At 40.3% G+C, this 144,179-nt stretch overlaps 2 protein-coding genes across 2 annotated transcripts; both read left to right on the top strand.

Moving 5' to 3' along the window:
- The first annotated feature begins 71,863 nt into the window (after positions 1-71,863).
- Positions 71,864-113,562, top strand: LOC139458420 (uncharacterized). Its single transcript, XM_071239846.1, has 7 exons — positions 71,864-71,945; positions 96,123-96,416; positions 97,207-97,527; positions 103,612-103,935; positions 104,260-104,367; positions 106,706-106,724; positions 107,471-113,562. Exons 2-7 carry the CDS (start codon positions 96,278-96,280, stop codon positions 108,939-108,941), a joined length of 2,382 nt encoding a protein of 793 aa, XP_071095947.1. The 5' UTR covers positions 71,864-71,945; positions 96,123-96,277; the 3' UTR covers positions 108,942-113,562.
- A 13,025-nt stretch (positions 113,563-126,587) lies between these two features.
- Positions 126,588-127,166, top strand: LOC139457372 (mucin-7-like). The gene has a single exon (XM_071238777.1). It carries the CDS (start codon positions 126,588-126,590, stop codon positions 127,164-127,166), a length of 579 nt encoding a protein of 192 aa, XP_071094878.1.
- Positions 127,167-144,179: the final 17,013 nt, after the last annotated feature.

Raw genomic sequence — 144,179 nt, 5'->3', positions numbered from 1 at the left:
CAAATTAGAACCTGATATTGACAGATCTAATAGCAGGATGTAAATATGTATTGGAAACATCATATGTCATTATCAGAGATAAAATCCTCTAGCAGTTTCCCTTTAGAATTTTGATTGATGCTTCCTCATAAGGGATTTTGACCGTTCAGATCACCCATTATGATACAGGGTTTAGGAAGCTGATCATATAGAGATTGTAGTTCAGGACGGTTAAGATTAGAGAAGGGGAAATATAGAGAGAGCAGAGTAAATGCAATGTGAAAAGTAAGTCGAAATTGCAATAACTTGGAAATGGTATTAAGGGGCACAGGACTGTAAATCACGTCCTGTAGCACCAGGATAGAAGATCCTCCTATGGCTTTAGCACCCGGAGGTGAAAACTGAATTATATGAACTGTACTGACGGTAGTCAAATGTATTTGTTTGCTTGAGATATGTCTCTTGAAGATTAATTGCTGATGGCTTATAATCATGCACGAATAATTGAACTTTATAAAAAAATTGTCCTTAGGTTAGACGGGGGGGGGGGGGGGGGGGAGGGGGGGTGGTATAGAGAGATCACAGAGTAAATGCAATGCGAAAAGTACGCCTTATTGTCATAGCTCGGAAATTGAATTAAGGGACACAGGACTGAGAATCACATCCTGTCGCACCAGGATAGAAGATCCTCCAATGGCTTTAGCACCCGGAGGTGAAAATGAATTATATGAACTGTACTGATGGTGGTCAAATGTATTTGTTTGCTTGAGATATGGCTCTTGAGGATTAATTGCTTATGGCTTTAAAGTATGTATAGATAATTGAATTTAATTACAATTTGTCCTTAGATCGCTGCAATTCCACTGACTTACATAGCTATGACTATTCATGTTATTGGCAGTGGAAATACTGGAGATCTACTTTTCCCCGCCCGAATTTATTCAAAACCTGCACAGGGTCATGCAGACCCTTGGGCACACTATCTGTTTTGAGTAATCAATTTTTTAACTTGTAATTTTAACTATGTGGATTAAACTTTTGGTGGTGGATCAGTCTTGGATTCAGTTGATGCAATAATCTCTTCTACAGTTGAAGTTGATTTGACAACTGTGTACTTATCTGTGTTTGCCCAAGTGATGTCAGCCTGACCTTTTTTCTAAGAGCCTTAGGTGCGTATTACGGTTGGGTACAGTATATCTGTACCCGAGAGACATTACATTGATTATCTGCAAGATTGTACGTGCTGAAACTGTCTGAATATTGAAATCTGTCATTGTTTTCATTTCACTGTTTGACAGATATTCAAGACCCGTACATAGTTGCCTTGGAAACAGTTAAGGATGACAGCAGTGTCAGTCTGACATGTTCCTCCTTTACCCAGACCCACTACTTCTACCACAACGGCTATATCCCTGATATGTCTTTCACTTGGAGGAAGAATGGTGACCAGCTGGAGACAGGAGGCAGGTATCACCTGACGGTAGATCGTCGCTGGTTGTCGGGGTACGGCGACCGATTTTACTACCACAGCACTCTGACCATCAGTGCTGTTGTGCAGGAGGGAGATCGCTTCACATGTCAGGCTGACGGACACCAAGGGCTGAGGACTGACTGGAGTGAGGTGTATAGTCTGATTAGAAGTAAGTACATAATGCAATAATTGTGTCTTATTCACTTTTATACATCAATCGTTATGGTAACATTAGTTTTATGTAGCAAACAGATTTACACTTCCATATTATTTACATCTTCACTGACTATATGTGAGTGTACCTGTGTGTTTACAATTCCTGATATGTATCTATTTAAGGTTTCAACTGCATTTTGTAATGTACTACCGTGATGTGATTGTGTTTATTATCTGCAGCTGTGTGAGAAACGTTAACTGCCAGGTTGCCCACTTATGGACTGCATTGTCGCACCTTGTCACTTATAACCAGGAATATACAAGGCATCACCTGTAATATTCTACACACACGACCAGTGAGCAGTAGTCCTATTACTACAGCAAAAGGAAGTGACGGGGTCTTGGGACGGGCACTGTAACAAACAAACATTTGTCAGTGTATAAACACATACCAGAATCTTAATAAAACAATGAAATGAGAAAATAAGATATTCCAAGAAAGAAACATGCCTCCCTTCTAACCTGACAATAAGAAGGCGACGTGAAAAGAAAATATTGATTATTCTATAGTTCATTGGCTAACTGTAAACAGAAAATTGTCAGCGGCACCCTATTTGTCTCAGATCTGTTAGAAAAAAGTGTTTAAGTGAATGAAAAAACATTGTTTTTTGATACAATGCTGCAATATAAGATGCTCTAAGGATGTGTAACATCTGCTCCACTAACAATTAGCACGATATTTCGTTTGAAAATGATTTTGTTTTCCACCTGACCATAACTACATAATATCAATGCGAAAATGTACCCCCAAATGGGACAGATCTTTTCAGAAACAACTACAGATACAAGGATGACATTAAGCGAAAAATGTTTGGTATTCTAAACCCAGAGCACCGCACTGCCAATTTCTCTGAAACCACCATATATGTTCTTTTGAATAAAATCTCAAGGTTACCTCAAGAATACAAGGTTACATTAGAATTAACTTATGCATTTTAGACCGATCAAACACATGACTAGCATGAAGTCGACATTAGCCAATCAGAAAGCAAAATTTGACAGCACTTAACCTTTGCACTTCACCCATGCTCTTTTGTCGCTCGACCTGAGTCTAAGGCTCTGTAAATGCATCCATTTGCAGTGATGAGAAAAAAAAACACCATTGATTCCAGTGAATGGTTTGGAAAACAAGAGTAGTCTCTACCCGGCAACTGTAACCTCGAGGAACCATGGATAGAGAAATATAATGATTGTGTTCACGAAAAATTAATATCACCTTTGTTGTGTTTCATTAACCTGATTGCCTGAAAAAAATGTAATTAAAAAGTCCAAATCTAATACGGTGCCAGGGCCTGATGGTATTCAAAACCGGTTTTGGAAACTATTCACTTGTGTCCAAACATCATTACTTTACTGTCTGGTTTCATTCTCTGGTGGTGACAGGAGATTTTCCGTGTTGGTTGTGCAGAGGTTGAACAATACTTCTCCCAAAAAAATGTGACTGATCCCCAAAACTTCCACTCTATTACTTGTCTGAATACACAATACAAAATATTTACAGGGTGGCGTAAATATATTGTGTCATCATACTGCGCATCTAATGACAATATTTACATGGAGCAGAAAGGAGCTAGAAAAGGATGTTGGAGTTGTAAAGATCAACTTCTAGTTCAGAAAATGATGCTTGAAGAGGCTAAAAATCACCACCGTAACCTCTCAATGTGTTGGATAGACTACAGAAAAGCTTATGATTCTGTACCTCACAAATGGATTTTGAGGTCACTCGAATGTATTGACCTCCCCGAGCGACTACTTGTTTTACTCAAGTCTTTAATCAATTACTAGTCAACCCAACTTGAGACGTATTCGCAGGGGCAGGTGGTGACTTTGGAACACATTTCTATCAGAAGAGGAATATTTCAGGGAGATTCCTTTAGCCCTTTCCTTTAAGCTTTTTGCTCAGCACAGAGGAAGGTTATCACCAGGGACCACCTCAACACAAATCACAAGTACCCCCTACTCACCTCCTTTACATGGATGGCTTTGAACTTAATGCCCCAATAGAGGATCTAAACTAAAAGAACAGATTCTGCTTGGCGAGTCGTTTTCTTTGGACTCAACAAATGCAACGTTCAGAGCTGAACGCTGGCAATAAAGTCAAAACCACAAATACTTATGCTTTACCCGTCCTTTGGTAAAGAAATGAGTGTCAACCAAGCGAAGTGCCATATCAAGTTGGCGACGCTTTTCCAGGAGAGGCTATCTGAACGACCACTGCATCGAGTTTATGTGCAGTGTGTTGAGAAGATCAGCAATCCTGCAGAGTCCTTCGCTTGGATGAAGTCGTCTGGCCTGAAAAGTGAAACAGAAGGTTTTCTGTTTGCTGCTCAGGACCAGTCACTTCCCAATCAAAACCGTCAATGTGTGATTTTGCATCAAATTGTAAATATGAAATGTAGATTATGCAATGAATTTATTGATCACCCAAACCCTCTTTGCTGCATTTTTGTATTTTAATCTGTAAAAAATAATAATGATAAATATAGCTGCGAAGCAGCAATGGCGGGCTCCAAGTTACACTGCTCAAAAACGTCCATGTTCGAATCCTCAAAGGGTTTCCTTGTACCAAATCCATCTAATGTAGGCACAATTTGCAGGGTATCGCCGCAACAAAATTGGCGTGTGCCGGGGTGTCCAAGTTTGTTCTAACCCCATTGCCGACCTCGAGTATGTTCGAATCCTCAAAGGGTTTGCTTGTACAAACTCCGTAAAAATATAGTCATCTGAAATCGCCACTACGAAATCGGCGTGCTCCAGGGGTGTCCCAAATATTAATAAAAAATTACCACAAAGCGGTGCTACTTTTAGCATGCAACCAAGCACAAAAAATGAGGTACACATGTACATCTTACTTCATGTAAACTTGAAATAGTTTCTGTGGAGAACCTTACAAGATATGATCTTTAAAGTAAAATTTCAGTGAAAAATATCATCAAAAGCAAAATCCAATAGGGCCGTAACTAAGAAATATACATGCAAGGTTTGAAAGTAAACGGACAAACGGTTGTGGAGCAGCAGGGCAAAATATGTCGTCAAAATATATCGTCAGCGAATAGGACTTCTCCCAGGAAGCGCTGCCTAGTCGAGCACATCCAGAACCTTTCGGAGAATGTGAAGACAACACTGCAGCCCTCTGCATTACCCAGATTGCCAGAAGGGCTGTAGCAAACCTGGGTACTCTCCCAGTGTCAGTCAACAGATTGGGAGGTGCCAAACCTAAGGCACCGAGGACAATATTATTATTTTTAGGGCTCCAATCCGAAAGGCTGTAGAGCCCTATTGTAATCATTTGATTTATTATTATTATTATTTATTATTATTTATTATTCCGCCGATTTTTGTACCAGAGCTAGCAAAATAACCACTGGCTCGATTTTGTTCAAATTTTGTGTGTGTATGTAGTCCGTTGGATACTTGTGCCCGCCAAAAACCCAAGGCCGTAGGCCCAAAGGCCAAGGGCAGATAACTGTAAAACAAGTATTTTTTGACGATATATTTTGCCCTGCTGCTCCACAACAGTTTATCCGTTTACTTTCAAACCTTGCATGTATCTGCTGCTTCAGTTCCTTGATATTTTTTGTTCTTTGACTTTGGTCATTGATCATGTGGTTTGGCAGCCATATTGGATTCAAGGTTTTTCACAGGGTTTTTGGGTACCGGTCTTCAAATATACTATCTCCTCTGAATCCACTACATGAAATGATTTCAAACTGTCTGAGAATTGTCTCCATACATATCACATCAATCTCTGGTAGACGAATTTGAATATCTTTTTTACTTGCTGCCATATTGGATTTAAAGTTTTCACAGTGTCTTTTGGGTACATACCCGTGAAGATCCGGGGTAGAATAGGTCTTCAGCAATCCACGCTTGCCGTAAAAGGCGACTATGCTTGTCGTAAAAAGGCGACTAACGGGATCGGGTGGTCAGGCTCGATGACTTGGTTGATACATGTCATCGATCCAAATTGCCTGGATCGATGTTCATGATGTCAATCACTGGATTGTCTGGTCCAGACTCGATTATTTACAGACTGCCATCATATAGCTGAAAAATCGCTGAGTGCGGCGTAAAACAACAAACCAACCAACCAACTTTTGGGTACCTGTCTTCAAAACCTATCTCCTCTGAATCCACTGCATGAAATGATTTCAAACTTTCTGAGAAACTTTCTTACATAAGACTTCAAACTCTGTTAGCCGTTTTGTGGTATCTTTCTTAGGGATGTCCCTATTGGATTTTGATTTTGATGATTTTTTTCACCGCCATTTTACTTTATACAAAGATCATATCTTGTAAGGTTCTCCACAGAAAGTATTGAAAGTTGACTTGAAGTTAATCGGACATATGTACCTCGTTTTTTTTTCTTGGTTGCATGCTAAGAGTAACACCGCTTGGCGGTAATATTGACAAAATACCGAATAAAAATCTCTCAGGAAACCTAGGATTATCTCCCTTTCACTGTCAAGTGCCTTTTCAAGTACGTATACTACCTTTGAAGATGAGGGTTAGAATTGGTCTTCAGCAACCCATTCTTACCTAAAGAGGCGATTATCGGGATTTGAACGTTGCCTGGGTGGTAAATGGGTTTAGAACACTCTGGTTAACTCTGGCAGACGCCAATTTCGTAGCGGTGATGTCGTGCAATGGGTGACTATCTTTTGACGGAGCTGGTACAAGCCAACCCTTTTAGGATTCAAACATGAGGATTCGAGGTCAGAAATGGGTTAAGAACTCACATGTGGTGATGTCTCGCAAGCGGTTGCTTACGTTTGACGGCTTTGGTACAAGCAAACCATATGCGGATACGAACATGGACGGCGTCTGAAATGGGTGTAGAACATCCCAGGACGTTCTGGGACGCGTCAATGTCGTAGCAGCAATGTCTCGCAAGCGTTTCCTTACTTTTGATGGCGTCAGTACAACCAAACCATTTTGGGATTTGAACATGGACGAGGTCGCAAACAGGTTCAGCACTTTATCTCAGCAATGCGACAGAAACACGGGGACCTCACGCACTCAGAGCGCTAATCCGTTTGACTGAAGCTCAAATGACAAAAAAGTGACAGCCTTAAAGAGTCACCAAGCTGAAAGGCTGAAGAGCCCTAGTGTTATCGTTTGATTTAATATTATTATTATTATTCCGCCTATTTTTGTACCAGAGCTAGCAAAATAACCACTGGCTCGATTTTGTATTTTAATCTGTACATAATAGATTAGATTCATCTGAAAACATATTCAGCCTAAAAAGAGGAAGTAACAGCATTTAGATATGTTGAAATACCTTGTAATTTGAAGCGAGGAGGTAACAAGAGTCTGTCGAGAATACCTCTAGCACGTACATCAGCATGCTTACTTTATTGCTAACATCATAATTTGTCAATACCATTTTATTATAAAACATAACATAAAACTGTTAAGTAACAATTAAATCAAAATTTTTAAAAAATCCAATTTAGTGTGGCGCGTCTGTATTTTAATCAATCCTTCAAATCATATGTTAACTTACCAATTTGAACATACATGAACTATTAGTTTCATTGAAAGACAAATCACTTGGAGTACTCAAAGAAACAAACTAGAAAACTGTCAACAATAAACGTCTTATTTCGAATATTGTTTAACAGCCTACATAATTCTTACGAAACTTCTACCTCTATTACGTATCTGCCAAAAATCCAGTATTTTGGCTTCAATCACAATGATTAAAATTTTCAGATTTTCAACGGGCGTTCTCTTCACTGTTACACACAATTAGTTGCCGCCAAGTAGTCTCGTAACTACCCGCGCCGTGACGTCACAATGGCGGCCATATCACATTTTTCGTGTGTGTGCTGGAGTCAACACCTCCTATAGTAGTAGCGACAATCTAGCACTTGGTAGTTGATCACATTAACCTAAGATTATTCTTATAAGTTTGCTATAAAAACAGACATATAAATAAACATATATTTAAAGTAATTGTGCTGCTGAAAGAGACTACACGCACGTGAGTTTAGCTGGTGGGTTTGTGAGGTCGCCATGCAGTCTCCCATCACCCCTGGGTGTAAGAAGCGTGATCGATTTATGATCATGGGAGATCCTCATGTAAACTGCACGAAGAGCAGAGGGAAGACCTGCACATTGGAGAAGAGATGTGAGAAATGCACCCACACATCCAAAGAGATATTCTTCAAGATGTCAGAGGCCGCGACAAAAGCCAAGAGGAGAGAGCCGGCAAGGAAGAAAGTAGATAAGATCATCACTGAGAAACCAGTTTCTACTCCATCGCCTCCCTCTCCAGCGACCCTGTCATCTCCTGCACTCACCCCAAGCCTCATCCAACAACTTCTGAGAAAACAGCAGGAGATGATGAAGGACATTCTTGATGCTCAGATGTCGAATATAGACACTAAAATCACGACGGTAGTTCTGGCAAAGACTACCAGATCTTTGTCCACAGCCGTGGGCCGGCCTACATAAGATCTTCAAGCTGAACCGAAAGGCCAGCCCCCGGACCACGGCCAGGCCATGGGCCACGGCGTGGCTGGCAGTTACCAACCCACGGAGCAGTCATCAAGCCAGCTTGCTAGACCAGAGAACAATACCGTACAGGAGCTGCACGGTATCCGGGGACAGGCCATACCAGCCAGGCGCCGTGTGGCCCCACGGGCCTGCCTTCCATGGCATTCCAGCCGATGGATAAGCTATCCAGCCAGCCATCCGTGAAGAAACCGTACAGCCGGCGCACGGACTCCATAGGCCAGCCACCCACAGCTACCCAGCCTACCGACCACAGCTTACTGTTTGAACGTCCAACAGGACAAAAAGCCAGCCGCAAGGACTCCACAGGATTACCCAGCCAGCCGTCCAGCCGACCCGCCAGCCAGCCGTGAGGACAGCCACGGCGTCATGGTCACTGGAGGATGACGAGCCCAAAGGGGCGGAGGCTGAGGGATATCATTATCCACCCCCCAAGGGAGATACCCAAGGAGGGTTTTGAGGAGATAGACAACTCTCTCCAACGAGATTACAACAAAGGCTACACTTTTGTAGAACCTAATGAAGAGCTTTACCACCTTATGCCTTCACTTCGGCCACATGTGACAGAGGATTCACGGTGTATGTTTTCCATATATATCTAAAATGATATTTTTTGTTATTAATTGTCCGGTGAATTAAACAATTTAAATTGAAACAATTCATAATTCATCATATTATGATTACGTAACAACATGTCATGTGTGTGTAAAAAGTCGTATTAAAATACGCTATTAGCAGGGGGAGTGGCCTAAATGCAAATGTCCGATTGGGATTTTAAATTTTCCGGACCTCTGGATTCACCACCCCAGATGCCTGAGTACGGGGGATGTCATGCGCCTGCTTCATCTTGGCATATTCATCACATGTTACCTTGGTCCAGCTCATGGGCAAGGTCGTTGACCAAGCCACGGATAACATCCAGGGACTCAAGCACGATTAACGTCTACCTCTTCCACCTATGAAACGGAAGTTATACAAGACGCACGATGTTACACTTCTGGAGTTCCAAAACGTGGATGAGGATTTCTATAAATTAGTGCACTCCCAACATGAACGTTCCGTTATAAGCATTCCTTACACCCCCCTCCGACTTTATAGACCCTTTCGACCTGGTTACGTTTATGGATTGCGATTTACGCCTACTGTCTTTCAACATAATGCCGACTCCAGGCCCAGTGAGAGGGCACCTTCTGTCATACACTGAAAATTGGAAGCAAGACCACTGGATTCTAGATGTCGTGGTTCACGGTTGCAAGCTACACTTCAGGAAACATCCGAGCCTGAACATACACGCCAAGGGTCTGAGGTTTCACCTGACAGTCAGCAGCTGCAGAAATGGCAGTCAGGAATCTACTAAAGAAGCGAGTCCAAATATCTACGCTTCACAATCAATGGCCGACGCTTTGAATTCCAAGTCCTACCATTCGCGATAGCAATAGCTCCTTGGCTATTCACCAGAATTACAGCGCCAGTCATCAAGTTGGCCCATCTCCAGCTAGTTCGAATCCATGGTTATCTGGACGGCTTCTTAGCAGAAGACCAAGGAAAAGATCAGCTACATCACAACATGATATTCTTTGTCCAGCTTATGACTTACCTACGTTTTCTAGTCAACCCAGCCAAGTCAGAGATCACTCCGTTCCAAGACATTATATACATCGGAGTAAGATTCCGGCTAGACAGGGGATATCTATGTCCACCAGAGGATCGATTCAACAAGACTATAAAGGTGATCCAATCAATCTCAAGTCAACCTAGCTGAGGGGGTGGATGGCTGTGCTAGGCAACTTGACATCTCTACAGGATATGGGCATGCCAGAAACCTCTGATTGTGGGTTCAAATCCCGGTTCATCCCGATTATGTTTCTAGGTTTGTCAGCACCATACCTGTGCTTGTGGGTTTCACCGAAGTGGTAAACGTCTGAGACCTGCATCACCTCATGCTTTCCTCCCACATTAAGCTGACACGCCGCGATATAACTGGAATACTGTTAAAAGCGGCGTTAAACCCAACTCACTCACTCACTTTAAATAAAAGGGTTTGAGTTGATAATGTGGGGTCTGTTGCTGTATTGAAAAAAACGAGGTTGCTCTCAGAGTGTTGCATCAAGTGTGTCACAGTTGTGGGACGTCAAAAGTATGTTGCAGGTATGTAAATACAATCTCAACGTTCAACCCAACTCACTCACTCTCTACAGGATACGACCTGCAGAGGAAGGCTGAGGCTACGGTATCTACAGACATGGGTAAACTCTATACGATCGAAGGGCCTAGAGTTCCAGTCTCAGTTACCTCCCTCTTTGCTACAAGACCTCCATTGGTGGAATCACAAAGAACATGTGATGAGTGGCATCCCTCTGACTTATCCGACGCCAGAACATCATCTATTCACAGACGCGTCAGATTCAGGGTGGGAGCTCATATGGACGATCTCACAGCTCAGGGATCGTGGAACACAAAGTAGAAAAACCTTCGAATCAACTGCAGGAAAATAAAGGTCATATATTACCCGATCCTCGAATGGAGAACACAATTTTAACTATTATCAGTTCTCATAGCCACGGACAACACCGCAGTCGTGGCATATATTCAGAAGCAGGGAGGAACCAGATCCAACTCCCTGATGACAGAGACTACACGATTGTTTGCCTTGGCCGACTCCTTCAACTGCCGGATGGAAGCAAGACATATACTCGGGATACTGAACATACTGTCCGACAGCCTCTCACGTTGGGGGAGAATAGTGGCAACAGAATGGACATTACATCCACACATCTTCAGTTGAATAACCAAGATATGGGACACGCCACACATAGATCTATTCGCCACCTGCCAGAACAACCAACTCCCAGTTTATGTCAGTCCAGTTCCCAACCCAGGAGCTCACCAGATCGACGCTCTTTCGATGGATTGGACGAATCTATTCGGCTACGTATTACTACCATGGTCTCTCCTAGACAAGGTCATCGACAAGGTGGAGGAGACGGATTGCATTATAATACTGATAGCTCCAGTATGGCCCAGCAGGGATTAGTTCCCCAGACTATCAAATCTACTAATGAAGGAACCCATTCAGTTACCAATTCGTCGGGATCTGCTACGACAGCCATGGTCCACCAGATCACAGGAAAATCTGCCCAGCCTACATCTAACCACCTGGAAGTTATTGCGGAGAGGATGCAAACATCCGGTTACTCTGAGCTTGCCACGGATGCTGTGGCAAGATCGTGGCGACCTTCATCCTCCCTTTATATGACAATAGATGGGACAAGTTTGTCCAGTGGAGAAGACAACTAGGGATTATTGATAATGCTGTATCAATCCCTATGACAGCGTACTTCCTTTTTCATCTGCCAAGACAGTACATTCAGACACGGGACGATAGATGGTTACAGATCAGCCCTTCATTCTGTACTTGAACATGATGGATTATCTATCGGAAACTATCCCATCCTCAACAGATTAATGAAATCATTTCTTCTAGATGATATCAGGACCCCTCGTGGAAGTGGAATCTATTTGTGGTGTTATCGGCACTGTTAACAGAACCTTACGGACCCTACCGAAGGCTACCTTACTTCAAAAAGCCAGGAAATCATCGTACTGCTAGCCATGGCTACAGCAGCAAGAGCTTCGGAGTTACATGCCTTAGACTATTAGGGTCTTACCCATGATCAACATTGGACTTCTATAACGATAAGATCGCTCCCAGAATTCGTGGCCAAAATTCAATCTACCACAATGGAACCATTGGGTCATAGACACTATACAATTCCGGCATTGGGACCAACAGTCCCATCAGAGCTCTCAAGTTCTATCTCTCGGCGACAGACCAGCATATACGCCATCAAAGGAGACTATTTCTATCCTGTAAGATCAACTCGAATAAGGATATCACAAAGGCTACTGTAGCAGGTTGGATGAAGGCCACAGTTGCACAAAGCTATACACAGGCTCAGAATTCCCCGCCACGCCTCGGATCCTGCTCAGCTCACGAAATAAGAGCCCTAGCCACGAGTCTCGCGTCATGGACTACAGTCTCAGTAGAACAGCTGTCAGTGGGCCTTCACCATATTTTACTTACGTGACGTGTGGTCGGACCTACAGGGCATGTATTCTCTTGGACAGGTGGTGTCGCGGCGCAAAATATCGTCCGACAAAAGTATCGGGAGAAGCAGCATCAGAAGATAAGTATACCCTTGATTATTCTGCTTATAAGGTGTGGGGTGGATTAGAAACAACTTAAATGTCATCTTCCACCATTAACCGGAAGTGACGCCAGCACTGGAAGTGACGTCAGTACCGGAAATAGCACCGGAAAAAGTCCCTCTAACCAGGAAATGTCGTCTTTGGGGTAGAAATAGACCCAAAGAGACGTCATTACCAAAAAGAGGAAGTGACATACCAGAACGTCAGAACAGGAAGTGACGTCAGAACAGGAATCGATTTTTAAGTCCTCAAGGGGAATTTAAGAGGAAATTATCTCAGTAGGATTAGAATCAGTACATTATGGTTTCATGAAGAGGATTGCTGTCAATTACACACGGAGTTACTAGAGGCAGATCCCAGCGGGGTCCCTATGGTATACTCTGGCAACTATGTAATAGAGGTAGAAGTTTAATAAGAATTATCGAACAATAGCTATCATTGCTTATAATTCTGAGAGTACTACCTCTATTACAAATGGATCACTCCCTCCCACCTCCCAAATTCATCTACCTCTAGTAGGAGTGATATGGCCGTCATTGTGATGTCACCGCGTTGGTAGTTACGAGACTACTTGGCGGCAACTAATTGTGCGTAATTGATAGTGAAGAGGACGTCTGTTGAAAATCTGAAAATTGTATTAAGTGTGATTGAAGCCAAAATACAGGATTTATTGCAGATATGTAATAGAGTTAGTATTCTTAGTATTTTTTAGATTTATTAACAATGATAATTATTGTTTGATGTTTATCTGCTCTAAACTTGTGTATATATTATGAGATGCAAATTTCTATTCACACCTACCAAAACATCACATTTGTGAATTTGTGTATACAAGTGACGTCATGACACTCGAATGTGAGTTGTTGTCATGTTCCGTCCATGACGCACGTGTGATTCATTTCGTGCCTACAAGGTTGTAACCCTGTGCCCGCTGGGGGTAATAATATGTTCTAACGAAATGAACCCTGGACCGACTACCCTAGACGATTTAAAGGACTTAATAATGAAGGATAGAGAAACCGTCCTGAAGGAACTTCATCGTGTGACTTCAGTGCAAAACTCAGTCACCTCGAAACTAAATTCACAACCATCCTGAGCGATATGGAATCTGTTTGCCACATCCAAGACGTTATGCATTCAGATGTTGGTTTGTTAACTACCAAGAGGGAGTAAGTAGAGGGGAAAATGAATCAATTTGACAGCGAGATAGACAGACGTGAAGCATACTTCAAGAACGGCAAACTGATGACGAAACCAAGACACGACCAGCCTACATGTCTAGAGACAGTGCAGTGGGAACAAGGAGGCAACTCAGGAGTAACACACAAACAAAATGGGGAAACACGTTTGTAGGAATTTGGCAAAGGCCAATAACTTCTCACACAGGAGACAAATGACGGTGAATGTGAGAACTATGCCATAGTGTCATGGAATATCAGTGGTTTGAAAAAGAAGTTTGATGATTGTAACTTTATTGAATATTTACCGTGTTACGATATGATATGTCTAGCAAAAACATTTGTTGCAGATATTTTTTAGCACAACTAGTTAAATTGTTATGATGTATATTACTCACCAGCAGTTAAACTGGTCTCATCATCATCATCAGGGAGGACAGGGGGTGTACGTGTTTGTGTTAGGCAGGACATTGCTGTCTACTTAGCACATGTTAAATCTGACATGGACAATTTTATATTTTTGAGATTTCCTAAAGAATGTTTTCCAACATGTTTTTGTTGATCGGTATGTATATTACCCCTACAGGGTCAACATTCGAAGGCAAAAGGCCCAATTCCTGGTGTCATATTGATGCACGTTTATCACAGAACCCTTGACTGACATTCGAAAAAAAAACATTCATTGGTGTGTGGTGACTTTAACGCTTGCACAGGCGAAGAAAATTATCCAGTTAATGAAGAACCTGATGACGTTGGTTTCAATAATGACTTGTACATTGGTCATCCCACGACAATATGGTCAATTGATTCGAACGTGTTCACCTACAGCTGTGTTATGTCTACATATTTGTCATTCTGAAAGGAAGAATATATAGAGATAGAGATGACTATACTTTTGTAGGAAAAAAATGGATCCAGTGTTGTCGACTACTTAATATCGTCGGCCGATTTCAATCAATGTTGTGACTCACTTAACGTTTTTGGCCGTGTAGATTCAGATCATCTCCCCTAAGAACCGACGTGGTCATTCCCTCGGAGGAAACCACTCGTAGTTAACGATAATACTGATATTTTAATGACTGATACTATACTTGTTTTGGATGACTCCAAGAAAGACTTATTTAAAAAATCAGTTAAAAATAGGCTGGATAGTCATGAAAACAGATTGATAGAAACACTGGAAAATAATCTCGATAAGGTTGGTTGGTTGGTTTGTTGTTTAACACCGCACTCAGCAATATTCCAGCTATATGACGGTGGTCTGTAAATAATCGAGTCTGGACCAGACAATCCAGTGATTAATATCATGAGCATCGATCCACGCATTCGGGATCGATGACATGTATCAACCAAGTCAGCGAGCCTGACCACCCGATCCCGTTAGCCGCCTTTTACGACAAGCATGGGTTGATGAAGACCTATTCTACCCCGGAATCTTCATGGGTCCCCTCGATAAGGAGTGCACACCATCAACACGTGCAGCTCAGGGGACTTTACGGACAGATTATAGGAAACAGTATTTTAAATTGAGAAATATGTACAAATCAACATGATGGAAATTCATACCTAACATCCAAAGATCAAGACTGACATAAATTTATTCCACGTTAGACAGTCCTTCCAAATTTTGGAAACAGATTTGTTGATGTCAAAACGAGAACACTCAGAAACCCAATATATCAGCAACTGAATCTTGAGAATGTATTTTCATCTGATGAAGCACCATACATTTCTGAACGCTTATATCCTGAGGATGTTGGCAAGCAGCCTCACAATAAAGAGGATGTAGACATACTAATTCTAGAATCAATAATCAATCGATGTATAAATCCAAGACCCCATTTCCCTCCTTTAGACTGGAAAATCTGCCTGTATCGACAAAATTATATCATCAAGTACCAGGTTGACGTTGTTGGCTGCGAGGAAGTTAGTGACGATTCTAGCTGTATGGGCTCTAGCGTTGTCATGCTGATAAATTACACCACGTGGCTGCTGTTGGAGAAATGGTAGGACAACTGGACGAAGAATCCATGTAACGCTGAGCTGTCAAGTTTCCGTCAACGATGACCAGCGGTGCCCTCTCCTGCCCACAGATCCCTCCCCACACCATGACACTCCCTCCACCATATGGTACGACCTCCTGCACGCAACGCACCGCCGTTCGTTCACCCCTTCGGCGGTAAACACGTTGTCTTCCATCAGCCCTAAACATACAGAATCGACTTTCGTCAGTAAAGACAACCTTCTGCCAGTCACGTCGTTGCCAAAGTCGTACAGTCCGGGCCCTTCTCAATCGCAGACGACGATGTTTTGCTGTCAATAGCTGTCCTCTGTATGGTCTAAAAGCCCTGATTCCATGAGCACTGAGTCTCCTGGCCACTGTCTGTTGACTAACCCTGTGACCTAAGGCATTTGTCGCCGATGACGTCACTGTCAGGAAGCGATTTTGGAGGTGCAAGGTACGCAAGTACCGGTCATCATGGGGCGTGGTCACCCTGGGTCTGCCTGTTCTTGGCCTGTCAGCGGTCCGCCCTGTCTGTCTGTAACGTTGCATCAAGTTGGTAACGGCAACACGGTCGTGGATGGCTCCCATCTGTACCATACCCAAGGCTCGTTCATGTTGTTCGACTGTGAGTCGTGGCATTTTTTTGTGTTTTTTTTATCACTGTGGAAGTCTGACTTGCCGTTGCAATCGTTTTATACCCTTACCCGCACGTGCATTTGCAGTTTTCCTTGATGCACGTGTTTTTCACTTTTTCGCGTGTTATCTTGCAAACATGTAACATACGATTAACATTTTCTGCATACACTATTGTTGTATTTAGGTTATGTGTTTTAGATCGACTTCATGGAAAAAAAAATTATACTTTGTCTGAAATTTATATTTTCAATTGGTAATGTTTCTTTTGGACGTCAGTTTATTTCCTGAGATGACAGAACTTGATGTTGTTGTTTGCGGATGATGTAATTCTTATGTCAAGCACAACATCAGTGTACTTGGATAAATGGAAACTAGAAATGGAGGACCGATTACATTGAGAGAAAAGTGAACATTTGAAGGTGAATATATAAATATTTTCGGGGAATATAAATACCTTGGAGATATTTTTCACAAGTACAATACACTTACATTGTATGTAAATCGGTGTTAAATGTATAAACAAGGGCAAAGAAAGCTTTTTTTCAATTGCAGTCTGTTTTGTATAATCTTGGCGTTTTTAAACCTCACATTTACTTTAGACTCATTGTTTGTCAAATACAGCCGATCTTATTGTATGGCGATGGAATATAGTGCTTTTGAAAGTTTTATCTTATCAAAAAGGTTTTGCCCCGTCTGTTACCTTGGTGTGAAACACGAATTTAGTTTTATGTATATTTGCCAGGTATATAACAAAATAAGAATGGAATATTTACCCTTCTGGTCATTTAATGTCTCTCAACTAAAAAAATAATATGTCTGCTGTCAACAATTACAATTACAATTACAAGTATATTTATACATTCATCATGTTTTATTTTATGTCAGTTTCTTTATATTCCTTTATACTACTACAATATTTGGTAATTCAACTGTATATGTGTGTAACTCACTTGTATATGGGTCAATGACCTTTCATACAATAAACCATTGGATTGAATTGACTTCAGCTTCATCATCATCCTTATCATCTGGATCCTCCATCCACGAAAGGTCATTCTCACTTGCATCAATGACAGTCTCATGGCACTCTGCTCCCTCAACATCCCTGTCACTGCTCTCAGTATGAAATGAATCCCCCTTTACGTGGCCCAGTGTAGAGATGAGCTACATGTGCTGTTGGAAGAGCAAATTATGACCACCATAATCTTCTCTGCCCTTCTTGAAGCAAGTGATATCTTTGTCACCCCTTCCATCTATACTGACGGTAACGCAACAACGCACAAAAGATTTGACGATCTCCCCTCTCGACAGAGAATGTTCCATGCCAGTTTCACCTTCCTTTTCTGTTGGCGTGTTCAAATGTTCTCTAGTGGCAACCCAGTCTCCAAGAGGGTTCTATACGCTGCTATGAATTGTTGATGCCGGCAGACATCTTGTGCCTGTGTAAAACCAGTGCATCCCCTGTGTAAGACAGCAATACCTGTCTGTGTTTGAGCTCTTTGTCAACTGTTTATCAGCCCGCTTGACTTTGAAGACAACAAAATACAAATGATTCCCACTTCACATTTCACAAATTAATTTGTTTCCAGTGTGAGCAACAGTTGTTATCACGTCTACCCAGTATGATGTCTCATCCACTACACCAGTGCTTGCTAGTGTATAGGAAATCTAAATTCACGATCATACAGCACATCATTCATCAGTCTTATTGTTCTGGGAGTTTCTGACTGGGTGCTTTTTCAGAACCAAAAAAATGGTTCATGAAGTTAGATAACCACCATCTGCTGGCCACAATAATATTCTGAATTGCATTAAAGGGAATGCTTTGATAAAAATGAGTCTGGGCTTCCTTCATAATCATGTTCCTTTAGTTTTCGTTGCTGTAGCTTCACTGAAGACTTTTCATTCTCCTCCTGATAACCTTTTCTTTTTAATTCGGGAAATCCTATTAAGAATTTCAATCAAACAAATGTGTTCAGTCTGAATCCATTCACAAATGAGTCGGTGATCTTGTCAGAAATCGACGAGATTATTCCATTTTGCTATGTTCTTGGCATACTAAATGACATTGAGCTTGAATTTGAGGCTGTAGTTCTTGTCTTTGTTGGTCACAGCAAATACCTTTCAGAAGTGTCACCTACAACACAGGACATGATTGGTCTGGATCGAAGTTTCAGCTTTATTGATAAGCTATGCATTCCTAAACAAGTATTTCAAGAATGCCAGGAAAAAAAAACATATTCGTGAGATGTAGTACGTATAACAGCGGTCGCCACACTCGAGTTTTCCATGGGATCGTTTGTAGTTTTGCATAACTGCAGTGTTTGTGGTTAACACGTCCATGCATATGCATGTTCATAACAGAGATAATATAACATGGCAAAGACTGGGAGAGGCGTTACAGGCAGGACCAGAGCTTGATCCAGAATGCTGGCCTTCTTGGTGAAAGTGAAGCAGTTAGCTCATCGTGACTTACCTCTGTATTTAAAGGATATCAATCCTCACCCTTAACACCTGGCGGCGCAGAGGTTGCCTTGCTGATGCGACAAACCAGTTGTTTACTACTTACCATCTTTCCTCTTTGCATACTCAAGTTGCCAAGTAAATAGCCTGTCCAGAACAAAGATATTGAAATATCTGAAAGATCATTGTCTACCAAACCACTCACACGAAATAAGGGACTTTACCTATATCACCTATTTCAGTGGGCCACTGACTAGTGTTACAATTAGGAGATAAACCTTCCATGTTTTGAAATTTGATGTGGCTCCACTGTATCTTGATTTGGAACCAAGGGCTTCATACGGAATGACTTATCTCTGCACCCCAAACTTTGACCTTTTAGAACTTGTGTTACTTCTGTTAACCTTTGATGTCCATGGCTGCCAAAATATTTGTTCACGGTGACAGTGCTCTTCACAAATAGCATGAACCCAGAGGACAGCCCCGATCTGTTCTCATGTTTCACATTAACCCGATTTACCGGTCAAAATGAGCCTACTGGCACAACCATTGCCAGCGGACACACCCTGAATACTGCACGAGTGAGACTGCTCAGTTTTGTTATGGATGATTATATAGCCCTGAAAAAGATATTAGTGTGTTTTAGTTAATTGCGAGTGTTCTGAAATAGACGTCATCATTTTTGATAATCTGTTCTTCTGATATCGAACATGATCAATATTCTAATTGGACATCAGCAGTCATTGCTAGATGCATCGATACTTAAAAAAGAGTGTTTCTGACACAGATTGGCATATACGATGTACATGTATATGATAAGTTCCCTTCTAAACTTTAAAATGAATTTAACACCAATTGCAACATCTGGAAAACAAACATGTATGCTTTTACAATATTTCAGTATATAAAATAGAAAAACAATTCATTGTAATTAATACGGACATAATAGAAGACTTATAAACTGACGTCCAAAAGAAACTTTATCAAACTGAAAATAAAAATTTAAGTATAATTTTTTTATCGACGAAGTCTATCTAAAACACATAACCTAAATACAACAATAGTGTATGCAGAAAATGTTAATCGTCTGTTACATGTTTGCGAGATAGTGAAAAAGTGAAAAACACGTGCACCACGGACAACTGCAAATGCACGTGCAGGTAAGGGTATAAAACGATTGCAACGGCAAGTCAGACATCCACAGAGATAAAAAGACACAAAAGAAATGCCAGGACTCACAGTCGAACAACGTGAACGAGCCTTGGGTATGGTACAGATGGGAGCCACCCACGCCCGTATTGCACGAACCTTCGGTTGCTCCCGTGTTGCCGTTACCAAATTGACGCAACGTTACAGACAGACGGGGCGGACCGCTGACAGGCCAAGAACAGGCAGACCCAGGGTGACCACGCCCCATGATGACCGGTACTTGCGTACCTTGCACCTCCGAAATGGCTTCCTGACAGTGACGTCATCGGCGACAAATGCCTTAGGTCACAGGGTAAGTCGACAGACAGTGGACAGGAGACCCAGGGTTCATGGAATCAGGGCTTTTAGACCATACAGAGGACAGCTATTGACAGCGCAACATCGTCGTCGGCGATTGAGATGGGCCCGGACTGTACGACGTTGGCAACGACGTGACTGGCAGAGGGTTGTCTTCACTGACGAAAGTCGATTCTGTATGTTTAGGGCTGTTGGAAGACAACGTGTTTACCGCCGAAGGGGAGGGATCTGTGGGCAGGAGAGGACACCGCTCGTCATCGTTGACGGAAACTTGACAGCTCAGCGGTACATCGATAACATTCTTCGTCCAGTTGTCCTACCATTTCTCCAACAGCAGCCACGTGGTGTCATTTATCAGCATGACAACGCTAGAGCCCATACAGCCAGAATTGCCACTAACTTCCTCGCAGCCAACAACGTCACCGTCCTGCCGTGGCCTGCACGCTCACCCAACATGTCCCCCATAGAACACCTCTGGGACTTGAGGGATCGTCGTGTTCGACAACGACCACATTCTCCAGCCAACCGGCAAGAATTAATCTTGGCCCTCCAAGACGAATGGCGTCAAATCCCACGTGACCTCATCAGACGCCTGACCTTTTTTGTGCGTCGAAGAGTTTTTGCCTGTATTGAGGCATTTGGTGGTCACATACGCTACTAATGACTTGTTATTTAACGTGAACGATTGTTTATGTACTCTGCATATTGTCCATGATTCTGAAAGCTCGAGTTTTGTACCACACCCAACTTTGGGGGGGGCTCTGACGTCATTCTCGGTCGCGGAATGATTGGCATTTTCAGTGTCACTTTACTTCATGCATGTATGTTTTGTTGTTTTTGAGCAAGAGTGATTCCAAACTCTGGTAGAGTTTCTTTTCGACGTCAGTTTATATATTTGATAAAAATAAAGGCATGCTAAAACCTCTTGCTAAATCAAGATTCGTGAAATCTAAATATGTTTGCTATAATTGCAGGTGAGGTTTGATAACTTGAAAGTTTTCAATGATATGATGACGCATCAATACTTTTAGTATTGAATACCCCACGCTGAAATTATTGAAACAGTCTTCATTCGCCCATTTGTTATGTTTCATAAGCCATTCGATATTTCTTCATGAAACGTTGAATGCAAATCAGGCATTCACAGAACTGATGCCTTTTTCCATTCAGGTATTTTGTTGCATTTCCAAGGCAACAAGTTGGACTCTGGTTAAATTTGGTTATATCCAAATGTACTTCTTTTCCCCATATATAACAATGTAATTTAAGAATGCATAATTGTTGACTTAATTGTTAATTTTTAAACCAATTATAGTGTTAAAAAAGATAGATGCATCATCTGCAAATAATGATAACGTCGGATCATGAATACCCTTGCCTATAAATATACTTTGGCAACAAATGACCTATATTATGGTAAAACGTCATTGACACAAAATGTAAATATCTCTTTGCCTTGCAAAAGAGAAAGAAGAAAGTATTTAAGATGTCTTTGAATGTATTTCGTCGAAGCTATATTGAACCGTAACGTATTTATTAAGACATAATCATCCTTTTTATTTTCTTATACTTAAATATCTCCCCTATTTCCAGATTTGTGAAATGGAAGAATTAATCCAATGGTCTGTAACTGCAGAACAGACCCGAGTCAATATTTTGTGAAATGATGGCTTTGATTTTTGTAAAATGAAGTTACCTAATTAAAGTAACTGTGGTGAGTGAGTGAGTTGGGTTTAACACCGCTTTTAACATTATTCCAGTTATATCACAGCGTGTCAGCTTAATGTAGGAGGAAAGCCCGAAGTGATGCAGGTCTCAGGCGTTTAGCACTTCGGTGAAACCCACGAGCACGGGTAAGGTGCCGATAAACCTAGAAAGGGGTGCCCAAGGGACGGAGCTCAGCACAGCGAATCGCGGTGCCTTAGACGACTGGGCCACCCGTGCCCCCTAAAGTAACTAAGAGGAACTCGACAACACCTGCTGCTGTTCCAATTTTTGGTTCATTAAGTTTATCTTACTGTTTGGGTAAACATGTTTAGAAAGTTATCAGTCGATAAATGAAGGTCAGTGTCACGTTCACAGTATAAAGTCTTATTAATTTCTGAATCTGTGTTTCTATCACAGTTAAGTAAGTCTCTGAAGTATGAAGCATATTTTGATGTTGTCCTCGATAGTTGTTGCAAAAGCATGTGCGTCATTGTTTTAGAACCCTTTACGATGTCTTCAGTTTCAAAAAGTTTGCATTCCATTAGTTATTTTCTGAGTCGATACATATTTTTCAAATCACAGCATTTCTTGAATTCGGATGTAGCTTTAAGTACTGTTGTAGGTTTCCTCGCACTTGTATTTCATGAATGCATTTATATATATAGCTGAACCTAGTTGTGTGGAACTCGTGCGGACTTTGGAAGACGTTTGAGGTATCCGTGGTTCGAAGAAACCAACGATCATGATATTAGTAATTACCAGATCCGGACGCAACACTAAATATCAAGGCGTAGGTTAATTTCGGTGCCATGGCTGCTGGTAATGGAGGGTCAGCAACTCAGGCGTATCATTGATCTCACTCTTTCCGTCTGGATTGGCATCGTTGTATAAGTCATAGCTCGTATAACAGATTCCCTTAATTAATCTGTAAGTCATTTGTGTGTGAAGTGAATAGAAAGTTCACAGCATATTGAATGTGGGTGTGTGGACGTTATTTTTCATTTTGAACTGTTTGAGTCATCAGTGGAATTGTATGTTAAATTTGGATACTTGGGACTCCAAAATGTGTTTGAGGCAACCAGTAATTCGTCACATCCAGCTCGACATATAAACGCTGATAATCACAGAAGTAATTCGCAGGCACTGGAGGGTGAATTCGAGACAACCGAGAATTCGACGCATCCGATTTCGACGCTCCGAGGTTCGACTGTATATTCTGGATTTGATATGACTTCATATATTTTCAAACCAAGGCATTACAACAATAGGATGTCTTATAACGTGTTAGGTAGACAGATTGAAATCTGTTTCAAGTTAGGTCGGGACTACTTGGAAAAATCTGAAATAATGGTCTGAACTTCCTTCTTGAAAACTGAAAGAGACGTAAAATATGTGTGGTCTTTTGTTGATTTTCAAGTAAATATACCCAAGAAATAACAGCTCGATACATCAGTTCCAGCTGGTAATATGAACATGAACATGTCGCCGTTGGTATTCAACCTCAATACCATTGGATGGCGGCGTTGGAATGAAATTCTTACTCAAGTAGCTAACAACAATAGTGATCAAAGAAGACTCCTAAAAAACCCGCATAAATGCATGTTACATCACCATAGACTTTATCACAAATCATAATACTACATGGTAATATCAAGCAAATTCGCGCCACATTCATCCCCTGAACAGGCACCACAGTAGTCCAGGGCTACTACAATCAAGTTAAATGTTTTAGAAGACAGCATTTAGTTATATATACTATTGACTTGAATAAAGGTTAGCCTTTCCCCATAGGTGAGATAAGTGGACAGTGTCAACGACATCCATGAACTATTACATCCATTGCTACCATCAAGATAACCAGAATGACAGGACCTAAACATGTAAATACTCACAAATAACACATACAAACAAGAGCGAGACCAACAGAAAGTCAAGCTACACTTAAATACAAGTACATTGAAACTGTTGGACCATTATATAACCACGAAAGTACAACCTTCTAAATTTACGTCCCAAATAGAAAAGCCCAAATTTACATTACTTCGTTAACACACCTTTGAAATACACGGTATACACATTACCAAACAAAGCTGTGAATAAATCTCAAACAAACCATTTACAAGAACCTTATTTAAACTTAATGTGCTATAAAAACTCACCATGTCACCAAAGCAGAAAGGTCATCGAAAACTGACTAAAACTGGACATACAAACTGGCAAAGCAAAGTAGACTGACCTGAAGGCGACAATAATAAACCAAGTAATCAGTCTACCAACCAATCAAATGAACCCTTGAAATCCTCATGAAAAACAAGTATGTTCAAGAGATATATTTCACTGCCAGAAACATTGTCAAAGTTCATATTGTGAGATTTGTTGAACGTTTAACATTATTAAGAAACCTGAAATACATATGGTTGGCTGTTTATACAAATAATTAAACAGCCAAACTTTGTTGCTTGTTTATCTGACCCTGCTAGAAACAAACTATCACAGTCTTACTTATACGTCTATACTTCCCATTTTTATAATCTTTGTATCACGTGACTTTCTCGGAAAGGATAGTATGGTATCTCTAACACAAGGTGTACATTATTGAACTTGCTGCTTACTATTAGCTATGAACATTCTTCTTAGTACTACTAACGTAGAAGCAGAAGTAAGTTACTTTCTAATTTATCAATACCATATTCTTCTGTTTTATAATCAGGTAAGGTTGCTTTCTATTGTTATTATATCAATCAACCATTATTCTTTGTTAGAGTTGTTAATCCTCTCTATGCATTCTCTCACTTTGTTTTTTTTGGTCCTTATTACATATACATAATTAAATTTACCTTGTGTTCATTGAAATTCCTGCATTCTCATCAGCTGAATTCGTCACTTGTTATTGAATGTAAATAATTAAGCCACGGCCACCCAAGCGGACTACTTTTATTACTACTAGGTACGGAATGTCGGAGAATCCAAATAGTACAGTCAAGGGAATTCATTTTCTGCTCACGTGTTTGTCATGCACAAGCATATTCGTTGTCCAAACAACCCTTTGAGACCGAAGGTCGAGAAGGAATGAAACAGCAAACGTACAGGCTCGCTCACCTGTTTTTTCCCCGCTCACCTCGGTACCACAACTTTCATGTCTTCGGGTTTCATTTCTAACTTCATTTCCGGTGACTGACCATGTCATTTGAAACACCCGCCTTATTCTCCCGGACATATTTGTTCCGGCTCGTTACAGTTTGACACTGTTGCAGTTCTTCTCGCCTCCTGCTTTGATTGACAGGTCATATGCACTTTGTTTTGATATTACTCTTCGTTGATTGGCTGCTGAATTTGTGGGCGTGTTAAGTTATGTGCAAAAATAAAAAAATCACCTTATTCATGTCAAGTCACAGTATGTATTCCTACACCTGAAATGTTGATCATCTCGTCATTTTTGTCTGCTTCGATACAAACAAGTGTTTGTGGTGAAACTATGCATGTTTTCGTTGTCGAATTTAATAATAAGCATTGACTGTGTATTTTTCATACCTCAATGAATCAAAACAATTCACAGTCAATCCTTAAATAACCCCGTACTGTGCTGTCTTACTTCACTCGACGAGGGTATAAGGTTCTACTATAGAGAAAAGTCGCATCCTGTCGCATGATAGAATATAGAAGTTATCCTTACTCTTTGAAGTTTACAATAGAATTGTATAAACTAGACTTTTAAAATAAATCTAATGTGGAATTTTTGTAAGTTAAACGTCTCAAATGATTTTAAGATGATGTTTTTCACATAACGTGAACCGAATCTGCAATCTCACATACCACATGCATCGTAAAGTACTTACTGTTTTCCCACTGAGTCACCAGTACAGGCGATTAAAGGGTATTCGGTATTGCATCCCATGACTCCAGGTGTGTGCATGGTTCACGTGGTATTTCTCTCGCACGCTTTCAACCTCAGGACGTTTCCTACGAGCGTAGTGTAATGATAACACATATATAGTAGTGAACAACAAGGGACAGATAAAGAGACAATGACGTTGCTCTGGACATGGGACATATGGGTTTAATGAATTGACACAGCTCAGGGGATGATCAATTGAGGCCATAAATGTCATACTATAATTAACAGTATTTAATGGGAAGTGATATGATTGACCAGGATGGCTGACAGTCAATATACAATGAAATGTTGGTGAGGATAACAACGGGGATAAGCGTCTTATAAATAATGACAATTAAGTTATGGAGACCTATACATGTCATGGCTACAGGGTAATTAGCCTTTGGAATCAAATGTTCTTCAGACAAGTGTTGTCCCAAATCAGCCGCTATGACACTTATATGAAGGATATTCCCTTCAAGGTTGTTTTGGATATGTGTTGCTTTCTCAAGATGTTGTTGATTGTAAGTTATTTATGCAGTTCAAGCTTCGTCCTTCAGACAGTAAAAGGTGACACATGGTTAGGATCCATTCACAGTCTCATTCGTATAGGATATAAAAGCTACAAGTATATTCTACATATACATAGTTATATATGTCTTCAAAATCAATATTAGGTGATGTAGATTTAGATGAAGCAACGTTGGAAGATATTCTAATACGATTCTTTAGCAAAAAGTTTATGTATTTATTGTCAATCGATTGGATAATGTAGTATTGCAAATAGAAAATAAACATAATTGCATATATAGTTGTAAATGTTTTATGTGTGCTTGAATCTATTAGGTGATATCTGATGTCTAACGGGCGAAATGTGTGTTTTCAGTCAACTGCGTACAGACTGGTTAGTTCATTTCCATATGTATGACACATTCACTTTGGAATATTAAATAAGGTGGAATGGTTGTGAGTAAAAAGGTATACGTTTTCTCCTGTCAGTGTTTTTGCAGATGGAATATCCGCCACAAACATGTCAGGAATCTTTTAAAACATATAGATGTCTGACCTAAAACTCCCCAGAAAACCGTGCTCTACTGTTGCAAAAAGTTCAGTTGTTATGCCAAAGAAACCTCCACTTTCGGTTTCTCCAGGGCTCTGCTCCCCTTTATCCTACCACAGCCCGGTTGACTTCCAAGCGTCACCGGTGGACATGCTGCTACTGTCTCTAAGGCTATATGTCCATTAATCATTGAGTATTCCACTCGATGGGAGTATTTGCAAGTTCGTTTTTTAATATTCCAGTCACGATTGACATGGCAGTCTGTGTTGAGAGCAGTAGCAAACCTATCTGTTGTATGTGGATCAAAGTTCTGGTCGATCATGCGAAACACTACCAGATATATTAAAGAAATATATGAGTTGCCTATGGTACAATAACACACTGCAGCCCCGAGTGATGTGTTCTCTGCATTGTTTTTTTTTTGTATGATAAACGACGACCATGAGTCGTTTATTTCTTATATGAGATATGAACATTATGGACAGCCTCTATAAGGATGTTGATAAAATGTACAAGCTTTAAAAATTATTTACCCAAATTTGATAATAATAACTCCCTGAAAAGAATCTGACCCCGTAAATGTCGGACAAGTCCATTTTACGAACAGGTGGGCCAAGTTTGGTATTTCCTGCATTTTCTCACAATCCTCACACCATTTATCAGTACCTTTTCTCCTAATACTGATTGTCATATCTCCCCACCACTTTTGGTTGCGATCGTTCGGCCACTACGTCTGTCTGTGCAGCCAGCTACAACTATGGGGAACAACTTTCTAGACACTTTCCTCTCAAAAATAACGTCGTTCAATGTATGACGTCATCAAGTTGCGAGCGTAAATTTCAATCTACAGAAATGACGCCATGATAGAACAATATTTGATCGTGAAATAAACCACGCTTCGTTCTTCATTGTTCCTTGCGATTTATCGCGTAGCTATTTTATATTTCCCTACCGTACATCTCTGTCAGTCTATAATTGAGTTTAGATTTCAAGCTATAAGATCAGCTACCAACAAACATTCCAGACTGATAACACAGTCTCATATCGAGGTGGCAGCCTGGTTAAAATCTCCGAAACGTGCCCTTACAAGATTATGCATGTACCGTTTGTAATGTGGTTCGACCAACATCAATGCAATAACGTAACCTTTCATTTTGTTCTTGAAACTGACTAGTCCCATATCAACGGATAATAGTTTCACACGTTCAGTCGTTGGTATTAAGGGTATTCTGTCCCATTGTACAATGAAGGCCAGTCTCCAGTCTAGGTCTCTTTTAATATTGCCTAGCATTGTGCACAACCACCAGTGGCTAAAGTGATGACGTAAATCCTGCTGGGGTATCATGCAGGAAGCAGAGGTACTGTAAGTCCCCATGATCCCCAGCGAGGTGGCCTAGCTTTGGTTACTGGTGGCCTATAGCCCGTGTTTTAAAAAACGGTATATATATAACATTGTTATGTTCAAATATGTTTCATGAATTGTTTCTAAATATAGTATGCTCAAATATGTTTTACAACATGTTTTCAAACAAAACTTTTCATAAATGACGAAATTGTAAATACATTAACTTGGTCTCGTGGCTATATAGCTGAGATAATGCCGATGCGACGTTACATTTTAACTCACTCACTCTGGCTTCTTCTGACCAGTGTAAGAGTTATGATGATACAGGAGCTAAGGTTCTAAAAACACAACCGAATAGGAATAGACACGTACATAAGTCAGTTAGTCTTGCTGGAGGGCTGGTTGTTTTCTCCCCAGATCTAGTTGTTTACCCTTGTTTACGACTAGACTGAAATGAGATGCAGTCTAGGTTAATGTGACCAATTATGTCTACCCTGTCTATCCAGTCAAACAGTGACCCAACAAAAAGTGCAGAATATTCCTCCTTGAGGAAGGCCAGTCAAGATTGCTGTATATTTAACACGTTATATACAGAACAGTTGAAAACCACAATGTTGTAAACGAGCAGTTGTCTGAAAGATAGTTGTGTCTTCCACAGTGATATCCACAGTGGTGTACCCGTCCTATCGATCGCAGTGCACTGCCTCCTTGAGATACCTATTTTTTGTTTACATCTGACGCATCACATTCCAGTCCATGAACGTCCTACACTGACGCAATTGAAACTTTTAAAGCAGTCAAACATGTTCATATCTTGTGTAACTTGTGTGATAGATTTAAATCGATTTTGTCCTTCTTACAACGCGTCTTCTTGGGATTAGGTTCTGACATACCTGCTATTCTTACATCTCCTGATATGTTCGGAGGTAGGTGTCTGTCACATCAGAACCGCAAAGATTTGAATGAAATTAACCAAAGTCTTGTATGCATGTTTAAAACTACAACTATTGTCCCAAACACCCACCTGTGTAGGATAAGCGTGTATGCTAACAGGTCTGCAAGCAGGTAATGTATCTACCATAAGTTCTTGAATAATAACTAGCTGTTTATCTAATTTGGCAGGTCTTTAGAAACAGTTTTAAATCAGTGTTAATATTTTGAGAGCACTTAACAACCAAGAATTGCTAGTTTTCCTCAACATATTATACATCTCGTGTTGCAACTGATGTACAACGCACATGTTACAGCCTGGGCCAAGAGTTACACAGACTACACTGTGGTACAGGAAGGAGACAATGCCACGGTCACCTGGAAGATACCTCTGTCTGGAGGTTGGTTCTTTGTCAAGGCTCCTGGGGATGGACAACTACTGCGTGTAAAGTCTACTGACATCTATATCTGGAATAGCACCTACCGGTCAAGAGTGAAGATCACGGGAGTTATCAGATTGACTGCTGCCATAGTGGTGAGGTTTACTCTCTACAGTGTTACAACTGCTGACGCTGGCAAGTACTACTGTGATGGCGGGACTAGCTGTGAACACGTCCTGGTTGTCTCGCGTGAGTACGCTACATTTCATCTGAAATAGCCAACAAAATAATACCATTTATGCATATGTTCACCCTCACCTAATGATAAGTGCACGACAAATTGATTATATATGGTAATATCAGTCCATATTAGCAACACTAAATGGGTGATGCATTCCCGAAAATTCTGATTATAGATGGTCATTTTCTAAAATGCATTCGGTAGAGAGCTTTGACTAGAAAGGTACATTGCCTTCCAGAAAGGATTTTGAAAACATCGGCACCTTTATGTTCATTGTTTGATTTTGTTTTTTTTTAAGTACATGAGGGCATTCACATTCATACCATAGAAAAATAAGTCAATATTCTTAACATCACTCACACAGCTCAATGTGGTTCTCTGGAGACTCGGTTATGCCACTACATACATTAAACTGGTTATCTGTTTATTTTGGATATGTTCCCCTTTGTTTAGTGGCTCATATAAATAACACTGTATACCTGATTGCCAAATGCAATGAGCTGCTTAATCATTTGCTGAGTAAACTAACTATAAAAATGAAAAGTATTAAAACTCAATAATGTCTGAAAACAATATGCGAAATAGATAACCTTTTAGAAGTTTGACCTGAATTACAGAAAACATAAGTCTCAAACTCAGACTTGGTTGTTTGAAACACCCTGAAAATATATCACTGCCTGTGGATGTAAGAACAAAAATGATAGTTCTAAATATCCAACCTTTAGTTCCTGGAAGAGTGCATTTTTCTACAGGGCTATCGCAAAACACTTGCCTTCTATGGTACATTAACAGCCGATATATCTAACTATTATTGTAATCAACATGGGAAAGCGTGCAGGGCTGTGTTCCACAAAGTCGTTTGTCATGCCATCATCAAAAGTTTGTGATGACGTTGATGGACAGAAGGCAGAATACCAAATATAAACTAAATGTGTCATAAACTTGCCAAGGAGACATATTCCCAATAAACCGAATCACATAAAGTAAAACGGTTTTATAATGCACTGTCGGTAAATAAGACAGGTAAGCTTTATTTTCATGTTTATTTCAACGAAATATACGTTGGAAAATAGTGTTACCACCTGCAGGTTTTGGTTCATGCTACATGTAAAAGTTGAGTCTTGACATGTTAATGAGTAATAGCATTAATATGTATCTGTTATTCTTCAACAACTACCCTATTCGTATATCGATCATTGTGAATGTTGTATTTAGATGCCTGCATTTATTCCTCTGAAAATGCTTTTGTCGAAAGTACTAATACTGCAAAGGTCATTTTCCGGTTCATATATTTTCGAAATTACACATTTTCTTTTCGTCAACATAAAGGTAGCATCTTTTTTTAAAAACTGTTTACCGTTAAGATGTTCAAGTTCAAGTTCAGAGGTTTTGTTGTACTTAAGGCCTCCGGCCCATATACAAAACAAGAGTACAAAGAGATAATATCCGTGAGTACAACTGCTGCATAAAAGTACAATACATATGTGGAGACAATGTCACAAAATGAATGTACACAATTATTTTACGAAGTGACTTTACGATACTATAAGATTCTTGCGCCGAGAAAGTGCATGATGAACAAAAAGTGCTAACCTTAGAATCGTTTTTCTATCATTAGAATTCAACAGAGATTTACATGAATACAAATTTGATAAACGCAGGTATTTCTGTGGAATATATGCTTCCCTTAAATCAGCATAATCAGTTCAAACAAGCAGTGTATGAAGTTCATCCTCTATACAAGTTTGACAGAAAGGACACAATCTCATTGGCTTCGGGACAGAACGATGTCGTCCGATATTAACCATTATTTCAGGCAATCCGAGGCCAAATCTTGAATATGTTATGCGAAGAGATTTGTGTGTTTTAACATTTAAATACAATTCAGGTTCAATCAACGATTTAAAAGATCAATACATGACATATCTTGAACTATTTTCAAGTGTCGATCTCCAATCCTGCTGAAACATATCTAGTGACTTTCTATGGAATAATCTTAAAAAATCATGTTTATTACCGACACCTTGATACAACCACACATAACCAAAACCGTGATAAAATAGCATCTAACGAATATTTGATGCCCATGTTGCGTACCCATGATTGTCAAGATTAAGTAGCATTTTGTATGCTTTTCTAGGCAGGCGGTCTTCGTGCATTTCTAGAATTTTAAACCAATATTTTAAACAACGGATATATGCATTGGTGTACATCGGATATCTTCCACATTCGCCATAAACCATACAGTTTGGAGTGTCTATTCCTGTTTTACATGCATATAAATGTATTTTGTCTTTTGGTTCATATTTTTTAAAACCCAAAAGTTCTGAGCCGTATAAAAGGATAGACTGTATTTGGGCATCAAATAGCTTAAAATAAACTCTAGGTGGAACATGTTCTAATTTAGATACAGTGGTAAGTAACATGACCATTGCTTTCTTGGCACTTACAGCTAAATTGTGGACAGTTTTTCCTAAATTCAAAGTCTTAGTAAATAAAATGCCCAGGTATTTCTATTCATCTGCAAGACTAACTGGGGTGTTTTTTGTAAAACCAGTTTTCGGTCTTAGCGAGCTTACCACCTCTCCTAAACACAACCACATTGTTTTATCTAGGTTTACTGTAAGTTTCCATCCATCAGCATATTCAGCGGGTTTTGAAGCCCTGCCACAGTATCTGATACAAGTATAACATCATCAGCAAACAATGGCATAAATCACTCTAAAATATCTTGGTACAGCTGAACACCCTGTTTCCCCTGTCTGACAATATCGTATGTTAACTCGTTAATAAAAAAATGAGAACAGCATAGGACTTACTAAACAGCTTTGTTTCAAACCAAGAGGACAATCGAAAAAGTCTGTTAATTGACCATCAAACCGTACACATGCTCTCACATGTGTGTACATACTTTTTAACAAGTGTAGCATTTTACCATTCATGCCTGAATTTTTCAAACAAAGCCATAATTTATGTCGATTAACTGAATCAAACGCTTTCTTAAAGTCAACGAATGCTACATAAAGCTTCTTCTTACACCTTAATAGATATTTCTGAACAAAGCCATAAAGTGTAAACATGTGGTCAAATTTGGTCTCTCATATTTGCCCAAAGCGTAAGTCTCTTGTTTAAAATACATGTAAAGACTTTACTAAGTATACTATTCAGGGAGATTACTCTATAGTTATCTGGATTATTAGGATCACCATTTTTGTGGAGAGGTACAATTATAGCTTTCGCCCACATATTAGGGAAACGGCCACTTGAATATATCTTATAAAAAAATTCGCAAAAAACGGCAGTATTATTTCCTTAGAACATTTAAGCATTTCCACAAGAAGATTATCTAGTCCAGGGGATTTTCCATTCTTCAGAGAATACATTGCATCAGAACTGAAACATATCAGCAGTATGGAAGACATCTTTGAAATGAGTTAACTATTCGGTGGGATTAATTTTGCAAATGGTATATGTCTTTGAGTTAATATTTCGAATCTCTTTCCAAACTTTTGTAGGGTTTCCGAGAGATTTGCATAATTTATCTACTTTATGTTGTCGAACTTGAAATTTACACCTCCGACATGTTTGCTTATATTTATTTCTAACAGCACAATATTGTTTTCTGGAATGTTCATTTCTATGTCGTCTGAACTGTCGAAGTGCTCTCCTGCAGGAACGTTTAGCAGATCTACATTCACCATTTAATATCATTAAGATGTAACCGACAAAGTTCACGCAAACCCCAACTATGCTGAATTAAATGTTTAAATCAATAGTCCTGGTCAAATGCGGATATCACTTTTATAAGTCATCACTAGTTTGTCAGCATTGACCAATCAAATCAAGTTAATTTTCAATCTAACACAGTGGTACAATGTATTATGTCGAATGTGTTTATGATCTCTGTTTTGTCTTAAACGCCGCAATTTACTCCGCAGAGTTATGTCTCTTAGACGTATCCCTAGTCCATCATCATAATATCCCATATTCGCTCTGATTATGATTCTTGTCTTTTGGCACAAGTTTGAGACCCTGCATCACCTCAAGGTCCCAACACACACTAATAAACCGTGATATAACTGAAGTCCCGCTCAATATGTCTGAAACGATTCCTTACCAGCTGTGAGGTGCGATATAAGATTTGTATACTCTTCAAAAAAAAAGAAACGCAAAGACAGATTTGTGTGAGGTAGGAAAAAATTTTTTTACGAGGAACCGTACAAGGTATTGAGCAAAAATGTTTTGGAGAGAACACTTGGTGATTGCAGTCATCTCAGTTATCGGTACATAGGAAAAGTCCAAGGTGAAGGTCAGCTACCATCAATAATGTCCTCCTTTGGAATCGATATCGGCCTGACATCTCCTGCCCATGGAAGACACGAGTATGTGAATCACATCCTGGGGAATGGTAGCCGACTAGGCCTGTGACGCAATAGCTAACTGCTGCAACGTCTTGGGATTGTGGTTGACGTTGGCGTAGCGGTCTATCCAATTCATCCCATAAATGCTCTGTCGGGTTCACATCCGGGGATCTGGAGGGCCAGGGTAGAATATCAACGTTGTTGTTATGTAGACAGGTTCTTTTGATCCGTGCTGTATGCGGTCGAGCGTTGTCCTGCTGGAATACACCGTTGCCGTTGGCTGCAATTTGGAAGGCGAGTGGTAGGAGAATTTCATTGTTGTATCGTTGAGCAGTAAGATTGCCCTGGATATGGACTAAACCTGTCCTGTCATGATGGCAAATATCAGCCCACATCATAACGCTACCACCACCAAACCAGTCCACAGTTTCCGGCGTAACGCTCTCCCGACGTCTGTAGATCCGGGCTTTTCCATCCCCTAGGCGGAGGAGAAGTCTTGATTCGTCACTGAACCAGACATCTCTCAATCGCAGTTGAGGCCATACCCTGTGTTGACGACAACAATGCAGTCGTTGTGATGTTGTCGACTCAATATGACGGCTTGTGTTGAAACCGATCTCATAGCCGTGTGATGGTGCTGGACGCTACATTGAAAACCCTGGCTACAGCTGATAGGGATTCCCTTGCGGCCTATGATGTTGTTTCTTTGCACTTGTGTTAATCTTGTCACGTTGTTGAACTGTTACTGTTCGATAAACGCAGATGCCAGGCAATCAAAAACCCTGCACGTGCAGTACGTGTAGCTCAATGGTCCTTTTATAAATGCACGGGACGCGTTTTTTTCGGAATCGTACGTGTTTCCCGAATAAAGGTTTGCATGTCCTTGTTGTGATCATTTTGATCATGGAAATTTGTCACTGTGACTAGAACACATTAAACCTCTTCATTTTGCACCTCCTTGTCGGCTAATATTGCTTTTATGGCCAAACATATCCGTGTTGCGTCTGTACTACACCTCACTCCATGAAACCGATCAGTGATTTGATTTTTGTTCAGCAAGGAAATCCATTGACCGTGTTAGATAATATAATTAATTGCTAACTTGGACAATGACTGGTGAGCTCACTAATTCAGGAAGTGTATATATGATTTGCTGCTGAGTATAAAACTTGGATAGGCTAACCAAAAACTATCAAACTTTAATCTGCGCAATGTCATCACACAGTGCATGATCATGTACATGTAGTAATATGTACATGAACATTTTCTCATCATGAAGGGGATGATGTCGTAACAATTAAGTCAACAATTAGCGATAGTCTAGCGTGACATCGACTTTAATTATGATTTCATCGCCATTTGATGGTGATTTATAAACACATGTTCATGATATAGTCGGTATAGTGGGCATCGTACAATCGAAATTTCGTATGAATATGGGTTAAGGGTTTTGTTGCTTTTATTATCAATGATGTAGTGACGTCGAAAAATGTGCAATTGTGGTTTCACCCCTAACGTACTGTCGGAAATGCTCGAAAAATGTTGTTCACCCTTCATTTTTTAAGTACGAATCATAGTGCTATGAACATAGCACATACAAAAATAAATGTGCTTTATCTATCCTATCCTAACTGAAAATATGATTTGCCTAAAAGAGTACTTTTACGGGTAAAATGATGATAAACTTCGTGTCTTCCAATGCATATATGAAACGGCCTATATTGTACTTTATTGAGATATTTGTTGACGGGGGTAGCAATTAAGATATACCTGCATTATATTTACTTGTAAAAATGATGGAATAGTAAAAAAATATGAAACGGGTTGAGTATTGGAAGGTTGGATTTTTTTACACAAGGATCATTTGTTCTACAGATGATTGCTTTAGTCAGGATCTGACTCAGCTGATGACGTATCTGTATCTGTACTATTACCCAAAAGTAAGGTTATTGGTGCACGTTGGCGGTACTGACGTTCTATTTCAAGAACGTAATCGTCAGCCCCTGGTGTGCTTCCAGGAAAGGCTGCATTGTTGAACCCTTTGGCTATGTGAGTTTGAATGTTGTGTTATGTCTTGCCACGAACCCTTCACAGTTAGCCCAGATGAGCTCAGTAGGGTTGAGCTTACAATGTCTGACTGGTGCATGTAAGACAACGTGACCGTGTTGTGCTGCCAGGTCATCTGTCTTGTACTTTACTGATTTCTTATTCAGGAGAATTAGTTATTAGTTGAACTTTCGTTTCCGATGTTCTGAAGTTGACTTTGCAAGATATCATATATTTCTGCATGGTCGCCTTCAGTCTACTCGTTGTGGGCGCGACAATATCTGGTTCCCAGGTGTTATCCATGACAATGACCCTGGGTTTGTTAAGATTGGTCAGTAGTTCAAGTTCCAACAAATCTATTAACACATCACCACTCTTGTCCTTATGATAATCTCCAGTTTTCTTTTTCATCTGAAAAACTAGCTCACATACATCACATAGATCATTGGTTGTGTGGGCAAAACAATGACACAGGTACTTTTACCTGATGTTACTATGCGTGCTTTTTGTCCATTTGACAGTAAACACATGTAGTCTGTGGAATCATTCTTATTCACCCAGGTTCATCAAGGTAAATGATCTGGAAGCCCTTCCTGTGATAGTCATCTAAGGTGCGGAGATTAAGTGACCTCAAAGACAAGATGGAATAATTTTCCCCGAAAACTGCTCTATCGAAATTCCGACTCGTGGAGAGCAATAATTAATGTAGTCTGGGAAACATTAACTTGTTCATAGAGATTGTACACTGTCTGATATCCGTTTACATCCCGGTTTTGTTTTTGAGATGACCCCTACCTTCTTTGTTTTATTTACCTTACAGTAGACTTGTTGGTATGCAAGCCCAGAGCTTAAGCGATAATACACCCTATCTAAACTAACAAATAGTTTCCTTCTTTCTTTCTCAAGTGTAAAGAACTTGTATCCATCTCCTACAGACGCCATTACATGAACCATGGGAGCAGTGGGAGCAGTGTTTCACTGCTAGAATTGTTTTTGTGTGCATTAAATGTTTCATTGGGACTACAGTCATGTGTGCATATTTCTATAGTCCGTTTCACACTTCCCTCATTGGGCTTAATCTGAACTTGCTGTTTTCGTTCAAATGTTTCTCTTGTAAAATTGTTGCTAGGACTCATTGTGACAGAACCACAGGTGCGAAGGTCGGTAGTTACTCGATATTGCAATAGCAACAGTCTGTGAAACATTTTATCTTGTTTTAACGGACAGAAATAATGTTTCTAGAATTTCCGACAGTACTTCAGGCGGTGGATCAGTGATGTTGTCTAAAATGATCCTGCATCTTCATGGTCTTTGGTCAGAGTTTGGAGATAACTTGTCAAAACACACGTCAGCATTAGTTCTGTGTCAATATCTCATGGATAACCAACTTGTTGCGAGAATTCAGCCGTGGTCAGGTTGAGCCGATGTATTCAGATTTATTGCTGGTCTCATGTTTAGCCTCCAGACAGAATAGAACAAGAATCATGAACAGAAACTTGCTCTCTGGACAGTGGTGTAGAATGGGACATTTGTTTTCAGTACTATAAATACAGTGAGTAAATCTTTACTAGGATACAAATCTGTCACAGTGTTTAAATAAGAGACATACTATTGTGATTTGAAACATCTTATTGAGCAATCCTGATAGAGTTATTTAATACTATGAAATGTTGAATATGATGACGACATGGTAGAATTGCTACCAATTATTTTGCTTTTTGAATTATCAACAAATAGTATTAGCTACAAGGTAAACATGCGTCACGAGGTTTACAGTAACACAACCGATCTGCATCTAATCAACAAATCATAACTACTACAAGGTAAACATACGCCATGAGGTTTAAAGTAACACAACTTATCTACATCTAATCAACAAACAATGACAACTACAAGGTGATCATGCGCCATTAGGTTTAAATAACACTACTGATCTGCATTTAATCAACAATAATGACAGCTACAAGGTAAACATGCACCACGAGGTTTAAGTAACACTACTGATTTACACCTCAATACAATGTCTGTTAAAACAATAATAAACCTTGTGTTTCAAATGATTACATGATTAATTGTTTAATTATAACACTGTATAGTTTTACATTTCTAAATCACATCCACATTATCTGAAATATGCTTAACAACTGATAGTGATATAAACTGATTGGACCAATACCGTAACAACTGAATAATTGTATATTTTTTTACGAATAACATATCCATTGAAATAGGGATAGCATCCCATAAAGAAAACAAACTGCGTTTAGCTCTGACGCTTTATAACTTCACTGTCCTCCCAAGTACATAAGTAGATATGGAGACAAGAAATGTTCACTATTGTATAGGGGTTTGTAAATGTGCTCTGTCCCGACACGCAGGAAATCACAAGAGGTCCCATTGATGTATTCACGGAGTTTAAAATAGGAAAACTAAGTATAATTTCTAATTGTTCCATTAAAATTGGAGGGTGTTGACTATATTTGGATTATATGTGGGCCTACGCCTGTTAATTGGTTTCGACTGTAATCCAAGTGCATATAGTTTGATATTCATGATTACTCCACAGCAGCTGCATAGTTGGGACAAAAACACAGTACAAGCATCAAATGAGTGAATGCTACTTTTAAGGTGTAGAAATAAACACATGCAACTTTTTTTCATGTTACTTTCCTCAGGACTAGACCGCCTCCGTGGTCTAGTGGTAGAGTGTCCGCCCGGAGAGCGGAAGGTCCGGGGTTCGATCCCCGGCCGCGTAATACCAAAAGACGTTAAAATATGGTACTTGTTGTTACCCTGTCTGGCGCTTGGCATAAAGGGCTAAAACAAGGACTGGTCGGCTCGGAGTCAGTATACTGTGTACAAACACACCCACGTACATGCACGTTGCTTTATAAGTGCAATAATCTTGGACGCGACGTTAAACCCTACTTCACCTCACCTCACCTCAGGACTAGTGAATGGTTCCTTTATTCATTCTGAGTAAATCATATATGTATCTCCTTATTGATTAGGCTATCAGTGTGGATGGACAGTGAATCTAACCACAAATATAAGTAATGACAGTTGAGGCCCCTATTCATCAGTTTGTTAGTCTAGTGATACCATCATTCTTGACAGTAACCACCATTATCTAATGGTGTAGACAGGTGTCCACTAACACTCTCAGATGTCTCGACTTCGACGGCTAGCAGTCCGCGGCTTTCCAGACTGTAATACAGACCCTCAAGCACACATATCTACAAGATCCAATGAAAGTCTACAATAATTCTGTTAGTCTAGATTTTTTCAGTCTGTAAATGAAGAGGTTTTTTTCCAGTAAGTGGGCATCAAAGATGACAAGTTTTTATTCTTACGAAACTTCTACCTCTATTTCATCTCTGCTATAAATCCTGTATTTTGGCTTCAATCACACAAAATAATATTTTCAAATTTTTCAACAGACGTCCTCTTCACTGTCAATTACACAATTAGTTGTCGCCAAGTAGTCTCGTAACTACCCAAGCCATGACATCAAAATGCCGGCAACATCACTTTTTTCCGGTGTGTGCTTGAGACAACACCTATTATAATAGTAATAACGATCTAGCACTTGGTAGTAAGTCACATTAACCTAAGATTATTCCAATAGGTTTTCTATAATAACAGACATATACGTATAAATTGATAGTGCTGCTGGAGAGACAATAACGCATGTAAATAAAGCTGGTATTTGGTAATATTGCGAGGTCAACATGCAGTCTCCCTCTACCCCCGGGTGCAAGAAGTGTGGCCGTTTCATGGTCATTGGAGAGCCTCACGATAACTGCACGAAGTGTAGAGGCGTGGCCTGGATCAAGGACAAGAGATGTGAAAAGTGCATCAACACATCGGAGAAGACCTTCTCCAAGATGAGCGAGGCCGTGACTAAGGCCATGAGGCACGAGGCCACGAAGAAAAAAGTGGAAAACGTTATAACTAAGAGACGAAGCTCTCAGCAGTGGGTATGGAGATGGGAAAGATTAAGGAGATAGCTATGGCAAAGAAGAATTCTCCGATCAAGAGACCAGAGACAGGAATGCTACCTATCCGATCTTCATCCACGGCCATAGGCCCGTCTACAGAAGACCAGCAATCTGAGCTGTATGGCCAGCCAACCGACCAGCCGGGTATAAGCCAGCATGCTTTACCCTACCACGAGGCAATACCGTCCGGGAGTTGCACGGTATCCATGGACCGGCCGTCCAAGGGAACCAAGCCATCCAGCCGACCGATAAGCCATCCAGCCAGCCAGCCATTAAGACACCATACGGTCATCGGGCTGACTCCTTGGGCCAGCCACCCACGACTACCCAGCCAACTGACCAACGCCAGCCTGGTGTTAGGACACCGTACTCCAGCCACTCCAGCCACGAGCGTCCAGCCACTCGGCTCACCGTATGATCAATCAACGGCTCCCAAGCCAGCCGCATGGACAACACGGGATCACCCGGCCAGCCGACCGGCCAGCTGATCAAGGGGACAGCCACTGCAGAGGCAGATTATACCGGAAACATGGACACTGGAGGACGACGAACCCTACGAGGTAGACACGGAGTGCTATGATTATCCACCCCCCATGGGAGCTACCCAAGACCCAATGCCATTCGGAGACAGAGTGTTTTGAGGATCAGGCTGATAACTCACCCCATCGAGACTACACCGAAGGTTACACCTTCGTAGAATTAATTGATGTACTCTAACATTTCATGCATGTTCTTTAGCCGCCTGTGACAGAAAATTCGCCAACCCAGATGCCGGAATACTGGGGATGTAATGCTCCTACTCTTCTCAACACATTCATCAGACATTACCTTGGCCCAGTAATGCTGGCAAGGTTGTTGACCAGTCAACAGCATCAACAACTTTTAGCCCAGATCAGATCCAGAGAAATGTCAAACCTCACCAAGAGGTTCATGAAGACACAACCTATAACAGCTACCACAACATTCAACGGGAAATTCAACGGGACACGTCATAGACGAAGTTAAAGAAGACACTGCAGAACGTTTCCATACTTAATCTATCGACCTTTCCTCCGGGAAGGATTCATACCAACCGAGGCGGAGGTATGACAAACGACATTCTTCCCAAGATTCCTTTCACCAATCAGATTACAAGATACATGGATACCATCGCCGTCGAAGATCGGGAGGCAGAGGCGAACGCAAGTTCTGACTTCCCTACCATTCCCCCCGACGTTAAGGACCCTTTCGACCTGGTTATGTCTATGGACTGCAATTTATGCCTACCGTCATAATAACGACTCCGGGACCAGTGGGAGGGAGCCTTCTGTCATACGCCGAAGAGCAAGTTACGCCTGACCACTGGATTCTAGACGTTGTGGCTCAACACCTGAAGATTTCACCTAGTCGGAGCCAAGTTAGCAGGAAGCTACTCAAGGGGCGAGCTATTCGGAGACTAACGGAGACCAACAACACCAAGGGATTTTACTCTCCGCTCTTCTTAGTCCCGTAGAAAAATACAACCGAAATGAGGATGATTATAGACCTAATGACCCTCAACAAGAGCTATCTGGTACCTCCGCCAAAATTCAAGATGGAGTCCATACGGAAGTTACGCTTGACGTTGAAGAAAGGAGACTAGCTTATAATCCTAGACCTATAAGACGCGTATCGTCATGTCCCAATACACCCATCCTCATGGAAGTATCTACGCTTCACAATCAATGGCAGACGCTACGAATTCCAAGTCCTACCATTCAAGATAGCAATAGCCCCTTGGCTATTCACCAGGATTACAGCGCCAATCATCAGGTTTGCTCATCTCCAGCTAGTTAGAATCCATGGTTACCTCGACGATTTCCTGGTGGCAGACTAAGAGAAGCTGAGCTACATCAGAACATGATATTCTTGGTCCAACTTATGACCTACCTAGGCTTCCTAGTCAATCTTTCCAAGTCAGAGACAAATCCAGTTCAAGACATCATATAGATCAGAGCAAGATTCCAGCTAAACAGGGGATATCTATGCCCACCAGAGGATCGATTCGTTAAGACTATCACAATGATTATATCACTATCAAGTCAACCCAGCAAGTAACTGAGGTTGTGGAAGTCTCTTCTAGGCAACTTAACGTCTCTACAGGTTATGCCCTTCAGGGGAAGGCTGATGTTATGTCCTCTACAGACTTGGATAAGACACAGTTACTTCCCAGATTACTATGATACTTGCATTGGTGGAATCACAGAGAAAATGTGATGAGTAGCATCTCTCTTACTTATCAGACGTCAGAGCACCATAGATTTACAGAGGCGTCAGATTCGGGATGGGGAGCCCATATGGACGATCTCACAGCACAGGGATCGTGTAACACAGAAGAGAAGAACCTTCATATCAACTGCAGGGAAATGAAGGCCATCTATTGCGCCATCCTGGAATGGAAGATACATCTTTACCAATCATCCGTTCTCATAGCCACGGACAACACCACAAGAGCTGCCAGTATTCAGAAGCAGAGAGGAACCAGATCCAACTCCCTGATGATCGAGACTACTCGTTTGGTTGCCTTGGCAGATTCCTTCAATTGCCAGATGGAAGGGAGACATATACCCGGGAAACTGAACATACTGGCCGACGGCCTTTCTCGTCGGGGAAGAATAGTGGTAACAGAATGGACATTACATCCCCAGATCTTCACTTGGATAACCAAGTTATGGGACACACCACCCCTGGATCTATTTGCTTCCTGCCAGAACCATCAACTTCCGGTTTATGTCAGTCCAGTTCCTGACCCAAGAGCTCACCAGATCGACGCAATATCGATGGATTGGACTAATCTATTCGGCTACGCATTTCCACCATGGTCTCTCCTAGACAAGATCATCCACAAGGTGGAGGAGATGGATTGCGTAATAATACTGATAGCCCCAGTATGGCCCAGCAGGGCGTTGTTCCCCATACTACTAAGACTACCAATGGAGGAACCTATTCAGTTACCTCTTCGTCGAGATCTGCTACGACAACCAGCATTTTCCAAGACAATCTGCCCAGCCTACATCTAACTGCCTGGACGATGCAGACATCCGGAAGCTCTGAGCCTGCCTGAGCAAACATATATATATACTGAAAAGTAACAGCAGCGTTGAAAGAAAAGACAAACCGAATGGTGACAAGTCACATATTTATAAAGATAACTATCAATTTAAGAGCTGATGATGGTTGCTACACTGGCATTACAGAAGTTTACAAAGGGTCACCTCTCAGGAACTATTTTGTTCCGCGATACAGCTAGTTGTTGTATGGCTGTCAATGTAAATATGAAGTCACACTAGATACTAAATACAATTCTGTATAGATCGAGACCTACATCTTTCAAGGTTAAAAAGTAGTGTGAGGGCCAAACATTGTATGAATGTCGTCGCAAGCTACGAAGATCATACAGCTTGGCTCACACTCAGTAAAGGTGCATACTCCAATGAACTCACACAAAGTCAGTTCTTAAATAAACTGTATTTATAAAAGAAAATGCGTCAATACAATCATACACGGTATCTTCTGTGTCACTGACGCATTTTAATTTGTTGACATCTAGATCTGCATTTGCTCATCCTGTTTGAAAACCTAAAAGTGTTCAATTGTGAATAAAAGTAAACACTATTTTCTAAACAATAAAATAAAAATATAGTGTTAATGTATGATGTTGCATCTGTTGCTAATAAATACATGCAAATTATGACTGATCAACACAACATCCATCGATCTTTGAAATCTATGCACTACATCTACAAATCTGAAAGCAGAAAATCTTACATCAGCAATTGCAGCATTCTAACCAGCTATATTACGAGTCTTTTTCTAGACATATATCCAGATAAAACAGAGAAGACAACACTCCCCACTGCTCATGTAGTCTTTTCCCTGCTGGAGAAGTGTGGATGTGCTGCATCCTAGTGTTTAACTAGAGGGTGCGAGTGGCACAAGAACAAGCCTCCCTGCACTGAGATGTGTGCATGCTCCTGGAATGAAGCTTGTGACAATGTTTACAGGGAACAAGCACTATTATCAGACACTGACAGTTGTAGTGACTGATCAAGTTTAGTGTTAGTGTTGTAATGATGTAAAGTAATACTGCCAGAAGATCAAGCTATCTACTACTGATAAAATAGGTTCCTCTAGTCCGTACACATTTTATTTCATATATGATTGTCTTTTTATGCTTTATAATATTTTTGCAACTCAAAAATGTCAGTAGGTATTCATCAATATAATATGGTTATTACAGTATTGTGATTGAAAAATAAATCTGGTGATTGAAAGGAAACTATCATTTTATTTGTCTATATTTTGACAGCCCTGTAGGTTTGTTGTTAAGGATCTGACATGCCTATGTTTACGTATTTTGGCAGCAATATTGGATAGCTGGCCCCAGGAAAAGGCTTTTGCACTACAATTCCAAATAAAATATGCATCAATGAATTTTAGGAATGTTTTTTAAAGCACATAAGGCGATTATTCCCACCAAAATCCGCCTCCAACGATGTCTATAGGAGTTTGAATTACTAGTTTGGTGGCAGTATTGGATTTTTAAACCTCCAAATGGTCTTTGCAATAAATTTCTGGAACCAAACTTTTCCTTGACACCAATAATGTCCCGGCAGTTAATTATTGTACCTATCTCACCTAACTACATCAATACTCATGATGTCGATCACTGGATTGTCTGGTCCAGACTAAAACAACAAACAAACAAACATACAGAGTGACGGTTTATGCAGAGAATGATGATCGTGGATGAGAAACAAGACAACAATGTTTGTCCATGTCTTCACAAATAATACAACAACTATCATGTAACAACAAATCAATTCCACAAAAAGTCATCCAATTCGAACTGTACTTTATTTATGTTTCTGTCAAGAGCTATTTTCTCAGCAACTGCTTCCGGATTGTTTACTTGTTTCAACGCATAGTCTATTCTGTAGCTGTTTTGTGCTTAAATTGCGTACATATTTTCAGAACGGCAACTTATGTCATTTTCCAGTAAGCACAAGGCTATTGTTTTTTGTACTTTGGCTGGTATTGTTCTTTTCAAATTTGGACTGATAATGATCACGTTTCTTAAAAATATCGTAAACAGTCTGCCTGGCTATTTGATGCTTAGATGCAATTTGCGTGGGACGGGGAATGGCATCGACTCTTTCGATCAGCTGGATTTTCTGTTCTTGGGTCAGTTCTAACCTCGTACGTTTCGCTGGCCTAGACATGTTGGTGCCACGGACAAACAACAGACAATAACCTCGCTGTATTTATTGCCCTTACAGAGTGATACCTGCATCATCCAATTGTTTAACTCAGTCAGTGATAATCCATGCTTAATAATTATGTACCTCCTGTTTACATCTGTTGCATCCAGTTACAGTACTTAAACCCTCAACTCTGAAGCAGTCGACGCTTTTTAAACAGACAAACATGCTGATATATTGTGTAACTCAGACACAATTAACTCCATTTTGTCATTCTTATAACCCACGTCTTCTAGTGAGGATATGTCCTGATATTTTAGGCCGCAGGTGTCAGTCACATCATAACTGTTCATGAGGCAAAGATAGGAGCCAGGTTTAGAAGTGAAATTAACCAAAGTTTTATAGGCATGCTTAGAAATACAGCTATTGCCTAAAACACTCGCTTGTTTAGCATAATCTAATATTTGAAACAAATGAAAGTTATAATTGTGCTATTCATCTAAATAACTTATGTATCTTCTGCAACAGCAGTGTATTATCTCGTATGCTAATATCATCTAGGTCTGCAAGCAGGAATGTATTTACCATCAGCCCTTGAATAGTCCCCATTTAATAATGTATTTCGACAGAGCTTGAGACGCAGTGTTTAATCGAGGCAGGTCTATATTATTTTAAGATCAGTTAGCAGCTTAACATTGATATGTTTCCTGATGTACAATGTACATGTTGCAGCCTGGGCAAAGAGTTACACAGACTACACAGTGGTGCAGGAAGGAGACAATGCCACAGTCACCTGGAAGATGCCTCTGTCTGGAGATTGGTTCAAAGTGAGAACCCCTGGTGGTGGAGAACTACTGCTTGTGACATCCTCTGGCATCTACAACTCGGGTAGCTACTGGTGGAGAGTGAAGATCACAGGAGTTACTAGATTGTCTGACGCTGTGGTGGTGAGGTTCACTCTCAACAATGTTACAACTGCTGATGCTGGCAAGTACGTCTGTGACGGGAGGACAACCTGTGAACATGTCCTGGATGTTTCATGTAAGTATGCTACATTGCATGTATGTTGTCATCTAAAACAGCAAACAAAATAATAAATTATACAAAATGTACGTACCAAAAATGGAGAGTCTGAGAATCTGCCGATAATAGCAATATTATATTATGCATACCCAAAAGTTTTGATTGTAGATGGCCATTTTATAAAATACACATTTTTAAACTTATCCTATCTCTCTCTATGCATTTCATCCTTCTTCTTTTGATCCTTGTGTGGAAACGTCCCAAAACAAAGTTTCAAGCCTTTAAACCCATTTCACCCCTTGCAGACACGCCAAAACACCCCTTGCATCACTATGACAACCACCCGCACAATCAGGTCATGCACCCGAATCTCGTGCAGCGTGACGTACATGATCTGATCACCTGACACCCTTTGCCCCATCATTCTCTTTCTCTTCGCCTCTATGTGAAGACGTGCCATATTTTAAAGAGAATATTTTGGCTTTTATTTTCTCAAAATTTGATGGGTGTTCGGCGTACTACTTGCAACACTGTGGGCAAGGATCAGCAGAAACGTACGGCCTGCAAGAAGTGTCGCCATATATTTTCACCTGTGGATCCGCACAAATTATGCTGTGACTTTTGGGGGGTTTGCGAACCGAGTTTCTGTTGTGCAGGATGTTCTCATCTTTCCAATGGGGCATTTTCAGTGCCAGAAAAGGAACATTAACCAAGAGACACGGAACACGGACCTTCCTCGTCTAAGAAACCCAAACGTACGACTAAGGCTAGCATCCATCCTTAAAATCTGTGGTCAAGCAACTACCGCCAGCCAAGATCACATCCCTATCAGTCAAGGAACATGTGGTCTCAAACAATTTTTTGCACGATGAGAATCCCGCCATTTCTTCACAATCGACTATGATAGCGATCCACTGACACTTACGAACTCCCAGTCTACAAATACGTCGGACAAACGTATGTTTCTTGCAATCCCTGTGGACCAGTCTACCGTTTTTTGTCCAACTACAGAGCTTTCTATCAACTGGACGTCAGCCATCGACATCGGATGTCTCTGGTCAACCAGTCGACTCTACTTCACCAAGCCCTAATTCTACTCTATATCAGGCTACTCTGTCTCTACCCACCATGAAGATCATTGACTCTACTTGAAGTACGTTTTCAACATCGCCTACCAGACATAGAGAGCGCTCTCGACCCACAGTATATTATCAAAATCGTGATACAGATTGACATTCAAATGATCAACCTCTACAGTCGCATTCTAAGGGTGAACATTCACAGGATCGATCGATCGATCTTGAGCCGTCATTCACAGGATCGAGCCTCTAAGGAACGCCATTAGAATGATCGTTTTCCTCAACATCAATCATCACAGGATCGGTCTTCTACATTGAAACATTCTTCCAAGCAGAAGTGAGATCATCATGATAAGACCTAATCGATACACCTGATTGATATGGGAGATCGTCGATTTTGGCTCTACTCCAAATAACCTTCGACGCTGGGTTACTATCGATATGCTGCTCCCCACATCAACATCGAGGTCGACATCGACAAGAGGATAGACAGGAAGATCGACATCAACCTTCCTCTCATTCACGTTCCTTATCCTCTGCTGATACGCATCCAGACCGTCAATCAACCGACAGGTCGCACTTGATGATCGTGACGCCTCTTTCTGAACTTCCTGTGACGTGCCCTTCAACTTGAATGTTTTCTTCAGCAACATACTCCAGTATGACAAGGCTTCAGTCGTTTAGTACATCAACAAGATGGGATCCAGCCTCCCTGCCAGCCCAGACAATGGACTTCTTTCAGTTGATCGATGCTTTGGGCCTCCACGCCGGAGCTCGACACATTCTTGGTGTCAGCAACATCATAGCAGATTCCCTGACCCGTCCGAATTGACCATCCTCGACAGAATGTGGTCTACATCCGATGATCTTCGAGTGGATTTGCCACCTCTACCATCGCCCAGATATTGACCCATTCACCACCAGGTCCAAGACACAACTCCCCAGATTCGTATCTCCGATTCTTGATCAAGAGGCATGGGAGTACGATGTTCTGGGCATATCGTTTAAGAATCTTACGCTTACGGCTTTCCACCAACAGTGCTTCTACCATGCGTTATTGAGAAGCTAGTCACCATGACTCAGCTTCGTTTGATTTTCATCTTGCCTTACTAGCCAGCTTGCAGTTGGTTCACCTGGTTGGTAGACCTCGCAAAGATAAGTCATCATCTGCTTCCTTTTCAAAAAGATCTTCTCCTTCAACCTAACTCCAGCCTTCTACATCCATCGCTGGGTACCTTACATATATGCGTCTGGTTCATTTCCAGAAGTCATTAGAAGCAAAAGGGTACTCAAGGCGAGTAGCGAAGACCATTACTGAGGCACATCATACTTTGACCAAAGCTTTGTACGACCATAATTGGAAAGCCTTTGAGGGATAAAGCTCATGGCAGGTCCATCGCCTATCCAACTACTGCTTCCCCAAAGCTAGTTGCAGAATACCTTCAACATCTTCGTTCTACCAGGAAGCTTAAGGGCTCAATGCTATCCACATATCTAGCAGCTCTTACCTCAGTCATCGCTACTACAATGGGCATGAAGATCTCTCTAGTTGCCAAACTCCAAGGTCTTCTCCAATCCTATAAACTAGTCGTCCAGATTTTGTCCACCTCAATGGGATTTGAAAATTATTCTTTGACACTTTACGTCAGCAGAATACGAGCTTCTGGAAGCTAGAGCTTTAAGCAGATCACTCTCAAAACAGTCTTCCGTCTACACACCGTAGATGTCAATAGGGTTCGATTCTAGAGGTTCAGTCATGGCAAGGTCCATCTTGGTCTTTGATGGGATTTCATCGCAAAGGACCAACTTATTCACTATCCAATCTTTGGCCTCTATCATACATCCCAAGGATCACGAGGACATCTCGTTATGTCCAGTTAGAGCCTCATGCATCTTATGCATCATCAATATTTCGACGATCCAGGAAGAGGTTGTTTATCTCCATCTTACAGGTGGTTACCTCAGAGGCCTCCAGTACAGTGGTCTCCTTATGGTTACGATCTACAATCCTCCATGCCTACACCTTGGAGGTATTGCCTAGATCTCAGACATTGAATCCTCAGGAGACGAGTGATGTCACCTCCTTGATGACACTGAATAGTAATTGCTCTCTCAACGCTGTCATGGAAAGATGTTTCTGGAAGTCTGATACAGTCTTTGCCTCCCACTACTTACGAGATTTCTCAGTAACTGATGTCCAGGGACTTCGGTCAGCTTACATCCTAGAGCATATGTGGGGGTTTGTCCTGTAGAGCTGATTGACTGGAGACCCCTTCCAGATTTGTTACAAGTTGTTGTTGAATAGGTTGCCTACTTCAAAATCATGAGGTCATCATTGAACTATATCCTATGCGAAGACACACGTCTCTTGTCATACCCGATGGCATGACATTGTATTCTGGCAGTGTAAAGGGGTACTATCACTCAGTGCAATGATCCCCTCATTAAATTAAGAGTCTATGTCTTCGTGTGACAATCTTACATATATCAGCCTGCTGACAGTATATACGTGAGAGCTACATAAAAAATAACACAGTAATCACATATCAGCTCAATTATATGCATGCTTCTTGTTCATAAGAATACAGGGGCTTAACTTGGTAATGTTCTTTTCAAATTTGGACTGATAATGATCACGTTTCTTTACAATATCATAAACAGTCTGCCTGGCTATTTGATGCTTAGATGCAATTTGTGTGGGAACGGGGAATGGCATCGACTCTTTCGATCAGCTGGATTTTCTGTTCTTGGGTCAGTTCTAACCTCGTACGTTTCGCTGGCCTAGACATGTTGGTGCCACGGACAAACAACAGACAATAACCTCGCTGTATGTATTGCCCTTACAGAGTGACACTTGCATCATCCAATTGTTTAACTCAGTCAGTGATAATCCATGCTTAATGATTATGTACCTCCTGTTTACATCTGTTGCATCCAGTTACAGTACTTAAACCCTCAACTCTGAAGCAGTCGACGCTTTTTAAACAGACAAACATGCTGATATATTGTGTAACTCAGACACAATTAACTCCATTTTGTCATTCTTATAACCCACGTCTTCTAGTGAGGATATGTCCTGATATTTTAGGCCGCAGGTGTCAGTCACATCATAGCTGTTCATGAGGCAAAGATAGGAGTCAGGCTTAGAAGTGAAATTAACCAAAGTTTTATAGGCATGCTTAGAAATACAGCTATTGCCTAAAACACTCGCTTGTTTAGCATAATCTAATATTTGAAACAAATGAAAGTTATAATTGTGCTATTCATCTAAATAACTTAATAAATCTTCTGCAACAGCAGTGTATTATCTCGTATGCTAATATCATCTAGGTCTGCAAGCAGGAATGTATTTACCATCAGCCCTTGAATAGTCCCCATTTAATAATGTATTTCGACAGAGCTTGAGACGCAGTGTTTAATCGAGGCAGGACTATATTATTTTAAGATCGGTTAGCAGCTTAGCATTGATATCTTTCCTGATGTACAATGTACATGTTGCAGCCTGGGCAAAGAGTTACACAGACTACACAGTGGTGCAGGAAGGAGACAATGCCACAGTCACCTGGAAGATGCCTCTGTCTGGAGATTGGTTCAATGTGAGAACCCCTGGTGGTGGAGAACTACTGCTTGTGACATCTTCTGGCATCTACAACTCGGGTAGCTACTGGTGGAGAGTGAAGATCACAGGAGTTACTAGATTGCCTGACGCTGTGGTGGTGAGGTTCACACTCTACAATGTTACAACTGCTGATGCTGGAAAATTCAACTGTACGTGGGGAACTAGCTGTGAACATGTCCTGGATGTCTCACGTAAGTACTCTACACTACGTGTATGTTGTCATCTGAAACAGTCAACAAAACAATAAATTGCATGCATACTTTCACTCTCACCTGATGATATGTGCACATTATATTGATAAGATTAGATAGAATCAGTCCATTTTTGCAACACTATATGATTCATTCCCGAAAGTTTTGATTATAGGTAATTTTATCAAATACATTCAGAAGAGAGCATTGACAAGATTTGCATGATTCATGATATCAGTTCTTTTTCAAAACTAGAATCTACATATATGGACACTGATAAGTTTTCATGTGCAAGTCATGGGATTTGTCACAGGTTTCTGGACAAGTTTATGACACATGTCGTTTTAACAAATCACACAGTTGATGAAGTCAGTCACACGTATCAGTGGCAATGGCATTGCACAGTTGCCCAGAGCAATATTTCTCGGCTTTGGGCAACATGGCACCCTGTATCACCACAGTCAGGGGTAGAAACTAACATATTTAGTCAACAAGTCCTTATACTGATACCATGTTGCAAAACCCTTAAACATGGCAAATTTCCACCACTAGTTCTTATGGTACCTTAAGTATTGGCCAGTTTGGCAAGGACTGCAGGACTAGTGCTCTTTTCTAACGCTGAAAGTAGTCCCAGGATCGCTAAATGCGGGGCCCTTCTGCACAGACTGTATGTAACTGTTTAGGAGATGCTTGAATCCGAGCAGGATTACCCTGCGTTGGCATTATTTAACCATTATTATTGACTCCAGCAGCTGCAGTGGTGTCTATTACACCATCAGTGGCTTCCTCAGTGTTGATGTTGCATATGGTTCAGTGACGAATCCCGTTTCTCGCTCCAAAGAAGAGATGGGCTGATCTGTGTTTTTCGGCGACGAAAAGAGCGTTATACCGAATGTCGCGTACAAGAAGTTGACACATTTACATAAATGCCAACCACAGAACCTGCAGCAAATATGTCAAATTCTTTGGGAAGAATTTAACAAGGTATCAACCGCAATGGTGGACACACAGGGTACTAGGCTTTACGACTGCCATGCTTGAGATAGTGACATAATCGGCACATTCAAAGACTTAAACGTTAGAGTTTGATGAACTCCGTTTCACTTTTTCATCTTCCAGAAACACACCCTCCGTATGTCCCCTATAACGGAGTATGTAGAACCTAAAGCTGATTTCAGTACTGATCAAATGTGAATGACACTTTGATAAGCCATCATTAGTTTGGAAGAGGAGGATAAACTTCACCTCACATCCCGGTTTTGTTTTTGAGATGACCCCTACCTTCTTTGTTTAATTTACCTTACAGTAGACTTGGTGGCATGCAAGCCCCAGAGCTTAAGCGATAATACACCCTATCTAAACTAACAAATGGTTTCCTTCTTTCTCTCTCAAGTGTAAAGAACTTGTATACATCTCCTACATACGCCATGTCATGAACCATAGGAGCCATGGGAGCAGTGGGAGCAGTGTTTCACTCCTGGATTTGTTTTTGTGTTACATGTTTCATTAAGTTTACAGTCACGTGCGCATATTTCTATAGTCCGTTTCACACTTCCCTCATTGGACTTATTCTGAACTTGCTGTTTTCGTTCAAATTTTTCTCTTGTAAAACTGTTGCTAGGACTCCTTGTGACTGAACCATAGGTACGTAGGTCGGTAGTTACTCGATATTGCAATAGCAACAGTCTGTGAAACATTCTATCTTGTTTTAACGGACAGAAATAATGTTTCTAGAATTTCCGACAGTACTTCAGGCGGTGGATCAGTGATGTTGTGTAAAATGATCCTGCATCTTGATGGTGATGTGTGTACATGGTCTTTGGTCAGAGTTTGGAGATAACTTGTCAAAACACACGTCAGCATTAGTTCTGTGTCAATAGCTCATGGATAACCAACTTGTTGCGAGAATTCAGCCGTGGTCAGGTTGAGCCGATGTATTCAGATTTATTGCTGGTCTCATGTTTAGCCTCCAGACAGAATAGAACAAGAATCGTGATTGACCAATCCTGATAGAGTTATTTAATACTATGTACTGTTGAATATGATGACGACATGGTAGAATAGCTACCAATTATTTTGCTTTTTGAATTATCAACAAATAATATTAGCTACAAGGTAAACATGCGTCACAAGGTTTACAGTAACACTACCGATCTGCATCTAATCAACAAATCATAACAACTACAAGGTGAACATGCGCCACGAGGTTTACAGTAACACTACTTATCTACATCTGATCAACAAACAATGACAACTACAAGGTGAACATGCACCACTAGGTTTAAAGTAACACTACTTATCTACATCTAATCAACAAACAATGACAACTACAAGGTGATAATGAGCCACGAGGTTTAAATAACACTACTTATCTGCATCTGATCAACAATAATGATAGCTACAAGGTAAACATACACCACGAGGTTTAAAGTAAGACTACTGATCTGCATCTAATCAACAACTAATGATAGCTACAAGGTACACATGCGCCACGAGGTTTAAGTAACACTACTGATCTGCATCGAGTCAACACACGATGACAGCTACAAGGTAAACATGCGCCACGCGAGGTTTGAAGTAAAACTTTTTATCTCCATCTTTTCAACAAATAATGACAGCAACAAGGTGAACATGCACCACGAGGTTAAAGGTAACACTATGTAGCTCCATCTTATCAACAAATAATGACAGCTACAAGGTGAACATGCGCCACAAGGTTTAAAGTAGGACTACTGATCTGCATCTAATCAACAACTAATGACAGCTACAAGGTGAACATGCGCCACGAGGTTAAAGGTTACACAACTGATCTCCTTATCTGATAAATAGGACATATCAACAAATATTTCCTTATAAACACCTCCATACAATGTCTGTTAAAACAATAATAAACCTTGTGTTTCAAATGATTACATGATTAATTGTTTAATTATAACACTATATAGTTTTACATTTCTAAATCACATCCACATTATCTGAAATATGCTTAACAACTGATGGTAATATAAACTGATTGGACCAATACATAAATAACTGAATAATTGTATATTGTTTTACAACGAATAACATATCCATTTAAATAGGGATAGCATCCCATAAAGAAAACAAACCGCGTTTAGCTCCGGGGCTTTGTAACTTCACTGTCCTCCCAAGTACAAAAGTAGATATGAAGACAACAAATGTTCGCTATTGTATAGTGGTTTGTAAATGTGCCCTGTCCCGACACGCAGGAAATCACAAAAGGTCCCATTGATATATTCACGGAGTTTAAAATAAGAAAACTAAGTATAATTTCTAATTGTTCCATTAAAATTGGAGGGTGTTGACTATATTTGGATTATATGTGGGCCTACGCCTGTTAATTGGTTTCGACTGTAATCCAAGTGCACATAGTTTGATATTCATGATTACTCCACAGCATAAGGTAATTAAAACAACACATGCAACCTTTTTTCATGTTACTTTCCTCGGGGCTACACCGCCTCCGTGGTCTAGTGGTAGAGTGTCCGCCCGGAGAGCGGAAGGTCAGGGGTTCCATCCCCGGCCGCGTCTTACCGAAATACGTTAAAAGATGGTACTTGTTGTTACCCTGTCTGGCGCTCGGCATAAAGGGGCTAAAACAAGGACTGGTCGGCTTGGAGTCAGTATACTGTGTCTGAGTGGGGTATTCATGTTAAACTGCGGCATGGTATCGCAGTGAGCTAGCACTATGTATCAGAAACAGTCCTGACTAGTACAAGCAGCCACACAAACACACCCACGTACATGCACGTTGCTTTATAAGTACAATAATCCTGGACGCGACGTTAAACCCTACTTCACCTCACCTCACCTCAGGACTAGTGAATGGTTCCTTTATTCATTCTGATTAAATCATATATGTATGTCCTTATTGATTAGGCTATCAGTGTGGATGGTCAGTGAATCTAACCACAATTATAAGTAATGTCAGTGGGGGCCCTATTCTACAATTTGTTAGCTAGTGATACCATCATTCTTGTCAGTAACCACCATTATCTAATGATGAAGACAGGTGTCCACTCACTCTCTCAGATGTCTCGATGTGCTTAGCGTAAAGACTTCGACGGCTCGCAGTCCGCGGCTTTCCAGACTGTAATACAGACCCTCTACAAGATCCAATGAAAGTCTACAATAACTATGTTAGTCTAGATTTTTTCAGTCTGTAAATGAAGAGGTTTTTTTCCAGTAAGTGGGCATCAAAGATGACAAGTTTGAATTCTTACGAAACTTCTACCTCTATTACATCTCTGCCATAAATACTGTATTTTGGCTTCAATCACACAAACTAAAATTTTCAGATTTTCAACAGACGTCCTCTTCACTGTCAATTACACAATTAGCTGTCGCCAAGTAGTCTCGTAACTACCCAAGCCATGATATCATAATGCCGGCAACATCACTTTTTTCCGGTGTGTGCTTGAGACAACACCTATTATAATAGTAATAACGATCTAGCACTTGGTAGTAAGTCACATTAACCTAAGATTATTCCAATAGGTTTTCTATAATAACAGACATATACGTATAAATTAATAGTGCTGCTGGAGAGACAATAACGCATGTAAATAAAGCTGGTGTTTGGTGATATTGTGAAGTCAACATGCAGTCTCCCTCTACCCCCGGGTGCAAGAAGTGTGGCCGTTTCATTGTCATGGGAGAGCCTCATGATAACTGCACGAAGTGTAGATCTTCATCCACGGCCATAGGCCCGTCTACAGAAGACCAGCAATCTGAGCTGTATGGCCAGCCAACCGACCAGCCGGGTATAAGCCAGCATGCTTTACCCTACCACGAGACAATACCGTCCGGGAGTTGCACGGTAGCCATGGACCGGGCGTCCACTGGAACTGGAACCAAGCTAGCCAGCCGACCGATATGCCATCCAGCCAGCAACATATGGTCGTCGGGACTCCTTGGGCCAACCACCCACGGCTACCCAGCCAACCGACCAACGCCAGCCTGGCGTTAGGACACCGTACGGCTACATGGACTCCTTGCCGACCGTCCAGCCACTCGGCTTACTGTATGATCAATCAACGGCTCCCAAGCCAGCCGCATGGACAACACGGGATCACACGGCCAGCCGACCAGCTAGCTGACCAAAGGGACAGCCACCGCGGAGGCAGATTATACCGGAATCATGGACGAATCCTACGAGGTAGACACGGAGTGCTATGATTATCCACCCCTCCACCCGGGAGCTACCAAAGACCAAAGGCCACTCGGAGGCGGAGGCGGAGACAGAGTGTTTTGAGGATCAGGCTGATACCTCACCCCATCGAGACTACACCGAAGGTTACACCTTCGTAGAATTAATTGATGTACTCTAACATTTTATGCCTGTTCTTCAGCCTCCTGTGACAGAAAATTCGCCAACTCGGATGCCGGAATACTGGGGATATAATGTTCCTACTCGTCTCAACACATTCATCAGACATTACCTTGGCCCAGTTATGCTGGCAAGGTTGTTGACCAGTCAACAGCATCAACAACTTTTAGCCCAGATCAGATCCAGAGAAATGTCAAACCTAACCAAGAGGTTCCTGATGACACAACCTATATCAGCTACCACAACATTCAACGGGAAATTCAACGGGAGACGTCATAGACGAATTTAAATAAGACACTGCAGAACGTTTCCATACTTAATATTTCGACTTTGATGCTAAAGCTCATGAATCATCCAATTCACAGAAGTTTTCCCTGGGACTACAAATCATAATCAGCCTAACAGCCTCCTTAGCAGAAGTCTCTCCCCTCCGGGAATGATTCATACCAACCGAGGCGGAGGTATGACAAACGACATTCTTCCCAAGATTCCTTTCACCAATCAGATTACAAGAAACATGGATACCCTCGCCGTCAAAAAAATCGAGAGGCAGAGGCAAACGCAAGTTCTGACTTCCCTACCATTCCCCCCGACGTTAAGGACCCTTTCGACCTGGTTATGTCTATGGACTGCAATTTATGCCTACCGTCATAATAACGACTCCGGGACCAGTGGGAGGGAGCCTTCTGTCATACGAAAACTTACGCCTGACCACTGGATTCTAGACGTCATGGCTCATGGCTACAAGCTACATTTCAGGAAACATTATGTAGCTACTCAAGAAGCGAGCTATTTGGAGACTTACGGAGACCAACACCAAGGTATTTTACTCTCCGCTCTTCTTAGTCCCGAAGAAAAATACAACCGAAATGAGGATGATTATAGACCTAATGACCCTCAACACGAGCTATCTGGTACCTCCGCCAAAATTCCAGATGGAATCCATACGGAAGTTACGCTTGACGTTGAAGAAAGTAGAAAGGCTTATCAGCCGAGACCTACAAGACGCTTATCTTCATGTCCCAATACACCCATCCTCATGGAAGTATCTACGCTTCGCAATCAATGGCAGACGCTACGAATTCCAAGTCCTACCATTCAAGATAGCAATAGCCCCTTGGCTATTTACCAGGATTACAGCGCCAGTCATCAGGTTTGCTCATCTCCAGCTAGTTCGAATCCATGGTTACCTGGGCGATTTCCTAGTGGCAGACCAAGAGAAAGCTCAGCTACCTCAGAACATGATATTCTTGGTCCAACTTATGACCTACCTAGGCTTCCTAGTCAATCTTTCCAAGTCAGAGACAAATCCAGTTCAAGACATCATATAGATCAGAGCAAGATTCCAGCTAAACAGGGGATATCTATGCCCACCAGAGGATCGATTCGTTAAGACTATAACAATAATTCAATCACTATCAAGTCAACCCAGCAAGTAACTGAGGCTGTGGAAGTCTCTTGTAGGCAACTTAACGTCTGTACAGGTTATGCCCTTCAGAGGAAGGATGATGCTATATATAGACATATACCCGGGAAACTGAACATACTGGCCGACAGCCTTTCTCGTCGGGGAAGAATAGTGGTAACAGAATGGACATTACATCCCCAGATCTTCACTTGGATAACCAAGTAATGGGACACACGACCCCTGGATCTATTTGCCACTGCCAGAACCATCAACTTCCGGTTTATGTCAGTCCAGTTCCTGACCCAAGAGCTCACCAGATCGACGCACTATCGATGGATTGGACTAATCTATTCGGCTACGCATTTCCACCATGGTCTCTCCTAGACAAGATCATTGACATTGGAGGAGATGGATTGCGTAATAATGTTGATAGCCCCAGTATGGCCCAGCAGGGCGTTGTTCCCCAGACTACTAAGACTACCAATGGAGGAACCTATTCAGTTACCTCTTCGTCCAGCATTTTCTAAGACAATCTGCCCAGCCTACATATAATTGTCTGGACGATGCAGACATCCGGATGCTCTGAGCCTGCCTCATGAGCTGTGGCGTGTTTGTCGAGACCTTCATCCTCCCTTATATATAACAGCAGATGGGGCAAGTTTGTCCATTGGAGAAGACGACAAGGGATTTTAACTTATGCTATATGAATCCCTATGATAGCGGATTTTCTACTTCATCTACGTCTAGTCTAGTCTTACCCAGACTTCGTAACCAAGAATCTACCACAATGGGTCATTGACACTATACAATTCCTGCATTGGGACCAACAGTGGATCACCCAGACAGACTCTTATATCCCATCAGAGCTCTCAAGTTCTATCTATCTATAGAGAGAGTTCTATCTATAGTTCTATCTATACAGACCCACATAGACGCCAAAGAAGGAGACTCTTCTTATCTGGTGAGACTAATTCCAATAAGGATATCACCAAGGCTACTATAGCAGGATGGCTGAAAGATACAGTTGCATCAAGTTATACACATGCTCAGAATTCTACGCCACGTCTTGGATCCTGGTCAGCTCACGAAATCAGAGCCCTAGCCACAAGTCTGCCTTCAAGGGGAATTTCAGAGGAAATTATCTCAAGTAGGATCAGAATCAGTAAATACTGGTTTCCAGAAGAGGATTGCTGTCAATTACACAGAGAGTTACTAGAAGCAGATCCCATCGGGTCCCCCTGGTATATTCTAGCAGAAAAGTTTCGTAAGAATTATCGAACAATAGTTATCATTGTTAATAATGCTAAGAATACTACCTCTATAACATCCGAATTACTCCCTCCGACCTCCCCGATTCATCTACCTCTAGAAGTAGATGTGGGAAAAAAAGTGATGTTGCCGCCATTATGAAGTCATGGATTTGGTAGTTATAAGAGTACATGGCGACAACTAATTGTGTGATGGACAGTGAAGAGAACGTCTGTTCAAAATCTGAAAATTTTAGTTCGTGTGATTGAAGCCAAAATACAGGATTTATGGCAGAGATGTAATCGAGGTAGTATTCTTAGAATGAATAACAATGATAACTATTGTTCGATTTCTGGGACTTTCCAAACCACATGTTTTGACGCAACCCACAGCACATGCGTCGGCTACAAGACGTATATAGGCCTATTATAGCAAACCGATGTATATATGCTGAAAAACAACAGCAGCGTTGAAAGAAAAGACAAACCCCATGGTGTCAAGTCACATATTTATAAAGATAACTATCAATTTAAGAGCTGATGATGGCTGCTACACTGGCTTTACAGAAGTTTACAAAGGGTCACCTCTCAGGAACTATTTTGTTCCGCGATGCAGCTAGTTGTTGTATGGCTGTCAATGTAAATATGAAGTCACACTAGATACTAAATACAATTCTGTATAGATCGAGACCTACATCTTTCAAGGTTAAAAAGTAGTGTGAGGGCCAAACATTGTATGAATGTCGTCGCAAGCTACGAAGATCATACAGCTGAAGGTGCATACTCCAATGAACTCACACAAAGTGAATGTCAGTTCTTAAATAAACTGTATTTATAAAAGAAAATGCGTCAATACAATCATACACGGTGTCACTTACGCATATCAATTTGTTGACATCTAGATCTGCATTTGCTCATCCTGTTTGAAAACCTAAAAGTTTTCAATTGTGAATAAAAGTAAACACTATTTTTCAAACAATAAAATACAAATATAGTGCTAATGTATGATATAACATCTGTCGCTAATGAATACATGCAAATTATGACTGATCAACACAACATCCATCGATCTTTGAAATCTATGCACTACATCTACAAATCTGAAAGCAGAAGATCTTACACCAGCAATTGCAGCATTCTAACCAGCTATATTACGAGTCCTTTTCTGGACATATATCCAGATAAAACAGAGAAGACAACACTCCCCACTGCTCATGTAGCCTTTTCCCTGCTGGAGAAGTGTGGATGTGCTGCATCCTAGTGTATAACTAGAGAGTGCGAGTGGCACAAGAACAAGCCTCCCTGCACTGAGATGTGTGCATGCTTCTGGAATGAAGCTTGTGACAATGTTTACAGGGGACAAGCACTATTATCAGACACTGACAGTTGTAGTGACGGATCAAGTTTAGTATTAGTGTTGTAATGATGTAAAGTAATACTGCCAGAAGATCAAGCTATCTACTACTGATAAAATAGGTTCCTCTAGTCCGTACATATCTTATTTCATATATGATTGTCTTTTTATGTTTTGTAATATTTTTGCAACTCAGAAATGTCAGTAGGTATTCATCAATTTAATATGGTTATTGACGGTATTGTCATTGACAAATAAATCTGGTGATTGAAAGGAAACTATCATTTTATCTGTCTATATTTTGACATCCCTTTTGGTTTGTTGTTTCAGATGTATCCCTTATAAAAAATATTGTCCCATGTTGACAACGGGATCTGACATGCCTATGTTTACGTATTTTGGCAGCAATATTGGATCAATGGCCCCAGGAAGAGGCCTTTACACTAAAATTCCAAATAAAAATATGCATCAATGAATTGAATAAGTTTAAGAATTTTTTTAAAGCACATAAGGCAATTCTTCTCACCAAAACCCGCCTCCAATGATGTCTACAGGAGCTTAAATTGCTAGTTTTGTGGCAGTATTGGATTTTGAAACCTTCAAATGTTCTTTGCAATAAATTTCTGGAACCATATTTTCCCTTGACACTAATAATGTCCCGGCAGTTAATTATTGTACCTATCTCACCTAACTACATCAATGCTCATGATGTCGATCACTGGATTATCTGGTCCAGACTAATTCTTTTACAGACCACCGTCATATAGCTTGAATATTGCAGAGTGTGGCGTTGACTAACAAACAAACAAACAAACAAGCAAACAAACATACAGAATGACGGTTTATGCAGAAAATGATGATCGTGGATGAGAAACAAGACAACAATGTTTGTCCATGTCTTCATATAATGTATTCACAAATAATACAACAACTATCATGTAACAACAAATCACATCCACAAAAAGTCATCCAATTCGCACTGTACTTTATTTATGTTTCTGTCAAGAGCTATTTTCTCAGCAACTGCTTCCGGATTTTCTACTTGTTTCAAACGCATAGTCTCTTCTGTACCTGCGTTGTGCTTAATTTGCGTACATATTTTCAGAACGGCAACTTATGTCATTTTCCAAAAAGCACTCGTGTGCAAGGCTATTGTTTTTTGTACTTTGGCTGGTAATGTTCTTTTCAAATTTGGACTGATAATGATCACGTTTCTTTACAATATCATAAACAGTCTGCCTGGCTATTTGATGTTTAGATGCAATTTGTGTGGGAAGGGGAATGGCATCGACTCTTTCGATCAGCTGGATTTTCTGTTCTTGGGTCAGTTCTAACCTCGTACGTTTCGCTGGGCTAGACATGTTGGTGCCACGGACAAACAACAGACAATAACCTCGCTGTATTTATTGCCCTTACAGAGTGACACTTGCATCACCCAATTGTTTAACTCAGTCAGAGATAATCCATGCTTTATAATTATGTACCTCCTGTTTTCATCTGTTGCATCCAGTAACAGTACTTGAACCTTCAACTCTGAAGCAGTCGACGCTTTTTAAACAGACAAAAATGCTGATATATTGTGTAACTCAGACACAATTAAGTCCATTTTGTCATTCTTATAACCCACCTCTTCTAGTGGAGATATGTCCTGATAATTTAGGCCGCAAGTGTCTGTCACATCATAACTGTTCATGAGGTTTTAAATCGAGGCAGGTGTTTATTATTTTAAGAGCAGTTAGCAGCTAAGCATTGATATGTTTCCCGCAACATATTATACATGATGTATTATGACTGATGTACAATGTACATGTTTCAGCCTGGGCAAAGAGTTACACAGACTACACTGTGGTACAGGAAGGAGACAATGCCACGGTCACCTGGAAGATGCCTCTGTCTGGAGATTGGTTCAAAGTGAGAACCCCTGGTGGTGGAGAACTACTGCTTGTGACATCTTCTGGCGCCTACAACTCGGGTAGCTACTGGTGGAGAGTGAAGATCACAGGAGTTACTAGATCGTCTGACGCCATGGTGGTGAGGTTCACACTCTACAATGTTACAACTGCTGATGCTGGCAAGTACGTCTGTGACGGGAGGACAACCTGTGAACATGTCCTGGATGTTTCACGTAAGTATGCTACATTGCATGTATGTTGTCATCTAAAACAGCAAACAAAATAATAAATTATACAAAATGTACGATCACACTCACCCGATGATATATGCACAAAAAATGGAGAGTCTGAGAATCTGCCGATATTATCAATATTATATTATGGATACCCGAAAGTTTTGATTGTAGATGGCCATTTTATAAAATACACATTTTTAAACCTATCCCATATCTCTCTATGCATTTCATCCTTTTTTTTATCCTTGTGTGGAAACGTCCGAAAAGTTTCAAACCTTTAAACTCATTTCACCCCATGCAGACACGCCAAAACACCCCTTGCATCACTATGGCAACCACCCGCACAATCAGGTCATGCACCCGAATCTCGTGCAGCGTGACGTACATGATCTGATCATCTGACACTCGCTGCCCAATCATTCTCCTTCTCTTCGCCTCTATGTGGAGACGTGCCATATTTTAAAGAGAATATTTTGACTTTTATTTTCTCAAAATTTGATGGGTGTTCGGCGTACTACTTGCAACATTGTGGGCAAGGATCAGCAGAAACGTACGGCCTGCAAGAAGTGTCGCCATATATTTTTACCTGTGGATCCGCACAAATTATGCTGTGACTTTTGGGAGGTTTGCGAACCGAGTTTCTGTTGTGCAGGATGTTCTCATCTTTCCGATGGGGCATTTTCAGTGCTAGAAAAGGAACATTGATCAAGAGACACGGAACACGGACCTTCCTCGTCTAAGATACCCAAACGTACGACTAAGGCTAGCATCCATCCTTAAAATCTGTGGTCAAGCAACTACCGCCAGCCAAGATCACATCCCTATCAGTCAAGAAGCATGTGGTCTCAAACAGTTTTTTGCACGATGAGAATCCCGCCATTTCTTCACAATCGACTATGACCAGCGATCCACTGACACTTACAAACTCCCAGTCTACAAATACGTCGGACAAACGTATGTTTCTTGCAATCCCTGTGGACCAGTCTACAGAGCTTATATCAACTGGATTTCATTATTCGACATCGGATGTCGCTGGTCACCAGACGACTCTACTTCACCAAGCCCTAATTCTACTCTATATCAGGCTACTCTGTCTCTACCCACCATGAAGATCGTTGACTCTTCTCGAAGAACGTTTTCAACGTCGCCTACCAGACATAGAGAGCGCTCTCGACCCACAGAATATGATCAAAATCGTGATACAGATTGACATTCAAACGATCAACCTCTACAGTCGCATTCTAAGGGTGAACATTCACAGGATCGATCGATCTTGAGCCGTCATTCACAGGATCGAGCCTCTAAGGAACGCCATTAGAATGATCGTTTTCCTCAACATCAATCATCACAGGATCGGTCTTCTACATTGAAACATTCTTCAAAGCAGAAGGGAGATCATCATGACAAGACCTAATCAATACACCTGATCGATATGGGAGATCGTCGATATCGGCTCCACTCCAAATAACCTTCATTGCTGGGTTACTATCGATATGCCGCTCCCCACATCAACATCGAGGTCGACATAGACATGAGGATAGACAGGAAGATCGACATCAACCTTCCTCTCATTCACGTTCCTTGGCCTCTGCTGATACGCATCCAGACCGTCAATCAACCGACAGGTCGCACTTCCCGGTCGTGACGCCTCTTTCTGAACTTCCTGTGACGTGCCCTTCAACTTGAATGTTTTCTTCAGCAACATACTCCAGTATGACAAGGCTTCAGTCGTTTAGTACATCAACAAGATGGGATCCAGCCTCCCTGCCAGCCCAGACAATGGACTTCTTTCAGTTGATCGATGCTTTGGGCATCCACGCCCGAGCTCGACACATTCTGGGTGTCAGCAACATCATAGCAGATTCCCTGACCCGTCCGAATTGACCATCCTCGACAGAATGTTGTCTACATCCGATGATCTTAGAGGTGATTTGCCACCTCTTACCATCGCCAAGATATTGACCCATTCGCTACCAGGTCCCAGACACAACTCCCTAGATTCGTATCTTTGATTCTTGATCAAGAGGCATGGGAGTACGATGTTCTGGGCATATCGTTTGATAATCTTGACGCTTACGGCTTTCCACCAACAGTGCTTCTACCATGCGTTATTGAGAAGCTAGTCACCATGACTCAGCTTCGTTTGATTTTCATCTTGCCTTACTAGCCAGCTTGCAGTTGGTTCACATCGTTGGTAGACCTCGCAAGGAGAAGTCATCATCTACTTCCTGTTCAAAAAGATCTTCTCCTACAACCTAACTCCAGCCTTCTTCATCCATCTCTGGGTACCTTACATATATGCGTCTGGTTCATTTCAAGAAGTCATTAGTAACAAAAGGGTACTCCAGGCGAGTAGCGAAGACCATTACTGAGGCTCATCGTACTTCGACCAAAGCTTTGTACGACCATAATTGGAAAGCCTTTGAGGGATAAAGCTGTGGCAGGTCCATCGCCTATCCAACTACTGCTTCCCCAAAGCTAGTTGCAGAATACCTTCAACATCTTCGTTCTACCAGAAAGCTTAAGGGCTCAATGTTATCCACATATCTATCAGCTCTTAACTCAGTCATCGCTACTACAATGGGCATGAAGATCTCTCTAGTTGCTGAACTCCAATCCAATCCTATAAACTAGTCGTCCAGATTTCGCCCACCTCAATGGGATTTGAAAATTATTCTTTGCCTCTGTCAGCAGAATACGAGCCTCTGGAAGCTAAAGCCTTAGAGCAGATCACTCTCAAAACAGTCTTCCTTCTTGATATCGTAGATTTCAACAGGGTTCGATTCCAGAGGTGCAGTCATGGCAAGGTCCATCTTGGTCTTCGATGGGATTTCATCCCAAAGGACCAACCTATTCACTATCTCTCATACATCCCAAGGATCACAAGGACATCTCAATATGTCCAGTTAGAGCCTCATGCATCTTATGCGTCATCAGTATTTCGACGATCCAGGAAGAAGGTGTTTATCTCCATCTTACAGGTGGTTACTTCAGAGGTCTCCAGTACAGTGGTCTCATTTTGGTTACGATCTACAAACATCCATGCATACACCTTCGAGGGATTGCCTAGAATTCAGACATAGAATCCTCAGGAGACGAGTGATGTCACCTCCATGATGACACTGAATAGTAATTGCTCTCTCAACGCTGTCATGGAAAGATGTTTCTGGAAGTCTCATACAGTCTTTGCCTCCCACTACTTACGAGATATCCCGGTAACTGATGTCCAAGGACTTCGGTCAGTTTACATCCTGGAGCATATGTGGGGGTTTGCCCTGAGGAGCTAATTGACTGAAGACCCCTTCCAGATTTGTTACAAGTTGTTGTTGAATAGGTTGCCTACTTCAAAATCATGTGGTCATTATTGAACTATATCCTATGCGGAGACACGCGTCTCATGTCATACCCGATGGCATGACATTGTATTCTGGCAGCGTAAAGGGGTACTCTCACTCAGTGCAATGATCCACCCATTAAATTACGAGTCTATGTCTTCGTATGACAATCTTATATATCATATATCACCCTGCTGACAGTATACACATGGGAGCTACATCACAATAACACAGCAATCACATATCAGCTCAATTATATGCATGTTTCTTGTTCATAAGAATACAGGGGCTTACCTTGGTAGCATCACAGTAACACAGTAATATATAAGTTTAAGTTTAAGTTCACATTTCAAGTATGTACATGTATATTGATCATACTTGATCAGGACTTACTTGGCAGCATCATAGTGAAAGGTTACCAGTGAAATCACTTTGACTAACATATACTTTTTTAAAGAGTGATGGATACATTGTCATGTTCCAACAGTCATATTCCGGAATGCAGTGATTTCAGACTAACATCTCCCTAGAACTGCTGGTCCTGATAAAGTATGTATGTGTATTAATTATTGGCTATGTAGTCACAATACAGTCTGGTTGTAATAGTGACAATTTCATAAGCAAACTTCATCTTCAAAGAGGGTTTCCTTTAGGGTTTGGACCAGGAGATGTTTTCAGAAATCAATCATGAATGTAATATGAAAAAACAAAAAGGTAAAATATTATGTAATAATTTTTTAATTTGAAGTTTATACGATATACGACTTTTCCATGGGACGAGAGGTCGGTCACATGACCGCGAAATTAACGTTCATAAGTGTATGAACGACACAATTTGACGTTCATACGTTTTTCACGAGACCCTGTTCTTGAAATGACGTAAAGACTGACGGACTACTTCCACATTCATCGGGAAACCCCTGACAATTCCCTACCACAAAAAAACATACATAAGCGTTCTTTCTGATCATTTAGAACCTTTATTCTTGGTCTCAGCGTTTCAGTATACGTTGAGAAATGTCAGAGAGCGTGACTGCATGATTGTTCACGAATATCCTCGCTGCGGCCTAGCCTAATAAACAGACAAAGAAATGCACTTAATCTTAACTATCGTAGTATCGACTTGATCCGTGTCTAGGCTGACATTGACCAGCAATCTATAAATTTAGCTTAGTGTCTGTTTGACGCATCTTTATTCACCTTTCAATGATTGGCCAGTTGAATAGCCTAACTAAACGTTCAATCACATGGCGACTTGTCTTGACAGCACTTGATACATGTAAACTAGCTACTAATGGATAAAGCTACTGCTCTCAGTATCAGATAATTCCTTTCAATATCTTACCTATATTACATCATTGCCAATAATCTTGTATTGTAGCTATCAGCAAACCAATAAGAACTTTAAAGTTTCCACAGACGTCCTCTTCACTGTCAATTATTCCAAGCAATTATTAGGTAAACCGCATAGCGTGCAACATGCCTCTACGCATGTGTGTGGAGGGAAAACGGAAATTCTTTCTTGCTAGAATTAACACCTGAAAAAAAGTTAAGTACTTCTCACACATATTTTGAGCTAAATCTGCACTACTATCAACTGGTAGGTTCATCAATTGACAACTTCTATACATCTTAACTAAATGGTATATTTCTAAAACACGTAGGTAGTTTTAGAATGTCTTGTGGGATGATAGCCATACCCTCAACACCAACCCCCGTTTGCCAGGTATTTAGCACCACTGTGATCGACAGCGACCATCACCTTAATTGTATTCTGTGTAGTAGAACCCTGCATGCTATCATCAAGATGCTTCTACTCCTCTTTCGTCCACGTCAGCGTCTTCACAGAGATATCAGAAGACAAATACCCAAATCAACCAGCAAGAAACAATCGTCTAAGGATTTGTTGACACATGTTGACAGGGTTGGCGAGCAGCCTCTAACCATTTTCTGCCCAGGCAATACGGAAACATCCGCGTGGCATGGCGATAGAGTTGCCTTCCATCACTTCATCTATTACTGCCATGATGGAAGGAAAGCTGACGACAATGTACGACAAGATGCCGAACGTACCTCATCTCAACAAAATAGATCTACTTTGGAGCACGTCTCTTCCCCATAGAAGGCTCGTCGTTGCCATCGTGGGTCAGAGGCCAACATTTTACGTCATGACATGTTGAAAAGATGGAGCACAAGCGATGTTGTTCCCTACGTAACGGGATCACGACCACGCTACCGTCAGTTACCACTAGCATATGGACAGGATGATCTCCTATATGCCACTAAAACACGTGCAACTGAAGCATGGAAGGACCCCCACTCTGCTACCGCTACGCACAAGGAGGGTGATGTATCTGACGTCATAACTTCAGCTGAGATCAACCGTTATGTCACAACCAGCACAGAATCACCGGTACAACAGTTGAGGAGGCACAGGACTCATAGCTCACGTCCGGCTGAAAATTAACAGGTTACAGAAAGGCAGACCACGAATCTTGTATCTGACTTTGCATCGTTCGCCAGTGGAATTCTAGAAATGTAGATTGATGGACCAACACCAAAGATGTGCAGTTCTGGACTGCACACATATCGGTACACTGTTATAATCTTCTGATACCATTTCTGCAGTTCTTCAGACACCAACATGTACATTGATATTCACTGAGACCGTATTTTAGCTCAACCAGATGTTGGAAGATATTTGTATTTAAGAAGTTAATGCTTTACGCTTTTGCCAAGTTACCTCTTATATTTGTTGTTTTGAGTGTTTTTAACTTCACATTTGATCTGTAAATGATTGACTTTTTCACATAATTTGGCTTTGATTTCCTTAGTTTTGGTTTTCGGCAGATTATCATCCAGTAATATCAAATCCATTTTATTGAACATGTATTTTGTGAGCAATATTTCGTTTTCAAACTTTGCAAGATGTGTTGATCTGAACACAATGTTAGAATACATTTAGGACATTAACGTTAATAATAATATCAACAAGACCTGCAAATCTGAAAGCAGAAAATCTTCCACCAACACTTGCAGCATTCAAACCAGCTATATTGCGAGTCCTTTTCCGGACATATATGACATCATTACCGAAGTATGCCGAGATGCCACGACCGCACCAAGTAAGGCTGGACCCTACTGACAGGGGGTGATTTTAAAACAGAGAAGACAACACTCCCCACTGTGGATATGTAGATGTGCTGCAACTTAGTGTTCAACTGGAGAATGCGAGTGGCACAAGGACAAGCCTCCTTCGACAGAGATGTGTGCATGCTCCTGTAATTTTTTACAGGGAACAGGCACTTTTATCAGACACTGACAGTTGTAGTGACCGATCAAGTTTAGTGTTTGTGTTGGAGTGATATAAATTAATACTGCCAGAAGATCAAGCTATCTGCTACTGATGAAATAGGTTCCTCTAGTCCGTACACATCTTATAAATACTGCTCACAGAAAGTAGGGGATATTGAAATTAAAATCAGTGGCACAAAGACAGTAATATAGAGGCCTACAAATAATTCATGTTTGATTGAGGAAAAGCATAGGTCCGTGCGGCATAGGATTGAGAGCAATTTGGATGATGCAGGCCGGAAGAACGCAGTTCTACACAGCAGCACAACTGCATGTCTCACAGTCAGTAGTCAGCCGGATCGACTTTTAAATGCGACACAGCTGCAGCAGTTTCACAGACATGCCACTGGGAATATCATCACAGACTTGCTGCAGAACTTCGAGCAAGGCGACCTTACATCACATTACCCCTAACAAACCATCACAGACAAGCCCAGCGAGAGTTGGGTCGTCGTCACCAGAGGTGGAGCAATGCCCGGTGGTCCCATGTGTGATGTTCAGTGATGAATCGAGGTTCTCTTTAGACTTCAATGATGGCCGTCATCGTGTCTGGCGTCGTCCTGGTGAGCGTCATCAGCTAGCTGCCATTATTCCACATGATCTGTATGGGAGGGGTTCTGTTATGGTGTGGGGTGGAATCACGGTGAGAGGCAGAACCGATCTCCACATCTGCCAAGGAAGAGTTACGGGTGTTTACTATCGGGACAACATCATCACACCACATGTCCTGCCATTTGCACACCGTCACGGACAAGGTTTTATCTTCCAGGACGTCGTCCTTAACCATTTGCGGCGGCACCACATTGAAACTCTTCCATGGCCAGCGAGGACCGCTCCGTGGTCTAGTGGTAGAGCGTCCGCCCGGAGAGCGGAAGGTCCGGTGTTCCCCGGCCGCGTCATACCAAAAGACGTAAAAAGACGGTACTTCTTGTAACCCTGTCTGGCGCTTGGCATTAAGGGGCTAAAACAAGGACTGGTCGGCTCGGAGTCAGTATACTGTGTATGAGTGGGATATTCATGCATCAGTCCGGACTAGTACAAGCAGCCACACAAACACCCATGGCCAGCAATGTCCCTCTCACATATAGAGCATGTGTGGGATATGCTCGGAAGACGAATGCAGAGGCGGCATCCCCCATGTCAAGACTTGCAACAACTGGGTGTGGCGCTCCAAGAGGAATGGCAGAGGATTCCCAAAGTTCACATTGGGCGTATCATTAGGAGTATGAGACGTTGGTGTAATGCTTGTTTGGCTGATAATGGTGGGCCAACCCGGTATTAACCCATTTATTACTTTTGGGTTTCTATCCCTCATGAACTTTCCAGTGACTACAAAATGAAATTGCAGCTCGATCAAAGTCATTACTTTCAAAACTGTTTCTTAACATCCTTATTTCCACATTACTATTGTTTCCCAATGAAAATTAAACATAATTCTGAAGCTTCTCGTCGTAACTTTTCAATATCCCCTACTTTGTGTGAGCAGTATATATTTCATATATGATTGTCCTTGAATGCTTTGTAATGGTTTTGCAACTCAGAAATGTCAATATGAATTCATCAATACGACTTGGTTACACCCTGTAATGGCATTACACAATAAGTTTGGTGATTGACAGGAAACTATCATTTTATCTTGTCTTTATTTGACATACATTTTGGTTTGTTGTAATTTATATTATAATGTAAAGCATATATATTTCACCCAAAAAGTCAATTATTGTCATCAAAACACCCTCCCATATTGTCTTCAATATCTGACATGGCTATTTTTAAGAATTTTGGATCTAACATGCGCACCTCCTGTTAACTTACATTGGGGGACTCCAGTTCCGATGCATGCCCTGAAATCTGATGCAGTTATTGCCTAAAACACTCGCTTGTTTAGCATGATCTAATGCTTGGAACAAATCAAAGATATAATTGTGCTATTCATCTTAATAACTTATGTATCTTCTGCAATAGCACTGTATTATCTTGTATGCTAATATCATCTATGTCTGCAAGCAGGAATGTATTTACCATCAATCCTTGAATAGTCTCCAGGTGATTATGTATGTTGATAGATTTTGAGACGCATAGTTTAATCGAGACAGGTGTTTATTATTGTAAGAGCAGTTAGCAGCTTAGCATTGATATGTTTCCCGCAACATATTATACATGATGTATTACGACTGATGTACAATGTACATGTTGCAGCCTGGGCAAAGAGTTACACAGACTACACAGTGGTGCAGGAAGGAGACAATGCCACAGTCACCTGGAAGATGCCTCTGTCTGGAGATTGGTTCAAAGTGAGAACCCCTGGTGGTGGAGAACTACTGCTTGTGACATCTTCTGGCATCTACAACTCGGGTAGCTACTGGTGGAGAGTGAAGATCACAGGAGTTACTAGATTGTCTGACGCTGTGGTGGTGAGGTTCACACTCTACAATGTTGCAACTGCTGATGCTGGAAAATTCAACTGTACGGGGGGAACTAGCTGTGAACATGTCCTGGTTGTCTCACGTAAGTACTCTACACTACGTGTATGTTGTCATCTGAAACAGTCAACAAAACAATAAATTGTATGCATAGTTTCACTCTCACCTGATGATATGTGGACAACATGATTAGATTAGATAGAATCAGTCCATTTTTGCAACACTATATGATTCATTCCCGAAAGTTTTGATTATAGGTAATTTTATCAAATACATTCAGAAGAGAGCATTGACTAGAATTGTACATTCCTTTCTAAATTATATTTTTATGTTAATTATAAATTTGAATTGTTTGATGAAGTACCTTAGGGCATTCAGATTCATATCATTATATATGAATCAATAGTATAAACATCACTCACACACCTCATTGTGGTTCTACAGAGACTAGGTTGCAGCTGTCTCTGATCTAGCTGTTGCATCATTACATACATAAAACTGATCATATGTTTAGTTTTTATTAGTTTAGTTTTATTTTGTTTTCGCCTCTGCTCAGTGGCAATATTGACAACACTGTATACATGATTACCACATGGAATAACCTGCTATAGCTTGCTTATCAGTTATGACATTAATAATAAGGACATATATAAGGCAAACAATGCACATGGAACTAATGCAAACTAAAATATATGCCAAAAAAATACTATTTTAGGAGTAATATTATATCAGATGTCGACGTGTATATATATATATATATATATATATATATATATATATATATAGAGAGAGAGAGAGAGAGAGAGAGAGAGAGAGAGAGAGAGAGAGAGAGAGAGAGAGAGAGAGAGAGAGAGAAACATTGACTAGTTGTGTGAAGCACCCTGGAAATATATCATTGTCTATGAAGTGTTAGAACAAATGTGATCACTCTCAGTATCCACCGTTGACTTCATCCCGAGTGTGTTGTTCATCAGTGTTTCAGCCTTCTTCTAGTGTCTTTTATAGAGTTAATATTGACGACATTTGACATTTGCATGATTCGTGATACATGTATGGAAACTGAGAAAAAGTGTTCATGTGCAAGTCATGGGATTTGTCCCAGGTTTCTGGACAAGTTTATGAAACATGCCGTTTTAACAAATCACACAGTTGATGAAGTCAGTCACACGTATCAGTGGCAAGGAATTTCACAGTTGCCAAGAGCAATATTGCTCGGCTTTGGGCAACATGGCACCCTATATCACCACAGTCAGGGGTAGAAATTAACATATTTAGTCCACTAGTCCTTAAAATGATAACATATAGCAAAACCCTTAAAAATGGCAAATTTCTGTTAGTTCTTATGATACTTTAACTATTGGCCAGTTTGGCAAGGACTACAGGACTAGTGCAAATTTCTAACGCTGAAAGTAGTCCCAGGTTCGCTACATCAGGGCCCTTCTGCACAGACTGTATTTAACTGTTTAGGAGCTGCAGGATTACCCTGCGTTGGCATTACTTAACCATTGTTATTGACTCCAGCAGCTGCAGTGGTGTCCATTACACCATCAGTGGCTTCCCCAGTGTTGATGTTGCATATGGTGTAGTGATGAATTTCAAAGAAAGATGGGCTGATCTGGGTGCATCGGCGACGAAAAGAGCGTTATACCGAATGTTGCGTACAAGAAGTAGATCAATGCTAACCACAGAATCTGCAGCAATTATGTCACATTCTTTGGGAAGAATTTAACAAGGTATCATCTGCAAAGGTGGACACACAGGGTACTAGGCTTTACGACTGCCATGCTTGAGATAGTGACATAATCGGCACATTCAAAGAAGAGTTTGATGAACTCCGTTTCACTTTTTCACCTTCCAGACAGACACCCTCCACGTGTCCCCTATAAAGGAGTATGTAGAACCTAAATCTAAATTAAGTCCTGATCAAATGTGAATGACACTTTGATAAGCCATCATTAGTTTGGAAGAAGGAGGATAAACTTCGCCTCTCTATTTTGTTTTGTTTTTCATTTAGGAAATCCATTGGCCATGTTAGGTGATATAACTAATTGCTAGCTTGGAAAATGACTGGTGAGCTCATCAATTCAGGAAGTGTATATATGATTTGCTGCTGAGTATAAAACATGAATAGGATAACCAGGAAAATCAACCTTTAATGTGCACAATTTAGCACAGATCGAGTTCAATTGTCATACCCCAAAAGTACTGTCGAAAATGCTAGAAAAATGCTTTTCATCCTTCATTCGATAAAAACGAATCATAGGGCTATGAAAATAGCACATACAAAAATAAAGTAAATGTGCTTTATCTTGCGTATTCTAACTGACACTGATTTGCGTAAAAGGGTACATTTTCAGGTAAAATGATGATAAACTTCGTGCCTTGCAATGCATATATGTGTCTTGAGGTGATTACCTCACACCAGCACATGCATTCTCACAGGTGTAAATGTCACCTGAGTTAGGGTGGTCTCAAATTATAGCTGTTATTGTACTTTGTTGAGATAAGTGTTACGAGGGTAGCAATTGAGATATACCTGTACTATATTTGCTTCGAAAAAAGACGGAATGGTCAAAAGCTGTGAAACGGGTTGACTATTGGAAAAGTTTGTTTTTTTAATACAAGGATCATTTGTTCTACTGAACGTAATCGTCAGCCCCCGGTGTGCTTCAAGGAAAGGCTGCATTGATCAACCATTTGGATGTGTGAGTTTGAATGTTGTGTTATGTCTTGCCACGAACCCTTCACAGTCAGCCCAGATGAGTTCAGTAGGGTTGAGCTTACAATGTCTGACTGGTGTATGTAAGACAACGTGACCGTGTTGTGCTGCTAGGTGTTCTGTCTTGTACTTTACTGATTTGTTGTTCAGTCGAATTGGTTATTAGTTGAACTTTCGTTTCAGATGTTCTGAAGTCGACTTTGCAAGATATCAGATATATCTGCATGGTCGCCTTCAGACTTCTCGTTGTTGGCGCGACAATATCTGGTTCCCAGGTGTTATCCATGACAATGACCCTTGGTTCGTTTAGATTGAGTAGTAGTTCATATTCCAACAAATCTATTAACACATCACCCCTCTCGTCCTTATGATAATCTCCAGTTTTCTTTTTCATCGAGAAAACTAGCTTACATACACCACAATGATCATGGATTGTGTGTGCAAAACAATGACACAATTACTTTTACCTGATGTTACCATTGGTGCTTTTTGTCCATTTGACAGTAACCACATGTAGTCTGTGGAATCATTCTAATTCACCCAGGTTTCATCAAGATAAATGATATGGAAGCCCTTACTGCGATAGTCATCTCGGGTGTGGAGATAATGTGACCTCAAAGACAAGATGGATTTGTTTTCCCTGGAAACTGCTCTGTCTTCCCAAAGTGCAGTGTGTCGAATTCATCTCTTGGAGAGCAATAATTAATGTAGTCCGGGAGCAGTGGGAGCAGTGTTTCAATAGGGTTGAGCTTACAATGTCTGACTGGTGTATGTAAGACAACGTGACCGTGTTGTGCTGCCAGGTGTCTTGTACTTTACTGATTTGTTGTTCAGTCGAATTGGTTATTAGTTGAACTTTCGTTTAGAGATAATGTGACCTCAAAGACAAGATGGATTTGTTTTCCCTGGAAACTGCTCTGTCTTCGCAAAGTGCAGTGTGTCGAATTTTGCTAGAATTGCTTTTGTGTGCATTAGATGTTTCATGAAGACTACAGTCACATGCGCATATTTCTATAGTCCGTTTCAGACCTCCCTCATTGGACTTAATCTGAACTTGCTGTTTTCGTTCAAATATTTCACTTGAAAACATGTTGCTAGGACTCCTTGTGACTGAACCACAGGTACGTAGATCGGTAGTAACTCGGTATTTCAATAGCAACAGTCTGTGAAACATTCTATCTTATTTTAACGGACAGAAATCATTTTTCTAGAATTAAAACCTTTGTAAAAAACCTTTTTGCAATGTCTTTAAAAAAAATGATAAACATTGTATTTCAGATGATTATATTAAATGTAGATAAATATTTCATTACAACACTATATGTATTCCTAAATCACATCCACTTTATCTGAAATATACGCAAAATTGATAGTGATATACACTGATTAGACCGATACCTTAATAACTGAATAATTCATTTTATTTTTACAACGAATAACATATCCATTGAGATAGGAATATCAGCCCATAAAAAAAACCAATTTATTGTCCTGAGTACATAAATAGATACGGAGACAACCAATGTTGTATAGGGGTTTGTAAATGTGAACTTTTCCGACACTCCGGAAATCACAAGCAGTCCCAATGATATATTCATGGTTAAGAATATGGAAACTAAGTATATTTTCTAATTGTTCCATTTAAATTGTAGGGTGTTGATTGTATTTGGATTACACATGTGTCTATGCATCTACATTTGGTTTCGACTGTAATCCAAGTGCACCTGGTTTGATATTCATGATTACTCCACAGCAGCTGTATAAGTGGGACAAACACACAGTGCAGGCATTAAATAAGTAATTCGAATATGTATATATTACAACAAACCATTATACACTACACAGCAACAGGAACGCAAGTGTTGGAACAAAAGACAAACCAATTGGTGTCAAGTCACATGTTTATAAAGATAACTGTCCGTTTAAGAGCTGATGGTGGTTGTTTCACTGGCATTACATAAATTTATGAAAGAACGCAGAATGTGAAAGGCAGTTACCCTTTGTAGTGACAGATTACAGTCTCCTCAGTAGAGAGTATGGTCGCCTTGGGCTATCACATCGAGTTTACAAGTGTCTGAAAGCAAGTCTGAGGCAAGAGGTTCCGCTCAAACACTAATCTCTGTTCAAATTCTGCAAGTCTACCTGCTTGAATCCGGCGTTCAATTTCGTTCCAAATCTGTTCTATATGAGTCCTGTCCTGGGAGAGAATGGTGTCGAATGGAAACGAATAATTTACGTCCCCTCTTTTTAATCATGTTATATTCTCCCGCGGTATGATGATGTGTTCCCTTGCAGGAGCTAGAGGTTTATTTTCAGGCACAACGAGCAGGCCATCTCAGGCAATGAATACCTCGTGGAGATATGTTCTTGATGATAGTCGGTTTCTCAGATGGGTAAAGTGGATATGGGTACGTCATAGTTCTCGGACTGCATGGCAAACCAGGCAACTCTGCTTGTGTAAGTTAACTTTTCATCACCGTGAATAATATCTTGGGTAGATATCTTGGGTATATATACAGTCCATTAGGCAAAAGAGCACACTTGACAAGATATATTTGTGTGGTTGTGAGTTGGGGCTGATGACAAGAATGTGCAAACTCTTGGGCTTGCGGAGAACTCACCACGACTATATACTCTCAAAGGCCTGGACACAAGGCTTGCAGTTAGTGAGGATACAACATTCGGACTGAATACAAGATTTATTTTCGGACTGTGTGAGTGTGAGAAGTCTTTACTTGCCAAAGAGATTGAAAATGCCTCCATCTCACCAGATAACTTGTCTGCTATGTAACATTACACTGAAGATGCCAGCTGGTTTAGGCTTGACACTGCTCGTAACATTACACTGAAGATGCCAGCTGGTTTAGGCTTGACACTACTCGTAACATTACACTGAAGATGCCAGCTGGTTTAGGCATGACACTGTTCGTAACATTACACTGAAGATGCCAGCTGGTTTAGGCTTGACACTACTCGTAACATTACACTGAAGATGCCAGCTGGTTTAGGCATGACACTGTTCGTAACATTACACTGAAGATGCCAGCTGGTTTAGGCTTGACACTGCTCGTAACATTACACTGAAGATGCCAGCTGGTTTAGGCATGACACTGCTCGTAACATTACACTGAAGATGCCAGTTGGTTTAGGCATGACACTGTTCGTAACATTACACTGAAGATGCCAGCTGGTTTAGGCTTGACACTACTCGTAACATTACACTGAAGATGCCAGCTGGTTTAGGCATGACACTGCTCGTAACATTACACTGAAGATGCCAGCTGGTTTAGGCTTGACACTGCTCGTAACATTACACTGAAGATGCCAGCTGGTTTAGGCATGACACTGCTCGTAACATTACACTGAAGATGCCAGCTGGTTTAGGCTTGACACTGCTCGTAACATTACACTGAAGATGCCAGCTGGTTTAGGCATGACACTGCTCGTAACATCACACTGAAGATGCCAGCTGGTTTAGGCATGACACTGCTCGTAACATTACACTGAAGATGCCAGCTGGTTTAGGCTTGACACTACTCGTAACATTACACTGAAGATGCCAGCTGGTTTAGGCTTGTAACTGCTCGTAACATTACAAATGGCGCCTATGCCATGGCGTTTGACTGAGCCACTTTATTTTCTCCCTTGACTGTTGGTCGCACTGAATACTGTCAAGTGAAGTATTGTTGGAAGCACAATTAAGAAAAGCACGGGCCAGTACCTCGAAAGCACTAAGGAAGGACTGTAATGCGGTTGGTGCATGGTGTATGAAAAGATTGTATGGATGATTGATGGCTGTTAGTTGTCAATGTTCATGATTCTATCTCAGTTATGGCTATGGACTGAATTTTTGAATGTTGAAATACTTAAATCTGAAATGGAATATTATGTTGACTTGTATTATTTAATCATTTAACCCATCCTGCTATTTTGTGTACATGGCCCGTGTAGCTGGCAGACAAAGGAATTAATTATCTGAGTTGTCTGGCTTAAACAACTAATCCTTCAACGGTTGTTACAATCTAAAAGGCTTATTCTAAACGCTGCGGGGCGTTTAATTAGTGTGAATGGCGTGTAGGCTGATTCAAATATATCATTGTCGAAAATGCTTCCGACTGATTCGCTGTTTGTCTAGCAAACAATGAATTTAGCAATTGAAAATTAGCCAACTACGCAATGGATACCACGTGGAGATAGCGTTTGATGTTTGATGTGGACATGGGTACGTCATAGGCCAGAGTTCTCGGACTGCTTTGATCGAACGTAACGTCAATCATGTGAGCAGAATTTTGAACTCCCTTTCTTTCATTTGGACTTTAGTGACAGGCATTCGAGTTGCCTTTAAACCCTGACATTGTTTTGTTAATAATGATTCTACCATGAATTTGGAATTTACTCGATTCTGATTGGTCAATCAGAGGCTATTAAATTACAATAAACCCCCTCTGATTGAAACATCTGGTTTGACGGCCGCATCACCGCGGAAGTTAATATTCATAGAATAGTACTATTTTCAGTCATTGTCGGTAGGCATATTTAAATAATTATATCTACAATTACAGGTTACAAAATGCACAGATGCGGTTATTTCAATATTCAAAGGATTTGTTGCAATACATTTCGTGCAGAAAAACACGACAGAAATCAACAAAGGGAATGTATTTACGTTTTGGAGACAATAGAGAGCTTGGAATTTTGGTGCTTTTCTATATACGACTGTGACGTCATATTTGTTGCGTCACAATGAGCGATATGGCGTCATAGTGCCGAGTGTAGAGCGAGAGACTTGCAAAGCTTGCTTTGTTTTCTTTAGGGATTCCCGACTCATGTTAGCTTACCAAGTTGCCGTGCTTATATGCTTCCAATGCCTGTCATATGTTCGAGTGAAGTATAACGGTGTTTACAAACCATATTTTGTTCGGTGATTCCGTAATTCAGATCGATAACCCACTCAAAACAATGAACTCAACCCATGCCGCTTCACTCAGTATATTTGCTAACACCAAAGAGTTCGCGTTTTATTTAGTCATGGTAGAATGGAGATAAACATACTGTGTTTTCAATGTAGAGCTAGGTTACCTGTAGATTTAACCGCGCTAAATATAACAAATTCAATTTAGCGGGGTTAAATCTACAGCTAATCCTAGCTCTACATTGAAAACACAATATGTTTATCTCCTAAATAGCATTACTTATTTTATTCGAAGTTTCAAGATCTGCACAGTAATTTTCCCTATCACTCTTAGTCACGGAGATAAGCTTTGTAATTATTGTTTACATTTGCTCTGTTATAATGTACATGATCGTTTTGTTAATATGTATGCATTTCAGGAGAGGAATGTCTATAGGATATTTGTCATTCAACTTCGATATAGTGTAATAGTGTTTTATGTCGCATAACCTGAGATACAGCAGAAATAACATCAGCAAATATGAGTGCACATAAACTATTAATGACAGAGTGACAAAAACGTATCTTCCCTCCTCTTTTTCCATTTCCTTATATACTACGTTTACTTTAGCTTCTCAGGCAAACAAGGCTTTAGTAGCGATTACAGGGATGATGTTCAAGCATCAAACATATTCTAAAATCTTTGTAATATTTTACCCATTTTGCTATATGGTGCGTAAATACGGTGTACATAAGTAAGAGAAGAATGAAATTGTACCTTATAAATATAGTTTGAAAATAGGAAACAGATATTCAAATACCTCTGTATTAGGTGAACAGGGAAGAATGAGAATGTATGAACATTGCGTTGTGTGAGAGTAATGAAGCTTTAGATTATGCTATTAAGAATGCCTTTAGGCAAATAACTAATCACTGTTATTTAATGCTATGTAAATATGATAAAGAAGGTTATAAAATTGAATTTCATTTGTAAGACGCACATTGGTTCGATATGGATATGGTAATGTATGGTCTCTGCAGGATGTTAAGCCTAAAATTATTTTTATTCATTAAGCAAAGTACAAGTGATTGCAAGAATGGTCAGATTGTATATCTTATTCACCAAGACGAGAGTCATATTGCACCTACAAATCCTTATTACAACCTGAACACTATTTCTCATCAATTAATAGTGTACATTTAAGAGCCCTTACGATATTTAAATGTTGTTCGAATGATTACTACACAAATATAGCGGTCATGAGTTTATGCAGTGTTTGTGGAGGAGATGATGAATATCATCTATTATGTATATGTTCAGCTCATACTAACTTAAGGTCAAGATGTCTGCCCTTTGCCCATTATTATGAATATCCAACCATGCATACGTTTGTATCTTTACACACAACAAATGTTGACAGTATTTTATTCAAGATAGCCCTTTATCTTGAAAAAAATGTATACATTTTTAAAATTCCAAAACCAATGGCAATTGAAATGCTCTGTCAATCACATGTCTGTATTATCTGATTATATGTAATATTGGCCACATGGCCAGACTTTACGAAATAGAACCACGTTTTGTTTTAAACTAGAATACATTGAGGATGTATCATCGTATCACTTACCAGATATCTCAACCGTATATAGTTATTCTAATAGATCATCATGTCTCAGTGTGCCCAACGCCTTGGAGATATATATGAAGAGGCAGTAAAATCTTCCCATTTTCTTACTTGGGTATTTTTAATGATAGATTGCAGTGTAAGCAAGTTATTGTTGAACAGTTTGTTCTAAAGTCAGATTGTTTTTCGCTTATTAAATTGTTAATATCACACCATTTTTGAAGCCTCTTTTTCAAAACAGAAGTGAATATTTTGCATAATGTACCCATTAGTGATTTACACATGTGGTTGTCTGTATGCAGCTTTACTATATTAATCCCCAGCTGCTTGGGAAATACACATTGTTGAGAATGTTTTATATATTCTATTAAGAATATCTTTAGGCAAATAACTATACACTGTTATTTCATGCTTTGTAAATATGATGAAGAAGGTTATAAAAATTGAGTTTCATTTGTAAGACGCACATTGTTTCGTTATGGATATGGTAATGTAAAGAACAAGTGAATTGTTTCTGCAAGAATGGTCAGAATGTATAAATAATTCACCCAGACGAGATATTGCATATTGCACCTACAAATCCTTATTACAACCTGAACACTATTTCTCATCAATTAATCGTGTAAATATGTACCCTGTGATAAATAGAGATTACTACACGCGTGTCTGTCAGATATCATTGGTCTTCCAACGAGTTGTTTCAATGGTATCTAACGAGCGAAAGCGAGTACCTTTTTAGCATCGAATCGATGCATTTTGTCTATTCTCATGATCGCAGTAGCGCGTTAATACGTAGTTCCACTGCCATAAGTGACGTCATCCTATGTACTGCTTACTACTCATAATTAATGTGACCCTACACAAAAAGGTTTCTGCCATATCTGTGGATTATCAAGGCGATGATGATAATGCAAACTAGACAAAACCAATTAACAGGCTGGATGTGGAGTTTACACCTAAAGGAAATTACCATATATGTACAACAATGTTTACTTCGGTATGAGACCCGTGAAGATCCAGGGAAGAATAGGTCTTCAGCAACCCATGCTTGCCGTAAAAGGTGACTGTGCTTGTCGTAAAAGGCGACTAACGGGATCGGGTGGTCAAGCTCGCTGATTTGGTTGATGCATGTCATCAATCCCAATTGCGTGGATCGATGCTCATGATAATTATCACTGGATTGTCTGGTCGAGACTCGACTATTTACAGACCGCCGTCATATAGCTGGAATATTGCTGAGTGCGGCGTTAAACAACAAACCAACCAACCAACCAACTTCAGTATGACATGACTACCGGTGATCGACTTTTACAAAATGGCGTGTTCACTGACAACAGTACACGGGATTTTCAGCGGAGGATTTTTGTTGATTAAGGGATCGTATATAAATAAGTAAGTTTCACGAAAGTAATTAGAAAAATTCTGACAGTCCGTGTATTGTTATTTGTTTTATGTTTTCAAATGTAACTAAGAGAATTAGTCAGAAATGCAGATAACTACCGTAGTCGTTGTGCGTGATTTAACGTCAGCCACAAAGGACTGAAACGTTTACGTTTTCTGTTGATTTTACTACATTGTAATGTATATGTTTAACCTTACCTGACGCCACACAGTGCTTTAGCTTCCCTACCTCATACAAACAGACAGTACTGGAACGAAGAGACAGTCTAAGCACTCACTCGGGCTGAGTGGGTTAGATTGCTGACTGTGTGCTGGTGATTAGGTGCCTCACCCTGGCTGGTGTGGGTTCGAATCACGGACGGGACTCAACCCCAAAAAAAGTACAAGAATCTGTACTTTACTAAGAAAGTGTTATCCCAAATATAACATTTGTTACATTTGACCACTTTCTAAATGGCAATGTGTATTCACAATGAAAATTATTATAACCCAATTAAGATAGAAACCTTTGAGTAAAAACTCAATTGCTTAAAAAGTTATCTGGGGCTCTGATCAGATGTTCACGGTAAAGACGGCATCAACACTGGCGATGTGAAAACATTCCTTCATGAACTGAATATGTGTAATTCTAATGTAAACGAAATGTTGATCATATATGGTTGAACATGTTAACAAGGTTTTTGTTGGTGCTGCACATGTGACCTCTGGTTGATCCTTACTCAAATGTGAAGCGACGCCACAAAGTATGGTTTGGCACGCAATGTAATGTTAATCGAGGGAAGCATCTTCAGTCCAGACTTACTTTCCACAGGAATAAATCGTGTGAAAATAAGCGACGTCTGCTAAATGCAAGATAACTTTGTGGTAATCAACCGTCGGTCAATATGTTTTCCCTTTTGTGTACACATCAAGCTTCTCTACATCATTGTAACAATTAAATCTTAAATCTACTCTACTGTATAAACACTGTCTCCCTCCTGTATGAATACTTTTCATACCCTGTACATCACTAGCTTGATAACGGTGTTGGAACCTACACCGAAACGTCGCTCCCAATTGTAATAAAGAAGTTGTTCATCTATATAACTTATCTTTACTTTGTACTCCGACTTTTAAATTCCTCTCAAAGAAGTTTTCCATACGTATTGCCAGTTATCTTCTCGTGTTTATTTAGCTTTTCTCCTTTTTATCACTGTTATACAGCTTATCAGCTTGTAGATGTGCTCTGATTTAATTAATTAGTGATTGTTGTCAGCTAAAATTGTTTTTTTGATAATTCTATTGCCATCTTTACTTACAACTAACTGATGATAATAGACCAGTGGACCTATTACCACGTTTTCGTTATTGCTTTGTTCATTGTTTAATGATACCGTGGTCTCAGGAGCACAGCTCCGTGATCGTGACAGGACAAGTGTTATTTCGGGGCTCGTCTGGGAAAGCTCTAGTTTATGATTAGAGGGTTCTTATTGGTACTAGGTAAAACTCGGTTTCTAGTGGTTGAATCAGAAAGTGGTGAAGTTGTCAGAGGTTTCGAGGTGTCAGACAATTATCTTCTTGTTCTGTCATCAAATGGAGGTATTTCTCACAATAGTGCAGGTTTCCGTAGTAATTGCAATTTCAATGATCACGATTGTGGTCCATATGGTAGACATACTAATGGCAATGGAAGTCGTGGTCCAAGTCAGGGTCTTAGTAGTGGTCAGTTTGTCCAAGCTAGTGGTCAGAGTGATACTCAAATTGATGGAAGCAAGTTAGTAGATCTGCTGGTAGTGGTAGCCAAGGTGTTATGCCAGATCGGGTAAATCAAGGTGCAGTTATTATGGCATATCCAAACACTAAGTCGCAGATTGTTTTGAAAGGAAAAAGGGATAATTAGGTGTCAATATGCTTTGTTCAGACCGCAACAGGCGTGGGAGATAGCTCGATACATGTAGACGGTCCAGTTGGTGGCTATGGTAAATATGTGCATTGTGTTTCAGTGTCAGATGTGTTCAGTAGGAATCAGTCAAGCAAGGTGTCAGTGCACAGGGACATGGGAGCTTGGCAATCACTGTTGTTCACCTCAGCCGTCCCCGACTTTAGTAGGTCCGCTACTGGTGACTTTGCAATTCTTAGTGGCATATGTCAGGGCTGTGTGTCTGTACCGTTATACAAATGGTGGCTAGATAGCAAGTTTGTTACTGGTGAAGTTATTGTAGGCGTCATGGACATATTGATATTTTCAAGTGTATATGTCTTGTCAGGCAACGATTTAAAAGTTACATGTTGTTCAGGTTGATGCAATCAGGCGTTAGTGGTTAGCCAGATAATATAGAAATCTTCCCGACGTGTGTCACTACTAAGTTAAAAGTCAGGCAGTTAGACGAGGTAATGTTTTTATTCAACACCTGTGTTACAGCTGTATTAATGGCAAATAATGGTAGTAGTATCGATCAAGAAGTCACACAGGATCGTGTTAAGGCAATGGTATTGCGAGGAGAGTGTTTTTCTTTCTACGATTGCTCAGGAGGGGGTAGCCACGACCAATATGATAGGGCCAGCTAGTGCTAGGGATAAGTGAGGTCTTATCCAGGTCAACTGGAATCAGGAGCCGTTGTATAGTGCTAAGAAAGAAGATGATTTTTTAAAGGCATCATCAGGCAGAGTTAGACGGTAGCGATATAACTCAGGTCGTATTTCCGGGGGAATTCAGAGACGGTGTTCTCATTTTGACTCATGAGAGTTTGTTTGCTGGTCATCTTGCTAGGACTAAGACCTTTGAGCGTGACAGTTATTTCTGGCCATAGATGTACAGTGACGTTGACAATTACTGTGGGCTTTGCCGTATTTGCCAAGAAGCAGGAAAACCGAACCGGGTTATTTCCCCCACACCTTTGAAAATAGTGCCAATTTTGGCCGAGGCTTTTTTAAAGGTCCGTTTAGTCGTGGTAGGTCCGTTGCCTAAAACTGCTCAGGGCAAACAGTACTTGTTAATGGTAATGTGCATTAATACGAAGTTCCTAGAGGCTATCCCATTATGTAACGTCACTGAGGCTGTTGTGACTAAGGCTGTGATTAAGTACTTCACTGGATTGTCTGGTGCATCAAGATTATTTACTGACCGCCGTCATATGCCCGGGGCTATGGCAACAACATGAAACAGAAAAAAACGCAAACCTACTTATTCTGTGGATACTATAAACATAAATCAAAGTTTCTTTTGAGCTGGCATGAATATTAAAATGATTAGCAAGTCTATGCTCATAATTCCCTGTATATTGGTCCCACATCAAATGTTCTTCATGAATACCGTAAATCATAAAATTAACGGAATAATGAGTCACCATATAAAATGTGGCATGAAATATTTAAATTATTGTGATATTATTGCCATTATTTTTACTCCAGATTATTACAAACAAAAGGTATTATTTTTTCATATAAAACATGGAGGTATGGAGACTATGTTGATTTTTATTAACATTGGCATTGTTACCATGATTATTAATTATTAAGGATATTAAGTTTTGTTTGTTGTTCAATGTCGCACTCAGCAATTTAAGGATATTACAACATACACAAATTTAAGTTCAGTTTGCACTATTAAATTTGTAATATACTCTTTAAAAAAATGAAACTTGACACTGATTTAAAAATGTAATATAATGCGATTGTTTCAAAATAGGACACAGAAACCATAATTATAAAAACACTGTTTGAAGATCAATGTACACAATGTTCAAAACATTAATCGTGTCACCTAGACAGACACACGTACACGATACAGTTTATGTCACAGGGGTACAGAAAATATCAGTATCGGTTGTCCCCACCATGTGCATCAATCACCGCTTGACACCGACGACCCATAGATGCAATCAATTTGTCAATAACACGCTGTTGGATGTGCTGCCATTCATGCTGAAGTGCATCAAGTAGCGCCGTTAGTGCTTGGGGCGGTGGATTCCTTCTGCGAACGCGTCGATCCAACTCGTCCCACACACAATTAGGGACAAATCTGGTGACCCGGTCTGGTCAAGGTAATGTCTGGATATTGTTGTGCTGTAGGAAGTCCTGACAAACACGTGCAATATGCGGTCGAGCGTTGTCCTGCTGGAACTGTCCGCCATGAACGTTGACGTGAGGAAGAACGTAGGATCAAGTCTCTGTAACGCACACCTGTCAATGCACCTGCCACATGCACGAGAAGCGTCCTACCACCGTGATTAATTCCGGCCCATACCATGACCATCCCGCCGCCAAATGGGACAACCTGCTGCACACAGTTGGGGGCGTAACGTTCACCCCGACGTCTGTAGACTGATGCGTGCCCATCAAAACGTGTGAGTAGGAAACGGGACTCGTCAGTAAACAGTACATTTCTCCACCTTGCACGTGCCCATCTAACCCTCTGTTGGCACTAAAGCAGACGGTCCGCCAGATGACGTGTCATCAATACATGACGTCGAACAGGTCTTCGTGCAAAAAGTCCAGCCTCCCTCAGTCTGTTGTGTACCGTTTGGGTTGTAGACGTGGCTGTGGTAGTTCGGTCTCGGAGGTGTCGCAGCCGGATGTGCTTGGGTTGTCACACTTCGCCTTCCTGACCTTGGTCTGTCGTCAACTCTGTTGGTGTTGTTGTATCGGGTCCACAGTGCGGAGATTGTCTGTCTGGATACGCCAAATAGCCTGGCCTCTTCTTGCTGAGTTGCTCCAGCTTGTAATCTCCCAATGGCGTTGTTCCGTTGAGCTGCATTCAGTCTTGGCATTCTGTCACCGCCTCTACTGCCGTTATGAGGACTGTATGAACAGCCGTTGATGTTGATTTATATACCCATTCAGCAGGGGGGCCTGCATGCCTAAATGCAGGATCCTGTGCTGCACGTTTTTTACAGGCGGTTGCGTTTGCATGAAGCATGTAAAATTGATCCCCCAAACGCTACGTTTATGTGCTTTGCATGTGTTTTCGCAAATTATAGACACATCATCTTTCTGTTGACTAATTTGGTTCTCATTAAATGTAATTATTTTAGATATTTGGCAAAAAGTGGTTTTACATCTATGTCAATTTTCTTTTTTTGAAGAGCATATATAAACAAAGCCGGGTTAATCACAAACATAATTGAATATAACATATTGACTCTTAAGGATCGCTCTTAATGAGCAAATTTCTATGTGTTCTAATAGCAACAGGTCATACAGTTTGATCAGGAATTACACAATATTGTGGTGAGAAGGTTAATGTTACTTATATCGTGCATCAGACCAAATCTTCGCATGACAGGATAATGCATTAACTGGAAGAAATGCCAAGTGAAATGAACGACCTTGTGCAATATATCATTTAACCTACCAAATTCGATTTAAGTTTTCAATGCACAGGACTTCACATCAGGCATAGTTCACATATGCAACCAGGTGACAACACAGAGTTTACTTTTTTGTCTTGTATTTTGTTTGTCAGCAAACCTGGCTACTCTCCTAATGTCTGTCAACAGATTGGGAGGTACCAAACCTAAGGCACTGAGAACAATGGGGAGTCGGACAACTTGGTACTTGGGGTGCAAGAGAGACATTTCGAAAGCGAGGTCCGCATATTTTCCATGTTTTTCCTGAATCTTGTCAATCACATTAGTGTCAAAAGGAACAGAAAATTCATTTTTGGCCTGGATACGTCTGAGGCTGTTTTCGTGCCTATTCCAAAGAGTTTGGTATTTATCATTTTCCATGACGCCCTCTACATATTCTGGGTTGTATCATGGATAGTCATCTGTGTCAAAACCACAAGAATGACGAAGACGGTGATAAAATGATCGAGTTACACCATCATGTCGCTTAAGATACTGTGTTTAGCTTGGCATCCACTGACAATGTCTTGGACAGTCTCATTCAATTCATTACATAATCTACATTTCATTTCTACATTTTGACGCAAAATCACACATTGACGGTTTCGAGTTGGAAGTGAATAGTCCTGAGCAGCAAACAGAAAGCCTTCTGTTTTACTTTTCAGGCCAGCTGACCCCCCTCCAAGCGAAGGGCTCTGCAGGGTTGCTTACCAACTCAACACACTGCATATACACTCGATGCAGTGGTCGTTCAGATATTATTAGGGCTCTATGCCTGAAAGGCAAGAGACCTATTGTAATCGTTCGATTTATTATTATTATTATTATTATTATTATTATTATTATTATTATTATTATTCCGGCGTTTTTTGTTCCAATCATAACTCAAGAACTACAGCTCGGAATCTCTTCAAAATCGACACCAAGATTCCCTATGTCCTGAAGCAGATACCACAAAAATCCCAAGGCCGTAGGCCCAAAGACCAAGGGCAGATAACCAAAAAACAACATTTATGTTGGCCTATTGCTCCCAAACCGCTTGTCCGATTACTTTCAAAATTGGCATGTGTCTGCTGCTTTAGGTGCCTGCCATTTTTTGTTCTTTGACTTTGGCCATTGGTCACGTGGTTTGGCAGCCATATTGAATTCAAGGTTTTCCCAGTGTTTTGGGGGTACATGTCATCAAAAGCATGGAACTCTGAATCCGCTTAATCAAATGCTTCCAAACTTTCTGAGAATTGTCTCCATACACAACAAATCAATATTTTAATAGCTGTATTTGGCCATCTTTGATAGTTGCGGCCAAATTTGATTTTGATTTTCATCACCGAAATTTTACTTTAAAGATCATATCTTGTAAGGTTCTTTAAAGAAACTATTGAAAGTTTGCATGAAGTTAGTTTCACATATGTACTTCATTTTGTGTTCTTGGTTGCATGCTAAAAGTAACACTGCTTGGTGGTAATATGTGATTATTTATTTCAAAAATACTAAGAATGAAGCCTCGTAAAATCTAGGTAGGATTATTTCCCTTTGACTGTAGACTACTCTTGAAGATGAGGGTTACAATTGGTCTTCAACAGCCCATGCTTGTCTTGATAGGCGATTATCAGGATTGGGTGGTCAGGCTCCCTGACTTGCTAATTTATTTCCCAATTGCCAAATGCTTACTTTTGACGGGTGGGCCACCCGTGCCCCCCGACACCCCCAGAACAGGCCAATTTCTTGCGGCCATGTCCAACCTGCCTGCAGTTACTATGTTTTACGACGTTGGTACAAACAAACCATTTGATGATTCGAACATGGTCTAGGTCTGAAATGGATTTAGAACACTCTGATTCACTCTAGCACGCTCAATTTCGGAGCGGTGACGTCCTGCAAACGGTGACTATCTTTTGACTGAGTTGGTACAAGCAAACCCTTTGTGGATTCGAACATGAGGATTCGAGGTCGTAGATAGGTTTAGAACAGCCTTTGACACCCGGCACATGCGAATGTCACAGCGGCAATGTCCGCAACCGCTGCCTACATTTGACAGAGTTGGTACAAGCAAACCAGTTTAGGATTTAAACATGGTCGAAGTCAGAAATGGGTTTAGAAGATAAAGGGTATACCCCAGAGCCATCAATTTCGTAGCGGCGATGTCCTGCAAGCGCTGCTTAAATTAGACGCGATGGTACAAGCAAACCATATAAGGATTCAAACATGGTCGAGGTCGGAAATGAGTTAAGTAGCCCTCTGACACTCCGGCACACGCCAATTTCGTAGCGGCAATGTTCTGCAAGCGGTGTCTGTCTTTTGACGGCGTTGGTACAAGCAAACCATATGAGGATTCGAACATGTTCAATGTAGGAAATTGGTTAAAACACTATGGGACACCCAGGCACATGTCAATTTCGTTGTGGTGATGTCTCACAAGCAGTTCCTTACATTTGACGGCGTTGTTACAAGCAAAACATTTGAGGATTCGAACATGGTCAAAGTCAAACGTGAGTTAAAAACTCACTGGGACACATGTGGTGATGTCTCGCTAACGGTTCCTTGCATTTGACGGCGTTGGTACAAGCAAATTTTGTGTGTGTATGTAGAGTGGGATCGTAGAGGCTATGTCTTGCAAGCGTTTCCTTACTTTAGACGGCATCGGTACAACCAAACCAATTGGGGATTCGAACATGGACGAGGTTGGAAACAGGTTCAGCACTTTATCTAAGCAATGCGACAGAAACCCGGGGTCCTGGCGAAGTCAGAACACTAATCCGTTTGACTGTAGCTCAATGGACAAGGGAGCTACGCTCCCGGACTATTTGACCCCCTGCCACCCGGCCTGCCACCCGGCCTGCCACCCGGCCTGTCACCCTGCCTGTCACCCTGCCTGTCACCCTGCCTGTCACCATGCCACAAGCTGCCGTACAACAGACCTCTGAATAGCACATCTTTAAACATTTGTAACTCGGAAACTACAGGTCCGATTTTGACCAAATTTTGTGTGTGTATGTAGAGTGGGATCGTAGAGGCGATGTCTTGCAAGCGTTTCCTTACTTTTGACGGCGTCGGTACAACCAAACCAATTGGGGATTCGAACTTGGACGAGGCAGGAAACAGATTCAGCACTTTATCTAAGCAATGCGACAGAAACCCGGGGTCCTGGCGAAGTCAGAACACTAATTCGTTTGACTGTAGCTCAATGGACAAGGGAGCTATGCTTCCGGACTATTTGACCCCCTGCCACCCTGCCTGTCACCCTGCCCCAAGCTGCCGTACAACAGACCTCTGAATAGCAGACCTTTGAACACTTGTAACTCGGAAACTACTAGTCCGATTTCGACCAAATTTTGTGTGTGTATGTAGAGTGGGATCGTCTAGATATGTATTGTAATCATATTGTCCTCTTGTAATCTTTCGATTTATTATAAGGGCTCTATGCCCTGGGACACCCTTCTACACGTCAATTACGTAGCGGCGTCTTTATTTGACGGCATTGGTTATAAAGAATCCATTTGAGGATTCGAATATGAGCAAGGACTGGAATGGGTAGAGAACAACCAAGAAAGCTCTGGCTCCCGCCAATTTTGTCGAAACGGACTAATGGCATATGAGGTGAGGTGAAATGGGGTTTAACGTCGCGTCCAAGATTATTGCACTTATATAGCGACGTGCATGTACGTGTGTGGGGCTGCTTGTACTAGTCCGGACTGATGCCGATATATAGTGCTAGCTCACTGAGATACCATGCCGCAGTTTAACATGAATACCCCACTCAGACACAGTATACTGACTCCGAGCCGACCAGTCCTTGTTTTAGCCCGTTAATGGCGAGCGCCAGACAGGGTAACAACAAGTACCATCTTTTAACGTCTTTTGGTATGACGCGGTCGCTGATCGAACTCCGGACCTTCCGCTCTCCGGGCGGAGGCTCTACCACTAGACCACGGAGGCGGTCTAATGACATATGAAGTAATAAATTACACTATAGCATATTCATCTGCAATGCATTTATAAAGTGGATTCAAATTGACTGGAACTAAATGATTTATTGGTATGAGGGGCGGTCGGGTAGCCTAGTGGTTAAAGCGTTGGCTCGTCACGCGGAAGACCCGGGTTCGATTCCCGACATGGGTACCAATGTGTGAAGCCCATTTCTGGTGTCCCCTGCCGTCATATTGCTGGAATATTGCTAAAAGCGGCGTAAAACCATACTTACTCACTCACTCACTATTGGCGTGAGATGTATTTTACCCGTTGCTCTGAAACCGCTACTCCGATTACTTTCACACTCTACATGTGCCTGCAGCTTTAGTTGCTTGACATCTTTTGTTCTTTAACTTTGGCCATTGGCCACGTGGTTTGGCAGCCATTTTGGATTCAGGGTTTTCACAGTGTGTTTTGGGTACACAGGTCTTCAAAGGCATACGACACTGAATCCACCACATGAAATGCTACCAAACTTTCTGAGATTTGTCTCCGTACATAACACATCAAACAGTGATATATTTGATGGGATAGTTATTAGTTTCGGCCATATTTGATTTTGATTTTCATATCCCCCGGCGTACCATCAACTCATCAAAGGCCCCAATCAGCCATAATCCCGTTGCTTATATTACTGGCTTCATCCTTTGTTTCTGTCACTGACTTCACCGATGATTGTCATCAATACCCTTGTGTGTACATAACAGGCTTCTCTACTCCAGTATAACAACATTTACTCTACTGCATAAACATTGCCTCCTACTTTGTATAGATACTTGTCAACCACACTTGCTTGATAACGGTGATAGAACCTACACCGAAACGTCACTCTTAATTGTAATAAAGAAGTTGTTCATCCATAAATTCTTATCCTTACTTAGTACTCCAACTTCTAAATGCTTATTAAGGAAGAAGTCAGTGAAATATCAAATTGTTAATTACATTATACAATACTCTTATGCACTGTATTATAAAGCGGATTCGAGTAGGCTGAAACCGAATGACTCAGTAATTCTCGAAACCATAGAGCCCGACATCGCTGCCCGCAGTTTTATTTTTTATTATTATTATTATTATTATTATTATTATTATTATTATTATTATTATTATTATGTTCAGGCTACCTTAGATGCAAAGATAAACAAACAATGATGTTTTGTGGGATATAATGGGCAGAGTGTGGATGATGCAGTCGGGGGCGATAAGCAAGGTCCCACCGCGGACTAGAAATCGCATACAGACCCTGTCGCGGGTCAAGTTGTCCCTCCACCGTGATTGGCAGACAGGACCCACAGCAAAGATACTGTCACTGCCCCCGCGGAAACAGCGGGCAGAAGAATTTGGGCTCACGCTGTAGTTAGCAGGCAGCCAGAGTATTGTACACACACCAGCATTGTGTTAAACCAAACCCCCCGACTGCACCATGCCAAACAGCGGGGTACAAAATGTATAAATACATTATGCACACCGATGACATCCACACATTATATTTTATTTTGATTAAATCATTATGTGGAAGGGAGTTGGGGAGTGGATAAGGGTGAAAGTTACATACTTACCCGAACTGTACCTTTATTCATCACTAAACAATGTCCTGCATACATCTGTTTTAAAATTGGCCATGCCCGCCCGGTTTAAATGAACTCCCCGAGGAGTATAAAATGGAGCGTCCTGTTTGATCTGAGGATGGCTACACCTTAGACCCCCCTCTTCCCTGATCACTCCCGCAATCCGCCTATTAAGCGATTTTCTTTTCACTTCAATTCTTTTAACATGGCTGGCCCCTCACCAGGTTTGTCGAGGCAACATGTCTGACCATACCAATTTGGTATTCGGGAGTTTAAGCTGAGCGTATGTTATGTCCAGATACATGTTGTCATAAAGTTCCTTTGTCCCCTTGGTACACAGATCCTTTGATCCAAGGTGGATAACCAGTAACTTCGGCTGGGGATGGCGGGCAACAAGTGTATCCACTGCCTTGCAGAATTCACCCCACTCCATTCCGCCCTTTGCATGCCAGCGATTTCCCGTCAGTAGGGAGTCCGATGTAGTGGCCAAATGGTCGTGGAATCAGACCATTTAACTGGACCCAATACACCATACGTCTGAATCTTAAAACACACTTTCAGCATTCTGCTTTCTACTTTCCTATTAATTTATTTACGGTATTTATTTATTTATTATTTATTTATTCTGTATATTATTAGAGTTAGTGAAAAAGTACGTATTATCCCGTTCCCCCGTGGAAACGCAACAGGCGGGAATTAGTGGTCAGTCTGTGTTTATTTCTGTTAGGTATACTGTTAAGTGGTGAGTTGAGTAATGCGGATATATTTGCTGTAACAGTTTGATTTCCAACGCCCATATTCCTGAATCTGCTTGGAACTAACCCCATTAATTGCTGGTGTGGTAGCCCCTCCAATGCGAAAAGAGTGTGACGAAAACAAATGAAGATTGATATGTGGTAAGGAAAAAGCCAGGCCCTTTCTTAAAATTGACTGAAATTGGAATCTAGTTAAAGGACGTTCATCAAAATGGACGAACATATGACCGTGTACTGATGGTCTGGTGGATAGAAACTGTTGCATTGCTCTGACAGGACAGTCTAGAGTGAGGGATAGCTGTTATTTTTATTTGCACACCTCTGCCGCTCTGATCCGTTTTGGATGAGCGTAAACATATCGTTTTCTGACTTATATCTGCTGCCACATGAATATCAGACAAAAGACACGCCTTATGCGAGAAATCCTTGGCTGACCCTGCCACCAGCTCACTGATTCTAAAGAATCCAAAAATGCAAGCAGGTATGCAGCTGTGAAAAGAGACGTTTCGTAAGTTGAAGCACAAACTACCGGTATTGCTGTGACAATAACAGACAATAAGTCAGTTGTAATTGGGAGTCGAGTGTCAGTCCTATGTTTCTGTCTGACAAATCCAATCAAGGCTTTCTGAATAAGAAAATGGGATGTTAGGTCATGCATACCATGTAACTTTTGCCATGTTAATAATGCCGATATATACGATATATACGCCGTGCGAGTCCTGTTAAGGAGAGATGAGCGATAAAATGCATAGGAGGGAGAGCCAAATGTGCGGCAGGCTGAAAGAGATGCGGAAAACATTAAATGCCTTTTTTGCAGACTCATACAGGTTCCATGTGTTTAGTCCTAGAGAAGACTCCACTAGACGTTGCACCTCTGTCGTCAGATCTGCCATATGTCCTATGGTATGTGTGCTGGTATCTCGTCTGCCCGCGGTACTGCTTCCTTGAACCTGAACCACTGAAATCTCGAAAATGCATCAGCTATAACGTTTGCATGCGTAGGAATATACGATGCTTTGAACAAGATATTATGTTGTAAACAGAGGAGTATCAGGCGCCTAAGCAACGACATTACTCGTAGTGGTTTTGCTGTTTGTCTATTGATAATTGCTACCACTGCTTGGTTGTCACAAACAAACAACACTCGCTTGTTTCGTAGATGTCTGCCCCACAGTCTTATTGCCAATACAATTGGAAAAAACTCCAGCATAGTGATGTCCTTAGTCCATCCATTCTGCACCCACTCGTTAGGCCATCTGCCATTCGCCCATCTACCAATGAAAAAGGCTCCGAAACCATGGTTACCTGACGCGTCGGTAAACAAATGTGTATCCGATGTGTTGATCCACTCTGAATCTATACATGCAGAAGTGCCATTGTGGTTTTGAAGAAATTGCCGCCATAAATTGAGGTCCTCGCGTATGTCTTGTGTTGTCCTTATTCTGTGGTGAGGTTTTGACCCTCCGCGCTGTGCGCCGGACGCGTTGTGTTGTTAGAACGACTTGACTTGACTTGGGAGTAAAAGTAGTGATGTCATGAGACCAAGGGTAGAGACATCACGGGAGAAATGACGTATGGTTGCCATGGGGAGTATTTTGGTGGGTCTTGGGAGAGGAGAATGTTTGTAAGCAAATGGTGGAAAATGGTAAATGGGAATAGTTACTAGTATTTGTTATGCGGAGCTGACCATAAACCGATTTAGCTAAATAATGCTAAATCATATTATTATTATTATTATTATTACTTTTATATCAGCTGTCTATTGCCTTTTTAAAGGTTAAGGTCATCTCGGAGGTTATTGTGAAACATGGCTGTATCATTCATTGACAGTTACTATTATGATTTTGCTTGTTTAATCCTGATACTTGAATTGCAGTGTATGTCAGTTAGTTTACAGATTGGAATTTACTTTGGGAGCCTTGGGGAATGACGAAGGGGCTTCAATTGTTTTGCAAGCTCAAGATCAAACTTGTTTTGGTTAACATTTATCATTTATCAATTTTATAGAAGGACCATACATCGTAGCCCCTAAGTTAACATGCTACAGCTACTACAATGGATCCGAGAGCATCACCCTAGCCTTGTCGGTAATCTGGAGGAGGAACCACACAGAGGTAGAGACTGGAGGAAGATGTGCAGTGTCATTCCAAGAACAGAGACACATGGGCGGGTTCTGTGCCAGTACTCTTAACATCACAGGAGTTGAGAAGATAGATACCGGAGATAGATACTCTTGTCAAATCGTAGAGAAACAGGGCTTCAAAACGGACTGGAGTCAAGAATATATAGTTGGTGTGAATAGTGAGTGTAGTGAAACTAGTAACTGTTGATCATAGAGCATACTTATCATTCATTACGATGCAGATTTACTAGACAGGTGCATACACTTACAACAGAACAGTACTTCGGTTATTTATTCGCAATTAATAAAAACGCATTCGCATTTTGTATAACGCCGGTCTCCGCAATATTCCAGCTATATGACGGCGGTCTGTAAATAATCGAGTCTGGACCAGACACTCCAGTTATTGACATCATAAGCATCGGTCCACACAATTGTGATACGATGACTTGAATCAAACAAGTCAGCGAGCCTGACCTCCCCATTGCGTTAGTCGCCTCTTACGACAAGCTTAAACTGAACACATCATTGAAAATATCACTATTGTAATCCTGCAGAGTGGAGTACTAATTGAAACTCAGCAACTTCGAGTAATGTTATACTCAACTATATCAGTTTTATTTGAAACTTGCTAATATTGGGCGAATATGCATTCTGCACATACAGAACTATCGTAAAACACTACATAGCAATTATCTCCATTTACCAATGTGTATCATATATACACAATAGTTCAGCCTTTGGATATCTCATCTATCTAAAGTATATACAAGCTTGTATAGTTGGACTATCTCTTTCAGTGTTATACATCTGAACAGTTTAGTTTTTTTGAGACAAAACAGACAGAAAACTGAACATAAGAACAAGACAACATACAGGACTTAATAGTGCCACTTTCTGTAGAATCACATATCTAAGTAACTGATTAATAGTTAACATCATCGCTGATATACAACGTCCATGTTACAGCCTGGATGGAAAGTTACACAGAGAACACCGTTGTGCGGGAAGGAAACAATGCCACGGTCACCTGGAAGATGCCTCTGTTTAAAGTCTTCATCACTTCCCCAACTGGAAGAGAGGTGCTGACGGTGAACTCTACAAACATCTACATCTCGAATAGTTATTGGTCAAGAGTGAAGATCCTTGGAGTGACTCATTCACCCGATGCTGTTGTTGTGCGGTTCACACTCTACAATACCAAAAGAGATGATGTTGGCAGGTATTACTGTACGAGAGCACCTGACGGGAACGCAGACTCCAGCTGTGATCAGATCATAGTTGTCTCACGTAAGTATACCCAATGTTCACAATTCTATTATCTACATGTATGATTTTCGGCAGACACATATTTTGTGGGTTAGCCTTCATGTAATGTTATGAGCAATGTAACTTGATGAAATAAGAGCTGATGTTAATTGATTTCATCAAAACTTTAGTAACATTATACCAGTGTAATCAAATGTGCAAGTTCATTAGCATGGCTCCAGTCGACAAGCGTTGTTGGTCATGATCTGCTGACTACGGACAAATCTTTCGTTTCAACTATGCAGTCTCACCTGCTGGCGATTTCCAAGGTGTGTAATGCTATATCTTGGCTAGATGTGCTATTTGGGAATCAAGAAGTCACAAGCTTTCCCTTCCATCAACATAATGTCAGTTGCGAGCGAGAGTAACTCTCACAGTAACTGTAACAATGTTTCTGAATCTCATGTCAGCCTCACATAGTAACAATGTGTTGACGGGACCACTTGCAGTATTGCATTGTACTTTGTTCCCATTTGTTTTGGTCAAAAGAAAAGTTTCCTAATCCGTCAAAGATTGATATAGTTAGTATATTGCAGAGAGTTAGTAAACTAAATATAAAAGCCAATGGCTATTACATTCCTCATATCTCCTGATGTGATGCGTTTAAAGTCTTATTAACAGAATATAAGATAATAGAGGCGGTAATAGAATTGAAAACAAATGCCTAGATACATCACAGATTTTAGTAAGTGAGTAAGTGATTTGGGTTTTGAACAGAACTTTAGATATAGCTGCAAACACTCTTAACTGGAATATCTACAGGTATTTTCTCAATATGCTGTAGAAGATGATGTCCTGCATTTCTAATCAGTCCTTTACATAAGAATTCAAACGAAAACAATCTACATGAATACTGATCATGTGTTCATTTCGGTACAGATGAAAGGTGTAATTAAACATCCAAGTACAGTACAGACATAGAAATGGCATCAGCAACAATGCATATGTGATAAAAAACAGTATATGCTTATGCCAACTACAGTCAAAGAACTGTATATATATGTATATATATATATATATATATATATATATATATATATATATATATTAGTGGTAACATTCACAAACCAAACAAATTAAATTCACATACATTGCGAACTAATTTGCAACGTTCTTTGATAGGACCATCTATAATTACTGCGAATACAAAACCTCTATGACATCATTGCCATAATCTTATACCTTGGCTGCCACCACACTATAACTTAGATGTTCAGAGTTTGAACAAGGTCTGGTGTCCCCCAAAGTAATACTGCTAGTATATGCACGTTCTCCTAAGAAACGATCAGTATCGTCCATGGCCCCAAGGGCCCTGTTAGCCATCGCCGGACGGGAGATACAAGTCGGCATTTACCCAGACGGGAGACATTTCCCAGAGCGTTGGATACCGAGTAACACTGATATCTCTTTGATGATGAGGATATGATGCATGAAGTTCATCACAATCATTACCGTCCGGGAGTCGGGTCTGAATTGTCAGGTTCAGATTCTGCACTTATCTTTTTTCTGATCTTTTTAAGGAATTGTATCATGTAATGTCAGGTCTGAAGTGGAGAAAGATAGTTCAACCCCTAATGCTGGAATTTACTGGATGTCACAAAAGCGTAGTTCACTTCCATGGTCTAGATCCATTGGCACACGTTTTATATCAGGCAGCGGTAAAAATCTGAAGACACTCAAATGAGATGAATGACTACATCTTCCACTTTTGATGATGAGGATATGATGCATGAAGTTCATCACAATCATTACCGTCCGGGAGTCGGGTCTGAATTGTCAGGTTCAGATTCTGCACTTATCTTTTTTCTGATCTTTTTAAGGAATTGTATCATGTAATGTCAGGTCTGAAGTGGAGAAAGATAGTTCAACCCCTAATGCTGGAATTTACTGGATGTCACAAAAGCGTAGTTCACTTCCATGGTCTAGATCCATTGGCACACGTTTTATATCAGGCAGCGGTAAAAATCTGAAGACACTCAAATGAGATGAATGACTACATCTTCCACTTTTGAAGCCCCATGCCTTCAGGTACACGATTCTGCTCTACTGGACTTTCCCACGATTGATGTGAAATATATAACTACAGGAAATAGGCACGCGATGGATATCAGTGTCTTATTAACTGGTTTGATAGCAGGGAAACGCCACGTTATTCCCCCGTCCTTGGATTCTAATCAGGCGGTTTATGTAAGCCACACACAATCTTTCACAGGAGATGTGTTGTCAAATTTCAGTCTATTCAGTGAAAACTCTGGACATCATTGACATCATTGACATCATGGACACAATCCCGACAGCTACTTAAATACTACTCAAATACTTACACAATTTAGTTAATACAAGTTTAAAAAATTGCACTTTCCCAGACATATATTCAGGCCATAGTTTTCTTACGTTTTCTTACTTTAGAGGGAGAGCTTTGATCCAGATGTGCGACTGTCAAATCTCCAGTATCTTCACAAACGTCTAGAGACGGTTCTTAGACTCAGGAACTACCTGTCATTGAACTTACTCCTGGATGGATTCCAATCTGCTTACAGGCCACATCACAGTTTGGAAACAACACTGATGAAGGTGATCACCAATCTCAGATGTGCAGCAGATAAAAGCAAGATGGCTTCTCATCATTCATTTGCCAATGGCACTCAGCTAATGGACACCTTTGACAAAGGCAGTCATCATGAGTCATTCCAATGGACCACACACTGTATGAAATTCATCACAAATTGGAGGACAAGTAATATGCTGCGGCGTAATGCTGTGAAAACATCAGAATGATGACAAGACTATCACTATTGCGGACGGCATGATGAAACTAGCAATGCAGCGCTTTGATTATTGCTACAGTTTTCTGTCTAGTAAACATCACTCAAATTTACAAAATATCTAACTCACATCAACACGCATTATCATTATCATACCTGTCCTCAACTAACTCCTCTGGCTACTTGTCAAAGCATGAATTGACTTCAAACTTCTTTGTCTCACCTGTTGATACCCGGTTTGTCACGATTATGTTTCTAAGTTTGTCACCACAACATCCATGCTCGTCGGTTTCAGCAAAGTGTTGAGTGTCTGAGATTTTCATCACTTCTGGCTTTCCTCCCTCATTTAGCTGACACGCCATGATATAGCTAGGATACTGTTCAAGATGGGGTTAAACCCAACTCACTCACCCACTCAATTCATGGTACCATTCCTGCCTACCTCTCCGATCTTTTGCCTTAACTCCTGTGCGCGATCTTCTTTATCAATACCAATAAAAAAATATCTCTCCTACTGTGTGACAGTACTGTGACAGTTTGTTATGGCATTCCCTGTTACTGTAAAGGAAGTCCCCTCAGCATACGACAAAACATTTTCAATATTCAACAAACTAGCTGGCTGTCAAATCACATAGCTCCACCTTTCTAGTCACACAATCATGTGAGTCTTAGGGTCACGACAAAAAGAATTTTTTCCCTTCCGGTAAGGAAGTCTCAAGATGGAAGGATAAACCTACCCCTTCACAAGGCACTTCTGATTTATGTGACCAGAAACGTACAAAAGTAGCATATCTCGCGGGAAAAGAGTCTGCAATCTTTGAAAAGCCTAGTCCAAATCCCTCACACGTATATGCACCTATTTTTGTCAACACAGTTTTGTCTGAGAACCCCCTTTTCTCGGGTAATGGACTTAAACATGTTCCTGATTCCGGCTCTAATGGGAGGACTTCTTTTGCCGTAAACTTGAAGCAGCTCGCATCAAACCACTGGATTTTACACGTTGTATCACAGGGATTCTCGAAGTCCACTTATGGCTCAGTAAACATCCCCATTGATATTACAATTGACTTTTTCGAGTCCCAGGAAGCTGAAGTGCATGTATGTAAATCTCATTTTGGAAACTGAGTTACTTGTTTCATATTATTATCCCCCGCCACGAAATGGAAGGGGGATATAGGAATGGGTGCCGTCCTTCCGTCCGTCATATTTCGTTTCCAGAGCAGAACACAAAAACCATGAGAGATATCTTAACCAAACCAGGCAAATAGATAGGTCTAGTGGTGAACTGGTGCCTTTTGATGCTTTTGGAATTTAAAAAAAAAATTTTTCGAGTTTCCCTGGCAACGACTTTGACTTAGACTGAAAACGGCGGTAGTGTTCGTTTCTGGAGCAGATCTTGAAAACCGTACAATATTTCTTCACCAAACTTGGCACATAAATAGGTCTAGTGAAAAGCTGGTGCCTTTTGATAAAATTTTGGATTTAAAAAAAATAAAAAAATCGTGTTTCCCTGGCAACGACTTTGACTTAGACTGAAAACGGCGGTAGTGTTCGTTTCTGGAGCAGATCTTGAAAACCGTACAATATTTCTTCACCAAACGTGGCACACAAATAGGTTTAGTGGTAAACTGGTGCCTTTTGATACTTTGGAATTAAAAAAAAAACAATCGACTTTCCATGGCAACAACTTTAACTTAAACTGTACAATATTCTGTCATTGTTGAAAGAAAACAGTATCCAGGAACGTTAGCATGGGGCCTCACAATCCACAAGTCTTAAGGTAGCACCTGTAAGCAGATGATTGAGAACATGACAATTACACAAGGAAGTAAATTTAAAGCCCAGCCTGGTCAAGTGTATGCGATGCTCAGTAAAGTCAATTCAAGGAAAGGCCTTAAACTTGTAGTTTTTGCTGAACACAAAATTGTAGTAAACAAAAAAGCATTGGATGAGCTGACTAGATTGCGGAATGAAAGACTGTTCACCTGGACACACCCTGTAGAGAACATTCCTGGTGATGGACTCAAGGTGGCTTACTTGTATGTTCGATCCCTAAGTGCTCATTTCGAAAATGTGAAGAAGGATAAGTTTGTTGGTGTGCTTGATGTTTTGTGTGTCACAGAAACACACATCAAAAATTACAGTGAAAGAGACCTGCCAGAATATCAAGTCTATCCAGGAGACACAACATATGGTATTGCTGTGTATGTTTCATGAAGTTTCAAGAACACTGTCCAGCTATGTGATGTAATGTCATCTCGCTGTATTGAATACATTTCCTTTCTTGTTGGCAAGTTCTGCATTGCTTGTGTGTATGTTCCTCCAAAAGTGTCATGGACACGGTTGTCGCATTGCCAGTGCTGTAGTATTCCAGACTCCAGTCAACTACTCAGATCATCAGATGATTGGTGCTGTACTCCTCAGTACACCTCATGGTGACCCCTGCTCTCATTGATCTCTAAGTAAAGTAAGAACTCCCTTACTTCTCTGGTTATTGTTTAAGTAATAACACAATTCATTACAAATACAACAGTGTAACTGCATCTGAAACCTACTCAACTGTATAAACACTGCCTCCTATCCTGTATATATTCTTGTCAACCATACTCTGTACTTCACTTGCTTGATAACGGTGTTAGAATCTACACCAAAACATCGCTCCTAATTGTAATAAAGGAGTAGTTCGTCCATATGTCTCATCCTTACTTATTACCAATACACATACATATTCTATCATAAACTGCAGATGACAAAACAACACCAGTAATAACATTTTTAGTGCTGCAATTAGGCAATTTACAAAAAGGTCCAGTGAACATTGAGTAGTTTACGGGAGCTAATGCATTGCACACAACCGGACATGTCATACTGACGGGGGATATGAGTATTTCATGCTTGTTTAAAACTGTTGTCATCACTATGTAAGCGACCTGTGAAGATCCGGTGTAGAACAGGTCTTCATCAACCAGACCATGTAAGCAGAAATTGTAAGCTGTTGATTAAATATCCAGACGAGCTAGTCTTGTGGCTTTATTCTTATTTCCCAATAGCTGACGAAATCACATAAACACTATTTTGTAAATATATCATGATAGTCAATTGTCACATTTTATTTGTCAGCAATCATTACTGACCTCTGTAAGGTAGTGATATTTCCAAACGCAAACAAATACTGCCGTTTCTGAGATTCGCATCACTATTTGCCTCTATTTAGGCCTCTTTATCTTATGAAACAGCGTAAAACCCAACTCACCCACTCAATCATTTCAGTGTGACATAATTTACTCAATACACATTTCAGCCACATTGACAAGATATGATTCCCCCAAGAGCAAGAGAGTTATAATCTCATGGAACAGAAAACATGTCGAGGGGACTTTTTCTATACTGAGTTACCCTGCACCGAAGAAGCATGAGATTCTCTTGTTACTGGGTGACAGCCACCTGGACCGGACATACAGTTTAAGACACCTCCTAGAATCACGTAGAATCGGTGTCAACAAGGTTTTGTTGGAGTATACCTTCTCCATAAACAATTTACGAAAGGAAGACCTTGGAACCTATAACGTAATCATTGATAACGGAGAGAGATCAATTACTCTCAGCATGGATCTCTTGGAACCAGGTAGGTCATTTCATATTATCTGACCATGCATGCAATCTTTCAAGAAAATCCATGTCCTCTTAATCATGACAACAAAATAAAATATAAATTTAATTAATTGCAACATTTTCAACCTAACATTAATCACAGTATTTATTTTTTTATAGTCGTTACTGACATGTTGTATTTTTTAACGTTCCCTTTCAAAAGGGTAAACAAACAACAGAAGAATCAAAAATTAAGAAAAAAAATCAATATTCCAAATGCCAATTCATTATGGGCAATTAAAGAGAAACATTTACCTGTAGTGATGCTTACATTGTGACCTTGGCTTTTTTCTTTTAGCTTCTAGAATTTCACTAACAATGGTCATCGCTATTGCCTGTACAGTTGTCATCGTGATTGCTTCAATGGTTATCAGCATTTTGATTTTGGTGTACAAGAGACTGAAAAGTAAGTATATATTTAATGATAATATATATGGTATCATAATTGTCCCAGTATAGTCTTTACTTTCCAATCCATTTTATGAATATAGGCTGTCATGGGGGTATGTGTGAAAGACCGAGATAATAACAATAACACGTGCATAGTAGGTAGCAATGAGAGAGATACACTTGTCTGAGAAGTTACGTTCATAAGAATAAACGCTGAAAACAATAAGAAAAACAACAACATTTTAGTCATATTCGGGACAAGATATGACCTTTTGCTACAGAATTTAGGTTCACTTTCTCCACACCAATATACTAGTATTCTATATTGAAATGATGCTTGGTGGATTTGATGGAGTGAATCTGTTGATCAACATTCAAATCAGGGCAGTTATATTCTTAATCAAAGTAGTATCAACTTTTTGAATGATGAAATGTACGTGTTAGCATGTGATATGCCTGTGGTTAGTCCATATATGTACCACCCGATTTTTATGTGTATAAGAAATTAATATCAAAGGATATTATTATGATTGATCTGGAACAATTCTTACATATTCTTAAATTTAAAAAACCAATATCAAGTGAATTTTTTGACTGCTTTTATATTTGTCTTGGAAAGATTTACTCTCCACACCTCCGAAGATTCTGGTCGTTCAGCTTACAGGGAAGCTATTTTCATGTCATTTGTCAAAGCAATTGCAGGAATAATACTGACATGTGTAACATGTCAGTATCATTCAGATATGATCTAGTATCACCCCCCAAAAAGTCTTTACTTGAGTCAAGATTAATGTGTTGTCAGTTGTTGTGCATCTGATTGGGCTCTGACCTTATTATTCAGACTAGGACGGCTGACCAATCCCATCCTCATTCATCTCCATCACCTTGGCTCAACAAAATGGTGCTACACAACATTATATTGCCTTATCCCAGATTTGTGGAAGGAAATGTCAAAGGTGTTTCCTATAGTAGTTTCCTATGATTGCCTATTTGACAAATTCTCAAACTGGAGACAGCCGCAGCTATGATTCTGGATATACCTGTTTGTCCCTATGATTGATGATATTATTTTGTTCTAAACAAAGACGTTATAGAGACTTAAAAAGCGATACCATAAAGGGTTAACGTTCGGAGTTAGCTTCAATTTTGGCTGCCATGTGTTTAGGTGTGAATCACGATCCTATGTGTGTTCAGCTCTTCCATGCCAGACAAGACAAGCTGATCCAGCTGAAGTGGGATCTATCTGTGGTTATATCTGAAACCTCCATTTGAACCAACACCATCTGGCCTTAAAAAACCTTTATTATCATTACTATTATTATTATTATAATAATTATTATTATTACCTATTTCTTCGAGAGATTCTCTCAGGCGATGTAGCAAATAAGCAAAGTAGGCACTGGTAATCGTCTTTTGACTTTCTAAGAATCAACAAGGATCACACCTTTTGCATCCCAGAATACAGTATCCATAACTTTCTTCACTGTTCTTGAATACTTGAATTTCTTTGGTGTTGGAGAAGTGGGATGGTGCCCTTCCATGGATTGACGCATTGACTCGGGATCATAGTGGTATACCAATGTTTCATCACCGGTTACTAATCTCCTTTTGAATTTGACGAAATCCTCCTCAATTAGCTCTAAATTTTCTCAGGCAATGTCAGTTATGTTCCCCTTATGATCAGAATTTAGAAACGTTGGCATCCAACGAACAGATATCTTATTCATCTATAAATGTTCATGAATAATAGTTGCAATGGATTTATGGCTTAGACCTGTGTCTTCATCAAGTTCAGCAATGTTAACACGTCTATCTGACAGTTTTAAGTTTTCTATCTCCTTGATTGAATCTTTACTGATAGAAGTTGGCTTGTTATCCCAGCCTTAGATATAGCTGCCCAATGTTTAACAGTGAAAAAGCTAAGGTACTGATCCCCAAATTTCTGTGGTAGTGCTTTTAACTACAGTTAAAAACTTGATGACTGCTTGGTACTCGTTTTTATCCATTTTCTGTCTCCATTTGGACCCCTATCACGTTCAACTGTCTGTCACTAATATGCAAAAGGCCTCGTATTGTACAGACCAAATACACTAGCAATAAACTACTCAAATAATGTACTACATTGACTATTCACTTTGATATTGCCCATATATAGTTGAAAGTTAGTCAGGCTTAGTTCTTTTTGCCCAGTCCTCGTATTAAGCAACTGACTTGTCTAACGACCTTGTTCGAACTAATAAATCGTTTCCTTTTGTCAACCATACCATTTTCCCCTGATTTTGAAATGAATAGGTAATATGTTATGTAAACTTTTTTTGATCAAATGATTTGACTACCCTACTACACCTTTTCAGATAAGGAGATGTCAAGGAGGTGAGTAGATGAACATTTGTTATTCAACGATAAATACACTGCCTGGATAAAGTGAATAGAAAGGTCAACTGAAAGATCTTACATGTCCTTCCACTGAATAGTATTGCTGTCAGACACACTCAAATGCAAAGTTACCAAAACATCTGTGGATGATGCAATAATGATAACACAATGCCTGTCTTATAGTATAGACAGATCATGATCATAGATGTGTGGAAAAGATTCAAAAGGATGTGGACTGATACGCTATAAACTACTTAATCACTACCAACATGTTTTCTAGGTAACATCTGTGCTAGCCAAGAAAACATGTATCGGACAAGAGTACCATCCCTTTTATAGATAAGAGACAGGAAACCACAAGCAGTTGTGGGTGTGAACGGCATTATTGAATTGCATCCATCAAAAGCAAATGGATGCAGCCTTATTTCCTTGACGCTAAAGCTTTCACTGAGCAATCATTGTAAAGATTCAAAAAAGGATGTAAATAACACTGCTTTCACACTATATCTGTCAACCGTGTTTTGGTAATAGTGCATGTGTCAATTTCATTTTCTGAAAGTTTTGTGAGATTTGTTCCCACTACACTACTTACTAACATCACATACGTCTTGCAAAGGTTTGATTGTTTTGACGAATTTTATCCTGTATGTATAACGGGTTTCTTAATTTTGATGGTATGTATTTCACGCATTCAGACATGTGTATGTGAACGCACATTAAACCTATTTCTTTTCTCTTTGCAGGTCTGCCTTATCCTACATATCAGCTGTACAAGAAGCAGGAGCAGCAGCTGGACGAGTTTATTATTCCGGTTACCATGTCTACGCAGATGTAGACAACTCTGAGATACAAGATAAAATACAAGGCCACAGGCGGGCATCTGATTCCTCCTCTGATGATTACGAAGAAGTGGGCCAAGCTTTCATTGCCATCCATCCCCAACCAGAGGATCAAGACCAAGTCCAAATAGCAGAAAATCAGATTCCAAACATTGATGTACGTGAACCTTCTCAAGCACAACATTCATCCAGACAGGCATCAGATAAATCTGATACTCGACCTATTGTAGAATCAAGTCTCCACATATCTTCTAGGGATAAGTCAGATACTGCCAGTGCAACGTCGGCGACACCATATTACCTGACTGCTAGAGATGACAAAACCAGTCCTCAACCCTCATCTAGCAAGACGCCAGATACTCCGGGTGCAACATCAGCAACGCCATACTACCTGACTGCTACAGGAGACAAAACCAGTTCTCAACCCTCATCTAGCATGACGCCAGATACTGCGAGTGCAACATCAGCAACACCATACTACCTGACTGCTACAGAAGACAAAAAAAATCCTCAACTCTCATCTAGCATGACGCCAGATACTCCGGGTGCAACATCAGCAACACCATACTACCTGACTGCTACAGAAGACAAAACCAGTCCTCAACCCTCATCTAGCAAGAAGCCAGATACTGCGAGTGCAACATCAGCAACACCATACTACCTGACTGCTACAGAAGCCAAGACCAGTCCTCAACCCTCATCTAGCAAGAAGCCAGATACTGCGAGTGCAACATCAGCAACACCATACTACCTGACTGCTACAGAAGACAAAACCAGTCCTCAACCCTCATCTAACAAGAAGCCAGACACTCCGGGTGCAACATCAGCAACACCATACTACCTGACTGCTACAGGAGACAAAACAAGTCCTCAATCCTCATCTATCAAGACCCCAGATAGTGCGAGTGCAGCGTCAGCAACACCATACTACTTGACTGCTACATCATCTAGTGAGAAGCCATATACTGCGAGTGCAACTTTAACAACACCACATCACCTTACTGATGCAGGAGATGAATGCAGTCCCAAACCATCACTTGCTGAGGAGCCAGATACTCCGACGGCAACGGCAACGCCACACTACCTGGCTGATGCAGGAGACGAATCCAGTCCCCAACCATCATCTACTGAGAACACAGATACTCCGACGGCAACGTCAGCAGGACCATACTACCTTACTGATACAGAAGACGAATCCAGTCCCCAACCCTCCTCCTATGAGAAGCCAGATACTCCGACCGCAACGTCAACGCCACACTACCTGGGTGATGTAGTAGACGAATCCAGTCCCCAACCATCATCTACTGAGAAGCCAGATGCTCCGACTGGAACGTCAGCAGGACCATACTACCTGACTGATACAGAAGACGAATAGAGTCTTCGACCCTCATCTACTGAAAATTCAGATACTGCGAGTGCAACATCAGCAACACAAAACAACTCGGCTGCTACAGAAGACAAATCCAGTCGTCAAACATCATTTACTCAGAAGACAGATACTTCGAATGAAACGTCAGCAACACCACACCACCTTACTGAGGCAAGAGACGAATCCATTTACAAACCATCGTCTACTGAGAAGCCAGAAACTGCAAGTGCAACGTCCACAACAGAACACCATCTGGCTGATGCAGTAGATGAATCCTGTCCTCAACCCGCATCTTCTGACAAGCCTGACGCAATTGAATGATAAGTTCCATTCTAATGATTGAAATAACATGAACTCTTTAAGACGACAATTCCAGAAATATCAGTTATTTTAAAACAATTTGTATAAATTTAATATGTTTGTTCTAAGTTAATTGTATTATATGTTAAGACAACTTAGAAAAAATTGGTCAGAACTATATTGGTAAGAAACCACAGATGCCTATACTCGAGTACATTTAAGTTTAGACTCCATCAAAAGAAATATATTTTTACTGCATGTAGTTGGTTCTATTTTAAATGTAAATATGGACTTTCACCCTTAAGGTTAGTGCGGTAGGCTAGTGGTTATAACAGATTGTCACGCCAGGGACCAGGTACAATTCCCCACATGGATACAATATGTGAAACAAATTTCTGGTGTCCCCTGTCGTGATAGTACTGTAATATTGCTGAAATGGTGCGAAACCATACTCACTCATTCTTGGAGTTGAAGCTAGTATTTTTTATGTACATTTCATTTCATGCTTTCTTTCTTATGTACATTTTAATGTATCTTATGGGGGGCTCTAGTGTGAGTCAGTTTGTTGCTTGAAACAATATTTTGGTGGTAAATATACTGTGCTTTCAATGCAGAGCTATATATTCATATAGGCTTTTCAAAACAGAATATTAGATATATTCTAACATGACAACATTATGTAACATCTTTGGTGTTAGTGAAGACAAGAGGTGTAGCAAAATGGGCTGTTTGGTGTCCCTAAACTTTGTAATACAAGCATGTGTTTCATTTGTCCAAAATGAACTGCCATACATACGTTGAATATTCTATCACATATTGTAAGCTTCCACTGTTGTGAAGCGTTAAGATGGTTGGTTTCAATCCGAGGTTGTTGTTATCGTTTGACTGATTTTTGTTTTATTTGTAATTCAGACAAAATATGCTTATCGAGAAACGTATCCATATGCGGTGAAAAGTCCCTAAAATTTCCAGTATTCTATCGCATTAACAACATTTTTCAACCAATAGATTTAGCACCCGCTGTCATTCCACATTCATTTTCCAATGAAACTCAACATCTGAATGTAATGTACAGGATGGTATTCACAAAAAACTGACAGAAGTACCAGTTGACAATGAGTAAACACACAACTTAAAACAGAAATTGAAGGGACCACTCTGATTAATAGGTTTTTTTCTTTCTTTTTTTCGTTTTTTTTAAATGTATATCATTGCGATAGTGTTTTAAACAACCGATGTCTTGCCATTACCCTACATATAACATGATACAGACTGTCAAGGATATAACTAGTACTGTACAAGCTAACTACATCATCCTAAATCATACAGATTGCCCCTTGTAGATGCATTGAAGCCAATGTAAAATTGATTGTATATTTAGTTGTACTTTTTTAATTTTAATTTGCTAAGATGTATATATTTGATTTTATGAATATGACATATTGTTTCTCAAACTAATCAGTTGGTTAGCTCACCTAACTGAAAGTCAAGTGAGTTAGTTCATGGTTAAGTTGTCCGGCATCGGTGGCTTCTGTAAATATATTTTTTCGAAAAAAAACACTGCACCAATAAAGCTACAATAACAGCACATGCTTGTTCGTAACCAATGATGACAGCTTGATTTGTTTAACCCAAACAATGTGTTTTGGAGGGGCAGTGAGGAAGTGAGGGTTCAGCAGAAAATTATTAAACATTAGTTGCATTTTTTGTCCATTTGTGTATGCTGTTACAACTAAGTCACTTCTGTTACTTTCCCAATGTACAATCACATATTAACATCAAACCGTTGTCCTTGTCACTCAGAAAGTCCCTCATGTCACTATGGAAGACCCACAGGCTACTTGGTAAGTCCCTCATGTAGGCTTTGGAAGTCCCTCATTTTACTTGGGAAGTCCCTGATATGACTAGGGAAGTCACTCGTGTTCCTAGGGAAGACCCACAGTGTCCCCTCATAGTACAAGGGAAGTCCCTGATATTACTAGGGAAGTCCCTCACGTAACGATGGAAGACCCTGTTGTTACTAGGGTTCGTCCCTCATTTTCTAGGGAAGACACATGCTACTTGGTAAGTCCCTCATGTTACTTGGGAAGTCCCTCATGTTACTTCGGAAGTCCCTCATGTTACTTGGGAAGTCCCTCGTGTTACTTGGGAAGTCCCTCTTGTTGCTTGGGAAGTCCCTCATGGTACTTCGAAAGACCCCTAGGTGAGCTACAGTGCCGTGGCGCTGTTTATGTTTTTTTCTTGTGTCATTTACATTTTTGTTTTTCAGCATTGGATGATGTTTTAGCTTCGAATCTTTAGACAAAGTCAGTCTGCATATTTTGATACCATACCATACCATACCACTTGTTTGTTTCCTTGACTGTATATGCTATTGCTCGCACTGCGACAACCATGTCAACATTCTGTTTTCTGACATATGGTACACTGAAGGACATAAAGTAAAGGCCTATGGTTGTCATGGACAGTACATAGCGGTGGAAATTATCCTGATATGTAAGTACATACAATGTCCAACTTCTACATTTTCGAATTGAATCAATTCGTTTTTAGGATTCCCTGTCTAAACAAACAAAATATTTAGCGGGGATATAGAAACAGGTTTCGTCTGTCCATCACGTTTCATTTCTGGAGCATTACACGGTTTAATATTTCTTCACAAAATGCACAATAAATGAATTGTTGCCTTTTGCAATTGATGAATTTATGAAATTTATATTTTTTGGCATTTCAAGACAAGTTGTTCTAACAAAAAGAATACGTTGCTTAAAAGGTCATCCAACAATATGCAGGCCGCCTCCGTGGTCTAGTGGTTAGAGCATCTGCCTGGAGAGTGTGAGGTTGGTGGTTGGATCGCCCGGCTGTGTCATACCAAGAAAGATGCAAAAATGTGAAACTTGTTACCCAGGCTAACGCTCAGCATGAACTGTCTGAGTGGGGTATTCCAGTTAAACTGCAGCATGGGATCTCTGTGGGCTTGTACTATAAAACAGGCATTTGTCAGAACTAGTACAAGTCCCCACACAGAAGCACACATATACGTACACACACGCACACACATGCGTGCATGTATCTATGTAAGTGCAATACTCAAACCCCGTTTCATCTCACCTCACCTCACCTCACCTCATCCCAACAAGATGCACATGAAGCACAACTTGAATAACTTCGAACAAAATCCTGGAATCACTACCTCAACAAGATAGCATCAACACACTCGAGTCACCTACTGGACAAATGTTGCAGTTCTACTCGTTGATTAAGATGCCACTGGAGGCCAGAAGTCATCTCCAAAGCGCCACCAACGTGACATTCAACGCCAATAGAATATAAACTTATACCTGACTGTTCCAACTGAAGTGACAAAATCTGGACAGACGCAACTACGATCTCTTTTCCACTATTTTCAATCACCAGCGTCCAGTATTTGTGTCGCAAATCCCTGCGCAACTGGCTTGGGAGCACAACATACTAGCAATTGCGTGGTTAAGTGTTCTTGCTTAAGTGTTCTCACATCCGGGACTGTTACCCAGGTAAGGGATTAGGGAGACACAAGCAATCAATCTGTTTTGGTCGCACCATCCTGGCCAAGATGGTTTCATCAAATAACACGACACTCAGGAGATCCCTTCATAGAGCATCATCCATGGGAAAGTTAGGTCATCAACTGATCTTGGGACATGAGGACACAATTGGCTTGTAACATTCCAATCCAGGCTTTACTATGCTAATTTGAAGTCACAAGGCAACGGTTGTTTCTTCCATTGGCGCATAACAGCAAGACAGGGATCTGCAAGAACATCATGTCGTTATGGTTGAGAGCAACAATCCTGAAGGCCTACAGGCATGCCTGATTGAATTCACTTGAGATACCAAAACTGGTTTCCACCAGACAACAACATTGCAACTGTTCCGCGAGTGCCGTGGTAAAGTGGCGTGATGTTGCTGGAGAGCAGATAGTCGTACTTTTGCAAATTACTATATAAGAACAAGTCAATGGAAGATTCAAGGAATTCTCCAATTCGGATCACTGGTCCTCGCACAGGAGCTGAATATTCCGTCAGTCATTGCGACATGAACATGTGTTTTGAAACATATTTCACTTGCAACACTTGGTGTCATAATAATATGTTCTGGGGGATTATTAACAGTATTTTATTTTGTTCCAGTCCTCCAAGCGTCATACATTGTAAACAATCATGTGCTTGAGCATGAAGAATAGCTCCTGCCATGGGCCATATGATGTCAGCTGTACTCACAAGCTTCACGACCCATAAAGATCTGGGTTAGAAGAGTTCTTCAGCAACCTTCAAATGAGGCGATTAACGGGATCAAGCCAGCTGACTTGGTTGATGCATGTTCTGGGTATCCCAATTGCGTGGATCGATTCTCATGATGTCAATCACTGTATTGTCTGGTCTTGATTATTTTCAGACTACCATCATATAGTTCGAATATTGTTGAATGCGGCTTTTAACAACCAACCCAAGCTTCAGGACTAACCACACATATAAATTGGATTGATTTAAATTTAGTATTTAAAAGGGTGGGATGATATCGGCAACTTTGGTGTCCTTGTACTTAATATTTACTTGACATGCGGGATGATGTTATTTTCAATTGTGTCATTCAGTGAGTCTATATGCAGATAAAGAATTGTATTCATGTTTAATCTAGACATAAGCTAAGGCAAACATAAAACGGTATTCATGAGCAAGGAAATGTAAAATTGCCTTTACATGTGTACTTCCTAAAATATTTTACTTGCATTTGCTATTATAATTGAATAAAATGTGTATGGTATAAAATGTTGTTTTTTTTGTCAAATCGAGTTTCAAACTCAGTGGTGGATTATTGGAAATAGTGTATACCAAGACGTAGTGTGCAAACTGAATTTGTCTCGTTTAATGCAACACGAAACTCAAAGCAATGTATACGATGGTATTATTACATGAAACGGGTTTGCCTAATTCATCAGGAAAGCAGGTTTGGCGACGAGGATATTTATTGAGCCCTTACTACAGGAAATTCATTTCTGCTTCATTACGCAGCTTAGTGTAAATGAGAAGTCTTCAAACTTTTGCCTGAATTTCAGCACCAGAGGTGCACTTTGATTTTGGACGTTTCACAGATATGATGTTATGTATACAGCATAATTGCCGACATGGAGACGGGAATACAGGTTATTTGTCTTTGGGGCAATACACGGGTTACAGTGTCCAGGTAGACGCGGGAGTACAGATTATGGGTGTATATGGTGTACATGGGGATCTGTTTGAAGTCTATGAAGTGGATACATATGGCCGACATGAAGGGTTCAATGTATCAGAAGACAAGAGTCTACAGGCGTAAGGGATATACACAGGCCGACATTGGTCCGATATTATCGTCGGGCCCCTTTACCATTCGTCCTCTACTACCATTAATTCCCTGTTACCAATTGTCAATAGTTCATATCATATTATAGATGTATAATAACTAGACAGTTTACAGACACATGTGCTTTAAACACACATATTTGGTCGGCCTCGTTGGTGTTGAAAAATCCATATGATACAAGACTCAATCGAAACGCACTGAAAATCGTTGTATTGTTTATCGTTCTAAGACACGGAATCTATAACGTGGACCAGTGTGGATTACGTTGTCTTAATGTCAAGACCAGGATTCCTACGAGAAAAGACTTGTTTTGTAGTTGATCTGCGTCAGTATGTACGGTTTCAACACAGTGGTTACGTCTGGGATATCAGTCATTAGACATGATTCCCATATAAAGCTGAAACACAACTGACATATACTAAAGGCGTTTAGTCTTCACTCACTCACACAGACACCCACTTAGATCCTAGGCCCACCAACTCACCGTCCTGCCAAGCCACTATTTCACTCAGTCACTCACTCGACATCATATATGGTAGTTACAGACCCAGAAGAACCTCAAATTAGGTAACTAAATATGTTTTGTGTGCTCTCATTTGGTGAAAGAAGTGTAGTAAAAGGGCGGATTCTTGCCACGTGCTGATTTGCGGACATTGCTCCACACACTGGAGCTTAGTTCCTGTCACAACCAAAACCCTGCAGTTGTCTCAATGTAAATATTAAACGTCAACGCCAGAGAATCACTAATCCCTTTGGTTGTAAACGGCAAAATAGTGATGACATGTATCTAAATGGATCGCTGAACATCAAAGCCGACACAAAGTATTCACGAAAAGGATTCCTGCTCCACCGGAAGCGCCCGCCACTCACACAATCTGCATGAAAAAGAAAGTGGGCCAGACGCAGTAATAACCGTGCCATACAACGGCGGCCGGTAAACAATGGAGTCTTGACCAGGCAACTCAGTGATAGAGTCTGACGGGCGTTCATTCACAGAAAGATTTATATACTTTATACTCACTCATTCAAGGACAGACTCAGACCTAGACTACCTTATATAATCAATATTCTCAAAGGCAAATGTAACTGTAACACAGTGGATCTGTAGAACTGTTACAGGTTGAACTATTTCAATGTATAACCTGTGAAAGTCCTACACAATGGCTCTGTAGAACTGTTCAAGGTTGAACTATTTCAATGTATAACCTGTGAAAGCCCTAAACAGTGGTTCTGTAGAACTGTTCCAGGTTGAACTATATTGATGTATAACCCGTGAAAACCCTACACAGTGGATCTATAAAACTGCTCCAGGTTCAACTAAATCAATGTATAAGCTGTGAAAGTTCTACACGGTGGCTCTGTAGAACTGCTCTAGGTTCAACTAAATCAATGTGTAACATGTGAAAGTCCTACACAGTGGCTCTGTAGAACTGCTCTAGGTTCAACTAAATCGATGTTTAAACTGTTAAAGTCCTACACAGTGGCTCTGTAGAGCTGCTCTAGGTTCAACTAAATCAATGTATAACTTGTTAAAGTCCTACACAGTGCATCTATAGTACTGCTCTAGGTTCAATAAATCAATGTATAACCTGTGAAAGTCCTACACAGTGGCCCTGTAGATCTGTTCCAGGTTGAACTAAATCGATGTATAACCTGTGAATGTCCTACACAGTGGTTCTGTAGAACTGTTCCAGGTTGAACTATATCGATGTATAACCCGTGGAAACCCTACACAGTGGCTCTGTAGAACTGCTCTAGGTTGAACTAAATCAATGTTTAACATGTAAATGTCCTACACAGTGGCTCTGTAGAACTGCTCTAGGTTGAACTAAATCAATGTATAACCTGTGAAAGTCGACCTACACAGTGGCTCTGTAGAACTGTTCCAGGTTGAACTATATCGATGTATAACCCGTGAAAACCCTACACAGTGGATCTATAGAACTGCTCTAGGTTCAACTAAATCAATGTATAACCTGTAAAAGTCCTACACGGTGGCTCTGTAGAACTGCTCCAGGTTCAACTAAATCGATGTATAACCTGTGAAAACCCTACACAGTGGCTCTGTAGAACTGTTCCAGGTTGAACTAAATCAATGTATAACCTGTGAAAGTCGACCTACACAGTGGATCTGTAGAACTGTTCCAGGTTGAACTATATAATTGAATAACCTGTTAAAGTCCTACACAGTGGCTCTGTAGAACTGTTCCAGGTTGAACTTTATCAATGCATAACCTGTTAAAGTCCTACACAGTGGACCTGTAGAACTGCTCTAGGTTCAACTAAATCAATGTATAAACTGTTAAAGTCCTACACAGTGGCTCTGTAGAACTGCTCTAGGTTCAACTAAATCAATGTATAACTTGTTAAAGTCCTACACAGTGCATCTATAGAACTGCTCAAGGTTCAACTAAATCAATGTATAACCCATCTTACACAGTGGCTCTGTAGAACTGTTCCAGGTTGAACTAAATCAATGTATAACCTGTGAATGTCCTACACAGTGGCTCTGTAGAACTGTTCCAGGTTGAACTATATCAATGCATAACCTGTTAAAGTCCTACACAGTGGACCTGTAGAACTGTTCCAGATTGAACTATTTCAATGTATAATCTGTAAAAGTCCTACACAGTGGTTCTGTAGTACTGTTCCAGGTTGAACTAAATCGATGTATAACCCGTGAAAACCCTACACAGTGGATCTATAGAACTGCTCTAGGTTCAACTAAATCAATGTATAACCAGTAAAAGTCCTACACGGTGGCTCTGTAGAACTGCTCCAGGTTCAACTAAATCAATGTATAACCTGTGAAAGTCCTACACAGTGGCCCTGTAGAACTGCTCTAGGTTCAACTAAATCAATGTATAAACTGTTAAAGTCCTACACAGTGGACCTGTAGAACTGTTCCAGGTTTAACTAAATCGATGTATAACCTGTGAAAGTCCTACACAATGGCTCTGTTGAACTGTTCCAGGTTGAAATATATCGATGTATAACCCGTGAAAACCCTACACAGAGGCTCTGTAGAACCGCTCTAGGTTCAACTAAATCAATGTATAACCTGTAAAAGTCCTATACGGTGGCTCTGTAGAACTGCTCAAGGTTCAACTAAATCAATGTGTAACCTGTAAAAGTCCTACACGGTGGCTCTGAAGAACTGCTCTAGGTTCAACGAAATTGATGTATAACCCGTGAAAACCCTACACAGTGGATCTATAAAACTGCTCTAGGTTCAAATAAATCAATGTATAACCTGTAAAAGTCCTACACAGTGGCCCTGTAGAACTGTTCCAGGTTGAACTATATTGATGTATAACCCGTGAAAACCCTACACAGTGGATCTATAGAACTGCTCTAGGTTCAACTAAATCAATGTATAACCAGTAAAAGTCCTACACGGTGGCTCTGTAGAACTGCTCCAGGTTCAATTAATCAATGTATAACCTGTGAAAGTCCTACACAGTGGCCCTGTAGAACTGCTCTAGGTTCAACTAAATCAATGTATAAACTGTTAAAGTCCTACACAGTGGACCTGTAGAACTGTTCAAGGTTTAACTAAATCGATGTATAACCTGTGAAAATCCTACATTGTGGCTCTGTTGAACTGTTTCAGGTTGAACTATATCAATATATAACCTTTAAAAGTCCTACACAATGGCTCTGTTGAACTGTTCCAGGTTGAAATATATCGATGTATAACCCGTGAAAACCCTACACAGTGGATCTATAGAACCGCTCTAGGTTCAACTAAATCAATGTATAACCTGTAAAAGTCCTATACGGTGGCTCTGTAGAACTGCTCAAGGTTCAACTAAATCAATGTGTAACCTGTAAAAGTCCTACACGGTGGCTCTGTAGAACTGCTCTAGGTTCAACGAAATCGATGTATAACCCTTGAAAACCCTACACAGTGGATCTATAAAACTGCTCTAGGTTCAACTAAATCAATGTATAAACTGTTAAAGTCCTACACAGTGGCTCTGTAGAACTGCTCTAGGTTCAACTAAATCAATGTATAACTTGTTAAAGTCCTACACAGTGCATCTATAGAACTGCTCAAGGTTCAACTAAATCAATGTATAACCCATCCTACACAGTGGCTCTGTAGAACTGTTCCAGGTTGAACTAAATCAATGTATAACCTGTGAATGTCCTACACAGTGGATCTGTAGAACTGTTCCAGGTTGAACTATATAATTGAATAACCTGTGAAAGTCCTACACAGTGGCTCTGTAGAACTGTTCCAGGTTGAACTATATCAATGCATAACCTGTTAAAGTCCTACACAGTGGACGTGTAGAACTGTTCCAGATTGAACTATTTCAATGTATAATCTGTAAAAGTCCTACACATTGGTTCTGTAGAACTGTTCCAGGTAGAACCATTTCAATGTATCATCTGTGAAAGTCCTACACTGTGGCTCTGTTGAACTATTTCAGGTTGAACTATATCAATATATAACCTCTAAAAGTCCTACACGGTGGCTCTGTAGAACTGTTCCGGGTTGAACTAAATCGATGTATAACCCCTGTGAAAGCTCTACACAGTGGCTCTGTAGAACTGTTCCAGGTTGAACTATTTCAATGTATCACCTGTTAAAGTCCTACACAATGGACCTGTAGAACTGTTCCAGGTTCAACTAAATTGATGTATAACCTGTGAAAACCCTACACAGTGGCTCTGTAGAACTGTTCCAGGTTGAACTGTTTCAATGTATAATCTGTTAAAGTCCTACACAGTTGATCTGTAGAACTGTTCCAGGTTGAACTAAATCGATGTATGACCTGTGAAAGTCCTACACAGTGGCTTTGTAGAACATTCCAGGTTGAACTAAATTGATGTTTAACCTGTAAAAGTCCTACACATTGGCCCTGTAGAACTGTTCCAGGTTGAACTAAATCGATGTATAACCTGTGAAAGTCAGTCCTACACAGTGTCTCTGTAGAACTGTTGGAAGTGTTATATTAAAGGTTTGTCATTATCATGTACAGTTCTGTAGAATGTGGAGATCATGTAAAAAATGGATAACGTTATATATTCTTGCATCTGCCGAAATAAATAAGGTTTGACAAAAGGTTTGCTGTGTCAAATGAAAACAAAATACAGGAATTTAAATTCATAAATTTAATTCATTGAGTACTGAATGTCTGTGGAGTCTTCATTTGTTCCTGTAGTTGATCTATGCAGTATGAAATAACGTATATACACTCTACTTGTACTACAGGTATAACATTACACATAAAATACTGTATTCATTAGCATAGAAAGTTCCAAAAGTTCTACAGTACGTGAAACTGATCATGATCAATATGATTGGGATGCGATGACATGCATCAAGGACGTCAGCGAGACTGACCACCCACAATAAGAAACACCTAACGATTTCGAAGCGAGAATTGTGACCAGACTCGTTCAGTTTTCGATCACCTTTTTCCCCTCTCATTGTCACAAGATTTCAGAGAACCAAGTATCATATGAAATTGATTTTTTAACAACATTTGTTCAACATGATATAGTTCAATATCTTTAAATATAGTTCGAACAAATATGGTTGCAATCAATTTCAACGTATGTTTAACTGGTACACACTAGCTACATCCATCTCACCTTAATGATTAAAAACGATGACCAAGTCACTGACAATATAGATTTTAATAGCTTTTGACTATCGACTAGCTTATCACCACACCAATTACCGCAAACACCTTTTGCTCGTTTCATTAGAAGTTAGTTTATTAAAGATATTAAAAATACACATCGTAAGCGCCTTGCTTCAACTTTAGACAACACCAGCAATCAGCCTATGCACATTTGGGCTAGTTCAGTTTATTCTTCTGAGTAACACGGTACTCTAACCATTAGACTATCTGCATGTAGGTCTACAGAAACATAACAACTAGCGGAGAAGGCTTTGGGAAAAAATAACATACCGCATCTGAACAACTATCCAGTTCTTACTGAAGCTATTCTAGATTCGCCTCTTTCACTTGATGAAGTGAGGCAACACACAGACTAAATGATATAGCTTTTGTAAAACAGTCAAAGGATATTCTATTGCCTTATATTTCCATTTTTTAATGATATTTTTGAAATCTCATTTAAAAATACATGGTCCATAGGAATTATCGTTTCGGTTCATGAAAAGGGTGATTTTCATTCAGCCTCAAATTATAGAGAAATTACAGTGCTAAGTGTTTTTTAGTAAACTATCCACAGCAAGTTCATATAACAGACTAAACTTCTGGTATGTTGTATATGCTACAATTACTGAATCACTGGAATGTTTTCGGCAATGCAATTCATGTCCTGATATTTATTTTCATTTTACATTCGATCAATAATCGAATGTTGTCAAAAGGAAACGTAAATTGTATTAAGTATTTCTTTTCTAAGGCTGTTGAATTGGTTCACAGAGCCAAGCCCTGGTCAGACCCTCCTCCTTTTTCTTGGAAAAAAGTATTGTTTAAATCGGACCCTCCTCCCCCACCCGCACCCCCCTATCAAAACGAAAGGGCGTTTCTCCTTAGATGTTAGGATCTATTAAATCCACTTGTGATAGTGTAAAATGCTGTGTCAAAGGTAATTATTCATTTACTTTCGGAAACTCTTCAATGTACTGTTGGTGTAGGCCTAGTATGTGTCTTAAGTCCGTCACTGTTTTCCATGTTAATTACAATGTAGCCCGTACAGTATACAATTGCATCCCGAATTGACACAGTTGTTTTTACTAGTTTTTTATCGGATGGTCCTGAACAAATTACATTGGAAGTGCTGCTATCCGAGCAAAGAAGGTATTATTTGGGATGACACAATACTTGTTTACTTTGAAGCCACTAAGACAAAATGTATTTTTCAAAATCTTTGATTCATAACTATCAGCTATATTATCATATGGTCGTGGACTTGTGGGAATAGATAGTGATAGTATTTTTGAAATCAAGAAATACATTTGTTGGCATGTTAATATGTGTAGATGTAAACATTACTTCTCCTAACCACGTTGTTCGTGGAGAGTGTGGACGATATGCTCTGCATATATTCGGCTATAAAAGTAGAGTAACATTGGCACAACACTTTTATATAATATTATGTCCGTCACCCGTGATATGCCTTTACTATTAGCAGGGTAAGTGAGATTACAAAACTAAAGTGTTTGTTTGGTAGCAACAATAACTTCATATGATTATAGCTATTTGAAAGAACTCATGTTGAGATTAACATCTACAAATAAACAAGACTTGCATAATACACTGTCCCGTGGCTCAAACACATGTTCATATTCTTATTTGAGACATCATTTTGGACTGAAACTTTAGAATTGCCTCGGTACGATTTAGATTCAGTTCACATCACTTAAATATAGAAACTGCGAAATTTGTTAACATACCAAGAGAAAATAGAATGTGTGAGGCGTGTTCTTTTGGCTACCGAAAGTGAATATCATTTCTAACTCATTTGTACTGCCTATGATGATATACCCAGGACATAGTATATACTTCCTTCTAGGGATACACTTAACATGTTTATATCAGCTTCTGATGTTGACATTGTTATAACATTGCTGAAATGCCTTTATCCTCCGGGATACACTATTTGTTGTAAACAATATTTAAATATAACTGTCGATGGATACAAATATATATGTAGTATGTCTATAACTGTGTTGCTGCTGGCTGATGTGCCAGTTATTTGAATCCTTGGCCTATAAGCTACATCCATACTTAATAAAGACTATAACTGTATGCTGTCATGTTTGGCACCGTTTCGTTCATTTAGTAATGATCGATGATTGTGATCGGTCATAGCGAACATCTGGTGTAATATGCACAGAAAAAATGCAACACGTTGCATTAAATGGCGGAGCGTTTTTTTAAATAATGTTTTCATGCGACAGTTGTAACATATTCGTAAGAAGCGAAAATGTGTGATGTAGTGCGCTGACAAATTACAACCAATGAGGAGCTTCTGGTTGATTGTTCTCATGTCTTACATTCTCCAGAAAGCCACCAATGGTTGTGTGTCGACCTCTACGCCCTCATAATGCAGGTCCAGTGCAGGTGACCTTCATCATTCTTGTGGTAAATATGGTAATCGAAAAGAACATGAGCAGACCCTCTTAATGACTGCTGCGCATGTGTCGATGTGAGCACTTATGGAGATGCCTTTGTTTATGGACGCGCATTCTGTCCCTTATGCACTCCGTTTGTCCAATGTATTCTTCATGGATTTTCAACTACATAATCACAAGTTCCACAATTTCCATGTTTACATTATGAAACACTGAATTCTGCAGACTTCATACATGAGTTGAATTTGATTTCCAGAGTTCGTTCCAAGTACCCCAAAACTAACTTAGCGTAAGTTGATGCTTTTTAGGACCCATTGCTGAACCCTTTATTTGTCTGTTATGTTCCCCATCACAATTAAACATATTGTTATTTAATATAAACTTAACACTTTCTGTGATGAGTTCCTTCGAAAATCTCGTCGGAAGTAGTTTCTTACTGTTTACTTTTGCAAATCGTTTGAATGTCGGGTGCTACCGGTAGGACAGGACATGCTTAACCTCTTCGCGAACACCTGTTGTCATGACTGATTTTCAATGGTCCATTCATATAACCATCTCTTTACGCAAAGTGGAGTCTGTTTCGGCGGATAATCAAAGACAGTACTAAAAATAGAGCCGAAATAACTCTCAGCATCATATGCCCTGAAATGTCGTAGTGTTAAATTAGATAGGCGAAACGTTAAAGAAATTGCTTTGCATAACGAGATTCAGAGACACTAGCTGGTTACACCAGAGCATTCGGTTGCGGTTGGTCACTTACATGTGGTCATGAGATAAGGTAAAATAATAATGCATACATGAAGATATAGAGGAATTGGTCGAAGAAATTTAAATATATTTTAATAAGGAATGATTGCACTAAACAGCTTGTCTGTGCACACGAAGAGTCCAAGGATATGATATTGCATAGGATAGTACAAACTTTGACTGATTTCAGTTGTTATAGCCAACGAATAGCACGTGTTTTTCACGCTAGACGTATGATTCCAAATACACATATAAAGTCAGACATACCACCTGTGTGAAGCACTATGAGAACTGTGGAACCAAGCAGCAATGCATTCACACACCGAAGCAATATAATGCTTGTATTGTTGCCTATTCCTCGGAAAAAATCTATCTCTAAAATACTTCGTAGTCGTAGAAAAATATAGTAACGAGTAAAACTTGCTTACTCTAAATTATGTGCGTTGTTTCCGATAGATTTCACTGGCAGGTTATTGACAGCTTTGATTAATAGGAATTATGAAGTCACTTTCTCTTATTCACATGGTAATTAGAATTTTCTGCGCATTTCGATAACTATTTCTCATGTCTTGTAGTATGATTGTTACTCAACCATTTCATAAGGATTGACTGTTATAATTAAATAATCTATGCAGAGTCATACAGGTTATAACTTTTTAGGTTTTGGTTTAAACATAGTTATTAATTGATTGGTAAACAAGCGAAGCGCCTATGTTAATACCGCTCCATAACACAAAGGGCATATTACAATAAATACATCAATGAAGGTTAGATCTAACAAATGAATTGTACATGCCAAGCTAGATGTGTATATATAATAAATCTATTTGCAGTTTATTTTAAACAATTCATTTAACTGAAAATATGCCAGTTTTTAATATAAAGTGTCGAGTAGAATCTAATATTCGCATTTGCTTTTCCTTACTCAAATAAGAATTTCCGCATAGCACTGTTTGTAAAGAATAACCATGTTTGTAAAAATGCATTTCATTTCTAAGAGCATAGTAATTTGTGCACAATATAGTTATTATACTGATCTGCGGTTTTAGATTTTTACCTCGATCAACGGATTACTGATGAAGGACACCAATCAATGACATCACAAATACCAAGTACAGATAATAGTGGCTAAGTGTGTCGATATTTACCTGGATGTTACATGTACACATATATGTTGTAGATAGCAAGATGACTGATAACAACCAGACATTTAAATAGACAAAGAATGTTTACATAAACATTTCCTGAATATTCCTGTTTGAACAAAGATGTTAAAATCGGTGCAACTGTTTGTATCTTCAGTCTCAAATGAGAGGAAAACCGACGTTATGTCACATCTCCCATCAGTAAATTCTATTTCACAAGCGGGGTACAGACATTTCCCCATGGACATTTCCCTACAGGACGAGTTCCCACCAAAAGTTGAACTTTCTCAACACCCTCACGTTTTGTTTGGCTGACAATTAAAAAGATGACGTTTTGTGGGGGATACTAAGGATGCCTTTACCACAAATCGTAAGATCATATTGGAAATAAATAGACAGACATGCTGTCTGAATGTATATAGGATTCGTGATCTTACTCATCACCGGGTGTGACCATGAAGACTGGGTTTCATTCTAGGTTTTGTGATGTTGTGATTGCCAAATTGGCATACAGGTTATTGGTGCTTACGGAGGCCAAATGGAACAGTTTATAATTAGAGGAAATTGGTAGTGACTCCTTAATACTATGTGGATGGGATAGTTTTAGGATTTTTAGTCCGTTCTTCCTCTGTGGGTAATTCTTTCACGCTGATAGATTTTTCAGTCGCCAAGTTTAGCCAATGTACCCACACTTCCGAAATTTTCTTAAAACAACATGTTTACCCAGGCGTAGAGTGAGTGAGTATAGTTTTACGCCGGTTTTAACAATATTCCAGCAATATCACGGCGGGGGACACCAGAAATGGGCTTCACACATTGTACCCATGTCGGGAATCGATCCCGGGTCTTCGGCGTGACGAGCGAACACTTTAACCACAAGGCTACCCGACCGCCCCCGCCAGGAGTAGAACAATAGAAGGATTAACTAGGATATTCTACCTTTAGTAATGGTTGACGGTGAGATCAGTTCACCCTTCACACTATCATGTCAATCTTCCGTAACTATCAACTGTGTTTATCAATCATATCAATGATACATATGAACTGTCTTTGTCAACTACCAATGATAACACAGTTCACTCTGTTCATCAGTAAGGTTCAAAGTCTGAAATAAATAAGCCACAGTTACCTTTTCGAGTTCTTGTACATTATTTTTCTCGAAATGATGGTATTCGGACATCCGCCATATCATACACATCTGTGAGCGTCTCAAAAGTCATCATCATCCTCGTCAAATCAACCACCACTAAAGTTTCCCTTGTACCACGACTTTGTTCGATCTCTCGCCTACTACCTAGCCGGCTACCCAAACAAGCTTCCCAGACTACAGTCGCCATTATTCGCACACAGCCACGCCCCCGTCATCTTGGCCTTTCATCTCAAGCGTTATTTTGATGGTATGTATTTCACGCATTCGGATATGTGTATGTGAACGCACATTAAACCTATTCCTTTTCTCTTTCCAGGTCTACCTTATCCTGCATATCAGCTGTACAAGAAGCAGGAGCAGCAGCTGGAAGAGTTTATTATTCCGGTTATTATGTCTACGCAGATGTAGACAACTCTGGGATACAAGAAAAGATACCAGGCCACAGGCGGGCATCTGATTCCTCTGACGATGATTATGAAGAGGTGGGCCAAGCCGTCATTGCCATCCATCCCCAACCAGAGGATCAAGACCAAGTCCAAATAGCAGATAATCAGATTCCAAACATTGATGTGAGTTTGCCTTCTCAAGCACAACATTCATCCAGACAGGCATCAGATAAACCTGATACTCCACCTACTTTAGAATCCAGTCTCCACATATCTTCTCGGGAAAAGTCAGATACTGCCAGTGCAAAGTCAACAACACCATACTACCTGACTCCCACAGACGACCAAACCAGCCATCGAGCCTCATCCTAGCATCACGCCAGATACTCCGAGTGCAACTTCAACAACACCATACTACTTAACTGCTACATCATCTTGTGAGAAACCATATACTTCGAATTCACCTTCACCTTACTGATGCAGGAGATGAATGCAGTCAGTCCCCAACCATCATCTGCTGAGGAGCCAGATACTCCGACAGCAACGTCAGCAGCACCATACTACCTGACTGTAACAGAAGACGAATCCAGTCCTCGACCCTCGTCTACTGAAAATTCAGATACTGCGAGTGCAACGTCAGCAACACCATACTACTTGACTGCTGCAGAGGACAAATCCAGTCCCCAACCTTCATCTACTGAAGAGCCAGATACTCCAACGGCAACGTCAACACCACATCACCTTACTGAGGCAGAAGACGAATCCAGTCCCCAATCATCCTTTTATGGGAAGCCAGATACTCCGAGAGAAACGTCAACACAACGCTACCTGGCTGATGCAGAAGACGTATCCAGTCCCCAACCATCATCTACTGAAAAGCCAGATACTCCGACGGGAACATCAACAGTATCATACTACCTGACTGATACAGAAAATGAATCCAGTCGTCAAACATCGTTCACTGAGAAGCCAAATACAGATACTTCGACAACAACACACCACCTTACCGAGGCAGAAAACGTCGTCTCCCTAAGAGTGAGGTTTATAGTCATATAGGCATTTTAAAACAGAATGTTAGATATAGTCTAACATGACAAAATTATGTAACATCTTTGGTGTTAGTGAAGACAAGAGGTGTAGCAAAATGGGCCGTTTGGTGTTCCTAAACTTTGTAATACAAGCATGTGTTTTATTTTGTACAAAATGAACTGCCATACATACTTTGAATATTGTAGCACAACATTATGTAAGCTCCCTTTAACAGAGGGGTCCGGAGTCCTCGTAGGCATCGTTCTATCTCTTTCCTTTAACAGAGGGGTCTGGTGACCTCGTAGGCATCGTTCCATCTCTTTCCCTTAACAGAGGGGTCTGCAGTCCTCGTAGGCATCGTTCTATCTCTTTCCCTTAACAGAGGGGTCTAGTGTCCTCGTAGGCATCGTTCCATCTCCTTCCCTTAACAAAGGGGTCCGGAGTCCTCGTAGGCATCGTTCTATCTCTTTCCCTTAATAGAGGGGTCTGCAGTCCTCGTAGGCATCGTTCTATCTCTTTCCCTTAACAGAGGGGTCTGGTGTCCTCGTAGGCATCGTTCCATTTCCTTCCCTTAACAAAGGGGTCCGGAGTCCTCGTAGGCATCGTTCTATCTCTTTCCTTTAACAGAGGGGTCTGGTGACCTCGTAGGCATCGTTCCATCTCTTTCCCTTAACAGAGGGGTCTGCAGTCCTCGTAGGCATCGTTCTATCTCTTTCCCTTAACAGAGGGGTCTGGTGTTCTCGTAGGCATCGTTCCATCTCCTTCCCTTAACAGAGGGGTCCGGAGTCCTCGTAGGCATCGTTCTATCTCTTTCCCTTAACAGAGGGGTCTGGTGTCCTCGTAGGTATCGTTCCATCTCCTTCCCTTAACAGAGGGGTCTGCAGTCCTAGTAGGCATCGTTCCATCTCTTCCCCTTAACAGAGGGGTCTGGAGAAAGAACTGGCCATAGCAACACAGCAATGTTACACATTCACTCCCAAACTAAAGCGTCGCTAAAACGTTTTCCTGTAAGCCTGTTGACACTTGCACGACCATCAGATGTGTCCAGATGAAACCTGTTCTCCTCCGTGAACAGTATACCGTCCCAGTCGTGTCTTCTGAGCATCAGATACTGTCTACACTAAGCTTGCTGTGCCTATCGGTGACGTGAAAGCAACACTGGACGGACGTTGTGCTCCTTCTGCCATTAATTGGTCTCAACCCAGGAATTGTCCGAGCTGTTAATGTGGTAGTTTGGTATCGATTCCGTAGATGCCCCGATCGTATAGGATTGCCTTGTTGACTTGTTTGTATCAGAAAACGTTTCCAAAAAGATAAGATTGTGTTTCGATGAACATTACAATGTCTGTCAACTTCGTCCGCGCCATTCCTGCTTGCAGCATACCCACAGCGCGTAGACGTGGCATTGCCTAAACCTTTTCTACGGTTAAACGAGTTTTTTTATGAGCAGTTGATAGCTGTGTGATTATCAAGCTATAAAAAGCCACGTAAACATCCAAATTGTGTGTCACGACTTCAAACTCGACGAGATGGATAATTTAATTTCAGAATACATTTGGTTTGATTGATCTTTATATGGACCACAGTTACGTTTTTCAGTTAATAGTACATGTGTACTCTACGATCTTCGTCATTGCAATATTTGTGTGACATGTTTTAATACTACTTGAGCGTTATAATTGCTTATTCGTTCCAGCTCACCTACTAAAAATCCGTAACTGATCTAGAGGAAGTCAATATTGGTTGCAAAGGAGCTGATTACAAATCCGGATGAAGCGATGACAGCTCCTCTCATCGCCACAGTACGGCAGCCATATTTGTCCGTTAAGATCCTGCAACTGGGCCTGAGTGAAAGAAAGTAATTATATCAATATACACTCTTCAAAAAAGGAAACGCACAAACAAACAAACAAACAAACAAAACAATAGGTTAACAGGGAAGGTATGTTATAATGATGTTACGTGGCAATCAAAGACTTATTCGGATAAACTTGCTTGTCATTGGAAATGCATAACTGAAAGGAGTAGTGGCATTACTTCGGTAATAGAACTTTGCAACAGGTCGGTCTACATTTCCCCGAATCGAATATTCTACCATGAACTTGGGAAATATGCGATCCTGATCTGCCTATCAGGGGTTTCAAATCACGAGAATCACCGCTGATTGAAACAGCTGATTTGACGACCTGTTAGGTAATATTTGTACAAACTTATTTTTGTTTCAATGATTGTCGGTACTAGGCATATTGATGATACCATGATATGTGTCGAAACATAGGTTGCAAAATGCAAAGCTACGGTCACTTCAATCTTCAGAGTATGTATGGCAAAATATTTTGGGCAGGAAACATGCTAGAAATGGGGGAGTGAATTGAAGATGTAAGTTTGTTTTATTTCGACTGTGACGTATATACATAATACATATGCCAAGTGTACCATAAGAATACCAAATAGCACACAGGTAATGAAGCATACGAGTAATGAAGCCAGATGTGCAGCAAGGATAAGAATGTAAAGGATTAAACAACTGTGACAAGCTGATTGGATCCTAATTAAAATAGTCTATTGCTTGATTAGATATTCAAAGGCAGGAGAGATGTATTACCCTTGAATTCTGTTGACCAAAGGTGAGCGACGGCGGATTTCTGAAGCTTCTGCGAGTTTTCTTTTGATGAAGTTCTGATGTTTGGATTTTGTCAAACTGATTTTGATAGCTACGGAATTTTTACTAGTGGTCTGAGAGGGCTGAATTGCTGTACGCTTTGTTTAAACAGTGTTCAGCGCTTTCATCAATGTATTCGGCGGAAGGTGCAGCATCTAACGTTAAGTGTCTAATCGAAATATATCATTGTGTGAAACTCTTCGTTCGACGTGTTGCCGTCAACCCTGCTGAGTGTGATGTCAAGATGAAAATACATACATTTCCAAAGATCAACATAGGTCAAATTACTAGTTTCTAGTATGTAGTCACAGAGGTAATATCCTTGGGGTCTCAAAACGTAGTTGGAACTTGGGGAAAACACTTCAGCAAGGTTAAATGTATGCGCGTAGACTTCTTTTCTTTTCATTTACTTTTTGTACTACATTCTCCCCTGACATTATTTTTTTGTCTGTATCGAGATTACTGCCCAGGGTCTGCCACAGATACCTTACTGTAGGGAGGTTTGTACATTGGTCTTGGAGTACATGTATAAGGGGTTACTGGTAGTTAATAATCCCCGAACATTATATTTTTCATAACTTTAAATGTCTTAGCAGTTATTATTTTGTTAGTTTTGATATATTTAAGTGATACTGTTGAATACACATATCCATGAGCGTAACACATAGTTTGTTTTCCAAAAGAGGCCACGTGACCAGCCCCTAAAGCATTATGACTGGAAATAACGTTTGAACCTGGTTTGGACCTGCAGAGGAAATACTATATTTCAGAAATTAGATTTTTTTCGTGAGTGATATTATGTAAATTGTGCATCTTGATTGGTGAATTTTGAACATATGAAACTGTAAATAATGAATGAAAATGAAAAATCCTTATTTAATTCTCATTTGAAGAATGACTTCAGGACCATCGCAAATATATCTGTTAAAGTGCAAACCACTTCATTTATTCAAAATAACTAATTGTTTTAATATGTTTCCAAAGTGACAGAGCGGGCCTCTGCACGTGAGCTTCCGATGTGCGCTCTCTTTTCGACAGTTGTTGACACATCTCTAATATACATGGTGCTGTGGTCACCTCTGAGTTTTGTCTTCCGTCGTCCCACTGAGCTACCTCGGAAGGCCAAACACGTGTTCTTGGACATATCCTTGACATTACCCAATTGTTTGTAACAGCAGCGACATGGCTACGCTACCGACAAGTACGGGCACAGCTGGAGTAACACATTAAACAGTGTTCACCAGTTTCGACATAATGATTTGATATAAGCATATTTATTTCTATAAAGTGGAGGGATTGGCAAACAAGCAAATTTTGCTTATCTGAATGCCTCTCCCAAACATGATACATATACAAATAGCAATATATGGAGAGTGACATGAGAAATAGCATACATTTTATTCTTGGCATTAAAGACAAGTATTGTTCTGTAAGTGTTAAATTACTGGATTATCTTCCATAACTACAGTTACATTATTATTTACATTCATCACAACAACATCGAAGTATCATATAGCAAAGTCAACATCTCAGACAAAATCTCTAAATCGGCAAGAAGATAGATAAAACTGTGCACCGATTTCAAACTTTCAAGATTTGTTACTGTCGTTAAATTTGAATAACCATTTAGAATTGAATTTAAGGCGAAGCATTTTAAGAAATAATACATGTTTTGCCTAACTGTACTGTTTAAGGGACACGTAAGAAAGAAATGAAGTACATCTTCCATACGATAGCCACAACAATATCTCGGGCTGACGGATATAAATCTGGTAAATTTGTTGTCGTTAAGATCACTGCAGCCAATCCTGAGACGGGAGTGTATAACCTGACAGAATCTTGATCCATAATTTACATCAAAGTATATACCATTCCTACCATTGCTTTTTAAAAAAACTTTTCAAACTTCCTAAGCTACTGGCATTGGTGTATTCAATAGGTAGTGAGTTCCAAATATTAGCTGTATCTGGAATAAATGATTTGGCATAATTATTTGATTTACACTTTGTGGTTTGCAACTGAGGATGAGAGACAGTCCGGTACTAGATTGTTGACCATTTTATAAAAAATATGTAACTTTTGAAAAAGATGTAAGATTTGTTTTTTTATAAAGTTTATCATGACTTGTGCCACGAACAGCCCAACAAATAGTTCTGAGTGCATCTAGATTTAGTTTTTCAACTAGTAACGCCTGTCCGTTTGTGCAGTTGTCCCATATGTGGCAACAATAATCAAATATCGGTAATATGAAAGATTTATACATAGTTTCCAGTGTTTTTCTATTTAAACGATACTTGAAACTCCTGAGACAGTTAATCATTGGACTGACTTTCTTGTCTAGGCTATCAATGTGATCGTTCCACATACAATCTTTTGGAGAGTAAGTCCTAAATGTTTATGAGAATGAACTTCCTGAACAGTAGTGTTACCCATTTTCAAAACTGGTTTTAAATTTGGAAGAATCTTCCGGGAAAATTGGATAGATACTGTTTTATTAGGGTTGGCATCGACCTGCCAGTTTTGTGCCCAAGAGGATATTCTACTTACATCGTTATTCAGACATTGTGCTGCTGTATTCGGGTCATTTACCACGACCTATAGGGATGTGTAATCGGCAAACAATCCTATATTACTATCAATGTCGTCTATAATGGCGTTTATGAAAATAAGAAATAGTAATGATTTCAGTATAAACAGGAAAAATTATTCTAATTATACCAAGGGCGGGTCCAGCAGAAGGGTAATAAGTTAGTTCCAAGTGTGAAATCAGGGTTCGTAAAAGCAAAGCTCCAGGTTTACAAATCACAACGAATACCTCACTCCCTTGTACTGTCCAAATTATTCCATAACGCAAGGATGCATATTAGGACATTATTTACTACACTACATTTCATGGAGTTTACACATGTATCTTCCGCACTGGCCTACATGAATAGTCACATACACATACTCACACACTACGTGACATTATTTTGATTTCAAAAGTGTTGCAGATATACAGCCTTAAACCCAAGAACAACGAATAATACATTCATATCCCCGAACAGCGATGGAACAACCTTAGTGTGTGATATCACAAACATGTGTTTGAAATCAACCTTGGAACATACAAAATTGATTGTGTTCAAATAATAACAGCTGTACATTATCATTACATTAAGACGTAGGAGAAATACATGAAATGATATCTGATCTAACTTCTGGAACCTCCAACTGACGTTCATGTAACGTGAAAAGTGTATCAATTCAACCCTAGAGGACAGTCCGTTCACCTGTTGATGGTCTGGGTGACCAGCCATGACAACAAAAAATGTTAAGTTGGTTAGTGTGACACAACTGCCTATTCATTCATCCAAACACTCTTTATTTATCCGTCGCTATATAAGTGCAATAATCTTGGACGCGACTTGAAACCCCATTTCACCTCACCTCTTTATTTATCCGAATCGTTGCTCAAACTCGTGAACAAGGCAATGATAGGCATTATCAACATTAGTTCAGTGTATGACACATCTCTGACTTCAGCGACCATGTCCATTGAAACAAAAGCATCAGGTCGTATCTATATTTTCAAACCTTATATAACTCACCATGTACTTTGTAAGGATCTAATGATGTGTACATATGCATGTACATAGGCGTTTGAACAATGGAAATGTTTGCAACATCTATCTGCCCCACTGAAATGTTGATGCTTCAATGTCACAAAATATCCCTCCGCCTCACAATGGTGACCCCTCCTCACGCAGCTTCAGTTTCGGAGGTTAAAAGTTCACTTACTGCTCCCCTTTGACTCCGATTGATTCAACACCAGGGCTAAATATGTAACCCTGAACAAATAGCTTTATCAGACACGAATGTTTGCATTCTTGAGAGTTCAATATATGCAGGCAGGTTGTATAGTTATAGCTGGTAGTTTGTTTATAGCATTCAGTCACTACACAAAACATGATAATATTTGTACCGGGGTTAAGTTTACACACACAATGCCACTTCGTAGCTGCTGGGGGCTGGTCTAACCTTTTCGTGTTTGTCATTATCTTAAGATAATTAGTAAGTCTAATGTTTAGGTTTATCATGAAGGCAATCTGTGTGTGGTACTACGAGTCGAACGTCTATTACTCTTACTTTTATTATGTCTATTACCCTAGCGAAAAAAGTAAATCTATTTAGTTCATAGCTTAGAATAATCTGACAAGTGTAGATTCTTTCAGCTCTTGGCAAAACCAAGCATTCTTCTTCGCCCCTTTTGGATTTTGCTTTATATTTTATATGTATATATATATATTCTACTATGATTACTCCCACAGCAAGCTGACACGCCATGCTATAACAGGAATAAGGTTTAAAGAGACGTTAATTCAAACTCACTCCCTCAGTAAAAACATGTATTTCATGGCTTACTGTGGTAGTCTGTGGTAGTCTGAACGCTAACATCATCTGAAGTTGACCTCGCATGTTGCTAAAGCAAGAATTTCTGAATCGAAGCCATCAAATGCAACACTTGCAAAATAACATTAAGTGTTGCCCTCAATAACTTTTGCAATAATTTCTAAGCAATTCGCAACAAGATCCATGCCATTATGTGGAAGGTGGAATGTAAATTCCTAATGAAATGACGGAAGAAGACTTCTTTTATAAAAGAAAATTCTTTCAAACTTTAAAAAGACACTCAAAACCTGTCTCTTTAAGAGAGCATGTGCCCAGAGCAATCATGGTCTAAGCGCCTTTGAGTAGTTGGAATTTTTAAATTGATTAATTTATTCAAAGTCCGCTGAGGCGAAAAGCCTCTTGTGAAGCATGGACCTCCTGAAATATGGGAACGTTGTCGTTCCTGAAAAGAAGGGTGATTGTTCCGAGTCCTATTTGATACTGCGAGATTTCAAATGAAACAGACTGCCCACACCTAGCTCAGTTAAGTTTAATCATAACCGACATACACTTATGAAACTTATGACAGATACACACACGTACCACTCAGAGCCGCTCTCAGTCCGTGGTCTGCTTGGAATGTAATTGTTTTACACACAATCTGTTTTGATAATCTTATTTCCAGCATTTTAAGTGTTATATTATCTAAAACTAATTATATCATACCATTCTATTTTCAAAATATGGACATTTTTCACAGTTCGCAGCAATACCCTTTGACATTTTACAATAAACGCTAATGAACCTTCTCACTTGAAGACGTGTGATAATCTTCAACCTTATTCAATGACACGTTCACGTATGTCACATCACGAATTCAATTTAAAGAGCGCAAAACTAGTGATCTGAATGCCAGAAATGTCTGTGACGCATAATATGTTTTGACCTACATGTTAATAATTGACCTGATAAGCGGACCTCGAACCAATGTTCAATCAATGTAAGCGTTGATCAAAGCAGGACTAGTTTGCAACGCCTCATTACAAAGGTCACAACTGTGTGTTGGGGATCCTATTCAGTTTGTTTGTTTGTTTGTTTGTTTGTTTGTTTGTTTGTTTATGTGTTGTTTAACGCCGTACTCAGCAATTTCCAGCTACATGAAGGCGTTTTGTAAATAATCGAGTCTAGACCAGACAATCCAGTAAATGATCCATGCAATTGGGATCCGATGACATGCATCAACCAAGTCAGCGAGCCTGACCACCCGATCCCGTTAGTCGCCTCTTACGACAAGCATGGGTTGCTGAAACCTATTCTACCCCCGGATCTTCACGGGTCGGATCCTATTCAAGCACTATCTACACATAACATCCATTGTGACAATGGAATAGTCTCATCATACATCATTATCATGTTTTGTGCATGCAAGTCATTGGTTCAATGCATAGAATAACAGATAATCAAGTATTAGCTTGGACGTCGTTTTAAACAGGTACCCTCGCAACGCTGCATAAACAGTTCTTGATCAAATTCTGATTTGAGTCCATGGGTTGCCCAGTCGTCTAAGGCGCAGCAATTCACTGTGCATAGTTAGGTCCATGATTGTGAGTTCGAATACCGGTTCACCCCGATTACCTTTCTAGGTTTAAAACCAGCACACACATGCTTGTGGGTTTCACCAAGATGATACACGTTTGAAACCTGCATCACTATGGGCTTTCCTCCCACGTCTAGCTGGCATGCCGTGATATAACTGGAATACTGTTCAAAACGGCGTTAAACCGAACACACTGACTCACACAAATCCTGACTTCAAATGTGAGGTGTCCCTAGTCAGGATTATAAAGATGGTTCAATGTTCAGTGTTCAGTGTTTCATGATATATAACTGACATGAGTCATGAGCATTCATCCACGCAATTGGGATACGATGTCAGCGAGCCTGACCATCCGATCCCGTTCGTTGCCTCTTACGACAAGCATAGTCGCCTTTTACGGCATTCATGGGCTGCTGAAGATCTATTCTACCCCGGATCTTCACAGGTCACGAAACGACCTGATGACATATTGCTTTGTATATTATTACACATATATGTTGGCCAGGTCTCCCCACGTACATCAATACAGTGATAAGACCATATTGATATCCTATTTGATGCTAATGTACAAGTAAGTTGGTCAAACCTTGCTTTTAGGAGACTTACATGTTTTCTATTTTAACATAGATTACTAATGTTGTTGATTGGATATATACCCCTTGTTGGATGCATCGTGAATGATTTGGGTAGTGTGTTATATCTTATAAATGCAGTAATTGGTGCTCTTATACAACAATTCGTAATTCAACGTTTGCCATGCCCACATCAGATGTCGATTCTCCAAATTCAATTGCTCGATATTTTTATAACAGTTCATTAATCATAAATCACTGTTATGATACCACTGGATAGTTGATAAACGTGTTAAATATGTCTTGCAAAATACAGCAAACGCCAACACCATTCCCAGATGAATTAAATTCATGTATGTGAGTGTTACACACAATGTAACCGCTAAAATTAGAACTTGGAAATACAAGTGACATCCGTGTTCATTCTACGAGTGCGACCATATCAAGTGTTCATGAATAACTGTCACAAGTAGCGATGACATCAAACGTTTGCAAAAAGGTGCGATTTTCCTGCCCCACCAATTGCGAATACATGTAAAGGCAAGTCAACGTCTCACATGAAAATGATGGCCTGAATGTGAGAATGTAAGTAATTGTAAATAAGTCAATACAAGTTCAAGCAGTGATGATGTCAGTTCACAAATGGGCCTTGTTCTCGGTAGCTATTGAGACCACTACGTGACTCCACTGATCCGCATCTTCCTGGCATTGATTGCCCTATGGCTTTGAGTCCAAGCTAGCCCAAATGTTTTGTGGAGTTAATATCTAGCGATTTGGACAGCCATGTGAAAATAGTAATGTAATGTATTCATAGGCAAGAGTGGAACGTGCAGTCTGGCATTATCTCCTCTGAACGTTTCTCTTTTATGGTTAGTTATAAGAACCATGTGTAAAACTTGATCGCTGTGACGAATAGCTATTAAATGGTCCCGTTTACACAAGATAGGATATCCACAATGATTCTTTTGAACGTGAACTTATGTGTGGTATATTATGTTGATTTTTTTTTAACGACACAGTCAGCAAAAACTGACACGCTAGCGACGGAAATTATATTTTATAATTATTGTGTAGCAATCAGAGGCATAGGCGGATTCAGGGTTTCTGATGCCATCACCCATCAATCCCCTGTAAGCTCATGTTTCCCGAATTGATCAACAAGCAGCACATAGTTTAACTACACTGATTGATTATTCTGCAATTTTAACATTTTATGTCCGGAATAATGATGAGCTCTCTCATTCACCCGAGGAACTGGCTACTTTTTATGTTTCACTTTTTGCTTCCTAATATTTCTTACTTCCTCTTTTTTTCAACTGATGTTTTTGTAACGTTAAATAGTCGAATAAAACAGTGGCTGTTGATGCGTCTTTTGTCCTCAAAGCGTAAGTCACCTCGCTAAAATATTCTGATATGTCCATGTTGTGGTGTTTGCTCATTTAGAACGTTGAGCTTTTTTGTCTGTACGCGTCAGTCGAAACACTGTCAATAAAACGAAGCTGCGGGAACTACTTTCTTTGTGTTTCAATGAGTTTCCGTAGAAATGAACAAATGTCATTTCTTGCCAAATCTTGAATGAATGGAGCACGTTTGATCATTTATGTCAGGTCAGTTGATGAGAAAACATATCATTTGAACAGAAACGCCCTGATACATCCCTTCTCAGGTGGTGTTTCACACGTTTCACATGAATATTTCACCTTGAATACCACTTAATCGTGGTGTGAAGACATGTGTGATGATTTTTGTTAGAAAATCAAAATTAAATTGCATTGCGAGAGTTGTTTGCAAACAAATGGATTTGAGTTTTTAAACAAATGCATTGTCATCTATTAGCGAGAGCACAGTAATTTTTGTAGCCTAATTTCCGAATTTGCTAGGTTTTATATTTTATCATTTTACTGACATTTGGGTTCTCCTACGTTCTGTACTGCTTCAGACGTTTCCTCCGCATGAACCTACATGTAACACGCTGGGATATAACTTACATGAAGGAAAGGCGGGACAACTTTGGAATGGTCAGCAGTCCGAACATGACCATAAAGGGATCGAGTTACAAGAACACACTTAATAACATTTGGAAAGTTTATCTTCCTCAAATGAGCTCAAATGCATTTCTGAAGAATATTCTGGCTGATTTTTGTACTGCGGAAAATTTTCGAAGAATCTGTTTTATACCTCCAGTAATTTCTGCCAGACATTTATTATTTACCACTTTGTATTATGTACTTACGCTAAATATCACTCAGCAGTCACTTTTGTAGTAAACAACACGTTGGTGTTGAAACATTAGGCTCTGTGGTCTCTCAATATATTTTGCAGTGAGAGCAAATCATTTGGCCTTATAGACTAGGGAATCATATCAAGATTTTCAACAAATCATTTCATACTCTCACATGGCTTCAAATGCCCGATTAGCTACAATGAAAACCAATAAGTGAATTTTTCATACTTTTATTAAACATGGTTTGATACAGAAAAAATGGCGTGACACTATAGTTCTTTAAAAGCAGCCTCACAAGTATGATATTGAAACCACATAGTCCCCAGCGAAAACCTACAGTGGTAGTATTCTAGAGTTCACAGTAGTGGCATCACGTTCGAATGCAAAATGGTGCACAATCATTCAGGGCACAACTTCGAGTTTTCCAGCTGATGCCCGATCCAAGTAATGTCCATCACAGTGGCCTTTGTCAGGTACCAACGACTTGTCCTCCACAGCTTGTTCAAAGTTTTGGTGGATCAAATGATTCATACTGAATGAAAAAGAAAGTCAATGTCACAAGAAAGCACTTACAAATTGGTGACATGTAGAATTAGTATTGACATTGACATTAGTAACATTGATTTTCTGCCATCAGCGCGTTTTGTTTCTCATAACTAATACTTTCTGTCTCTGCTAATCAATTTGAATGGCACGCACAGCATCGAAGCAGTGCATTTCATACCTTATCTCGCCATGGCTGTTGGTCACACAACTGCGACATTAAAGCCATCACGACGGTGACCATCGTTTTAAAGGTTAAATTTGTTACAATATTCCAAGGTGTATAGGATCAAATTCTACCTTATGGCACTAAGCTTACATATTTACAAAAGTAATGATATTCTACAACTACCTACAGATGCAATGTAAAACATATATGAATAATTACATGCAATACAGAACTAGTCCCATGATTACGTTTCTTGAATAACCAAAACTTTACCACCACAAACGTGTATCATGACCCATTTTGTCTTCCATCTACTCAAGTGACAGATGACCTCATCAATACATGTTTTATTTTCATCTGGGATACCTCATGTTGCTAAATGCAGTACTAACTATTCCTGTGCCTCAAGCTGTCAATGTAAGCGTTCTGGTTTGATAATTTCACCTCTGTAATGGGAAAACAGATAAACTGACTTCATTGTAGTAAAGGCCAAACATAGCATAAGCTTAATGCATCACAACTTAAAATCAGTTCTGTATCAACATTACTAAGAAAGTTGTTGGCACGTCCAGTTAAATGATATCATTTCCCGTTTGGAAAGAAGGCAACTTCAAAACAGAAAGTGCTATTCCACTAGCAACCATAACCAGAAGGTTATAAGCACTTTTGTTGAAATGACCTTGACCTCAATTCCGAAGAATCACATGTTTGATTATTTTTAGTTGAAAACATAGGGCCAAGCTCTTAGAACATATTATATACACACACAATATATCCTCAGTACAGAAAGAAGCAGAAGTACCTCAAGACAGACTAATCCAGTGACCTTGATCTTCATTGAAGGTCACGCAAAACCTCAGTACTTCAAAGCGCCGCACTCAGGATGTCGTCCTACCACAGTTGGTGATGGCAACTGGATGTAAAATCAAAATTGCTGAATGAGTGACACATGCCAACCAATCGATCTTAGGAATTAATTAGTTTATGTCATTTTAATGTTTTTCAGTGCCATGTCCAGAGAATCTAGAATACACTTAACGAAAACAAACAAACAAACTTAAATGCTTACTTTCGATGTAAAAACATTTGAGGAATAATTATGGAAAATTATACTTGATTGCCTAGACATTTTGACCTTCCAGTAGATCTTTGTCATTTCAATTAATTGTAAAGACATTGAACGCTTTTGATTGTTGAGAACACGTGACCTTTACATTATCAATATCAACTGCAATATTTTCAAGGGCTAACCAGTAAATAAAACCAAATATGAAGTGTCATGGTGGAACCCAATGTCACAACGAAAATATGGTACATGCTTTTCATTGAAAATAGGTCACTGTGACCTAACAAATATCTGCAGAAATGGACACTGAAGTGAAAGGCACTGTTCTGCCTCCAGGGTGTCCTCGTGACAGGGACACTGAATATCGTCTGGCAATCATTTCATCAAGAGGTCTCGAAAAATTTCGTGACAGTGAATTATCACTTGAATATCTTCTTAGCAATCAATGCTTCGAGATTAACTCTTCGAACTCTCATACCTCTTCATGACAGAGAAGTGTCATTGAAAATATTCTTCGTAATCAATGCCTCGAAACGGCCGACTGGAATTCTTCTGTCTCCAGGGTGTCATCGTGAAAGTGAACTTCCACTAAATATATTCTTGACAAAGAATGCCTCGATATGTTCACATCGAACATGGTCTTCATGACAGTAAAGTGTCATTTATATTTTTTTGTAATCAATGCCTGGAAATGGCCTCTTAGAACTCTTCTGCATCCAAGATGTCTTTGTGACAGTAAAGTGCCAGTTAATGTTTTTGGCAATCAATACATCGAGATGTCCTCATGGAACTCTTCTGCCTCCAGGGTGTCTTAGTGACGAAGAAGTTTAATAGAATATATCCACAGCAATCAATGCCTCGAAATATCTTCTTATGAATCTCTCCTGAATGCGGGGTGTCTTCGTGACAGTGAAATGTCATGTCACTGAATGATTTCGTGGCGATCAATACTTCGAGATGGCCTCATGGAATTCTTCTGCCCCCTGGGTGTCTTCTTGACAGAGCAGTTTTATTGAATATATTTTTAGCAATCAATGCTCTGAAATGTCCTCTCAGAAACCGTATGCATCCAGATCTTTGCGCCAGTGAAGTGCCACTCAATATAATCTTGGCAATCAATGCCTCGAGATGTCATCCTGGAATTCTTCTACCTCCAGGGTCTCTTCGTGACAGTGAAGTGTCACTGATTATATTCTTGGCAATCAATAAATCCAAAAAACCTCTTCTATCTCTTCTGCCTCTAGAGTGTTTTCGTGACAGAGAAGTGCCACTTAATACATCCTAAGCAATCAATGCCTCGAGATGTCATTGATCTCTTCTGCCTCCAAGGTGTCTTCGTGACAGTGATGTGTCACTGAATGTAATCATATCAACCAATGAATCGAAATGTCCTCTTAGAACCCTTCTGCCTCCAGGGTGTCTTTAGGTCAGAGAAGTGTCATTGAATATACTTTTAGCAATCAATGCCTCGAGATGGCATGGATCTCTTCTCCCTCCAGGGTGTCTTCGTGACAGTGAAGTGCCACTCAGTATGATCTTGGCAGTCATTCCCTTGAGGTGTACTCTTGGCATTTTCCGCCTCGAGGGTGTCTTTGTGACAGAGAAGTGCCACTTACTAAATTCTTGGCTATCAATGCCTCGATATGTACTCTTTGATCTCTTCTGCCTCCAGGGTGTCTTCGTGACAGAAATCTGTCACTCAATCCACTCTTGGCAATCAATGCCTCGACGTGTCCTTTTGGAATTCTTCTGCTTCAAATATGTATTTCTGACAGTGAAGTGCCACTTCATACATTCTTAGCAATCAATGCCTAGAGATGCCATGGATCTCTTCTGCCTCCAATGTGTCTTCGTGACAGTGATGGGGCACTGAATATAATCATATCAATCAATGAATAGACATGTCCTCGTCGAACCCATCTGCTTCCAGGTTGTCTTTACGTCAGAGAAGTGTCATTGAATTTATTCTCAGCAATTAATGCCTCGAAATGGCCTCTCAGAACTCCTGTCCCTCAAGTGTGTCTTCGTGACAGTGAAGTGTCTTAAAATATATTTTTAACAATCAATGCCTCGAAATATCCTCTTAGACCTGTTTTAGGGTGTCTTCGTAACAGAGAAGTGTCACTTGATATTTTCTTGGCAATCAATGCCTAGAGGTGTCTTCTTGGAACAATTGTGCCTCCAGAGCGTCTTTGCAGGGGAGAGTCACTGAATATCTTTTCAGCAATCAATGCATCGAAATGTCCTCTGGGAAGCTTTCTGCCTCCATGGTGTCTTCGTGACAGTGAAGTGTCACTAAATATCTTCTTGGCATTCATTGCCTTAAGATGCGTTATGTCACTGTTTCTCGCCAGGATGTCTTCGTGACAGTGAGGTATCACTGAATATCTTCTCAGCAATCAATGCTTCGAAACGACCTCTTAGAATGTTTTGTCTTCGTGAAGGATCTTTTCTTCTTCCAGAATGTATTCGTGAAAGTGAAGTATCATTGAATATATTCTTAGCAATCAACGCCTCGAAAGTCTTCTTGAAACGTTTCTGCTTCCAGGGTGTCTTCGTGACAGTGAAGTGTCAATGAATATCTGCTTTGCAGTCAGTGCCTCGAAATGTTCTGTCAGAAATCTTCTGCCTTCAGGGTGTCTTCGTGACAGTGAAATGTCACTTGAATATATTCTTGGCAATCAATGCCTCGACATGTCCTCATTGAATTCTTCTGCCTCCATAGTTCATTGATGACATTCCATTTCCACTGAACACCTTATTAGCAGCATCAATGCATAAGTCTTCTTGACCCCCCTTTGCCTCCAGTGTGTGACCGTCGTTATCCAGTGGTCGGGCATGCTTCAGACGGATACAAAGAGGCTGACACTGCCTCTGACAACCAAACAATCCCAGATTTTGAACCTAAATCTATAGAATTTGGAAGTGTCTTCCTCTAAAGTAATGCGCCTACGTGCAGGTTGTTAGTGTGGGTTAGTGCAGGTTAGTGCAGTGTTAAGAATCTGAGCCTTACGTGTCTCCTCAGAAGCATGCCCGACCCTTAGATTGAGGTCTCCAGAGGTCTTATTTGGGTACCAGTGACCATGGGAGATGGGAAACCTGGTCCTGGCGAGTCTCCTGGTGATGCCTTTTGCCTCAAGGATGTCGTATTGGCAGACATATTCCTTTAGAGGTCTTCTTGGTCATTTTCTGACCCCAGAAGTATTGTTAGCACTCTAATGCTTCCAGTGTTTCTTCGTGACAGTCAATTACCACTGAACAGCTTCTAAGCAAACATTGCCTCCAGACGTTTCCTTGCAACTCGCCTGTGTCTCTTCTGTGATTTGTTACAGATTATCCTCTGACCCATCAATGTCCTTTTAGAGCTCTTCAGCCTCCCTGTTGTCGTCGTGACAGTCAATTGTCACTGAACGTATCCTCAGCAATCAATGAATCGAAATATCCTCCTCAAACTTTAAGGGTGTCTTCTTGACAGTGAAGTGCCACTCAATATAATCTTGGCAATCAATGCCTCGAGATGTCATAGAATTTTTCTGCCTCCAGGGTGTCTTTTTAACAGTGAATTGTCACTGAATGTATTCATAGCAATCAATGCCACGAAATGTCCTCATCGAATTCTATGCTTCTATGCAATCAATGAATCGAAATATCCTCCTCAAACTTTAAGGGTGTCTTCTTGACAGTGAAGTGCCACTCAATATAATCTTGGCAATCAATGCCTCGAGATGTCATAGAATTTTTCTGCCTCCAGGGTGTCTTTGTAACAGTCAATTGTCACTGAACGTATCCTCAGCAATCAATGAATCGAAATATCCTCCTCAAACGTTAAGGGTGTC

The sequence above is a fragment of the Haliotis cracherodii genome, unplaced genomic scaffold, assembly GCF_022045235.1.
Source record: "Haliotis cracherodii isolate W230 unplaced genomic scaffold, xgHalCrac1.p SCAF_12, whole genome shotgun sequence".
Taxonomy (NCBI): Eukaryota; Metazoa; Mollusca; class Gastropoda; order Lepetellida; family Haliotidae; genus Haliotis; species Haliotis cracherodii.
Note: the sequence above shows the minus strand (reverse complement) of the source record. Positions and strands in the feature narration are given on the sequence as shown.

What these genes read in the sequence shown, in the direction of transcription:
- LOC139457372 (XM_071238777.1), top strand. Translation starts at nt 126,588, where the DNA reads ATGCAGGAGATGAATGCAGTCAGTCCCCAACCATCATCTGCTGAGGAG.
- LOC139458420 (XM_071239846.1), top strand. Translation starts at nt 96,278, where the DNA reads ATGGGCGGGTTCTGTGCCAGTACTCTTAACATCACAGGAGTTGAGAAG. An exon ending in TCAGATCATAGTTGTCTCAC is followed by an intron (nt 97,528 to 103,611) that starts GTAAGTATACCC and finishes TACACATTTCAG; the next exon opens with CCACATTGACAAGATATGAT. An exon ending in CATGGATCTCTTGGAACCAG is followed by an intron (nt 103,936 to 104,259) that starts GTAGGTCATTTC and finishes TTTTTCTTTTAG; the next exon opens with CTTCTAGAATTTCACTAACA.